The sequence below is a fragment of the Mesoplodon bidens genome (genome assembly GCF_964165515.1).
Source record: "Mesoplodon bidens genome assembly, contig: HAP1_SCAFFOLD_609, whole genome shotgun sequence".
Lineage (NCBI taxonomy): Eukaryota > Metazoa > Chordata > Mammalia > Artiodactyla > Ziphiidae > Mesoplodon > Mesoplodon bidens.
Genome location: NW_027671635.1, coordinates 5,515 through 149,693, shown reverse-complemented (window position 1 = coordinate 149,693; position 144,179 = coordinate 5,515). Strand labels below are relative to the sequence as shown.

The 144,179-nt window shown below is 43.2% G+C and overlaps 2 long non-coding RNA genes across 2 annotated transcripts; one reads left to right on the top strand and one right to left on the bottom strand.

Annotated features, from left to right (window-relative positions):
* Positions 1–50,377: 50,377 nt before the first annotated feature.
* Positions 50,378–51,481, bottom strand: LOC308611226. Its single transcript, XR_014014798.1, has 3 exons — positions 50,866–51,481; positions 50,687–50,764; positions 50,378–50,599 (listed from the first exon to the last, which is right to left on the bottom strand). It is a non-coding gene; the product is annotated as an uncharacterized lncRNA (long non-coding RNA).
* Positions 51,482–51,579: 98 nt separating this feature from the next.
* Positions 51,580–100,202, top strand: LOC308611227. Its single transcript, XR_014014799.1, has 2 exons — positions 51,580–52,241; positions 99,968–100,202. It is a non-coding gene; the product is annotated as an uncharacterized lncRNA (long non-coding RNA).
* Positions 100,203–144,179: the final 43,977 nt, after the last annotated feature.

The window sequence follows — 144,179 nt, the reverse complement described above, 5'->3', positions numbered from 1 at the left end:
ACTAAACTTTTCCTCCGTTTCTGTAATCTGTAAAATTCTTTGACTTCATTGTGGGTTGTCTGTTGTTTCCAATATTTCATGGTGCAAAAATAGTCATTCTATCTGCCACTCAATCCATCTAGCATATGGTAAACATTGACATGTCTGTCAAATAGTTGAATGCATGAATGAATCAATGAATGTCGTCGATGACATAGAAGACATTCTTTCTTTGGGCACGTAACATCATTGAGAGATAGGGTATCTGAAGGGCTAGGAATAGTCTTTAAATGATGAAGAGGATATGCCCTCAGGTCTATACTATCCCTCAGGGGTTCCTCCCTAAGAGGAAGGAGGGAGCTTGCTGTGACAGAAAACAAAGTGCTGTGGCTTTATCATTACTTAAAAATATTTCTCTTCAGTTTATATGTAGAAGTATGCATGCGAGTGTATCATTGCTAGTGTAATTAGCATTTCCTGTAAAGCAGGTCTAGTGGTGAGGAACTCAGCCTTTTTGGCCGCACGTCTCTTGTCTAAAAAGTGAGAAAATGGATGAGTGAAGAAGCTCTTCCAACAACTGGGCTGAAGCCAGGAGTGTTATGGTCTCTGTTGAAAAGCAAAAGCCATCAGACAGTAGTCACAGTTGCTGCGCGCTTCAGAGCCCACCCATCTCTACCAGAGTGAAGCGGCGTAGCCCCTGCGGCTGTGGCTTCTGAATGCCAGCCACCAGCAGAGCAGACCTAAGGATCTGCAGATTGTATTACAAGCAGAGAGCAGGAGGGGTCAATACAGCCTGTGGTAAAACAGGGAATGTGTTCAAACTCCTGATTTCAATCGACAGAGTGGTGTAATAGGTTTTAGAAACATTGTCATCAACATGGCCAACATTTTAGTGATTAATAATTAACTTCAGTTTTGTGGGAATTCTTTTTTTTTTTTTTAGGAAAAATGTTCATTTAATGAGCTCCAGGGAACACTCAGCCTGTTGCCATACTAACTCATGAATTACAATGGATTGTTGGTAAGCAAGACAAGAAAACAGGGAACAAACAAACAAAAATCAAGACACTTTCTTACTGAACTCTTCTCAAATGAGATCAAGGCATGATGGTTAAATGCCACCGCTGTAAATCATTTCTGCTCCTGGAGAGGTTAGAAAGGGCTTATAACATTTACCCTTTCTTTTCAGACAGAATTTAGGTCTGAGCAAAACCTTTTGTGTCCTTCAACCTCAAAGTTGATTGGGGATGGAAGTCCAAATTTGCTGTCACATACCATAAAAAGAATCTCATGAGCAGAGAGGGTCAAACTAATTTTGGAATATATGAATTATGCCCAGTGTTATTTTAAATAGATTTTAAACTAAAACGTATAAATAAATTTTGACTGATCTATATGACTCTGCGTTCTGAAACTTCTACATGTCACACGCGTGATACAGAACACACAATATGTCAGCCCCAGGAGACAGAAAACACTGCAATGAAGCAAGCCAAAGAAACAAGTTTCAAACAAGGGAAAGCGATGTGTAGACCAGGATTTCTCAGTTCTTTCCGGTCATGCTGTAGCCTCCAGCTCCTGAATAACAACACATGTTTCCCTTGCCCTAGACCCCCAAGAGTACGTCTCCTCTCTTGGGCATAAGAATCTCTAGAGTTACATATGTGTAGTAAAGTGTGGAGCCAGCTGGCATACTCACAATGACCAAATTGTGTTGATCGTACCTTAAACCAATACATCGCTCCACAATGAAGTTGCAATCAATGATATATTTGCTTTCCAGACATGAATGAGATGCCTTACTGGATATACTCCAGGAAGGCCAGAGAAACTGGAATAATTTACTGGTGAATTTCTTTCAGGATAGCCCATGGCTTATCTAGAATATCATCTTGACATATCTGGATCCTTCAAACTAGACCGAAGGGAACATCTGGGTTGCAAGCCTCAATGAGAAATGTGGGATGCTGCTATGCCGACAACTGGTGCTCCCTGACCTGTATCTTCTGAGACTAGAACCCAGTGTGGTGGATGACCAATTCATGAGTTGAACAAAAGAAGACCTCCTACAGCGCAGTGTATGTGTTCGTTACATGTACGGCACTTAGGGCTAAGTACCATAAGGACTCCAAGAAAACAACAACAAAAAGTAAAAGATGAAGCATATGTGATAAGGAGGCACCACAGTCCAGAGCACGAGCTCTGGAATCACACAGGCTTGTTTCGAATCCCCGCTAAGCCACTAGCATCTGTATACCCTGAAGAACAGTGGAAGGTTTAAATGTTGTTTTACCAGATTTTGAAAAAGAAGTGAAGAAAGAACCTATCTGCCAGGAAGGGACATCGTGGGGTGCAGGATGCAGTGGGATCAGGGCTCTGCATCCCCTGCTCAGAAACCTTCGCCGCCTGGCTCATGGTGATGCTGGCAGCTGAGCAGCCCTGGAGAAGGCGATCCTGTCTCCAGGCCTCGCAGAGAAGCTGGGGAGGTCCCTGGAGGAGGCTGGTCCACAGCCTGGCAAGCTCTGGGTGCCTCCTGCCCTCAGCTCTGAGCAGGCTCTGGTCTCTGGGCCCCGTTGCGGGGAAGGGCTGGCCCATACGCACCCAGGGCTGAGGAGCCTGCAGAGCCGCTGCCCAGGCAGGGTGAGCTCTGGAGGAGAAGGCTTCCACAGTCCCCAACAGTGTCCGCACGGTGGCCCATCCGGTGCCAAACACCTGCCCCCCACAGCGAGAAGTCCCAGCCACTAGAAAGTCCAGGAGGGGTCAGGCTCTGGGGCCCCGCCCTTTGCCCTTGGGCTGGGGTTTCTCCGGCGGGGCTGGGCTTGCACGCGCCCCCCGCCCGCCCGCCCGCCCCGCCCTTTCTCTGTGACGTGTACAACGGACATGTCACAAGCGCCAGCCTGAGCCATCCAGTGTCCAGTGCGTGCTAGACCTGGAGAGGAGGTGAAGCCAGGGAGAAGCTCTCCCGCTTTCACACTCTACTCTCTACTCTCGGATCGCTTGGCGCACAACCGGTTCTACATGGGAAATTTACTATGCCAATTCCGTACCCGGCTCCGCCGCTGCCGGCCCCGCCGTGGGGCCCCACTGGGCCGTCATCCGCTGGTTTTGCCCTCCCGGGAGGCTGCCCCATCTGACCGGGAGCACCCCGCTGCTCCAGCGCCTGCCATCTGCCCTGGTCGCAGGCTGTCCCACCAGCATCGATCGCCTTTATCGCCTGCCCTTCACATTGCGCCAAGAAGGCGCGGTACAAGGCAGGCCAGGTACAAGGCCCTGCGGCTGCTTCTCTTCGTGAACTGGAGGGACTCGCCAGAGCAGCCCGTGCTGGCTGCTTTTAGTTCCATGACGTTCAGCCACTCGAGAGCCATCAGGATTCCTCCACGCAGGCTCCAATTTACCCTCCTGCGTTCACCACCTGAGCAGGTAGTCAAGGATAGGAAGCTGGTACCATCCAGTCACCTCCCACTTCCTTCCCCAAAGGAGAGGGAGGTGAAGGTCCAAGAAGAGCCCCGAAGAGGCCTGGCAAAGATGGAGGATCACACGGAGACCGAAGGAGAGGACGGTCGGAAGAGGGGCCACCGTAGCACTGGGGATATACCGTTGACATCTAGGCCCCAGGAGGCCAGTGGGGTCCTCACTTCCCTCAAGTGCAACCCTGAGCCTCTGGACCTCCTTCCCGAGCAGCCAGAAGACAACTGGAGTGAGAACGCCCAGGTGTCTCCAGTGAGCCCCTCCTCGGAAAGCCACGTCACCTGCTCAGATGGAGATCCTGGAGATGTCCTGCTTCCTTGGAAGCCTGAGTCGCATGCCATGGTGCTCTGTGTCCCAGCCGCATGCCGCTGCCCACTGCTGGTGAGGCCAAAAAACGAAGTGCTGGGTGAAGACCACCGGCCCCAGTCAACAGGCTCACCGATGTCTGGGAAGGAGCTGCAGCGTGAAGCATCTTCGCAGATCCCAGCAAGAAGCTCCTCTTCCCTGGCATCTGCCAGCAGTAGGCCCGGCAAGCGGAAGATTCCCCTGACAAGGGATTGTGCTGATCGGCCCCCTTCTCCTAAGCTTCCGTGCTTAGCTGCTGCTACAAACCCAGGCACCTGGCTTCAGAGCATCTCCTGCCCTTGTAGTCAGAATTGCCTCCCAGAAACAGGGTTGATATCCGGCTTGCCTCTAATAGTTCCACACCTTTTCTCTCTGTGGTGCCACAACCGGTTCTACATGGGAAATTTACTGTGCAACTTACGTACCTGGCCCCGCCAATGCTGGCCCCGCCGTGGGGCCCCACTGGGCCGTCATCCGCTGGTTTTGCCCTCCCGGGAGGCTGCCCCATCTGACCGGGAGCACCCCGCTGCTCCAGCGCGTGCCTTCTGCCCTGGTCGCAGGCTGTCCCACCAGCATCGATCGCCTTTATCGCCTGCCCTTCACATTGCGCCAAGAAGGCGCGGTACAAGGCAGGCCAGGTACAAGGCCCTGCGGCTGCTTCTCTTTGTGAACTGGAGGGACTCGCCAGAGAAGCCCGTGCTGGCTGCTTTTAGTTCCATGACGTTCGGCCACTCGAGAGCCATCAGGATTCCTCCACGCAGGCTCCAGTTTACCCTCCTGCGTTCACCACCTGAGCCGGTAGGCAAGGTCAGGAAGCAGGTACCATCCAGTCACCTCCCACTTCCTTCTCCAAAGGAGAGGGAGGTGAAGGTCCAAGAAGAGCCCCGAAGAGGCCTGGCAAAGATGGAGGATCACACAGAGACCGAAGGAGAGGACGGTCGGAAGAGGGGCCACCGTAGCACTGGGGATATACCGTTGACATCTAGGCCCCAGGAGGCCAGTGGGGTCCTCACTTCCCTCAAGTGCAACCCTGAGCCTCTGGACCTCCTTCCCGAGCAGCCAGAAGACAACTGGAGTGAGAACGCCCAGGTGTCTCCAGTGAGCCCCTCCTCGGAAAGCCACGTCACCTGCTCAGTTGGAGATCCTGGAGATGTCCTGCTTCCTTGGAAGCCTGAGTCGCATGCCATGGTGCTCTGTGTCCCAGCCGCATGCCGCTGCCCACTGCTGGTGAGGCCAAAAAACGAAGTGCTGGGTGAAGACCACCGGCCCCAATCAACAGGCTCACCGATGTCTGGGAAGGAGCTGCAGCGTGAAGCATCTTCGCAGATCCCAGCAAGAAGCTCCTCTTCCCTGGCATCTGCCAGCAGTAGGCCCTGCAAGCGGAAGATTCCCCTGACAAGGGATTGTGGTGAGCGGCCCCCTCCTCCAAAGCTTGCGTGCTTAGCTGTTGCTACAAACCCAGGCACCCGGCTTCAGAGAATGTCCTGCCCTTGTAGTCAGAATTGCCTCCCAGAAACAGGGTTGATATCCGTCTTGCTTCTAATAGTTCCACACCTTTTCTCTCTGCGGTGCCCTTGTTAACACAGTTAAGTCTCTCTGTCTCAGAACCAGCCCATTTAGCTCCACGTCCCTTAGCGCACCCGACGCAGCTACACAGCATTTAAGAGCTTTACACAACTGCGAGGTCGCATCTTTATTTCTTATCGCAGGAACACGAGTTGTGTAAACTTTATTTCTGTCAGAACACCTGAATGGGATGCAAAGAATAATCTGATTTCTCTTAACCAGGGGATGAGTTGAAGTGTCCTTGCAGAAGAGACAACAGATGGTGTGAAGCCCAGATCCTGTCTCGCCCAGCCGTGGCTGGAGGAAGCTGTGGATCCAGATCAGGGGCAGAGGGCGCTGGAGAGCGGCGCTCAGTGCCCTCCGCGGAGGCGGTCGGCGTTAAGTCCAGCAGGCCCTCCCTTGGGAAAGCGCACACGGCGGCGGGCAGAGCCACCGAGTCCTGCAACGCGCCAGGTTCTCACAGCTCGGAAGGAAGTCGGCCGCGTTGTCGCGGCGCAGCTTCCCCTAGTGATCATGGCCCGCGCGCGGCCTCGGGGACGCTGGCTGCGGATACGATGCCCACAGCCGCCTGCGGGCCCCGGCTCGCCTCCCGGCCCTGCAGCGTGCACAGCACCCGCGTCGCAGCCAGAAGACGCAGGGACACGGCGGCCAGCTAGGCCGGCCCCTCGATGCGGCGCTCCCGCGCCGCCTCCAGCCCGCAACGCCGGCCGTCGGCGCGGACCTCATCAGCCTCCGCGCCGCGGGGCTGCGGTTCAAGCCTGCGCGGTTTGGGGGGAAATTCACACGCTATGTGGAATGTCTTGTTTCCTGGTAAATTCAGCTATATAAAACGTATCCATTTATGGATGAATTTTTATTTTTTGTACATAGAATAGTCCGTGAAACATACATAGGAACTGAGCCATGAAACATTTTCCAAAGATAAATAGTTTACATAAATACTTAAATATTTAAAAGATATTTACTCCCAAAGGTAAACAGTTTTGAAATAAATGTATTTTCATGTTAAGGGAGGGAAACACCTCAGAAGGATGGTTGACACATGTGTGATGTTTATCAGGTGAGAACCATATAAACTCTCAGCTAAAACTATATAAATTCTTGTTCTAGTTTTGGTACAGGTGAGAGAAAGAACAGGCAGGTATTTCTCCCACTTTACAGAAGATGACACTGAGGCTGTGATAAGCTTAGCTGGCTCAGTCAGTAAGTCAGTGACATAATCCAGATCACAAATAGGGCCCTTATTTAATGCTCTTAACAGATATGAAACAGAAAAACAAAATAATACAATCTTGGTCCTAGTCCAGTCATAAGCAAAACATCAATTTTACCTCTTTGAGTCTAGGTACCTAGACTGTTGATATTTAGATGCCTATTAGCCAATATGGTTTGTGTGGCAGGTATGACAGCCTTATATTTCTTTACTCAGTTTCACCTCTACCTCCAAGAGCTTTCATCTGTAAATGGCATGGCTGGTCAATGAGATGAAGATGAATTAGATTGCAAATCAGGCAGTACCACGTCTGGACTGAAAAATGCTGCTTTCAAGTGCTCTATTCTAAAGGGGGTCTTTATTGTGAGGCTTCTTTCCTGAGGCAGTGGTAGAGATTTCAGTCCTGGGCAGTGCCTTGTGAAACCCACTGTGCATTTTGGGGACAAGTTGGGCCTTGTCCCTGGGGAAGCCATTGTCACTTATGAGATCATTCTCCCATTCAGTCATAGCCACTTGCAGGGGCCCTACATCAATCGATTGCATAGCTTGAGCATTTGTGCTCGGGTCAGGAAAGGGTTTGCCTTAAGGTCATTGGTCCTTCTTTAATTTAACATTGTTTTCTCTATTATTTATTTATTTATTTTTCAGTTAATTTTTATTGGCGTATAGTTGCTTTACAATGTTGTGTTAGTTTCTACTGTACAGCAAAGTGAATCAGCTATACGTATACATATATTCCCTCTTTTTTTGTATTTCCTTCCCATTTAGGTCACCACAGGGCACTGAGTAGAGTTCCCTGTGCTCTAGAAAGGTTCTCATTGGTTATCTATTTTATACATAGAATCAATAGTGTATGTATTTCAATCCCCATCTCCCAATTCATCCCACCCTACCTCCCTCCTTGGTATCCATGGATTTGTTCTGTACGTCTGTGCGTTGGTCCTTTTTTGAAAAGGGAAAACCACCTAAAAATTGCATTATGTTTAAATACATCACTCAGTCTAGAGAAAGCAAGAGACGGGAGAAAGCTTAATGGCTAAGAAACTAGATTTTGAGGTCAGAGACCTTTGTCTGGGTTTAAATTGGTGCTCTGCCAGTTATTGGCTGAATGACTCTGGCCACGTTGTCAAGTTCTCTAAACTCAACGTCCTCATCAGTAAACTAGGGATAATAACAGCATCCGTTTGACAGTGCTGCAGTGAGGGCTGAGCAAGATCATCCATGGAAGAGCAGAGCTCTTTTTTTTTTTTTTTTTTTGCGGTATGCGGGCCTCTCACTGCTATGGCCTCTCCCGTTGCGGAGCACAGGCTCCGGACGCGCAGGCTCAGCGGCCATGGCTCACGGGCCAAGCCACTCCGCGGCATGTGGGATCCTCCCGGACCGGGGCACGAACCCGTGTCCCCTGCATCGGCAGGCGGACCCTCAACCACTGCGCCACCAGGGAAGCCCTAGAGCTCTTTTAAGAGCTGGATTTTAAGAGCTCAGCACGCATGTATAAGGCACCAACTGTGTTCTAAGCACTGGGTCCACAGACGAATGAAAATCACTATCTAGAGGAAAATGTGGACAAATGAGTAGAAGGTGCAGGGAGAGGCAATGATAACGGGAGACCCATGATCCTCGAGGTGGGAGGCTCCTTGGGTTCCATGAAGCTTCAGCTTCCTCCTGAAGGATGAACAGAGTGTTTTAGGTGAAGGAGATAGAGAAGGACATTCGGGGCAGAGGAGACATTAGGTGGCTTACATCACTTTTACAGGGAATAGAACTCACCCCAAGTGTGCCTCTTCTACTTTGAAAACATGAATGTAACCCAAATCAATCAAGCAACAATCCAGCTCTGCTGTGTCCTGAGAGTGAGGGGGGTGGAGAGAATAACTTGAACGAGAAAAGACCTCATCCCACCAGACCAGGGTCTGGTTCCACTGTCTTCATTCAGTGCCCTCCCCTCTTTGGAGGTTGACATGATTTTTGTAGCATCCTCTCCTCTCTCTTCCCCCGTCTTCTGTCCACCCCCTGGATGTTCTGTCCCCTCGGCTGCATCCCTGTTTCTGGTATAGTGTCTCCCATCTCATCCCCAGAGGAAACTCTGGTCCAATCCCAAGCCCTTCAGCATTAATACCTGCTCATCTCCAGTGACTTGCCTCTCGCTTTGCAGCCATTTGTTCGTATTTCCTTTAAGTTGTCACTTGAAATCTTTCTATCCCCAAGTTTGATTCTGAGAAGAATCCAATCGTCTAAAAAGTTTGTTTGGGAGGTGATCCTGGAAGCCCTGAGTGGAGTGAGCCAGTGATACAGGGGAGGAAAGGAAGCCAGTAAAGGAAGCAGAATGGAGCAGTTGTCACTGTGGGTAACTAGGGCTTGAGCCTGCTGGGACCTCTGGAGACAGGGTAGAACAGGTCCCAGAGTGTCTCCTGAGGAGTGAGGAAACGGGGGTCTTCCTGTACCAACTCCAGCCTGTCATCGCTTGGGGCCACCCACAGAGTCTTAACTCGCCGTGACCTGTGGCCACCAAAGGAGCCCTCAGGCAGCAAGGGGCAGCTGCCAGCACAAAGAAGCTATCCATGAGCAGTGCACGGAGAGGTGAGCCCTAAGGACACCGGCAGCACCTGCTGCACTAAGCTTTGGTCATCTGGCCTTTCTTCTTGCCTCTAATCACCCCCCTCCCTTACACTTCACATACTTTTGTTGCAACCACCAGTCCATTTAAGCACAAATGTCCGTGCACCTGGGAACTGAAGGCTTAATACCCATATGTCACCTTTGCAATGTCTCAGGCACCACTCCCCTTGCCCCTTCCCTTCTCAGTTCAACCTTATCACCTCCTCCTGGACCACAGCGCTAGCCTCCTAATTAGTCTCCCTGTTCCTGCTCTCTCCATGCTCCGCCTCCTCTTACGTACTGTCGCCAGAGTAATGCTCTGAATGCAGAGCTCACACTTGTATTCCCCCTGCTCTCCTTCCAGAAAGAAAGAAATCTTCTGCAAGTATGAAATTACTGCTCAGCCTAGCATTTCAGATTCTTTCAAATATGGGCTCTATCTATATTTACAGCTTTGTTTTCCTCCTGATTTCTTCAAAGTTATGTGCATTCCCTACCACTACCTGTTGCCTGAACTTGCCCTGTATTTCCCTGTCTGTGTGACTTTGTCCCCTGTTTTTGAAATACCTGCCCCATATCCCACCTCCCACCATCTGTTGGTTGAAACTGTAACTGTTTTCACAGTTTACCTCCAAGGGCAACTCCTCCATGAAGCTCTCCTGAGTTCTGCCTCCTTTGCCCCTTGTCTTCTGACTTCCCTCCATGGCTCTTGCCCCGTTTTGCCATGTATTGTTGTCATTCCCTTGCCGTGTTATAAGACCCCAGAGGAAGAGAGGAACCAGCACACGGTGCTTTGCACATGGAAAATATCTCTTGAATATAATGTATACGTCAACTTTATTACCAGAGGGTATATTTTCAAAGATAGATTCAACTTATCAATAAATTTTAAATACATCCACATGAAATACGTTTTGCCCAGATATAAATGGGATCGTCTGACTTGTTTCATTTAGATGACAGACACGCACACAATGGGTATTATTGTAAAGCACTAAGCGGGAGTCATAACATTATTAAATATGCCACAGGTTCCAGGTGCTGTATCAAATGTGTCCCAGACATGATTAGCTCAGGGATAGGTCCAGGCTAATTTGCTTCTTCTGAGTTTAACCGCAGGAATAAAATACAGAACGTCTGGTACAGACAGACCCTTTCCCCCCACTCATAGCCACCACCACCCTCAGCTGCCAGCTGGAATCATATCCCCAAGAAAGAGCAATCCTGCCTCAAGGACCTGGCCAGGGGCAGCCCTAGGGCAAGAGTAGGCTCTGCCTTGGGCACACATTCCCTTTTATAACCACTCTTTGGACATCCTTCTTCCAACGTTCCTTACACAGGGGTTTCTTAACGTGTAGCGCATGGACCACCTACATCAGAATCACTTTATTTGGAGGAGTTGTCACTAAATATTCAGATTCCAAGCCTCTACTACCATGCCTACGAAATAAAAATCTTTGATGGTAGCATCTGGGGAATGTTGTCTTATTTTTGTTCCAGAATATCCCTAGTGATTTTTATGCACACCCAAATTAGAAAACCCTTGCTTTAAAGGTGTCTTACTTTGCAAGTGGGACCACTATATGCCTGTTTCTTACCTGGCTGGTTGAACTTCTCCATATGACTGTAAGCAAGGTCTGTGATAAGTGTATTGTCATTTTAAGAAAATGTCACAAACATTTATAGAGGAGTTTTGATCACCCACATCATTATATAGGTTCAGAATGGAAACAAAATCATTGGAGGTAGCTGGGAGAGAAGTTAAAAAGGAGCCAAAAAAGTAAGAGAAGGCAGGTCAACAAATAAAAAGCCCGCCGTTTCCAGTGGTCTCAGGGTACTTCTGTTGACCCATTTTGGAACCTGTTAATTCATAACGTTAGCTTCGTATCACAGGCAGCTCCTTATCACCATGTGAGCTAGACATGCTCCTTTGTATCAATGACTCACCCTTACACATCACAAGCCATGTCTTTATCAGCCTTTGAAGAGACCCTCTTGAGCTGCTGATGCTCAGAAACCAGAACTATTGTTGGCTGACAGCTCTGCCCCCTGCCTCTGTAAGATCCCTTGTCCCGGCTCCTGCACAGATGCTGCAGATGCTTGCAGAGCCCTTCTCATCTGATCCTGCTTCTGTCCTTTGTAAACTGTAGGAACAGTCACTATGGTAGAGCCTTAGCCCCTTATCATAAAGCACTGTCCCTTAGAAATTGCTAGAGGTTCTAGCTTTTTCTTTTTATTGAGACTCCTCCTTTCTTTAGCGATGCTTCTGCTATCTTTCATCTCTGTCTCTTACTAGAGGTAACTTGGGAATAAAGTCATTGCAGAATCAGGAAGGTGGGTTGGGGGAAATGATTTTGGTTTTACAGCTCGGCTGGGGAAAATGCATCTTTGCACACGCAGTTCACATTTGGAACATGTGGTTCTAGAAAAACAACTTTTAATACTTGCAGAGCATCTCTATACAGTTTAGACTGGCCACTGAATATAAGTCATTATTTCTGTGGGAAATACAATCGGAGTTCTAGAGCAATGCTTCTCAAAATTTAACATATACATATTGATTAGGGGATCTTGTTAAATGTAGACCTTGATTCAGAAGTTCTGGAGAAGAGCCTGAGGTTCTGCAGTACTCACAACCTCTCATGCTGCTAGGCTCTAGTTTGTACTTAGAAAAGAGAAGTTCTAGACATGATATATGGGCGAATTTGGTGGATGCAGTCTGTTCTTTAGCTTGCAGGGTAGTGTGCTGGAATGAACACTGGGCTCAGCCTCAGAAAGGCTGACTTCTGGTCTTCGTACCATGTCTTGCTGGGCCAGCTTTGGCAGTTCATATGATCTCTGGGCCTCATCCGTAAATGGAGGACATTGACCTGGAATGATCTTAACGGTCCCTTCCAGCCCTCTGGCTCTATGGTTAGTTTTCTTGTCATTCGTATTCAGAGCAGCACCGATGGGCAGAAGAATTATTGTAGCCCACTCTAGATGGTAAAATGACTTGTTGTGGGCTAGCGCCCCTCATCAGAGATCATCAACAATGATGAGAGCAAATGAGTGCAAAACTTTTCTCCACATGCAAGCTAATTATGAACATCTTTGACAGGTCATGTTGTGTAGGAAGGAAGTGACAAGGATTATTCATTTAAATGTAGGGTCAATGGCTCAGCTTTCTTATTGTCACTGAATATTCAGAGGATGCTGTATATTACCAAAACCTTTAAAGTAACTTCACCAAGACATTTTTGTGGCTAGTCATCTTTCCTGACCTCTCAGCTCACTCGTTTGCAATCTGCCTTTAGCATCTTCTTCCTAGGGCCCACCGTAATGGTTGGCCTTTCATGGGGTTCTGTTTTCAGACTTTTTTCTACTCATGTACACCCAAGCAGAGGCTCCGTGCTCCTGATGACTTCATGACTGTAGCATCTTGCACAGGCCTCTCCCTGGATGCTCTACACAGACCCTCAAGACCAAGGCATTCAGAAATGAATTCATGTTTCTTTCCCTCTATGCTAAAGCATAAACAGTTTTTAAGAGATCCTCCAAGCTTCCCATCAATCATCCCATTCAATCATCCTGACCAGATGGTTTCGGAAACCTCTACTCCCACATCTGGTGAGTGGCCAAGAGGCATTCCACCTCCTAAAGAGCTCGTCACACATCTCTTCCTTCCTCTTCATCCCCACTGTCACTGCCTTGATTCGGACTCTCATCGTTCATCACTAAGACCATTGTAATAGTCTCATCAGTGCTTTCACCACTCTCTGTGCCTCAAGTCATGCCCCACCTCCCTTCGATTTCCTGTCTGTGGAGTAATCTTTATCAAACCCAAATATGATTAGGCTACACCTCTTGCCAAGACTCACAGCCCCCTCATCACTTACATGATAGGAACATCAGCGTTCCCTACCTGGTCCCTGCCTACTTTCTGTAGCATCCTCTTCCGTCGCTCTTTTTCAGGAGCCTAGGCTCTGGCCACACTGAACCAGTTGAGCTGTTGCCTGGTTGGAAATCTCCAAGCTTTTTCCCTCTTTCCTACTTGAAGAGCTCCAACTCTTTCCTTGTGTCCCAGTGTAAATATGACTGCCCTTGAGAAACCTTACTTTTATTTTTTACTGATGTACAGTTGATGTATACTATTACATAAATTATAGGACGATATAGTGATTCACAACTTTTAAAGGTTATACTCCATTTATAGTTATTATAAAATACTGGCTATATTCCTCATGTTGCACAATATATCCTTGTAGTTCAGTTTATACCTAATAGTTTGTACCCTCTAATCCCCTCCCCACGGGTAACCCCTAGTTTGTCCTCTATATCTGTGAGTCCGTGAGAAGCCTTTATAGATAACCTTCCTCTCCCTCAGCTAGTTAGGCCCTCCCTCCTCTGTGCTCTGATATAACCTATGTAATGACTTCACGTGAGGGTTGGATAGGTAACCACATCATCACATAACACATACCGTTAGAATGTGAGCTCCTTGCAAGCAGGGACCCTATGCCATCCATCTTTATGTCCCAACAACCAGGCCAGGCTAGTTGATGATGCTAGTTCCTAAACGTTGACAGAGTGAATAAATAAATAAGAATAGTTTCCTGGGGCTTCAGACCATACTAGGAAGGGCCACGTTAGGTGGTTGGGCCCTGCACGAGGACTCCTGGCTGAGAGCCTGGTGGCTCGATGCGGGATTGCCTAGGCATGGGTGGGGAGAAGGGGGGTATGCCCATAAAGACACGGTATAGGCCAGCAGCAACCCTGATACCAGGAGAAGGGTGAAAGAATCATTCAGCCATAGGCTGGAAGCTTGGCCATTCTGGAGGTGAAATTACAGGAAGACAGAGAACACAGCGATAATTCCTTAAGAAATCAGTGGCAGGATAAATGGGAACCTTTTGGGAAACATATTGACAGTCACGAAGACTCTGCTGGACCACGCAGGGAATACATTACTAAATAATGTTGCATGGGCCACACACTGTGTTGGGATATTTCATGTATTTCATCTTGTCTCATTCTTATAGTAATCCTAGGAAAAAAGATAATATTCCCATTTTACAAGTGAGTCACTTCCTCCAGATCAAACTGTTAGCAAATGACTGAGCTGGGGTTTGGGTCAGCTTTCTAATTTATATCCAGATGTCTTTCTACCAGAGAAAAGCAGGAAATCTGAGTGCTAGTTATGACTCTTATCAACGAGTGTGCTAACTAAACTTTTCCTCCGTTTCTGTAATCTGTAAAATTCTTTGACTTCATTGTGGGTTGTCTGTTGTTTCCAATATTTCATGGTGCAAAAATAGTCATTCTATCTGCCACTCAATCCATCTAGCATATGGTAAACATTGACATGTCTGTCAAATAGTTGAATGCATGAATGAATCAATGAATGTCGTCGATGACATAGAAGACATTCTTTCTTTGGGCACGTAACATCATTGAGAGATAGGGTATCTGAAGGGCTAGGAATAGTCTTTAAATGATGAAGAGGATATGCCCTCAGGTCTATACTATCCCTCAGGGGTTCCTCCCTAAGAGGAAGGAGGGAGCTTGCTGTGACAGAAAACAAAGTGCTGTGGCTTTATCATTACTTAAAAATATTTCTCTTCAGTTTATATGTAGAAGTATGCATGCGAGTGTATCATTGCTAGTGTAATTAGCATTTCCTGTAAAGCAGGTCTAGTGGTGAGGAACTCAGCCTTTTTGGCCGCACGTCTCTTGTCTAAAAAGTGAGAAAATGGATGAGTGAAGAAGCTCTTCCAACAACTGGGCTGAAGCCAGGAGTGTTATGGTCTCTGGTGAAAAGCAAAAGCCATCAGACAGTAGTCACAGTTGCTGCGCGCTTCAGAGCCCACCCATCTCTACCAGAGTGAAGCGGCGTAGCCCCTGCGGCTGTGGCTTCTGAATGCCAGCCACCAGCAGAGCAGACCTAAGGATCTGCAGATTGTATTACAAGCAGAGAGCAGGAGGGGTCAATACAGCCTGTGGTAAAACAGGGAATGTGTTCAAACTCCTGATTTCAATCGACAGAGTGGTGTAATAGGTTTTAGAAACATTGTCATCAACATGGCCAACATTTTAGTGATTAATAATTAACTTCAGTTTTGTGGGAATTCTTTTTTTTTTTTTTTAGGAAAAATGTTCATTTAATGAGCTCCAGGGAACACTCAGCCTGTTGCCATACTAACTCATGAATTACAATGGATTGTTGGTAAGCAAGACAAGAAAACAGGGAACAAACAAACAAAAATCAAGACACTTTCTTACTGAACTCTTCTCAAATGAGATCAAGGCATGATGGTTAAATGCCACCGCTGTAAATCATTTCTGCTCCTGGAGAGGTTAGAAAGGGCTTATAACATTTACCCTTTCTTTTCAGACAGAATTTAGGTCTGAGCAAAACCTTTTGTGTCCTTCAACCTCAAAGTTGATTGGGGATGGAAGTCCAAATTTGCTGTCACATACCATAAAAAGAATCTCATGAGCAGAGAGGGTCAAACTAATTTTGGAATATATGAATTATGCCCAGTGTTATTTTAAATAGATTTTAAACTAAAACGTATAAATAAATTTTGACTGATCTATATGACTCTGCGTTCTGAAACTTCTACATGTCACACGCGTGATACAGAACACACAATATGTCAGCCCCAGGAGACAGAAAACACTGCAATGAAGCAAGCCAAAGAAACAAGTTTCAAACAAGGGAAAGCGATGTGTAGACCAGGATTTCTCAGTTCTTTCCGGTCATGCTGTAGCCTCCAGCTCCTGAATAACAACACATGTTTCCCTTGCCCTAGACCCCCAAGAGTACGTCTCCTCTCTTGGGCATAAGAATCTCTAGAGTTACATATGTGTAGTAAAGTGTGGAGCCAGCTGGCATACTCACAATGACCAAATTGTGTTGATCGTACCTTAAACCAATACATCGCTCCACAATGAAGTTGCAATCAATGATATATTTGCTTTCCAGACATGAATGAGATGCCTGACTGGATATACTCCAGGAAGGCCAGAGAAACTGGAATAATTTACTGGTGAATTTCTTTCAGGATAGCCCATGGCTTATCTAGAATATCATCTTGACATATCTGGATCCTTCAAACTAGACCGAAGGGAACATCTGGGTTGCAAGCCTCAATGAGAAATGTGGGATGCTGCTATGCCGACAACTGGTGCTCCCTGACCTGTATCTTCTGAGACTAGAACCCAGTGTGGTGGATGACCAATTCATGAGTTGAACAAAAGAAGACCTCCTGCAGCGCAGTGTATGTGTTCGTTACATGTACGGCACTTAGGGCTAAGTACCATAAGGACTCCAAGAAAACAACAACAAAAAGTAAAAGATGAAGCATATGTGATAAGGAGGCACCACAGTCCAGAGCACGAGCTCTGGAATCACACAGGCTTGTTTCGAATCCCCGCTAAGCCACTAGCATCTGTATACCCTGAAGAACAGTGGAAGGTTTAAATGTTGTTTTACCAGATTTTGAAAAAGAAGTGAAGAAAGAACCTATCTGCCAGGAAGGGACATCGTGGGGTGCAGGATGCAGTGGGATCAGGGCTCTGCATCCCCTGCTCAGAAACCTTCGCCGCCTGGCTCATGGTGATGCTGGCAGCTGAGCAGCCCTGGAGAAGGCGATCCTGTCTCCAGGCCTCGCAGAGAAGCTGGGGAGGTCCCTGGAGGAGGCTGGTCCACAGCCTGGCAAGCTCTGGGTGCCTCCTGCCCTCAGCTCTGAGCAGGCTCTGGTCTCTGGGCCCCGTTGCGGGGAAGGGCTGGCCCATACGCACCCAGGGCTGAGGGGCCTGCAGAGCCGGTGCCCAGGCAGGGTGAGCTCTGGAGGAGAAGGCTTCCACAGTCCCCAACAGTGTCCGCACGGTGGCCCATCCGGTGCCAAACACCTGCCCCCCACAGCGAGAAGTCCCAGCCACTAGAAAGTCCAGGAGGGGTCAGGCTCTGGGGCCCCGCCCTTTGCCCTTGGGCTGGGGTTTCTCCGGCGGGGCTGGGCTTGCACGCGCCCCCCGCCCGCCCGCCCGCCCCGCCCTTTCTCTGTGACGTGTACAACGGACATGTCACAAGCGCCAGCCTGAGCCATCCAGTGTCCAGTGCGTGCTAGACCTGGAGAGGAGGTGAAGCCAGGGAGAAGCTCTCCCGCTTTCACACTCTACTCTCTACTCTCGGATCGCTTGGCGCACAACCGGTTCTACATGGGAAATTTACTATGCCAATTCCGTACCCGGCTCCGCCGCTGCCGGCCCCGCCGTGGGGCCCCACTGGGCCGTCATCCGCTGGTTTTGCCCTCCCGGGAGGCTGCCCCATCTGACCGGGAGCACCCCGCTGCTCCAGCGCCTGCCATCTGCCCTGGTCGCAGGCTGTCCCACCAGCATCGATCGCCTTTATCGCCTGCCCTTCACATTGCGCCAAGAAGGCGCGGTACAAGGCAGGCCAGGTACAAGGCCCTGCGGCTGCTTCTCTTCGTGAACTGGAGGGACTCGCCAGAGCAGCCCGTGCTGGCTGCTTTTAGTTCCATGACGTTCAGCCACTCGAGAGCCATCAGGATTCCTCCACGCAGGCTCCAATTTACCCTCCTGCGTTCACCACCTGAGCAGGTAGTCAAGGATAGGAAGCTGGTACCATCCAGTCACCTCCCACTTCCTTCCCCAAAGGAGAGGGAGGTGAAGGTCCAAGAAGAGCCCCGAAGAGGCCTGGCAAAGATGGAGGATCACACGGAGACCGAAGGAGAGGACGGTCGGAAGAGGGGCCACCGTAGCACTGGGGATATACCGTTGACATCTAGGCCCCAGGAGGCCAGTGGGGTCCTCACTTCCCTCAAGTGCAACCCTGAGCCTCTGGACCTCCTTCCCGAGCAGCCAGAAGACAACTGGAGTGAGAACGCCCAGGTGTCTCCAGTGAGCCCCTCCTCGGAAAGCCACGTCACCTGCTCAGATGGAGATCCTGGAGATGTCCTGCTTCCTTGGAAGCCTGAGTCGCATGCCATGGTGCTCTGTGTCCCAGCCGCATGCCGCTGCCCACTGCTGGTGAGGCCAAAAAACGAAGTGCTGGGTGAAGACCACCGGCCCCAATCAACAGGCTCACCGATGTCTGGGAAGGAGCTGCAGCGTGAAGCATCTTCGCAGATCCCAGCAAGAAGCTCCTCTTCCCTGGCATCTGCCAGCAGTGGGCCCGGCAAGCGGAAGATTCCCCTGACAAGGGATTGTGCTGATCGGCCCCCTTCTCCTAAGCTTCCGTGCTTAGCTGCTGCTACAAACCCAGGCACCTGGCTTCAGAGCATCTCCTGCCCTTGTAGTCAGAATTGCCTCCCAGAAACAGGGTTGATATCCGGCTTGCCTCTAATAGTTCCACACCTTTTCTCTCTGTGGTGCCACAACCGGTTCTACATGGGAAATTTACTGTGCAACTTACGTACCTGGCCCCGCCAATGCTGGCCCCGCCGTGGGGCCCCACTGGGCCGTCATTCGCTGGTTTTGCCCTCCCGGGAGGCTGCCCCATCTGACCGGGAGCACCCCGCTGCTCCAGCGCGTGCCTTCTGCCCTGGTCGCAGGCTGTCCCACCAGCATCGATCGCCTTTATCGCCTGCCCTTCACATTGCGCCAAGAAGGCGCGGTACAAGGCAGGCCAGGTACAAGGCCCTGCGGCTGCTTCTCTTCGTGAACTGGAGGGACTCGCCAGAGAAGCCCGTGCTGGCTGCTTTTAGTTCCATGACGTTCGGCCACTCGAGAGCCATCAGGATTCCTCCACGCAGGCTCCAGTTTACCCTCCTGCGTTCACCACCTGAGCCGGTAGGCAAGGTCAGGAAGCAGGTACCATCCAGTCACCTCCCACTTCCTTCTCCAAAGGAGAGGGAGGTGAAGGTCCAAGAAGAGCCCCGAAGAGGCCTGGCAAAGATGGAGGATCACACAGAGACCGAAGGAGAGGACGGTCGGAAGAGGGGCCACCGTAGCACTGGGGATATACCGTTGACATCTAGGCCCCAGGAGGCCAGTGGGGTCCTCACTTCCCTCAAGTGCAACCCTGAGCCTCTGGACCTCCTTCCCGAGCAGCCAGAAGACAACTGGAGTGAGAACGCCCAGGTGTCTCCAGTGAGCCCCTCCTCGGAAAGCCACGTCACCTGCTCAGATGGAGATCCTGGAGATGTCCTGCTTCCTTGGAAGCCTGAGTCGCATGCCATGGTGCTCTGTGTCCCAGCCGCATGCCGCTGCCCACTGCTGGTGAGGCCAAAAAACGAAGTGCTGGGTGAAGACCACCGGCCCCAATCAACAGGCTCACCGATGTCTGGGAAGGAGCTGCAGCGTGAAGCATCTTCGCAGATCCCAGCAAGAAGCTCCTCTTCCCTGGCATCTGCCAGCAGTAGGCCCGGCAAGCGGAAGATTCCCCTGACAAGGGATTGTGCTGATCGGCCCCCTTCTCCTAAGCTTCCGTGCTTAGCTGCTGCTACAAACCCAGGCACCTGGCTTCAGAGCATCTCCTGCCCTTGTAGTCAGAATTGCCTCCCAGAAACAGGGTTGATATCTGGCTTGCCTCTAATAGTTCCACACCTTTTCTCTCTGTGGTGCCACAACCGGTTCTACATGGGAAATTTACTGTGCAACTTACGTACCTGGCCCCGCCAATGCTGGCCCCGCCGTGGGGCCCCACTGGGCCGTCATCCGCTGGTTTTGCCCTCCCGGGAGGCTGCCCCATCTGACCGGGAGCACCCCGCTGCTCCAGCGCGTGCCTTCTGCCCTGGTCGCAGGCTGTCCCACCAGCATCGATCGCCTTTATCGCCTGCCCTTCACATTGCGCCAAGAAGGCGCGGTACAAGGCAGGCCAGGTACAAGGCCCTGCGGCTGCTTCTCTTCGTGAACTGGAGGGACTCGCCAGAGAAGCCCGTGCTGGCTGCTTTTAGTTCCATGACGTTCGGCCACTCGAGAGCCATCAGGATTCCTCCACGCAGGCTCCAGTTTACCCTCCTGCGTTCACCACCTGAGCCGGTAGGCAAGGTCAGGAAGCAGGTACCATCCAGTCACCTCCCACTTCCTTCCCCAAAGGAGAGGGAGGTGAAGGTCCAAGAAGAGCCCCGAAGAGGCCTGGCAAAGATGGAGGATCACACAGAGACCGAAGGAGAGGACGGTCGGAAGAGGGGCCACCGTAGCAGTGGGGATATACCGTTGACATCTAGGCCCCAGGAGGCCAGTGGGGTCCTCACTTCCCTCAAGTGCAACCCTGAGCCTCTGGACCTCCTTCCCGAGCAGCCAGAAGACAACTGGAGTGAGAACGCCCAGGTGTCTCCAGTGAGCCCCTCCTCGGAAAGCCACGTCACCTGCTCAGTTGGAGATCCTGGAGATGTCCTGCTTCCTTGGAAGCCTGAGTCGCATGCCATGGTGCTCTGTGTCCCAGCCGCATGCCGCTGCCCACTGCTGGTGAGGCCAAAAAACGAAGTGCTGGGTGAAGACCACCGGCCCCAATCCACAGGCTCACCGATGTCTGGGAAGGAGCTGCAGCGTGAAGCATCTTCGCAGATCCCAGCAAGAAGCTCCTCTTCCCTGGCATCTGCCAGCAGTAGGCCCTGCAAGCGGAAGATTCCCCTGACAAGGGATTGTGGTGAGCGGCCCCCTCCTCCAAAGCTTGCGTGCTTAGCTGTTGCTACAAACCCAGGCACCCGGCTTCAGAGAATGTCCTGCCCTTGTAGTCAGAATTGCCTCCCAGAAACAGGGTTGATATCCGTCTTGCTTCTAATAGTTCCACACCTTTTCTCTCTGCGGTGCCCTTGTTAACACAGTTAAGTCTCTCTGTCTCAGAACCAGCCCATTTAGCTCCACGTCCCTTAGCGCACCCGACGCAGCTACACAGCATTTAAGAGCTTTACACAACTGCGAGGTCGCATCTTTATTTCTTATCGCAGGAACACGAGTTGTGTAAACTTTATTTCTGTCAGAACACCTGAATGGGATGCAAAGAATAATCTGATTTCTCTTAACCAGGGCATGAGTTGAAGTGTCCTTGCAGAAGAGACAACAGATGGTGTGAAGCCCAGATCCTGTCTCGCCCAGCCGTGGCTGGAGGAAGCTGTGGATCCAGATCAGGGGCAGAGGGCGCTGGAGAGCGGCGCTCAGTGCCCTCCGCGGAGGCGGTCGGCGTTAAGTCCAGCAGGCCCTCCCTTGGGAAAGCGCACACGGCGGCGGGCAGAGCCACCGAGTCCTGCAACGCGCCAGGTTCTCACAGCTCGGAAGGAAGTCGGCCGCGTTGTCGCGGCGCAGCTTCCCCTAGTGATCATGGCCCGCGCGCGGCCTCGGGGACGCTGGCTGCGGATACGATGCCCACAGCCGCCTGCGGGCCCCGGCTCGCCTCCCGGCCCTGCAGCGTGCACAGCACCCGCGTCGCAGCCAGAAGACGCAGGGACACGGCGGCCAGCTAGGCCGGCCCCTCGATGCGGCGCTCCCGCGCCGCCTCCAGCCCGCAACGCCGGCCGTCGGCGCGGACCTCATCAGCCTCCGCGCCGCGGGGCTGCGGTTCAAGCCTGCGCGGTTTGGGGGGAAATTCACACGCTATGTGGAATGTCTTGTTTCCTGGTAAATTCAGCTATATAAAACGTATCCATTTATGGATGAATTTTTATTTTTTGTACATAGAATAGTCCGTGAAACATACATAGGAACTGAGCCATGAAACATTTTCCAAAGATAAATAGTTTACATAAATACTTAAATATTTAAAAGATATTTACTCCCAAAGGTAAACAGTTTTGAAATAAATGTATTTTCATGTTAAGGGAGGGAAACACCTCAGAAGGATGGTTGACACATGTGTGATGTTTATCAGGTGAGAACCATATAAACTCTCAGCTAAAACTATATAAATTCTTGTTCTAGTTTTGGTACAGGTGAGAGAAAGAACAGGCAGGTATTTCTCCCACTTTACAGAAGATGACACTGAGGCTGTGATAAGCTTAGCTGGCTCAGTCAGTAAGTCAGTGACATAATCCAGATCACAAATAGGGCCCTTATTTAATGCTCTTAACAGATATGAAACAGAAAAACAAAATAATACAATCTTGGTCCTAGTCCAGTCATAAGCAAAACATCAATTTTACCTCTTTGAGTCTAGGTACCTAGACTGTTGATATTTAGATGCCTATTAGCCAATATGGTTTGTGTGGCAGGTATGACAGCCTTATATTTCTTTACTCAGTTTCACCTCTACCTCCAAGAGCTTTCATCTGTAAATGGCATGGCTGGTCAATGAGATGAAGATGAATTAGATTGCAAATCAGGCAGTACCACGTCTGGACTGAAAAATGCTGCTTTCAAGTGCTCTATTCTAAAGGGGGTCTTTATTGTGAGGCTTCTTTCCTGAGGCAGTGGTAGAGATTTCAGTCCTGGGCAGTGCCTTGTGAAACCCACTGTGCATTTTGGGGACAAGTTGGGCCTTGTCCCTGGGGAAGCCATTGTCACTTATGAGATCATTCTCCCATTCAGTCATAGCCACTTGCAGGGGCCCTACATCAATCGATTGCATAGCTTGAGCATTTGTGCTCGGGTCAGGAAAGGGTTTGCCTTAAGGTCATTGGTCCTTCTTTAATTTAACATTGTTTTCTCTATTATTTATTTATTTATTTTTCAGTTAATTTTTATTGGCGTATAGTTGCTTTACAATGTTGTGTTAGTTTCTACTGTACAGCAAAGTGAATCAGCTATACGTATACATATATTCCCTCTTTTTTTGTATTTCCTTCCCATTTAGGTCACCACAGGGCACTGAGTAGAGTTCCCTGTGCTCTAGAAAGGTTCTCATTGGTTATCTATTTTATACATAGAATCAATAGTGTATGTATTTCAATCCCCATCTCCCAATTCATCCCACCCTACCTCCCTCCTTGGTATCCATGGATTTGTTCTGTACGTCTGTGCGTTGGTCCTTTTTTGAAAAGGGAAAACCACCTAAAAATTGCATTATGTTTAAATACATCACTCAGTCTAGAGAAAGCAAGAGACGGGAGAAAGCTTAATGGCTAAGAAACTAGATTTTGAGGTCAGAGACCTTTGTCTGGGTTTAAATTGGTGCTCTGCCAGTTATTGGCTGAATGACTCTGGCCACGTTGTCAAGTTCTCTAAACTCAACGTCCTCATCAGTAAACTAGGGATAATAACAGCATCCGTTTGACAGTGCTGCAGTGAGGGCTGAGCAGAGCTCTTTTAAGAGCTGGATTTTAAGAGCTCAGCACGCATGTATAAGGCACCAACTGTGTTCTAAGCACTGGGTCCACAGACGAATGAAAATCACTATCTAGAGGAAAATGTGGACAAATGAGTAGAAGGTGCAGGGAGAGGCAATGATAACGGGAGACCCATGATCCTCAAGGTGGGAGGCTCCTTGGGTTCCATGAAGCTTCAGCTTCCTCCTGAAGGATGAACAGAGTGTTTTAGGTGAAGGAGATAGAGAAGGACATTCGGGGCAGAGGAGACATTAGGTGGCTTACATCACTTTTACAGGGAATAGAACTCACCCCAAGTGTGCCTCTTCTACTTTGAAAACATGAATGTAACCCAAATCAATCAAGCAACAATCCAGCTCTGCTGTGTCCTGAGAGTGAGGGGGGTGGAGAGAATAACTTGAACGAGAAAAGACCTCATCCCACCAGACCAGGGTCTGGTTCCACTGTCTTCATTCAGTGCCCTCCCCTCTTTGGAGGTTGACATGATTTTTGTAGCATCCTCTCCTCTCTCTTCCCCCGTCTTCTGTCCACCCCCTGGATGTTCTGTCCCCTCGGCTGCATCCCTGTTTCTGGTATAGTGTCTCCCATCTCATCCCCAGAGGAAACTCTGGTCCAATCCCAAGCCCTTCAGCATTAATACCTGCTCATCTCCAGTGACTTGCCTCTCGCTTTGCAGCCATTTGTTCGTATTTCCTTTAAGTTGTCACTTGAAATCTTTCTATCCCCAAGTTTGATTCTGAGAAGAATCCAATCGTCTAAAAAGTTTGTTTGGGAGGTGATCCTGGAAGCCCTGAGTGGAGTGAGCCAGTGATACAGGGGAGGAAAGGAAGCCAGTAAAGGAAGCAGAATGGAGCAGTTGTCACTGTGGGTAACTAGGGCTTGAGCCTGCTGGGACCTCTGGAGACAGGGTAGAACAGGTCCCAGAGTGTCTCCTGAGGAGTGAGGAAACGGGGGTCTTCCTGTACCAACTCCAGCCTGTCATCGCTTGGGGCCACCCACAGAGTCTTAACTCGCCGTGACCTGTGGCCACCAAAGGAGCCCTCAGGCAGCAAGGGGCAGCTGCCAGCACAAAGAAGCTATCCATGAGCAGTGCACGGAGAGGTGAGCCCTAAGGACACCGGCAGCACCTGCTGCACTAAGCTTTGGTCATCTGGCCTTTCTTCTTGCCTCTAATCACCCCCCTCCCTTACACTTCACATACTTTTGTTGCAACCACCAATCCATTTAAGCACAAATGTCCGTGCACCTGGGAACTGAAGGCTTAATACCCATATGTCACCTTTGCAATGTCTCAGGCACCACTCCCCTTGCCCCTTCCCTTCTCAGTTCAACCTTATCACCTCCTCCTGGACCACAGCGCTAGCCTCCTAATTAGTCTCCCTGTTCCTGCTCTCTCCATGCTCCGCCTCCTCTTACGTACTGTCGCCAGAGTAATGCTCTGAATGCAGAGCTCACACTTGTATTCCCCCTGCTCTCCTTCCAGAAAGAAAGAAATCTTCTGCAAGTATGAAATTACTGCTCAGCCTAGCATTTCAGATTCTTTCAAATATGGGCTCTATCTATATTTACAGCTTTGTTTTCCTCCTGATTTCTTCAAAGTTATGTGCATTCCCTACCACTACCTGTTGCCTGAACTTGCCCTGTATTTCCCTGTCTGTGTGACTTTGTCCCCTGTTTTTGAAATACCTGCCCCATATCCCACCTCCCACCATCTGTTGGTTGAAACTGTAACTGTTTTCACAGTTTACCTCCAAGGGCAACTCCTCCATGAAGCTCTCCTGAGTTCTGCCTCCTTTGCCCCTTGTCTTCTGACTTCCCTCCATGGCTCTTGCCCCGTTTTGCCATGTATTGTTGTCATTCCCTTGCCGTGTTATAAGACCCCAGAGGAAGAGAGGAACCAGCACACGGTGCTTTGCACATGGAAAATATCTCTTGAATATAATGTATACGTCAACTTTATTACCAGAGGGTATATTTTCAAAGATAGATTCAACTTATCAATAAATTTTAAATACATCCACATGAAATACGTTTTGCCCAGATATAAATGGGATCGTCTGACTTGTTTCATTTAGATGACAGACACGCACACAATGGGTATTATTGTAAAGCACTAAGCGGGAGTCATAACATTATTAAATATGCCACAGGTTCCAGGTGCTGTATCAAATGTGTCCCAGACATGATTAGCTCAGGGATAGGTCCAGGCTAATTTGCTTCTTCTGAGTTTAACCGCAGGAATAAAATACAGAACGTCTGGTACAGACAGACCCTTTCCCCCCACTCATAGCCACCACCACCCTCAGCTGCCAGCTGGAATCATATCCCCAAGAAAGAGCAATCCTGCCTCAAGGACCTGGCCAGGGGCAGCCCTAGGGCAAGAGTAGGCTCTGCCTTGGGCACACATTCCCTTTTATAACCACTCTTTGGACATCCTTCTTCCAACGTTCCTTACACAGGGGTTTCTTAACGTGTAGCGCATGGACCACCTACATCAGAATCACTTTATCTGGAGGAGTTGTCACTAAATATTCAGATTCCAAGCCTCTACTACCATGCCTACGAAATAAAAATCTTTGATGGTAGCATCTGGGGAATGTTGTCTTATTTTTGTTCCAGAATATCCCTAGTGATTTTTATGCACACCCAAATTAGAAAACCCTTGCTTTAAAGGTGTCTTACTTTGCAAGTGGGACCACTATATGCCTGTTTCTTACCTGGCTGGTTGAACTTCTCCATATGACTGTAAGCAAGGTCTGTGATAAGTGTATTGTCATTTTAAGAAAATGTCACAAACATTTATAGAGGAGTTTTGATCACCCACATCATTATATAGGTTCAGAATGGAAACAAAATCATTGGAGGTAGCTGGGAGAGAAGTTAAAAAGGAGCCAAAAAAGTAAGAGAAGGCAGGTCAACAAATAAAAAGCCCGCCGTTTCCAGTGGTCTCAGGGTACTTCTGTTGACCCATTTTGGAACCTGTTAATTCATAACGTTAGCTTCGTATCACAGGCAGCTCCTTATCACCATGTGAGCTAGACATGCTCCTTTGTATCAATGACTCACCCTTACACATCACAAGCCATGTCTTTATCAGCCTTTGAAGAGACCCTCTTGAGCTGCTGATGCTCAGAAACCAGAACTATTGTTGGCTGACAGCTCTGCCCCCTGCCTCTGTAAGATCCCTTGTCCCGGCTCCTGCACAGATGCTGCAGATGCTTGCAGAGCCCTTCTCATCTGATCCTGCTTCTGTCCTTTGTAAACTGTAGGAACAGTCACTATGGTAGAGCCTTAGCCCCTTATCATAAAGCACTGTCCCTTAGAAATTGCTAGAGGTTCTAGCTTTTTTTTTTTATTGAGACTCTTCCTTTCTTTAGGGATGCTTCTGCTATCTTTCATCTCTGTCTCTTACTAGAGGTAACTTGGGAATAAAGTCATTGCAGAATCAGGAAGGTGGGTTGGGGGAAATGATTTTGGTTTAAGAGCTCGGCTGGGGAAAATGCATCTTTGCACACGCAGTTCACATTTGGAACATGTGGTTCTAGAAAAACAACTTTTAATACTTGCAGAGCATCTGTATACAGTTTAGACTGGCCACTGAATATAAGTCATTATTTCTGTGGGAAATACAATCGGAGTTCTAGAGCAATGCTTCTCAAAATTTAACATATACATATTGATTAGGGGATCTTGTTAAATGTAGACCTTGATTCAGAAGTTCTGGAGAAGAGCCTGAGGTTCTGCAGTACTCACAACCTCTCATGCTGCTAGGCTCTAGTTTGTACTTAGAAAAGAGAAGTTCTAGACATGATATATGGGCGAATTTGGTGGATGCAGTCTGTTCTTTAGCTTGCAGGGTAGTGTGCTGGAATGAACACTGGGCTCAGCCTCAGAAAGGCTGACTTCTGGTCTTCGTACCATGTCTTGCTGGGCCAGCTTTGGCAGTTCATATGATCTCTGGGCCTCATCCGTAAATGGAGGACATTGACCTGGAATGATCTTAACGGTCCCTTCCAGCCCTCTGGCTCTATGGTTAGTTTTCTTGTCATTCGTATTCAGAGCAGCATCGATGGGCAGAAGAATTATTGTAGCCCACTCTAGATGGTAAAATGACTTGTTGTGGGCTAGCGCCCCTCATCAGAGATCATCAACAATGATGAGAGCAAATGAGTGCAAAACTTTTCTCCACATGCAAGCTAATTATGAACATCTTTGACAGGTCATGTTGTGTAGGAAGGAAGTGACAAGGATTATTCATTTAAATGTAGGGTCAATGGCTCAGCTTTCTTATTGTCACTGAATATTCAGAGGATGCTGTATATTACCAAAACCTTTAAAGTAACTTCACCAAGACATTTTTGTGGCTAGTCATCTTTCCTGACCTCTCAGCTCACTCGTTTGCAATCTGCCTTTAGCATCTTCTTCCTAGGGCCCACCGTAATGGTTGGCCTTTCATGGGGTTCTGTTTTCAGACTTTTTTCTACTCATGTACACCCAAGCAGAGGCTCCGTGCTCCTGATGACTTCATGACTGTAGCATCTTGCACAGGCCTCTCCCTGGATGCTCTACACAGACCCTCAAGACCAAGGCATTCAGAAATGAATTCATGTTTCTTTCCCTCTATGCTAAAGCATAAACAGTTTTTAAGAGATCCTCCAAGCTTCCCATCAATCATCCCATTCAATCATCCTGACCAGATGGTTTCGGAAACCTCTACTCCCACATCTGGTGAGTGGCCAAGAGGCATTCCACCTCCTAAAGAGCTCGTCACACATCTCTTCCTTCCTCTTCATCCCCACTGTCACTGCCTTGATTCGGACTCTCATCGTTCATCACTAAGACCATTGTAATAGTCTCATCAGTGCTTTCACCACTCTCTGTGCCTCAAGTCATGCCCCACCTCCCTTCGATTTCCTGTCTGTGGAGTAATCTTTATCAAACCCAAATATGATTAGGCTACACCTCTTGCCAAGACTCACAGCCCCCTCATCACTTACATGATAGGAACATCAGCGTTCCCTACCTGGTCCCTGCCTACTTTCTGTAGCATCCTCTTCCGTCGCTCTTTTTCAGGAGCCTAGGCTCTGGCCACACTGAACCAGTTGAGCTGTTGCCTGGTTGGAAATCTCCAAGCTTTTTCCCTCTTTCCTACTTGAAGAGCTCCAACTCTTTCCTTGTGTCCCAGTGTAAATATGACTGCCCTTGAGAAACCTTACTTTTATTTTTTACTGATGTACAGTTGATGTATACTATTACATAAATTATAGGACGATATAGTGATTCACAACTTTTAAAGGTTATACTCCATTTATAGTTATTATAAAATACTGGCTATATTCCTCATGTTGCACAATATATCCTTGTAGTTCAGTTTATACCTAATAGTTTGTACCCTCTAATCCCCTCCCCACGGGTAACCCCTAGTTTGTCCTCTATATCTGTGAGTCCGTGAGAAGCCTTTATAGATAACCTTCCTCTCCCTCAGCTAGTTAGGCCCTCCCTCCTCTGTGCTCTGATATAACCTATGTAATGACTTCACATGAGTGTTGGATAGGTAACCACATCATCACATAACACATACCGTTAGAATGTGAGCTCCTTGCAAGCAGGGACCCTATGCCATCCATCTTTATGTCCCAACAACCAGGCCAGGCTAGTTGATGATGCTAGTTCCTAAACGTTGACAGAGTGAATAAATAAATAAGAATAGTTTCCTGGGGCTTCAGACCATACTAGGAAGGGCCACGTTAGGTGGTTGGGCCCTGCACGAGGACTCCCGGCTGAGAGCCTGGTGGCTCGATGCGGGATTGCCTAGGCATGGGTGGGGAGAAGGGGGGTATGCCCATAAAGACACGGTATAGGCCAGCAGCAACCCTGATACCAGGAGAAGGGTGAAAGAATCATTCAGCCATAGGCTGGAAGCTTGGCCATTCTGGAGGTGAAATTACAGGAAGACAGAGAACACAGCGATAATTCCTTAAGAAATCAGTGGCAGGATAAATGGGAACCTTTTGGGAAACATATTGACAGTCACGAAGACTCTGCTGGACCACGCAGGGAATACATTACTAAATAATGTTGCATGGGCCACACACTGTGTTGGGATATTTCATGTATTTCATCTTGTCTCATTCTTATAGTAATCCTAGGAAAAAAGATAATATTCCCATTTTACAAGTGAGTCACTTCCTCCAGATCAAACTGTTAGCAGATGACTGAGCTGGGGTTTGGGTCAGCTTTCTAATTTATATCCAGATGTCTTTCTACCAGAGAAAAGCAGGAAATCTGAGTGCTAGTTATGACTCTTATCAACGAGTGTGCTAACTAAACTTTTCCTCCGTTTTTGTAATCTGTAAAATTCTTTGACTTCATTGTGGGTTGTCTGTTGTTTCCAATATTTCATGGTGCAAAAATAGTCATTCTATCTGCCACTCAATCCATCTAGCATATGGTAAACATTGACATGTCTGTCAAATAGTTGAATGCATGAATGAATCAATGAATGTCGTCGATGACATAGAAGACATTCTTTCTTTGGGCACGTAACATCATTGAGAGATAGGGTATCTGAAGGGCTAGGAATAGTCTTTAAATGATGAAGAGGATATGCCCTCAGGTCTATACTATCCCTCAGGGGTTCCTCCCTAAGAGGAAGGAGGGAGCTTGCTGTGACAGAAAACAAAGTGCTGTGGCTTTATCATTACTTAAAAATATTTCTCTTCAGTTTATATGTAGAAGTATGCATGCGAGTGTATCATTGCTAGTGTAATTAGCATTTCCTGTAAAGCAGGTCTAGTGGTGAGGAACTCAGCCTTTTTGGCCGCACGTCTCTTGTCTAAAAAATGAGAAAATGGATGAGTGAAGAAGCTCTTCCAACAACTGGGCTGAAGCCAGGAGTGTTATGGTCTCTGTTGAAAAGCAAAAGCCATCAGACAGTAGTCACAGTTGCTGCGCGCTTCAGAGCCCACCCATCTCTACCAGAGTGAAGCGGCGTAGCCCCTGCGGCTGTGGCTTCTGAATGCCAGCCACCAGCAGAGCAGACCTAAGGATCTGCAGATTGTATTACAAGCAGAGAGCAGGAGGGGTCAATACAGCCTGTGGTAAAACAGGGAATGTGTTCAAACTCCTGATTTCAATCGACAGAGTGGTGTAATAGGTTTTAGAAACATTGTCATCAACATGGCCAACATTTTAGTGATTAATAATTAACTTCAGTTTTGTGGGAATTCTTTTTTTTTTTTTTAGGAAAAATGTTCATTTAATGAGCTCCAGGGAACACTCAGCCTGTTGCCATACTAACTCATGAATTACAATGGATTGTTGGTAAGCAAGACAAGAAAACAGGGAACAAACAAACAAAAATCAAGACACTTTCTTACTGAACTCTTCTCAAATGAGATCAAGGCATGATGGTTAAATGCCACAACTGTAAATCATTTCTGCTCCTGGAGAGGTTAGAAAGGGCTTATAACATTTACCCTTTCTTTTCAGACAGAATTTAGGTCTGAGCAAAACCTTTTGTGTCCTTCAACCTCAAAGTTGATTGGGGATGGAAGTCCAAATTTGCTGTCACATACCATAAAAAGAATCTCATGAGCAGAGAGGGTCAAACTAATTTTGGAATATATGAATTATGCCCAGTGTTATTTTAAATAGATTTTAAACTAAAACGTATAAATAAATTTTGACTGATCTATATGACTCTGCGTTCTGAAACTTCTACATGTCACACGCGTGATACAGAACACACAATATGTCAGCCCCAGGAGACAGAAAACACTGCAATGAAGCAAGCCAAAGAAACAAGTTTCAAACAAGGGAAAGCGATGTGTAGACCAGGATTTCTCAGTTCTTTCCGGTCATGCTGTAGCCTCCAGCTCCTGAATAACAACACATGTTTCCCTTGCCCTAGACCCCCAAGAGTACGTCTCCTCTCTTGGGCATAAGAATCTCTAGAGTTACATATGTGTAGTAAAGTGTGGAGCCAGCTGGCATACTCACAATGACCAAATTGTGTTGATCGTACCTTAAACCAATACATCGCTCCACAATGAAGTTGCAATCAATGATATATTTGCTTTCCAGACATGAATGAGATGCCTTACTGGATATACTCCAGGAAGGCCAGAGAAACTGGAATAATTTACTGGTGAATTTCTTTCAGGATAGCCCATGGCTTATCTAGAATATCATCTTGACATATCTGGATCCTTCAAACTAGACCGAAGGGAACATCTGGGTTGCAAGCCTCAATGAGAAATGTGGGATGCTGCTATGCCGACAACTGGTGCTCCCTGACCTGTATCTTCTGAGACTAGAACCCAGTGTGGTGGATGACCAATTCATGAGTTGAACAAAAGAAGACCTCCTGCAGCGCAGTGTATGTGTTCGTTACATGTACGGCACTTAGGGCTAAGTACCATAAGGACTCCAAGAAAACAACAACAAAAAGTAAAAGATGAAGCATATGTGATAAGGAGGCACCACAGTCCAGAGCACGAGCTCTGGAATCACACAGGCTTGTTTCGAATCCCCGCTAAGCCACTAGCATCTGTATACCCTGAAGAACAGTGGAAGGTTTAAATGTTGTTTTACCAGATTTTGAAAAAGAAGTGAAGAAAGAACCTATCTGCCAGGAAGGGACATCGTGGGGTGCAGGATGCAGTGGGATCAGGGCTCTGCATCCCCTGCTCAGAAACCTTCGCCGCCTGGCTCATGGTGATGCTGGCAGCTGAGCAGCCCTGGAGAAGGCGATCCTGTCTCCAGGCCTCGCAGAGAAGCTGGGGAGGTCCCTGGAGGAGGCTGGTCCACAGCCTGGCAAGCTCTGGGTGCCTCCTGCCCTCAGCTCTGAGCAGGCTCTGGTCTCTGGGCCCCGTTGCGGGGAAGGGCTGGCCCATACGCACCCAGGGCTGAGGGGCCTGCAGAGCCGGTGCCCAGGCAGGGTGAGCTCTGGAGGAGAAGGCTTCCACAGTCCCCAACAGTGTCCGCACGGTGGCCCATCCGGTGCCAAACACCTGCCCCCCACAGCGAGAAGTCCCAGCCACTAGAAAGTCCAGGAGGGGTCAGGCTCTGGGGCCCCGCCCTTTGCCCTTGGGCTGGGGTTTCTCCGGCGGGGCTGGGCTTGCACGCGCCCCCCGCCCGCCCGCCCCCACGCGCCGCCCGCCCCGCCCTTTCTCTGTGACGTGTACAACGGACATGTCACAAGCGCCAGCCTGAGCCATCCAGTGTCCAGTGCGTGCTAGACCTGGAGAGGAGGTGAAGCCAGGGAGAAGCTCTCCCGCTTTCACACTCTACTCTCTACTCTCGGATCGCTTGGCGCACAACCGGTTCTACATGGGAAATTTACTATGCCAATTCCGTACCCGGCTCCGCCGCTGCCGGCCCCGCCGTGGGGCCCCACTGGGCCGTCATCCGCTGGTTTTGCCCTCCCGGGAGGCTGCCCCATCTGACCGGGAGCACCCCGCTGCTCCAGCGCCTGCCATCTGCCCTGGTCGCAGGCTGTCCCACCGGCATCGAGGGCCTTTATCGCCTGCCCTTTACATCGCACCAAGAAGGCGCAGTACAAGGCAGGCCAGGTACAAGGCCCTGCGGCTGCTTCTCTTCGTGAACTGGAGGGACTCGCCAGAGCAGCCCGTGCTGGCTGCTTTTAGTTCCATGACGTTCAGCCACTCGAGAGCCATCAGGATTCCTCCACGCAGGCTCCAATTTACTCTCCTGCGTTCACCACCTGAGCAGGTAGTCAAGGATAGGAAGCTGGTACCATCCAGTCACCTCCCACTTCCTTCCCCAAAGGAAAGGGAGGTGAAGGTCCAAGAAGAGCCCCGAAGAGGCATGGCAAAGATGGAGGATCACACGGAGACCGAAGGAGAGGACGGTCGGAAGAGGGGCCACCGTAGCACTGGGGATATACCGTTGACATCTAGGCCCCAGGAGGCCAGTGGGGTCCTCACTTCCCTCAAGTGCAACCCTGAGCCTCTGGACCTCCTTCCCGAGCAGCCAGAAGACAACTGGAGTGAGAACGCCCAGGTGTCTCCAGTGAGCCCCTCCTCGGAAAGCCACGTCACCTGCTCAGATGGAGATCCTGGAGATGTCCTGCTTCCTTGGAAGCCTGAGTCGCATGCCATGGTGCTCTGTGTCCCAGCCGCATGCCGCTGCCCACTGCTGGTGAGGCCAAAAAACGAAGTGCTGGGTGAAGACCACCGGCCCCAATCAACAGGCTCACCGATGTCTGGGAAGGAGCTGCAGCGTGAAGCATCTTCGCAGATCCCAGCAAGAAGCTCCTCTTCCCTGGCATCTGCCAGCAGTGGGCCCGGCAAGCGGAAGATTCCCCTGACAAGGGATTGTGCTGATCGGCCCCCTTCTCCTAAGCTTCCGTGCTTAGCTGCTGCTACAAACCCAGGCACCTGGCTTCAGAGCATCTCCTGCCCTTGTAGTCAGAATTGCCTCCCAGAAACAGGGTTGATATCCGGCTTGCCTCTAATAGTTCCACACCTTTTCTCTCTGTGGTGCCACAACCGGTTCTACATGGGAAATTTACTGTGCAACTTACGTACCTGGCCCCGCCAATGCTGGCCCCGCCGTGGGGCCCCACTGGGCCGTCATTCGCTGGTTTTGCCCTCCCGGGAGGCTGCCCCATCTGACCGGGAGCACCCCGCTGCTCCAGCGCGTGCCTTCTGCCCTGGTCGCAGGCTGTCCCACCAGCATCGATCGCCTTTATCGCCTGCCCTTCACATTGCGCCAAGAAGGCGCGGTACAAGGCAGGCCAGGTACAAGGCCCTGCGGCTGCTTCTCTTCGTGAACTGGAGGGACTCGCCAGAGAAGCCCGTGCTGGCTGCTTTTAGTTCCATGACGTTCGGCCACTCGAGAGCCATCAGGATTCCTCCACGCAGGCTCCAGTTTACCCTCCTGCGTTCACCACCTGAGCCGGTAGGCAAGGTCAGGAAGCAGGTACCATCCAGTCACCTCCCACTTCCTTCTCCAAAGGAGAGGGAGGTGAAGGTCCAAGAAGAGCCCCGAAGAGGCCTGGCAAAGATGGAGGATCACACAGAGACCGAAGGAGAGGACGGTCGGAAGAGGGGCCACCGTAGCACTGGGGATATACCGTTGACATCTAGGCCCCAGGAGGCCAGTGGGGTCCTCACTTCCCTCAAGTGCAACCCTGAGCCTCTGGACCTCCTTCCCGAGCAGCCAGAAGACAACTGGAGTGAGAACGCCCAGGTGTCTCCAGTGAGCCCCTCCTCGGAAAGCCACGTCACCTGCTCAGATGGAGATCCTGGAGATGTCCTGCTTCCTTGGAAGCCTGAGTCGCATGCCATGGTGCTCTGTGTCCCAGCCGCATGCCGCTGCCCACTGCTGGTGAGGCCAAAAAACGAAGTGCTGGGTGAAGACCACCGGCCCCAATCAACAGGCTCACCGATGTCTGGGAAGGAGCTGCAGCGTGAAGCATCTTCGCAGATCCCAGCAAGAAGCTCCTCTTCCCTGGCATCTGCCAGCAGTAGGCCCGGCAAGCGGAAGATTCCCCTGACAAGGGATTGTGCTGATCGGCCCCCTTCTCCTAAGCTTCCGTGCTTAGCTGCTGCTACAAACCCAGGCACCTGGCTTCAGAGCATCTCCTGCCCTTGTAGTCAGAATTGCCTCCCAGAAACAGGGTTGATATCTGGCTTGCCTCTAATAGTTCCACACCTTTTCTCTCTGTGGTGCCACAACCGGTTCTACATGGGAAATTTACTGTGCAACTTACGTACCTGGCCCCGCCAATGCTGGCCCCGCCGTGGGGCCCCACTGGGCCGTCATCCGCTGGTTTTGCCCTCCCGGGAGGCTGCCCCATCTGACCGGGAGCACCCCGCTGCTCCAGCGCGTGCCTTCTGCCCTGGTCGCAGGCTGTCCCACCAGCATCGATCGCCTTTATCGCCTGCCCTTCACATTGCGCCAAGAAGGCGCGGTACAAGGCAGGCCAGGTACAAGGCCCTGCGGCTGCTTCTCTTCGTGAACTGGAGGGACTCGCCAGAGAAGCCCGTGCTGGCTGCTTTTAGTTCCATGACGTTCGGCCACTCGAGAGCCATCAGGATTCCTCCACGCAGGCTCCAGTTTACCCTCCTGCGTTCACCACCTGAGCCGGTAGGCAAGGTCAGGAAGCAGGTACCATCCAGTCACCTCCCACTTCCTTCCCCAAAGGAGAGGGAGGTGAAGGTCCAAGAAGAGCCCCGAAGAGGCCTGGCAAAGATGGAGGATCACACAGAGACCGAAGGAGAGGACGGTCGGAAGAGGGGCCACCGTAGCAGTGGGGATATACCGTTGACATCTAGGCCCCAGGAGGCCAGTGGGGTCCTCACTTCCCTCAAGTGCAACCCTGAGCCTCTGGACCTCCTTCCCGAGCAGCCAGAAGACAACTGGAGTGAGAACGCCCAGGTGTCTCCAGTGAGCCCCTCCTCGGAAAGCCACGTCACCTGCTCAGTTGGAGATCCTGGAGATGTCCTGCTTCCTTGGAAGCCTGAGTCGCATGCCATGGTGCTCTGTGTCCCAGCCGCATGCCGCTGCCCACTGCTGGTGAGGCCAAAAAACGAAGTGCTGGGTGAAGACCACCGGCCCCAATCCACAGGCTCACCGATGTCTGGGAAGGAGCTGCAGCGTGAAGCATCTTCGCAGATCCCAGCAAGAAGCTCCTCTTCCCTGGCATCTGCCAGCAGTAGGCCCTGCAAGCGGAAGATTCCCCTGACAAGGGATTGTGGTGAGCGGCCCCCTCCTCCAAAGCTTGCGTGCTTAGCTGTTGCTACAAACCCAGGCACCCGGCTTCAGAGAATGTCCTGCCCTTGTAGTCAGAATTGCCTCCCAGAAACAGGGTTGATATCCGTCTTGCTTCTAATAGTTCCACACCTTTTCTCTCTGCGGTGCCCTTGTTAACACAGTTAAGTCTCTCTGTCTCAGAACCAGCCCATTTAGCTCCACGTCCCTTAGCGCACCCGACGCAGCTACACAGCATTTAAGAGCTTTACACAACTGCGAGGTCGCATCTTTATTTCTTATCGCAGGAACACGAGTTGTGTAAACTTTATTTCTGTCAGAACACCTGAATGGGATGCAAAGAATAATCTGATTTCTCTTAACCAGGGCATGAGTTGAAGTGTCCTTGCAGAAGAGACAACAGATGGTGTGAAGCCCAGATCCTGTCTCGCCCAGCCGTGGCTGGAGGAAGCTGTGGATCCAGATCAGGGGCAGAGGGCGCTGGAGAGCGGCGCTCAGTGCCCTCCGCGGAGGCGGTCGGCGTTAAGTCCAGCAGGCCCTCCCTTGGGAAAGCGCACACGGCGGCGGGCAGAGCCACCGAGTCCTGCAACGCGCCAGGTTCTCACAGCTCGGAAGGAAGTCGGCCGCGTTGTCGCGGCGCAGCTTCCCCTAGTGATCATGGCCCGCGCGCGGCCTCGGGGACGCTGGCTGCGGATACGATGCCCACAGCCGCCTGCGGGCCCCGGCTCGCCTCCCGGCCCTGCAGCGTGCACAGCACCCGCGTCGCAGCCAGAAGACGCAGGGACACGGCGGCCAGCTAGGCCGGCCCCTCGATGCGGCGCTCCCGCGCCGCCTCCAGCCCGCAACGCCGGCCGTCGGCGCGGACCTCATCAGCCTCCGCGCCGCGGGGCTGCGGTTCAAGCCTGCGCGGTTTGGGGGGAAATTCACACGCTATGTGGAATGTCTTGTTTCCTGGTAAATTCAGCTATATAAAACGTATCCATTTATGGATGAATTTTTATTTTTTGTACATAGAATAGTCCGTGAAACATACATAGGAACTGAGCCATGAAACATTTTCCAAAGATAAATAGTTTACATAAATACTTAAATATTTAAAAGATATTTACTCCCAAAGGTAAACAGTTTTGAAATAAATGTATTTTCATGTTAAGGGAGGGAAACACCTCAGAAGGATGGTTGACACATGTGTGATGTTTATCAGGTGAGAACCATATAAACTCTCAGCTAAAACTATATAAATTCTTGTTCTAGTTTTGGTACAGGTGAGAGAAAGAACAGGCAGGTATTTCTCCCACTTTACAGAAGATGACACTGAGGCTGTGATAAGCTTAGCTGGCTCAGTCAGTAAGTCAGTGACATAATCCAGATCACAAATAGGGCCCTTATTTAATGCTCTTAACAGATATGAAACAGAAAAACAAAATAATACAATCTTGGTCCTAGTCCAGTCATAAGCAAAACATCAATTTTACCTCTTTGAGTCTAGGTACCTAGACTGTTGATATTTAGATGCCTATTAGCCAATATGGTTTGTGTGGCAGGTATGACAGCCTTATATTTCTTTACTCAGTTTCACCTCTACCTCCAAGAGCTTTCATCTGTAAATGGCATGGCTGGTCAATGAGATGAAGATGAATTAGATTGCAAATCAGGCAGTACCACGTCTGGACTGAAAAATGCTGCTTTCAAGTGCTCTATTCTAAAGGGGGTCTTTATTGTGAGGCTTCTTTCCTGAGGCAGTGGTAGAGATTTCAGTCCTGGGCAGTGCCTTGTGAAACCCACTGTGCATTTTGGGGACAAGTTGGGCCTTGTCCCTGGGGAAGCCATTGTCACTTATGAGATCATTCTCCCATTCAGTCATAGCCACTTGCAGGGGCCCTACATCAATCGATTGCATAGCTTGAGCATTTGTGCTCGGGTCAGGAAAGGGTTTGCCTTAAGGTCATTGGTCCTTCTTTAATTTAACATTGTTTTCTCTATTATTTATTTATTTATTTTTCAGTTAATTTTTATTGGCGTATAGTTGCTTTACAATGTTGTGTTAGTTTCTACTGTACAGCAAAGTGAATCAGCTATACGTATACATATATTCCCTCTTTTTTTGTATTTCCTTCCCATTTAGGTCACCACAGGGCACTGAGTAGAGTTCCCTGTGCTCTAGAAAGGTTCTCATTGGTTATCTATTTTATACATAGAATCAATAGTGTATGTATTTCAATCCCCATCTCCCAATTCATCCCACCCTACCTCCCTCCTTGGTATCCATGGATTTGTTCTGTACGTCTGTGCGTTGGTCCTTTTTTGAAAAGGGAAAACCACCTAAAAATTGCATTATGTTTAAATACATCACTCAGTCTAGAGAAAGCAAGAGACGGGAGAAAGCTTAATGGCTAAGAAACTAGATTTTGAGGTCAGAGACCTTTGTCTGGGTTTAAATTGGTGCTCTGCCAGTTATTGGCTGAATGACTCTGGCCACGTTGTCAAGTTCTCTAAACTCAACGTCCTCATCAGTAAACTAGGGATAATAACAGCATCCGTTTGACAGTGCTGCAGTGAGGGCTGAGCAAGATCATCCATGGAAGAGCAGAGCTCTTTTAAGAGCTGGATTTTAAGAGCTCAGCACGCATGTATAAGGCACCAACTGTGTTCTAAGCACTGGGTCCACAGACGAAGGAAAATCACTATCTAGAGGAAAATGTGGACAAATGAGTAGAAGGTGCAGGGAGAGGCAATGATAACGGGAGACCCATGATCCTCAAGGTGGGAGGCTCCTTGGGTTCCATGAAGCTTCAGCTTCCTCCTGAAGGATGAACAGAGTGTTTTAGGTGAAGGAGATAGAGAAGGACATTCGGGGCAGAGGAGACATTAGGTGGCTTACATCACTTTTACAGGGAATAGAACTCACCCCAAGTGTGCCTCTTCTACTTTGAAAACATGAATGTAACCCAAATCAATCAAGCAACAATCCAGCTCTGCTGTGTCCTGAGAGTGAGGGGGGTGGAGAGAATAACTTGAACGAGAAAAGACCTCATCCCACCAGACCAGGGTCTGGTTCCACTGTCTTCATTCAGTGCCCTCCCCTCTTTGGAGGTTGACATGATTTTTGTAGCATCCTCTCCTCTCTCTTCCCCCGTCTTCTGTCCACCCCCTGGATGTTCTGTCCCCTCGGCTGCATCCCTGTTTCTGGTATAGTGTCTCCCATCTCATCCCCAGAGGAAACTCTGGTCCAATCCCAAGCCCTTCAGCATTAATACCTGCTCATCTCCAGTGACTTGCCTCTCGCTTTGCAGCCATTTGTTCGTATTTCCTTTAAGTTGTCACTTGAAATCTTTCTATCCCCAAGTTTGATTCTGAGAAGAATCCAATCGTCTAAAAAGTTTGTTTGGGAGGTGATCCTGGAAGCCCTGAGTGGAGTGAGCCAGTGATACAGGGGAGGAAAGGAAGCCAGTAAAGGAAGCAGAATGGAGCAGTTGTCACTGTGGGTAACTAGGGCTTGAGCCTGCTGGGACCTCTGGAGACAGGGTAGAACAGGTCCCAGAGTGTCTCCTGAGGAGTGAGGAAACGGGGGTCTTCCTGTACCAACTCCAGCCTGTCATCGCTTGGGGCCACCCACAGAGTCTTAACTCGCCGTGACCTGTGGCCACCAAAGGAGCCCTCAGGCAGCAAGGGGCAGCTGCCAGCACAAAGAAGCTATCCATGAGCAGTGCACGGAGAGGTGAGCCCTAAGGACACCGGCAGCACCTGCTGCACTAAGCTTTGGTCATCTGGCCTTTCTTCTTGCCTCTAATCACCCCCCTCCCTTACACTTCACATACTTTTGTTGCAACCACCAATCCATTTAAGCACAAATGTCCGTGCACCTGGGAACTGAAGGCTTAATACCCATATGTCACCTTTGCAATGTCTCAGGCACCACTCCCCTTGCCCCTTCCCTTCTCAGTTCAACCTTATCACCTCCTCCTGGACCACAGCGCTAGCCTCCTAATTAGTCTCCCTGTTCCTGCTCTCTCCATGCTCCGCCTCCTCTTACGTACTGTCGCCAGAGTAATGCTCTGAATGCAGAGCTCACACTTGTATTCCCCCTGCTCTCCTTCCAGAAAGAAAGAAATCTTCTGCAAGTATGAAATTACTGCTCAGCCTAGCATTTCAGATTCTTTCAAATATGGGCTCTATCTATATTTACAGCTTTGTTTTCCTCCTGATTTCTTCAAAGTTATGTGCATTCCCTACCACTACCTGTTGCCTGAACTTGCCCTGTATTTCCCTGTCTGTGTGACTTTGTCCCCTGTTTTTGAAATACCTGCCCCATATCCCACCTCCCACCATCTGTTGGTTGAAACTGTAACTGTTTTCACAGTTTACCTCCAAGGGCAACTCCTCCATGAAGCTCTCCTGAGTTCTGCCTCCTTTGCCCCTTGTCTTCTGACTTCCCTCCATGGCTCTTGCCCCGTTTTGCCATGTATTGTTGTCATTCCCTTGCCGTGTTATAAGACCCCAGAGGAAGAGAGGAACCAGCACACGGTGCTTTGCACATGGAAAATATCTCTTGAATATAATGTATACGTCAACTTTATTACCAGAGGGTATATTTTCAAAGATAGATTCAACTTATCAATAAATTTTAAATACATCCACATGAAATACGTTTTGCCCAGATATAAATGGGATCGTCTGACTTGTTTCATTTAGATGACAGACACGCACACAATGGGTATTATTGTAAAGCACTAAGCGGGAGCCATAACATTATTAAATATGCCACAGGTTCCAGGTGCTGTATCAAATGTGTCCCAGACATGATTAGCTCAGGGATAGGTCCAGGCTAATTTGCTTCTTCTGAGTTTAACCGCAGGAATAAAATACAGAACGTCTGGTACAGACAGACCCTTTCCCCCCACTCATAGCCACCACCACCCTCAGCTGCCAGCTGGAATCATATCCCCAAGAAAGAGCAATCCTGCCTCAAGGACCTGGCCAGGGGCAGCCCTAGGGCAAGAGTAGGCTCTGCCTTGGGCACACATTCCCTTTTATAACCACTCTTTGGACATCCTTCTTCCAACGTTCCTTACACAGGGGTTTCTTAACGTGTAGCGCATGGACCACCTACATCAGAATCACTTTATTTGGAGGAGTTGTCACTAAATATTCAGATTCCAAGCCTCTACTACCATGCCTACGAAATAAAAATCTTTGATGGTAGCATCTGGGGAATGTTGTCTTATTTTTGTTCCAGAATATCCCTAGTGATTTTTATGCACACCCAAATTAGAAAACCCTTGCTTTAAAGGTGTCTTACTTTGCAAGTGGGACCACTATATGCCTGTTTCTTACCTGGCTGGTTGAACTTCTCCATATGACTGTAAGCAAGGTCTGTGATAAGTGTATTGTCATTTTAAGAAAATGTCACAAACATTTATAGAGGAGTTTTGATCACCCACATCATTATATAGGTTCAGAATGGAAACAAAATCATTGGAGGTAGCTGGGAGAGAAGTTAAAAAGGAGCCAAAAAAGTAAGAGAAGGCAGGTCAACAAATAAAAAGCCCGCCGTTTCCAGTGGTCTCAGGGTACTTCTGTTGACCCATTTTGGAACCTGTTAATTCATAACGTTAGCTTCGTATCACAGGCAGCTCCTTATCACCATGTGAGCTAGACATGCTCCTTTGTATCAATGACTCACCCTTACACATCACAAGCCATGTCTTTATCAGCCTTTGAAGAGACCCTCTTGAGCTGCTGATGCTCAGAAACCAGAACTATTGTTGGCTGACAGCTCTGCCCCCTGCCTCTGTAAGATCCCTTGTCCCGGCTCCTGCACAGATGCTGCAGATGCTTGCAGAGCCCTTCTCATCTGATCCTGCTTCTGTCCTTTGTAAACTGTAGGAACAGTCACTATGGTAGAGCCTTAGCCCCTTATCATAAAGCACTGTCCCTTAGAAATTGCTAGAGGTTCTAGCTTTTTTTTTTATTGAGACTCTTCCTTTCTTTAGGGATGCTTCTGCTATCTTTCATCTCTGTCTCTTACTAGAGGTAACTTGGGAATAAAGTCATTGCAGAATCAGGAAGGTGGGTTGGGGGAAATGATTTTGGTTTTACAGCTCGGCTGGGGAAAATGCATCTTTGCACACGCAGTTCACATTTGGAACATGTGGTTCTAGAAAAACAACTTTTAATACTTGCAGAGCATCTCTATACAGTTTAGACTGGCCACTGAATATAAGTCATTATTTCTGTGGGAAATACAATCGGAGTTCTAGAGCAATGCTTCTCAAAATTTAACATATACATATTGATTAGGGGATCTTGTTAAATGTAGACCTTGATTCAGAAGTTCTGGAGAAGAGCCTGAGGTTCTGCAGTACTCACAACCTCTCATGCTGCTAGGCTCTAGTTTGTACTTAGAAAAGAGAAGTTCTAGACATGATATATGGGCGAATTTGGTGGATGCAGTCTGTTCTTTAGCTTGCAGGGTAGTGTGCTGGAATGAACACTGGGCTCAGCCTCAGAAAGGCTGACTTCTGGTCTTCGTACCATGTCTTGCTGGGCCAGCTTTGGCAGTTCATATGATCTCTGGGCCTCATCCGTAAATGGAGGACATTGACCTGGAATGATCTTAACGGTCCCTTCCAGCCCTCTGGCTCTATGGTTAGTTTTCTTGTCATTCGTATTCAGAGCAGCATCGATGGGCAGAAGAATTATTGTAGCCCACTCTAGATGGTAAAATGACTTGTTGTGGGCTAGCGCCCCTCATCAGAGATCATCAACAATGATGAGAGCAAATGAGTGCAAAACTTTTCTCCACATGCAAGCTAATTATGAACATCTTTGACAGGTCATGTTGTGTAGGAAGGAAGTGACAAGGATTATTCATTTAAATGTAGGGTCAATGGCTCAGCTTTCTTATTGTCACTGAATATTCAGAGGATGCTGTATATTACCAAAACCTTTAAAGTAACTTCACCAAGACATTTTTGTGGCTAGTCATCTTTCCTGACCTCTCAGCTCACTCGTTTGCAATCTGCCTTTAGCATCTTCTTCCTAGGGCCCACCGTAATGGTTGGCCTTTCATGGGGTTCTGTTTTCAGACTTTTTTCTACTCATGTACACCCAAGCAGAGGCTCCGTGCTCCTGATGACTTCATGACTGTAGCATCTTGCACAGGCCTCTCCCTGGATGCTCTACACAGACCCTCAAGACCAAGGCATTCAGAAATGAATTCATGTTTCTTTCCCTCTATGCTAAAGCATAAACAGTTTTTAAGAGATCCTCCAAGCTTCCCATCAATCATCCCATTCAATCATCCTGACCAGATGGTTTCGGAAACCTCTACTCCCACATCTGGTGAGTGGCCAAGAGGCATTCCACCTCCTAAAGAGCTCGTCACACATCTCTTCCTTCCTCTTCATCCCCACTGTCACTGCCTTGATTCGGACTCTCATCGTTCATCACTAAGACCATTGTAATAGTCTCATCAGTGCTTTCACCACTCTCTGTGCCTCAAGTCATGCCCCACCTCCCTTCGATTTCCTGTCTGTGGAGTAATCTTTATCAAACCCAAATATGATTAGGCTACACCTCTTGCCAAGACTCACAGCCCCCTCATCACTTACATGATAGGAACATCAGCGTTCCCTACCTGGTCCCTGCCTACTTTCTGTAGCATCCTCTTCCGTCGCTCTTTTTCAGGAGCCTAGGCTCTGGCCACACTGAACCAGTTGAGCTGTTGCCTGGTTGGAAATCTCCAAGCTTTTTCCCTCTTTCCTACTTGAAGAGCTCCAACTCTTTCCTTGTGTCCCAGTGTAAATATGACTGCCCTTGAGAAACCTTACTTTTATTTTTTACTGATGTACAGTTGATGTATACTATTACATAAATTATAGGACGATATAGTGATTCACAACTTTTAAAGGTTATACTCCATTTATAGTTATTATAAAATACTGGCTATATTCCTCATGTTGCACAATATATCCTTGTAGTTCAGTTTATACCTAATAGTTTGTACCCTCTAATCCCCTCCCCACGGGTAACCCCTAGTTTGTCCTCTATATCTGTGAGTCCGTGAGAAGCCTTTATAGATAACCTTCCTCTCCCTCAGCTAGTTAGGCCCTCCCTCCTCTGTGCTCTGATATAACCTATGTAATGACTTCACATGAGTGTTGGATAGGTAACCACATCATCACATAACACATACCGTTAGAATGTGAGCTCCTTGCAAGCAGGGACCCTATGCCATCCATCTTTATGTCCCAACAACCAGGCCAGGCTAGTTGATGATGCTAGTTCCTAAACGTTGACAGAGTGAATAAATAAATAAGAATAGTTTCCTGGGGCTTCAGACCATACTAGGAAGGGCCACGTTAGGTGGTTGGGCCCTGCACGAGGACTCCCGGCTGAGAGCCTGGTGGCTCGATGCGGGATTGCCTAGGCATGGGTGGGGAGAAGGGGGGTATGCCCATAAAGACACGGTATAGGCCAGCAGCAACCCTGATACCAGGAGAAGGGTGAAAGAATCATTCAGCCATAGGCTGGAAGCTTGGCCATTCTGGAGGTGAAATTACAGGAAGACAGAGAACACAGCGATAATTCCTTAAGAAATCAGTGGCAGGATAAATGGGAACCTTTTGGGAAACATATTGACAGTCACGAAGACTCTGCTGGACCACGCAGGGAATACATTACTAAATAATGTTGCATGGGCCACACACTGTGTTGGGATATTTCATGTATTTCATCTTGTCTCATTCTTATAGTAATCCTAGGAAAAAAGATAATATTCCCATTTTACAAGTGAGTCACTTCCTCCAGATCAAACTGTTAGCAGATGACTGAGCTGGGGTTTGGGTCAGCTTTCTAATTTATATCCAGATGTCTTTCTACCAGAGAAAAGCAGGAAATCTGAGTGCTAGTTATGACTCTTATCAACGAGTGTGCTAACTAAACTTTTCCTCCGTTTTTGTAATCTGTAAAATTCTTTGACTTCATTGTGGGTTGTCTGTTGTTTCCAATATTTCATGGTGCAAAAATAGTCATTCTATCTGCCACTCAATCCATCTAGCATATGGTAAACATTGACATGTCTGTCAAATAGTTGAATGCATGAATGAATCAATGAATGTCGTCGATGACATAGAAGACATTCTTTCTTTGGGCACGTAACATCATTGAGAGATAGGGTATCTGAAGGGCTAGGAATAGTCTTTAAATGATGAAGAGGATATGCCCTCAGGTCTATACTATCCCTCAGGGGTTCCTCCCTAAGAGGAAGGAGGGAGCTTGCTGTGACAGAAAACAAAGTGCTGTGGCTTTATCATTACTTAAAAATATTTCTCTTCAGTTTATATGTAGAAGTATGCATGCGAGTGTATCATTGCTAGTGTAATTAGCATTTCCTGTAAAGCAGGTCTAGTGGTGAGGAACTCAGCCTTTTTGGCCGCACGTCTCTTGTCTAAAAAATGAGAAAATGGATGAGTGAAGAAGCTCTTCCAACAACTGGGCTGAAGCCAGGAGTGTTATGGTCTCTGTTGAAAAGCAAAAGCCATCAGACAGTAGTCACAGTTGCTGCGCGCTTCAGAGCCCACCCATCTCTACCAGAGTGAAGCGGCGTAGCCCCTGCGCCTGTGGCTTCTGAATGCCAGCCACCAGCAGAGCAGACCTAAGGATCTGCAGATTGTATTACAAGCAGAGAGCAGGAGGGGTCAATACAGCCTGTGGTAAAACAGGGAATGTGTTCAAACTCCTGATTTCAATCGACAGAGTGGTGTAATAGGTTTTAGAAACATTGTCATCAACATGGCCAACATTTTAGTGATTAATAATTAACTTCAGTTTTGTGGGAATTCTTTTTTTTTTTTTTAGGAAAAATGTTCATTTAATGAGCTCCAGGGAACACTCAGCCTGTTGCCATACTAACTCATGAATTACAATGGATTGTTGGTAAGCAAGACAAGAAAACAGGGAACAAACAAACAAAAATCAAGACACTTTCTTACTGAACTCTTCTCAAATGAGATCAAGGCATGATGGTTAAATGCCACAACTGTAAATCATTTCTGCTCCTGGAGAGGTTAGAAAGGGCTTATAACATTTACCCTTTCTTTTCAGACAGAATTTAGGTCTGAGCAAAACCTTTTGTGTCCTTCAACCTCAAAGTTGATTGGGGATGGAAGTCCAAATTTGCTGTCACATACCATAAAAAGAATCTCATGAGCAGAGAGGGTCAAACTAATTTTGGAATATATGAATTATGCCCAGTGTTATTTTAAATAGATTTTAAACTAAAACGTATAAATAAATTTTGACTGATCTATATGACTCTGCGTTCTGAAACTTCTACATGTCACACGCGTGATACAGAACACACAATATGTCAGCCCCAGGAGACAGAAAACACTGCAATGAAGCAAGCCAAAGAAACAAGTTTCAAACAAGGGAAAGCGATGTGTAGACCAGGATTTCTCAGTTCTTTCCGGTCATGCTGTAGCTTCCAGCTCCTGAATAACAACACATGTTTCCCTTGCCCTAGACACCCAAGAGTACGTCTCCTCTCTTGGGCATAAGAATCTCTAGAGTTACCTATGTGTAGTAAAGAGTGGAGCCAGCTGGCATACTCACAATGACCAAATTGTGTTGATCGTACCTTAAACCAATACATCGCTCCACAATGAAGTTGCAATCAATGATATATTTGCTTTCCAGACATGAATGAGATGCCTTACTGGATATACTCCAGGAAGGCCAGAGAAACTGGAATAATTTACTGGTGAATTTCTTTCAGGATAGCCCATCCATGGCTTATCTAGAATATCATCTTGACATATCTGGATCCTTCAAACTAGACCGAAGGGAACATCTGGGTTGCAAGCCTCAATGAGAAATGTGGGATGCTGCTATGCCGACAACTGGTGCTCCCTGACCTGTATCTTCTGAGACTAGAACCCAGTGTGGTGGATGACCAATTCATGAGTTGAACAAAAGAAGACCTCCTACAGCGCAGTGTATGTGTTCGTTACATGTACGGCACTTAGGGCTAAGTACCATAAGGACTCCAAGAAAACAACAACAAAAAGTAAAAGATGAAGCATATGTGATAAGGAGGCACCACAGTCCAGAGCACGAGCTCTGGAATCACACAGGCTTGTTTCGAATCCCCGCTAAGCCACTAGCATCTGTATACCCTGAAGAACAGTGGAAGGTTTAAATGTTGTTTTACCAGATTTTGAAAAAGAAGTGAAGAAAGAACCTATCTGCCAGGAAGGGACATCGTGGGGTGCAGGATGCAGTGGGATCAGGGCTCTGCATCCCCTGCTCAGAAACCTTCGCCGCCTGGCTCATGGTGATGCTGGCAGCTGAGCAGCCCTGGAGAAGGCGATCCTGTCTCCAGGCCTCGCAGAGAAGCTGGGGAGGTCCCTGGAGGAGGCTGGTCCACAGCCTGGCAAGCTCTGGGTGCCTCCTGCCCTCAGCTCTGAGCAGGCTCTGGTCTCTGGGCCCCGTTGCGGGGAAGGGCTGGCCCATACGCACCCAGGGCTGAGGGGCCTGCAGAGCCGGTGCCCAGGCAGGGTGAGCTCTGGAGGAGAAGGCTTCCACAGTCCCCAACAGTGTCCGCACGGTGGCCCATCCGGTGCCAAACACCTGCCCCCCACAGCGAGAAGTCCCAGCCACTAGAAAGTCCAGGAGGGGTCAGGCTCTGGGGCCCCGCCCTTTGCCCTTGGGCTGGGGTTTCTCCGGCGGGGCTGGGCTTGCACGCGCCCCCCGCCCGCCCGCCCCCACGCGCCGCCCGCCCCGCCCTTTCTCTGTGACGTGTACAACGGACATGTCACAAGCGCCAGCCTGAGCCATCCAGTGTCCAGTGCGTGCTAGACCTGGAGAGGAGGTGAAGCCAGGGAGAAGCTCTCCCGCTTTCACACTCTACTCTCTACTCTCGGATCGCTTGGCGCACAACCGGTTCTACATGGGAAATTTACTATGCCAATTCCGTACCCGGCTCCGCCGCTGCCGGCCCCGCCGTGGGGCCCCACTGGGCCGTCATCCGCTGGTTTTGCCCTCCCGGGAGGCTGCCCCATCTGACCGGGAGCACCCCGCTGCTCCAGCGCCTGCCATCTGCCCTGGTCGCAGACTGTCCCACCGGCATCGAGGGCCTTTATCGCCTGCCCTTTACATCGCACCAAGAAGGCGCAGTACAAGGCAGGCCAGGTACAAGGCCCTGCGGCTGCTTCTCTTCGTGAACTGGAGGGACTCGCCAGAGCAGCCCGTGCTGGCTGCTTTTAGTTCCATGACGTTCGGCCACTCGAGAGCCATCAGGATTCCTCCACGCAGGCTCCAGTTTACCCTCCTGCGTTCACCACCTGAGCAGGTAGTCAAGGATAGGAAGCTGGTACAATCCAGTCACCTCCCACTTCCTTCCCCAAAGGAAAGGGAGGTGAAGGTCCAAGAAGAGCCCCGAAGAGGCATGGCAAAGATGGAGGATCACACGGAGACCGAAGGAGAGGACGGTCGGAAGAGGGGCCACCGTAGCACTGGGGATATACCGTTGACATCTAGGCCCCAGGAGGCCAGTGGGGTCCTCACTTCCCTCAAGTGCAACCCTGAGCCTCTGGACCTCCTTCCCGAGCAGCCAGAAGACAACTGGAGTGAGAACGCCCAGGTGTCTCCAGTGAGCCCCTCCTCGGAAAGCCACGTCACCTGCTCAGATGGAGATCCTGGAGATGTCCTGCTTCCTTGGAAGCCTGAGTCGCATGCCATGGTGCTCTGTGTCCCAGCCGCATGCCGCTGCCCACTGCTGGTGAGGCCAAAAAACGAAGTGCTGGGTGAAGACCACCGGCCCCAATCAACAGGCTCACCGATGTCTGGGAAGGAGCTGCAGCGTGAAGCATCTTCGCAGATCCCAGCAAGAAGCTCCTCTTCCCTGGCATCTGCCAGCAGTAGGCCCGGCAAGCGGAAGATTCCCCTGACAAGGGATTGTGCTGATCGGCCCCCTTCTCCTAAGCTTCCGTGCTTAGCTGCTGCTACAAACCCAGGCACCTGGCTTCAGAGCATCTCCTGCCCTTGTAGTCAGAATTGCCTCCCAGAAACAGGGTTGATATCCGGCTTGCCTCTAATAGTTCCACACCTTTTCTCTCTGTGGTGCCACAACCGGTTCTACATGGGAAATTTACTGTGCAACTTACGTACCTGGCCCCGCCAATGCTGGCCCCGCCGTGGGGCCCCACTGGGCCGTCATCCGCTGGTTTTGCCCTCCCGGGAGGCTGCCCCATCTGACCGGGAGCACCCCGCTGCTCCAGCGCGTGCCTTCTGCCCTGGTCGCAGGCTGTCCCACCAGCATCGATCGCCTTTATCGCCTGCCCTTCACATTGCGCCAAGAAGGCGCGGTACAAGGCAGGCCAGGTACAAGGCCCTGCGGCTGCTTCTCTTCGTGAACTGGAGGGACTCGCCAGAGAAGCCCGTGCTGGCTGCTTTTAGTTCCATGACGTTCGGCCACTCGAGAGCCATCAGGATTCCTCCACGCAGGCTCCAGTTTACCCTCCTGCGTTCACCACCTGAGCCGGTAGGCAAGGTCAGGAAGCAGGTACCATCCAGTCACCTCCCACTTCCTTCTCCAAAGGAGAGGGAGGTGAAGGTCCAAGAAGAGCCCCGAAGAGGCATGGCAAAGATGGAGGATCACACAGAGACCGAAGGAGAGGACGGTCGGAAGAGGGGCCACCGTAGCACTGGGGATATACCGTTGACATCTAGGCCCCAGGAGGCCAGTGGGGTCCTCACTTCCCTCAAGTGCAACCCTGAGCCTCTGGACCTCCTTCCCGAGCAGCCAGAAGACAACTGGAGTGAGAACGCCCAGGTGTCTCCAGTGAGCCCCTCCTCGGAAAGCCACGTCACCTGCTCAGATGGAGATCCTGGAGATGTCCTGCTTCCTTGGAAGCCTGAGTCGCATGCCATGGTGCTCTGTGTCCCAGCCGCATGCCGCTGCCCACTGCTGGTGAGGCCAAAAAACGAAGTGCTGGGTGAAGACCACCGGCCCCAATCAACAGGCTCACCGATGTCTGGGAAGGAGCTGCAGCGTGAAACATCTTCGCAGATCCCAGCAAGAAGCTCCTCTTCCCTGGCATCTGCCAGCAGTAGGCCCTGCAAGCGGAAGATTCCTCTGACAAGGCACTGTGCTGAGCAGCCCCCTCCTCCTAAGCTTCCGTGCTTAGCTGTTGCTAAAAACCCAGGCACCTGGCTTCAGAGTATCTCTTGCCGAATCCGTACATACTGTTCTTCAGGTAATCTGCTTCGGGATAGCTTTCCTCATTGATCAGACCAAACTCCATTAAGCTCTATCACACTGACACTTACCACAAACCAGAGCAACATTAAAAGGCAAGTACTACGGAATGCTATAGTATATGTTGTAAGCCACATAACTTACTTTCAAATGAAGCTGTTCATCATCAATCGGTGACGGTCATAGCTTCATTAGTATTCATCGACCTGCAGGATGCTCCTTCGAGGACAAAAAAATTTCTCATTTACTCTACATGTGGACTAAACACACGCAGACTCAAAGTATTAATACGAGTCCAATACACACCTGGTAAGATTGTCAGGTTTTAACCAAGTCATTTTCCAGCAAACCTTCTCCCATACGTTTTGGAACTTTCCTTTGCATCTAAAAAAGAAGCTTAAGTTCAAATGATGCTCCATCATCGTTTCTGTAAATCAACAGGTTTACTCCTTCGGTTTAAAAACTAAGCCCTCAACAACCCTTACCTCTGCCTCTCCACGGAACAGCTCCGTTCCACCGAAAGCCATTGCTCTTGCGGGGCATCTGTTTAAAATTAAGCGTTCTCACAGAATGTCATAGTTCAAGGTTTTCAGCACTAAACTCCTCCCCTTCAATAATCCTATTTGCACACAGCGCCACCTGGGCACAATACAACTCAAGTCTCACGCCGAGTCCGGGGCTACCCATTTTGAAATAACCGTTGATCTGGCCATGGGAGAAAGACACCCTATCACAGGCCTCTCGCTCTTAACGTTAGGGTAACCCCCCGCCCCCAAATCCCAGGAATGTTGTCTTCTGCCGGCCGCCTCCCAGGCTCAGTCAGCGGCTGCCCGGGCGTTAACAACCAGGCCGCGCGCAGCGCCGCAGCCACCAGCGGCCGCCTCCGCACGCCTAAGCTCGAAGCCGGCCGCCACCACGACTCGGGACACGTGGCGGCCCGGCGGCGCGTTCCCCACCTCCAAGTTTTCATCACCGCACTCTAAGTCCCAATTTCTGAAATCGTTTCACCGTACTGCATCCCCCAACCTAAGCGGCGCCGCCCGGGTTCGCTCGGACAACCGCCCGCAACGCCCGCTTACCTAGTACCACCCGGAAGCTCCCAGGTCCTGACGTAAAAGACCGACCGGTGTCGCCAGCAGTTCCCTGTATAGTCTCTCCCGAGCCGGAACGAGGCCGCCCCTCCCTCTCGCATCTATTGGGCGCTGTAGAGTAAGGGGGCGTGGCCGGCTCCTGACGGGAGGAGCAAGAGCGCGCCAGGCGGCTCTTTTCTTTCGGGAACTCGTTCCGGGGCGTGGTACGCGCGCCGTCCCTCCGCGGTGCGCACGCTCAGCCCCGGGCGCGCGCCCGTTGGCTCGCCGCGGTCCTTTGCCTCCGAGCCTGGCTGTACGTGGTGCGGGAGTGGCGCCAGAATTTAAACGAACAGCCGCCTTTGCAGGCGAGGCTACCACCTACCCTGAGCCAAGTCTGCCCGCGACGGCTGGGGCGGCTCGGGGCCGGCAGTGGACTTGAGTGTAGCAGTGGACTTGAGTGTAGGGCGGCCTCACCCGGTGACCCGCTCGAGAAGTCGGGCTGGCTGGTTGGCTGGCGCCTGCGGGAGTTGACGCCGGGCGACCGCTGCACGCCCGGAAAGAGAAATTGGCGGGCAGAAATGCTCGGGTGAAAAAAGTCTGTGAAAGCACCGTGTTTCTCCTCCGGTCCACAGCGAGAATGCCGCGCGTCTCGGGAGAGCCGGCCCGCCGCGCGGCACGCGGCTCAGCTGCGCTCCGCGGGACCCGCCCCACCCACAAGCCGCCGGGCGCAGGGCGCTGCTGTTAATGCTGATCCGCCCAGAGAATTCACCCCGAGACGGGAGACCCGAAAGGTAAATCCTCCGCTTGGTAGAGGAGAACACTGAGGCCTGAAGTAGCTAAGTAATTTTCCTAAATTCACACAACCAAAAAAAAAAAAAAAAAGACTTTGCTATTTAAATCTTTTTTGTACTAAATTCATTGTTAATGCATGCAGGAGAAATATTAATTTGAGAAATTTCCCAGAATGCTGTATCCAAACGACACTTCAATTCAGTAGCAACGATTGCATTAATTAGTAAGTACGGGTAAATATACGTACGTCTATGCACACACGGGAGCAGGTGACATTAGAACATTTCGGCATTTGAAAATTCAGGTCTTCATAGCACTTAACAACTAGTCATTATGTACGTGTGCGTTTGTTTATTGTCCTCCGCCGGTGCACCGCTCTTTATTTTTCTGCCTTAGAACAGTGCCTGGCATAAAGCAGGTGCTCAGTAACTACTGGTTGAATAAACGAATGAATGAATATATGCGGTGGCTTTTTAGAAAATTAAAATGAAGACCAAACTCCAGACTAAAAGATAATAGTGAAAAGTAAATTTCTATAACAGGAACCTAAGCGATGAAGTGTTTATTTGGCTGGGCGTTATGTATATTTGAAAATAACCATTTTGTAATGTACAATGTAAATTTGCATATTCCTCATATTAAAACAACTAAAAGAGTACAAAAGGATATAAAAAGCAAAGTAAAAGTTCCTTTTCATATCGCTGGGAATCTTCTCCTTACTGTTAACAGTAACCAATATTAACAGTTTTTGAAACTTTCTATGCACATATATGTACGTATTTTTTGACATGCAAATAGGATCTGTGTCCTTTTCTGCAACTTGCTTTGCCCCCTGGTAAATATCATAGACACCTTTTTGTATCAGTACATATAGATGACCTTCTTGTTTATAGCCTGCATAGTATTCAGTTGGATGTGTCATAATTTCATAACTTTCCAGCTTTTCACTATTTCAAATAGTGCCGAAGTGAATTATAGGTATATCATAGTGAGCTTGTGAGAAGATCTGCAAGGTCGATTTCTAGAGGTGAGGCAACGGTTCCGTGCACTTAGATTTGTGATAGATATTACTTAATTGTTCCCAGCTTCCTTCCACTCCCATCAAATGGTTGTGTTGTGATTATATTTTGAAGTGTGTTTTGTTTTGCTAATTGAGAAACATGTATGGCTGTTATGGGATGGCCATTGTCACACAATTGAAACCGAAAACTGTTACTCCCTTTGTTCCCTTTGAATCACTGTTTGCTGTGCTGAAGACCCTTAAAATCATCTGGTCAAAAGCAGTATAAAACAATGATTCTCTACCCTGACTTATCAATTGAATTACTTGGAGAGAGAAAAAGTATCAGATTTCTGGTTCCTAACCTGGAGCTACTAAAGCAGAATATCCCAAAGTGGGACCCAGGAAGCATTTTAAACAAGCATCTGGGACAGTGCTAACAGAAATATAACATAAACCACAAATGTGAGTCATATAGGTAATTTTGAATATGCTAGTAGCCATTTTAAATTTAAAATAGTAAATAGCATCAGATGAAATTAATTCCAGTACATTTTATTTAACCCAATAGAGCCAAAATATTTTCATTTCAATATATGATCAGCATAAGTTATGTACTCAGTCCTTAAAATCCGTTGTATACTTTACACTCACAGCACATCTCAGTTTGACTGTCCACATTTCAAGTGCTTCATTGCCACATGGCTAGTGGCTGTTGTATTGGACAGCTCAGGTCTAGGGTGATTCATATACATATATAAATTTGAGAACTGCTATATTAGGGTAAGTGCAGTACTGCACATCTGATATATATTCCAGTCTTAAAAAAAAAAGACTCCCATATTCCTTTTAACTCATAAACGGATAACTCTAACAAATGCAGTGCAAAATGAAATGAATTTAGAGCCTGATTAGTGACAACACTGCCCTCCAGTGAATGTGGCTGATGACTGTAAAGTCAGTACTTAATTCATTCAAGACTTTTATCTCTTCAAGGAACAGGAAAACATACTGAGGGATGAAGCCAACAGTTATTGCTCCCACACCTAAAGCAGACAAACGAAATGCTACCAAATATTTTTAAGGGAGTTAAGAAAGACCATATACAGGTCAGAACTGAAATTAAAAGTATCCTTGAAGAATTTAGCATACTGAAAACAACTCCTCATATTCTGTTGCAAACTTTCAGATAAGATCATCATTTTAATCATTTTTTTGGAAGAAATGTTCACTGAGCCCCTGGTGCATGCATTGTGCTTCAGGGAAGGTTAATGTGAATACACAACAGTCCTTGCCCTTCCTGAAAGAGTTTATACTTTAGTAAGAAGTAACCACCCAATTTTAGACACCTCTGCTTTATTTTTTTTGTTTTGTTTTAATTTTTGCTGGAATCTAGTTAATTTACAATGTTGTGTTAGTTTCAGGTGTACAGCAATGTGACTCAGTTATACATATACATATATGCATATACATATATACTCTTTTTTAGATTCTATTTTCATATAGGTCATTACAGAGTTTTGAGAAGAGTTCCCTGTGCTCTACAGTAGGTCCTTATTAATTATCTATTTCATATATAGTAGTGTAGACACTTCTGCTTTAAAAATTAGACATTCATTAAAGACTTTTAGGTAAGATTAGAGTGTGAACCAAATAGTCTTTTAGGAAGAGTTTGGAGAGAAAAAGCAGTGTTTAGAAATTTAGTGCAATCATTTAGATGACATTTTGTGAGGGACGCCACTCTAATTTTGGCCATGGAGATGGAAGGCAGGGAAGAGGACAACGCATGGTGAGAACTTATGTGCTACTAGGTTCTTGTATGCATTGGATCATGTAATCTTCAAAACAATCCTGGTGTACACTTTAAAGATGAGGAAAATGAGGCATAGAGATCTCGGTTAACTAACTTCCCAAGTCCTTCTGACCCCAGATTCATAATCCTGTCCCCAGAACATGCTGTGGCTGTGTTAAAGGAGGAGATGGTTCTTTGCTTGATGATGTGATGATCTGTGGGAGGAAGAGGAAGTGGAGTGGAGCCTAGGCAGGCAAGAGAATGGCAGCTCCACTGAGAGGAAGAGGCAAGTCAGGAATGACTGATTTGGGAGCGGGAAAAAGAAGATTCAGTTTTGGTTGTGTTTGATTTTGAGGGGAACATTTGGTTACACATTTGTCCAGTGGACCATCAGCAATGTAGAACTGAAGCCCAAGAGAAGAGTCGGGGCTAGAGAAGGACCATTTGGCAAACTAATGAAGATGATGAGTGAAGTCATGTGCACAAATGAGTGTGGGGAGAAAAGAAAAAAGGGCCAGCAGCAGTTGCCTAAAATCAGTGCTGTAGTGTGTGCAGATGTCCTGCAGTAGATAGCATTTGAACACATAGTCAATACACATAAAGAGCTGGTTAGATAATGAATGTATGAGAAAAGAGTTCACATGTACAGCTTTTGGTTAAATCATGGGAAGCATATGTATGCTAAGTTAGGTAATGTACACATAATTAACTTCTTCCAAAGTGGAAAAAAGTCAGCTTTCAGAAATAAGAATTATCTGATAAGGGATAATATCCAAAAAATATAAAGAACTCACACAACTCAGTAGCAAAACCCCCAAAACATTCCCATTGAAAAATGGACAGAGGATCTGAATAGACAGATTTTTCCAAAGAAGACATACAGATGGCCGACACGTATTGAGTTGACCAAAAAGTTCGTTCGGTTTTTTCCGTAAGATGGCTCTAGCAGCACTTAGTGACCTTTAACTTCATTTGAAACAATTTTGTTAGATTGTGTTGTGACAGCTGTCATATCAGCGTGCATTTAAAAAAGCTTATCAAAATTGGTGAATTTTTGTGTAGCCATTTTAATATGGAAGATGGAAGAAAAGCTACATTTTTGGCATATTACGCTCTATTGTTTCAAGAAAGGTAGAAACGCAACTGAAATGCAAAAAAAGATTTGTGCAGTGTATGGAGAAGGTGCTGTGACTGATCGAATGTGTCAAAAGTGATTGGTGAAGCTTTCTGCTGGAGATTTGCTGGACGATGCTCCATGGTCTGGTAGACCAGTTGAAGTTGAGAGCAGTCAAATCGAGACACTAATTGAGAGCAATCAACGTTACACCACTCGGGAGATAGCCGACCTACTCAAAATATCCAAATCAAGTGTTGAAAATCATTTGCACCAGCTTGGTTATGTTAATCACTTTGATGTTTGGGTTCCACGTAAGTTAAGCAAAAAAAACCTTCTTGACCATATTTCCGCATGTGATTGTCTACTACACGTAATGAAAACATTCCGTTTTTAAAGCAAATTGTGATGGATGATGAAAAGTAGGTACTGTACAACAATATGGAACGGAAGAGATTGTGGAGTAAGCGAAATGAACCACCACCAACCACACCAAAGGCTGGTCTTCATCCAAAGAAGGTGATGTTGTGTGTATGGTGGGATTGGAAGGGAGTCCTCTATTATGAGCTCCTTCTGGAAAACCAAACGACTAATTCCAACAAGGAGTGTTCCCAATTAGACCAACTGAAAGCAGCACTTGACGAAAAGCATCTGGAATTAGTCAGCAGAAAACGCATAATCTTCCATCAGGATAACACAAGACGGCATGTTTCTTTGACGACCAGGCAAAAACTGTTACAGTTTGGAAGTTCTGATTCATCCACCATATTCACCAGACTTGCACCTTCGGATTTCCATTTATTTCAGTCTTTACAAAATTCTCTTAATGGAAAAAATTTCAATGACCTGGAAGACTATAAAAGGCACCTGGAACAGTTCTTTGCTTGAAAAGATAAAAAGTTTTGGGAAGATGGAATTACGAAGTTGCCTGAAAAATGGCAGAAGGTAGTGGAACAAAACGGTGAATACGTTGTTCAATAAAGTTCTTGGTGAAAATGAAAAATGTGTCTTTTTTTTTGGTACGTGGGCCTCTCACTGTTGTGGCCTCTCTTGTTGCGGAGCACAGGCTCCGGACGCACAGGCTCAGCGGCCGTGGCTCACGGGCCCAGCCGCTCCACGGCATGTGGGATCTTCCCAGACCGGGGCACGAACTCATGTCCCCTGCATCGGCAGGCAGACTCTCAACCACTGCGCCACCAGGGAAGCCCACAAATGGAGGTCTTCGTATTCTTTGACTGTTAGAACAAGAGATAAGGCAGGTGTAGGGAAAGGCAGTCATGCATAGCCTGTTGACCCTTGCATAACTACATAAGAGCATGCCTTGGGCCTGGAACGTTTTCTTACATGGAAATAAGAAGTCCTCACAGCCTGTGCCGGGCATGATTTGTACTTTCTTTGCTCTGCTTTAAGCATGTGCATCGTATGACATCCGGCCAGCCCTTCTGCTATAATCTATTCCTGGTGGGGAGAGAAGGGGGTCCTTCACCAGCACAGGAGGGGTACGTGTAGACCATCTTCCTGCATCGGCTGTGGGGCAAGATGCACTGGCCATGGGGGAGCCATACTCACTACTGAGGCTGATCTTGCTCTGTCTGTTCTCTGCGTGAGTGAAGTGTTGTTCCACCCAGTGCCTGTGTGAATTGTGTCTTTGTTGGCAACTCTGATGCCTGCAAACCCTGCAGTGAGAGCACAGCTTGGTACTGCTGCTTCTGGTGGTAGGCAACAGGTGTCACTTGCTTGACAGTTTGGTGCAGTGAGCAAGGTCACCAACAAAGTATACCATGGCACAGGGTTCATCAGCGCAGCCATCCCAGGGTGGTGCTAGCTCCTTGGGGGGATGACGTCCCTCTAGCCGACTGGGGATAAATGAGATGTTGACAGTCTCCTTGTCAACAAGGATAAACTGGTGTGATGGACGAGGGCAGAATGCAAGAGGTGAGCCCTAAACATTTTTGGAAAATTAGCCTAGCTTCTGGCCACCTTCACACTCCTAAACCAGCCCCTAACTTCCACATGCAAGGGGTTGCAGATGACACCCAAGGGGAGTCAAAGGCCCCTGTGTAGGAAGCTCCTCCTCATTTGGGTTGTTTAAAAACCCCAAGTAAAGCTTGTTTTCACTCAACACAAAACCACTCATGGTGTTGCTGAAAATGTAACTGCTGAAATGAGGTCCTTCTCTCAGAATGAAATACGAAAACTGAAAGACAGATATGGGCAGAGGCCAGGGGGAGTCTCATGTGACTTGGATGGTGCATGTGGTTGATTAGGGGGCCTTGCCGACTTAAATATCTCAGACTGAGTGATGCAGTCCAGAGAAGCTAATCACTGACCCCTGGCTGCAATGTGTTTTTGCCCACATGGGACAGGGCAGTCAACGGGGCAGAGAAAAAGATAAGCCCATGTTGCTCTTGATCTGGATTGCGAAGAGTATGAGCACGGCATTCCCAACAGTAGGGACTTCCCTAAGACTAGGAGCCCCTGGAAAACCACTCATAAAGCCATGACTGCATTTCAGGTAAAAGCCATAGATGCTGCCTATATGACCCTGACTCTGGGGTTGTGGATGATGCAGTGGAGTCCTTCATGTGACGGGGGGCTCTCCAGTGGAAGACCCCATTAACCCTCCAGTTGTCCCCTAAAATGACTATGGGACAAGAAATAGAAAAGCTCCACTGAAAATGTTCTGTTTGGGATAAAAACAATAGAATGATTTCAGTGGTTTCCAACAATTTGGGCGAAACAGATAGAAAACCAGCAATGGGAAGCCATGCCCAGAGGCCAAAAGGGCAACTCAAGGGAAGACAGAGGAGGAATGAAGGAGAGAACAGGGCTGACCCACAGCAATATGGCTTCAGTTGTTAAACCTGGATAGAAAAAACAAAAATTGATGAGATCCCTACAGAAGACTTTTACCAGTGCTACTGGACAGAGAGAGGTCCCTCTAAATTAGAGGTTAAGGCTCTAATCCCATATTCCCATTGTGATAGCTCGGCTGGAGCAAAATGAATCAGACACTCTCCACGCACTCCAAAACAGACAAGACTCCCTGAACTCACTAGCTAAGCTGGTGGTGGTAATGGACAACCAAATAGCCTTGCTCTGCTGGCAGAACATCATGGCATTTGTGTTATTGCCAACACTTGTGTATATATCAATAATTAAGGAAAGGTTAAAAACTGAGCTGGAGAGGATCCATGCTCAGGCAGGATGATTATCAGCTGTATACCTGCAGTCCCCCTAGACTCTTTTCAGAAAACTCTTTAGTTAGCTTACTCCAGGCCCTTGGGGTTCTTGATTAGGGAGCATCCTTGAGGGAGGTCTGATCACCCTCCTGGGTCTGGTTCTCCTTGTGACCCTGATGAACTGCTGTCCCAAAATGACATGGAGCCTCTGCGAGTAAACCGCATCCATATGAATTGTTCAGGGGCCCCACTGGACCTAGTTCCATCTCCAAATTTGGGAGCGGAGGGTGTTCCTACCATATTTGATGTGTTTTATCTGCTATTTCAGTGGCTGAGCAAGGGTTGGGGGCTGGACTATTGGGAAAGACAGTTATGTATAGCCTGTTGACCCTTGCATGGCTGCATATCACGGGACACATGGAATCGTTTGGGAATCTCTTTCCCTGTTCTGGGTTTGATACGTAATTCTTTGTTCTGCTTAAAGTGTGTGCATGATATGGCACCTGGCTAACCCCAGCTCTATCTGAACCTGGTGGGGAGAGGAGGAGGTCCTTTACCTGCAGCCCAGGAGAGGTGTGTGTAGACCATCTCCCGGCACTGTCTGTGGGATAAGATGCGCTGGCCATGGGGGACCGACACTCATTACTGAGGCTGATCTTGCTCCGTCTGTTCTCTCTGTGAGTGAAGTGTTGTTCCATCCAGTGGCCGTGTGAACTGTGTCTTTCTCGGTGACCCTGACACCTGCAAACCGTGCAGGTTGACATCCTGGGACTGCTGCCCCTGGTGGTGAGCAACAGATGTCCACTTGCTTGACAGCAGGAAGTACAGGTACGGATAATGGAAGTCATTGTTTGTATTTTCTCACCTAACTACGAGGCAAGGTCATCAACTGAGAATGGAAAATTGGGAAGTATAAGAGGTTTAAAGAGAAAGGATGTGTGAAATTATCAGTATGCAGAGTAGCAAAGCAGGCAGACCAGGGAAGTGAAATAGGATTGGTTCGCAGTGTGGAGTGCACATGCAATTTATGGCCGTACATTTATTGCGAGTAGAGCTGTGAACTTCCTATTTCTAGAAATATTCAGACATTTGGATGCCGGCATGGAGCAGGTGGGATTAATTGGGATAACTAGGGCTAAAGCTTTGTCAGGCAGGATAATGAAGGGAGAAAGGACTGACTGAGAGAGTTAAGGGTGTTTGCAAGGAAATGATTTGAACAATTAATAACGAAATATAAACTGGGTAAGAAGATCATCTGTAGTGAGAAAGTGATGGTGTCCATGGACTGGAGGTTTCATTATAGCCGAAGAAGAGCTGCAGTGGGAAGACTAGAAAAGATAGGAAATGGGAGGATTAGAAAGTAGCATTCTGGAATTTGAGATTTTGGAGGTACTGTAATTGTTGGTAAAGACAGGGTCAACAGTGTTACTGTGGGGGTGGGGGGTTGAGGTGGAAGGATGAAATGATCACTGTGGGGAAGGTTGGGGAGCTGAGAGTCTAAGGTGTCAGGTGGGTCATCACCGTGGACGGTGACACTATAATTGATGAGTAGTGGGAATAAAGACTACAAAACGTGCTAGAGTCATCAGTGAATGAGGGGGTGTGACCCAAGGGCTTGAAAGATGACAGTAACGAGAAAGAACTAGTGTAAAAATATGCTGCCCTACTTCAAAGATTATGGGGCTTCTTTAATTTAATTTATTTATTATTTTTGGCTGCGTTGGGTCTTCATTGTTGCGCGCAGGCTTTTCTCTAGTTGGGGCGAGTGGGGGCTACTCTTCCTTGTGGTGCGCGGCCTTCTTATTGCAGTGGCTTCTCTTGTCGTGGAGCATGGGCTCCAGGCGCGTGCTTTTCAGTAGTTGTGGCGCACGGGCTTAGTTGCTCCGCGGCATGTGGGATCTTCCCGGACCGGGGCACGAACCCGTGTCCCCTGCATTGGTAGGCGGATTCTCAACCACTGCGCCAGCAGGGAAGCCCGATTATGGGGCTTTTGTAGGAGGAAAGAGGAATAAGATTTGGGAGCTACGACAAAGAGCGAGGGGAGCACCCCTCCACCTCCGAGTTCCATGGGTGGTTCAGTTTGGGACAAAGTTTGAGATGTTTGGACACATCCAATACAAGATTCCAAGTATGCAATTGAATATTCAAGCCTAGAATTTGGGAGAAAGGTGAAGGATGGAGATATGCACTTAAGATTTGTACTAGAAATTTATCAGCTTTTGGCCACCTGACATCCACAGTGATCCCCCTTCTTCCAAGTTCTTTTACTTTTTCGTGGATCTGTCTTTCATTTACTCTCAGCTCATACTATTAATATTTGGATGCAGTTACAGCACTCTCAGCTGTAGAGTAGGGCCTGACTGGCTTAACCACCCAGTAAATCCTGCCACCTAGCCTCAGTGACTGGCCTGCAGGTGGAAATGACCCAGTTGGAGTCAATGAGAGTAGACTTGACTCTTGTCCAACTGTTGGGAAAAAGAAGCTTTCTCTTTCCTTTTGCATATTGAGCGTAGAGGATGTGAAATCTGGGAGTGCTGCAAACACGTTTTGACCACAAGAGGAGAAGCCCTCTGAGAATTAAGTCAGTACACAGAGGGCAGGAGAGTAGAGCTGAGCTGAGAGGCAGAGAGAATCGGGCTGTAAGGATATCATTGAACATCATGGATTCCTGTGGCCCTGGAGTGTAGCCATTCCTCAGTGAAAACCAAGTTGTGTTCAGTTATCTATTGCTGCGTGATAAACCACCCAAACTTAGTGCCGTAAAATAAAAACAAGTCTCATTTTTCAAGATTCTGTAGGTCGACTGGACAGTGTTTTGACTGGGCTTATTCATGCTGAGGCATTCAGTTAACCAACCTGCTGGGGGTGGGCTCAGCTGGCACAACTAGGATAGCTGGGTTTCTCTTTCCACATGGTGTTTCATCCCAGGCTTCTTCACGGCATGGAAGTAACAGGGCAGTATTCCAAAAGGTTACCTATTAAGCCTTTGCTTATATCATGTATGCTGACACTCCATTGTTCATATGAAGTCATATGGCCAAGCCTAGAGTTAGTATGGAGAGGGTACCCAAGAGTGTGGATCCTGAGAGGTGTGAATAGTACTGAGAGGTGTGATTCATCGAGGCTATTACTCTAATGACTTACAACCACCTGTTTCTACTAATAGTTAGACCACTTGAAGCTCATCCATGGACTGAAGTGATAGATCAACCTCAGTTTATCTCATTAAAAAAATCTCCTGTGTTAAATATCCTGTATTTCCCACTCTAGATCCACTCTTTAACCTTCTCCATCGTGCTTCGTGCTCTGGGAGGCTGCCCTAAATGGACTGCAAAAATGAATTCCCTTGTCCTCTGGCTTCCCATTGGTTTGGCCCAATAGGGAACCCCAGCAGGAGGTCACAGGGAGGAGGGGGTTGCTGTTGGCCTCCACTGAAGGGAAAGCTTCTGTTACGGTGGCCCTCTCCACTCTTCTCTTTCTTCCCTTGCCCCTTCAGACACAAGAGTAGTAAAGCTCAACAAGGCTCAGGATATTATTTTATCCTTTTGGTTTTCCTACACCTTATCCACCTCGTAAATAGTCTATTTATTGAAGTATTCTCTAATTATCCATATGTTTCCAGTTGGGACTGTCAATGATATTTACCTCTACAATCCTGTTTTAATGAACTAGGATTAAGTGCATTTCAAAGTACACACATAGGGACTTCCCTTGTGGTGCAGTGGTTAAGAATCCACCTGCCAATGCAGGGACACGGGTTCGATCCCTGGTCTGGGAAGATTCCCATATGCCACGGAGCAACGAAGCCCACGCACAACTACTGAGCCTGCGCTCTCGAACCCACGAGCCACAGCTACTGAGGCCGCGTGCCACAACTACTGAAGCCCACGCGCCTAGAGCCCATGCTCCGCAACAAGAGAAGCCACCGCAATGACAATCCCGTGCACTGCAACGAAGAGGAGCCACCAACTCGCCGCAACTAGAAAAAAGCCCGCGCACAGCAAAGAAGACCCAACACAGCCAAAAATAAAAATTAATTAATTAATTAATTTTAAAAAAGTACACATGTACTCATATATGTGATAAAGAATATGCTTATTTTGTCAACTTTGCCAAAGTGAATTAAGCTTTTGATTTCTGTATACCAGCCTGACCTTAACTACCCCTTTTACTTCAGCTTCTCACAAGCAAATTATAGGCAGTATTAAATAAGATGTTTGGATCATTCTTTTTCATTTTTAATTAATTAATTAATTAATTTTATTTATTTTTATTTTTGGCTGTGTTGGGTCTTCGTTGCTGCACGCGGGCTTTCTCTGGTTGCGGCAACCAGGGGCTACTCTTTGTTTTGGTGCGCAGGCTTCTCATTGCGGTGGCTTCTCGTTGCGGAGCGTGGGCTCTAGGCACGAGGGCTTCAGTAGTTGTGGCACGCGGGCTCAGTAGTTGTGACTCACAGGCTCTAGAGCGCAGGCTCCATAGTTTTGGCACATGGGCTTAGTTGCTCCGTGGCATGTGGGATCTTCCCGGAGCAGGGCTCAAACCTGTGTCCCCTGCATTGGCAGGCGGATTCTTAACCACTGCGCCACCAGGGAAGCCCTGGATCATTCTTAAGCATTGTTTAGAATGACTGCAAACAAATGATTGCCTAGAAACTGGCTGGGAATGCATATAATAATTGAATTCCATACCTTGTCAGTATATTTTATACACTTGCTGTTGGTTAGTTCTCATTTTATAATGTCTTGAGGGACATAATCCTAGAATCCTAAATCCTCAGAGTAAAGTTTGCAACCATTTCACCCTTTAGCTTTACAATACACAACCATGTGTTATTTTTAAACTCTGGTTTTAGAGAATTTCATAATTCTCTAAATGACAAACAGCTAGATGACAAACAGCTATTATAGATTTCTTAAAGGTGTTTTAAGAGGATGAAATTGTGGCCAAAGTTCTGTATGTTATTAAATTCCCAACACACTACAAAGTGTTGCCAGTTATTTTTATCATACAACAAATGTGATGACTGACTATATTTTGTAAGTACTTCAGCTATTAAGTATCAAATGTCATTAGTGGTTCAGTAATTTCTTAAAAACAAAATTAAAGTGGAGTTGGAAATGGGCTACAGTGTGTGGCTTCCTAGATGTACATTTTTACTTCGCTCTTGTCACACTGTACTTTCCTGTGGTATTCTGGTTGGTCTATTTCAGGTGTATGGAGGAACCTGAAATGCATGTACTGTCCTTCCATGCCAGTGCATTGCAAGGCCACGGATCAGGAGACTTTAGCTCAGAAATGTTATTTAATAGCCGATCATAGACAGAATTTTCCCAACTTGTATTGTGTGGGTAATTAGACCTTGTCAACTTTGTGAAATGATTATACAATGAGGGTTTTGAAATGGAAAGAAAGAGTTTACTTCTGAGAGTTACTTACGTATAAGAATAGAAAATAAAAGGTAACCTTTTAAGAAAGACACACTGGAAATCAACTTTAAAAAAATTTTAATTAATTAATTTATTTTTGGCTGCGTTGGGTCTTCGTTGCTGCCCTCAGTCTTTCTTTAGTTGTGGAGAGTGGTGGCTTCTCTTGTTGCGGAGCATGGGCTCTAGGCACGCGGACTTCAGTAGTTGCAGCACGTGGGCTTCAGTAGTTGTGGCTCCCCAGCTCTAGAGCACAGGCTCAGTAGCTGTGGCGCTTGGGCTTAGTTGCTCCGAGGCATGTGGGATCTTCCCGGACCAGGGATCCAACCCGTGTCCCCTGCATCGGCAGGTGGATTCCTAACCACCGTGCCACTAGGGAAGTCCCGGAAATCAACTTATTTGGAAAGAGTTTCATTACATTCAAAATTCATTAGCCATGACAGACATTATGGACAGACCTTATGTACACACTGCATGCTCTGAACATAGGCAACAAACATCAGCTATAATTTATACTTTCATGGCCATTAGAAAGCCCTCATGAGTTAAAATAGACTTAAGGCATAACAACCAAATAAAGTGAGGGAACCTTGATAAATTCTGGTTGAAAAATAACAGTTAAAAGACATTTTTTGGACAACCGAGAAATTTGAATTTGGACTGGATATTACGTAGTTTTGGGGTATTGTAATTTTCTTAAATGTGTGAATGCTATTGTTTATAGAGGGGAATCTCCTAATTCTTAGAATATACATATTGAAATATTTAGAGGCAAAGCTTCATGATGTCTATACCTTACTTTCATATGGTTTGGACAAATATTCACACACATACATTTCATGTATTTGCTTAGTTTCTATGGATAACGCATGGAAAATGGTTCAGCAGTACGTATGTGAGATACATACATCTGTGTATGTGTATGTATGCGCACACACTGACATATATGTATGTATTTTTACCATATTCTCTCTCCCCCCAACATGCGCATATGATAATATTATTAACAATTATTGACTCTAGTTGGTGCGTATAAGGTTATTCATTATCCTTTCAGTTTTTCTATGTGTTTAAAAGAAGGGAGTGGGGAGGAAACCCTGGAAGGTGGGGAATCCTTGTAGTAGGTTACCGTAAAGACAGTTATTTTTCTCCCAATATCTATTTTCTCCTCCTTCCTCCATCTTCTTCCTTAGTAATAGAGCTCTGAATTTATTTGGCGTGGCAAGATGCCTTCCTACCTTACTTTTTTTGTTTGTTTGTTTGCGGTACACGGGCCTCTCTCACTGTTGTGGCCTCTCCCGTTGCGGAGCACAGGCTCCGGACGCGCAGGCTTAGCGGCCATGGCTCACGGGCCTACCCGCTCCACGGCATGTGGGATCTTCCCGGACCGGGGCACGAAATTGAGTCATTTGACCTCTATAGTTTCTTACAGCATTGATTTTGTGGATTATATCCTCATAGTATATTTTCACATGTTCCTCGATCTTCCGTTTTTTCAGTACATTGAATCTAGATTCAATAGGTACATAACGTCTGGTTGTCTCTTTCGGGAAGCAGACAGTGAAACAATGCCTAAATCCATTAATGCTTTAGGGATTATAAAATTGTGATCTCTAAATCTCCTTTTCACAAGAGGAATAATCCTAATTCTCAAGAATATTGGGGATGACATAATTATAATCACATAATTACTTGTTTATTTTATTCCACATTATACATGCAATATTCTCAGAAAAACAACACCAACACTACCACCATTCATGTGGTTGCTGAAAAAAATTAATTTTGTGTATGCTCTCCTCATGTTCCTACGTTTAAAAAAATAGATGTATGGCACAGTAGTACTGTAACAACATTATAAATGCATATAACCATTATGTACTACATAGTCTCTTGTATTCGTCATCTAATCTTAGTTCTATATGTAAATAAATATTTGATGTTAACCGATAGTTCTTATGTCAATATTTCTCTAGTCATCATGTTATCTGAAGCTCATTCCCTAGTAGATTTGACAGGAAAGGCTCACGTGAGCAATATTCTGTGAGTTCTTGTAGGTTGAAAACAGTTTACTTGCAGCATTTAATTTTGAAAATCAGTTTGGCTGTATATAAATCTTGGTCATATTTTCTTTCCTGGAGTACTTTAAATATGTTACTCTATTTTCCTTTGGCATAAAGCATTACTGTGGAAAAGTCTAATGACAATTTGAATTTCTTGCCCATTTAAGTGATTTTGTCCTTTGTCTCAATGCCAAAAAATTCTTTTTTCTCTCTTTTCTTCAAAATCTAGTAATTTTATCCACATATTTCTTTTTTTCCCCAGCATATTAAGATATAATTGATATATAACATTGTATAAGTTTAAGGTATACAAGATGTTGATTTGATACATGTATTTGATTTTATGTATCACAAAATAATGACCACCATACCCTTTAGCTAATACCTCCATTATGTCACATAATTACCATTTATTTTTTTTGTGATGAGAACATTTAGGATCTACTCTCTTAGCAACTTTCAAGTATGTGATACAGTATTATTAACTCTAATCACCATGCTTCACATTAGAACCCCAGAACTTATTCACGTTTTATCTGGAAATTTGTCCTATTTGATCAACATCTTTCCTTTCCCCCAACCCCAGCCCCTGGTAACCAGCATTTTACTCTCTGTTTCTATCAGTTTGGCTTTTTTAGATTCCACATATAAGCAATAGCACAATGTATGTGTCTTTCTTTGACTTATTTCACTTAACATGATGCCCTCAAGGTCCATCCATGTTGTCACAAATGACAGAATTTCCTTCTTTATAATAGCTGAATGATATTCCACTGTGTATATATACCAAATCTTCTTTATGCATTTGTCTGTTGATGGATACGTAGATTGTTTTCATACCTTGGCTACGTAATTATTATGGATAATGCTGCAGTGAACATGGGAGTGCAGATATCTCTTTGAGGTCATGTTTTCATTTCCTTTGGATATATACCCAGAAGTATGTAAGTATTCCTGGTTCTTATGGTAGCTGAATTTGGTTTGCTAATATTTTGTTGAAATATTTTGCCCTCAAGCTTATCAGGGATATAGGCCTGATATTTCTTATAGTGTCCTTGTTTGGCTTTGGTATCAGGGTTATGCTGGCCTCATAAAATGGGTTTGGAGGTGTTCTCTCTTATTCTACTTTTTGGAAGAATTTGAGAAGGATTGGTATTAATTCTTCTTTTAATGTTGTGGAATTCACCAGTGAAGACTTTGTTAGGTTATACTTGAGAGGTCCTTTTGCTGGTTAGTTCTGAGAGATCATATTGTCAAGACCGCTCCATCCCTTTCAGACCTTACTATGGACCCCTGATGTTAGAGTGTGCAAAACCCTTCCTAGTTTCAGCTGTTATTCTTAAATTGACCCTTTGAACTTTTCAGTGAACACCTGTTGGCTTTTTTTGGCTTCTCAGGTCAATCAGCTGTCTTTTGCTTCTCTTTACTTTCCTCTGTTACTGATACCATGCAGCTCTTGTAGCTGTTGGTTTTTATGCCCATATACTCACATTTTGGGGTTTGTAAAGCTACCTTTAACCTAGTTCTGTTGTAGATGTTGTCTGTGGGCTGTTTATATTACTACTCTAGTTGCTGTATTTGTTTTTATGGTGAAATTTGGGGAGATCCAAAAGCTATGTTGCTTCTGCGTCAATATTCCTAGAATCCTCTATGATTTGTATTAAAAAAAATTAAAAGCCATGCCTACGGCTTCTACTGCCTACAATCACTGTATTGGTTTGTTAGGGCTGCCAGGCTTCTTGACTTATAGATGGCTGTCTTCCCCCTGTGTCTTCACATCATCTTCTCCTTGTTCACGTCTTTGCCTAAATTTCCTTTTCTTACAAGAACACCAGTCATATTGGATTCAGGCCCACTCTAATGACCTCACTTTAACTTAATTACCTCTTTGAAGACCCTATTTCCAAATATCACATTCTGAGGTACTGGGGATTAGGACCGCAACAGATGAATTAGGTGGTGTGGGGTGGTGACGGGGTAGGGGTGGGCAGAGAACACATGATTGAACTCATGTCAACCACGTATGTTCTGATGGCTCCAAAATCTTCTTTATTTTTTTAATAAACTTTACTTTTTAAATTTTTATTATATTTATTTCTTTATTTTTGGCTGCGTTGGGTCTTCGTTGCTGCACGCGGGCTTTCTCTAGTTGCGGCGAGCAGGGGCTACTCTTCGTTGCGGTGCAAGGGCTTCTCATTGAGGTGGCTTCTCTTGTTGCGGAGCGCGGGCTTCAGTAGTTGCGGCACGTGGTCTCAGTAGTTGTGGCTTACAGGCTCCAGAGCGCAGGCTCAGTAGTTGTGGTGCACAGGCTTAGTTGCTCCACGGCATGTGGGATCTTCCCAGACCAGGGATCGAACCCAGGTCCCCTGCATGGGCAGGCAGATTCTTAACCACTGCGCTGCCAGGGAAGTCCCAAAATCTTCTATTTGTATCTCTTGACCAACACCTCTCTGACAGGTCATTTTCCCACATTTATATGCTCTTGTTACTTAGCACACTTCACTGAATGAATAAATTACCTAGTAGCCAATAAATATGTGGCTCCACAACACTTGAAACATAACATGTCCCCAGTTGTACGCCTTTTCTTTGCTTTAAACTTGTTACTCTCTTTGCATTCATTAACTTGGTAAGTGGCACCAGTATAGTCACTTAGTTTCCCAGGTCAGAAATCAGGGGCTATTATAAGCTCTCTTCTCTTACGTGTCACCTCTATAGAGTCATGAAATTCTTTTGTTTCTGCTTCCTTCACTTTTTCTTATCTACCTCTTTTTTTCTTCACCCTTGATTGCTACTGTCTTAATTCAGGGACCCTCTCTATCGACCAGGATTACCTCCCTCCCTTAAATTAACACTGAATTTATTTATTTAGGAATCGGTAATGCACTCACATGATGCCAGACTCAAAAGCTCTAGTGAAATGTCTGTTCCCACTCATCTCATCCACCCAGTACACCTCTCTGGAAGCAACAAAATGCTATCACTTTCTAGTGTTTCCTTCCTGAGATATTTTATGCATCTGTTGTTTTTTTCATGTACTGCATGCATATTAAATGCATAAAATACTTTTGTTTGTCTTTTTTACTTAAGAGGTGAAATATACTGCATGTTGTTCTGCAAATTAATTTTTTGTAGTTTAACAACGTATGGAAATCATTCTATATCAATACATAAAATTTTTAAAATAGCTTTATTTCATTTCATGTGTGACTACGGAACATTTAGGTGCCTATGAATAACCTTGTATATAACCTTCTATACATGTGCAAATGGACCCATAGGATAAATTCCTCCAAGTGGAATTGCTGAGTCAAAAAGTGTATAGATTTTTAGTGCTGACAGATGTTGCCAAATTGCCCTTCAATTTTTTGTCTGTAGTCCTTTTTACTCATCTCTCTGCTTCGAATTCACCCTCTGTGATGCTGCCAGAGGCAATCTCTAAACTGAAACTCTAATCATGATACTCTGCTTCTTAAAACTCATCAGTGACTCCCAATTACTTATCAGAAAAATTCAAACTCCTTGGTATGAAGTATATAACCCTGCCTTGTGGGTATTTGCTCATCTGGCCGGGCTCACTTCTCCACATTTCCCCAGGTATACTTTATACTGTGGTTAAACTAGTTCATGTATCTCATACAATCTGTGCTTCATGCCTCTGTACAATACATGCTACTGCTTCTGCTTGGAATACCTGCTCATGCTTCAGGATTCAGTTGAGTGGTCTCCTACTCAAATGGAGTAGAACATGCCTTGGTTCCTGCTACCACAGTGCCAGGTACATATCTCTAAGATTGCCCTTTGTCGTTGGATAGCAATCACCTGTTCATATCTGTTCATATCTGTCTCTCCTAGCCTGTCAATTAAATAGCTATAGAATTGATGCCACACAAAGAAAATATAAAAGGAATGCAGGGGCTTCCCTGGTGGCGCAGTGGTTGAGAGTCCGCCTGCCGATGCAGGGCACACGGGTTCGTGCCCCGGTTTGGGAAGATCCCACATGCTGTGGAGCGGCTGGGCCCGTGAGCCATGGCCGCTGAGCCTGCGCGTCCGGAGCCTGTGCTCCACAAGGGGAGAGGCCACAACAGTGAGAGGCCCACATACAGCCAAAAAAAAAAAAAAAAGCTATAAAAAAAAAGGAATGCAGGATCCAGTCAGGCAATAAGGAGATGTGTTGAGTCCAGTCAACCAGGAGGATTTATTAAGAACTGGCAAATTAATCTTAATCCCACTTTTTTATCAGACATACCTCAGGGGATCGACAGATTCCAAAAAGGGTTTGAGGTGGCTACATAAACACACAGAGAAAAGAAAAATAAAATATCAGAGGGAAAGAAAGAAAAATTAGGATGCAGTACTCAAAGCAAGTCAGGGGAGATGTTAGTTAATACACAAGGTATTAGTTTGCAATGGTTGCCATAACAAAGTACCACAGACTAGATGGTTTAGGCAACAGAAATTTATTTTCTCACAGTTTTGGAGGCTAGAAATCGGAGATCAAGTGCTGGCAGGCTTGGTTTCTTCTGAGGCCTCTCCTTGCTTGTAGCTGGTTGTCTTCACATGTTCTTCCCCCTCTGTGTGTCTGTGTCTTAATCTCCTCTTCTTATAAGGACTGAAGCCCAAGCATATTGGATTAGGGTCCACCCTGTTAGCCTCATTTTAATTTCTCTCTTAAAAGATCCTATCTCAAGTACATTAACATTTGGTGGTACTAGGGGTTAAGCCTTCACTGTACAATTTTTTGGGAGACAGTTCAGCTCATAACACACAGTAATCTATAGCATAAGATTCTGTCCAACTTCAGGAAGAGAGTCATATATTTCAGTCTAAATTTCCTAAAAGCAAAAATAAATAAAAAGCTGGGGGGATAAGGTCACTTATAACCTTCATCATATCACCATTCATCTGAACTAAGACCTAAATAATGACACTCTATCAGCCACAAGAAGACATAGGAGCAGATAATTCCAGAGAGAAGGCCCAAAGGCCCAGAGATGGGAAAGAACTTGACTGGAGTGTAATGAAGGAGAGATGGGCCAGGTCAGGTTAAGTCCATTTAGAATTTGGTAAGGGGCTTAGATTTTATTCTAGTTGCCATGGGAAGGCTCTGGAGGGTTTTAAGCTGGGGGCGACATGATGTGATTAATGTTTTCAAAATAATTTGGGGTACTATACAAAGAATGGGTATATGTTTAAGTGGGCAAGAGTGGAAGCAGTGACAACAGCAACAGTGAAGGGCTGCTCTGCAAAGAAATACAAGCTTCCTCCAGAGTACAAATCAATGCATCCCTTCTTTTATCAAGAAAGTCTTGCTATGTAAAAAATTGTTAGCTGAACTAAATATTATGCTTAGCGAAGTAGTTGTATTTCATTTTAGTGCAAGGTTCTTATGTTGTTGTGGGCTAGAAACAAGCAGTTCTTGTCTGTGGGTCTTACTTTGAGTAACACCTCCGAGGCTATTGCAGAGGTCCGGGTTAGAGGTGACAGTGGCTGGGACTGGAGTGATAATGGTAGAAACAGTAAGAAGTGGGCATAATAGGGCTCTGTCATGATGGCAGAAACAATGGGACTTGTTCACAAATTCACTAGGGTAGAAGAAAGAGAAATGAAGAGTAGGTCTCAGATTCGGAACTTGAGTAAGAGCGTGGCTGGTGTGTTGTACTGCGTTAGGGAAGAGTGGGAGAGGAGCAGGTTTGAGGGGGAAAATCAGATTTTCCATTTTGGACATGTCATATTTGAGAAGCCTATTAGACACTTCAGGGGAGATGTTGGGCAGGCAGTCTTGAGTTCCAGAGGGAGGTCAGGGATTTACATTTTTTAACTTATTCTTTTGAAAAGGCAATTTGTTCACGTAGTTCAAAAATAAAAATGTCAAATATTGTAAAGTGCTAAGTGTTCTTTTTGTGTGTGTGGTACGCGGGCCTCTCACTGTTGTGGCCTCTCCCATTGTGGAGCACAGGCTCCGGATGCGCAGGCTCAGCGGCCATGGCTCATGGGCCCAGCCGCTCCACGGCATGTGGGATCATCCCGGACCGGGGCTCGAACCCGTGTCCCCTGCATCAGCAGGCGGACTCTCAACCACTGCGCCATCAGGGAAGCACACAGAGTGTTTCTTCATGCTTGTCCACCATCTGTCTAGTTCCTACCCTACCTTCTTCCCTTTTATGTATCCTCAAACATTTCTTTATGTTTATATAAGCATATACAAAGACATATTCTTGGTTTTGCTCCTTTTTTTTTTTTTTAAGAGCTTCAAATGCTTAGCTTTTTATTTATTCATTTATTTGTTTATTTAATTTTGGCTGTGTTGGGTCTTCGCTTCTGCGCGAGGGCTTTCTCTAGCTGCGGCCAGCGGGGGCCACTCTTCATCGCGGTGCGTGGGCCTCTCACTATCGCGGCCTCTCTTGTTGTGGAGCACAGGCTCCAGACGCACAGGCTCAGTAGTTGTGGCTCACGGGCCTAGCTGCGCCGTGGCATGTGGGATCCTCCCAGACCAGGGCTCGAACCCGTGTCCCCTGCATTAGCAGGCAGATTCCCAACCACTGTGCCACCAGGGAAGCCCGGTTTTGCTCCTTTTTATACAAAAAGCAGTACTCATCTATACTGTTTTCATGTTGATTTTTTCTTTTAATATGGTGTATCTTGAGATCTTTCTATAACATCCAATAGCTTCCTCATTCTTTATTTAACAGTTGCATAGTATTTAGTCATATTGCTATACCATAATTTATGTAACCAATATTCTATGAAAGTTCATTAGGATTGTGTTAGTCAGCTTGGGCTGCTAGAACAAAATACCACAGCCTGGGCAGCTTAAACAAAAGGCATTTAATTCTCACAGTTCTAGAGGCTGGGAAGTCCAAGATCAAGGGGCTGGTGGATTCACTTCCTGGTGAGGGCTCTCTTCCTGGCTTGTAGGTGGCTGCCTTCTCTGTGTGTCCTCACATTACAGAGAGAGGAAACTCTGTTGTCCTTTCCTTTCGAATAGGGGCACTGATCCCATCATGTGCACTCTACCTTAATAACCTCTAAACCTAAGTACCTCCCAAAGGCCCCACCTCCTAATACCACCACATTGGAGGTGAAATATGAATTTTTGGAGGTGGGGCACAAAAAATCAGTCCATAACAAGGATCGTTTCTAACTAGATTTTTTCCAAGATCCCTTTTCTATTCTAAGGTTCATGATACTCTTTATTAAATTATTTTTTCAGTACTCTCTTTCCCTCCCACCTCCCCACAACAGGATGCATAAATTGTGTTCTGGTGCTTCTAATTATTTTGAACAAGTTATCTTCATGATTTGCTAACAAACTCTTCAGTATTTATTGTAAGAAGTATTTGTTGAGTGTTAACTAATAATATGTGCCCAGTGCTGTTCTAGGTGTAGGGGATACAACAAAGAACAAACTGACAAAGATCTCTGTCATGGAGTTAACATTTTAGTGGGTAAGACTAAATGCAATAAATAGGTAAAATATATGACGTGTTAGACACTGATAATAACGAAGAAGAAAAACAAGACAGGGACCGGGGTCAAGATAGCAGAGTAGGAAGGCCCTGAGCTCACCTCCCCCACCCAAACACATCAAAACTACAAGTACATATAGAGCAACTCTCTCTGAGAACGACATGAAGACCAGCAGAATGGCTCTTCTACAACCACGGCTGTAAAGGAAGGACCACATGGAGTCTGGTAGGACGAGAGAAGAAGCGATCTAGTCAGAACCCACACCTCTAGTGCGTGACCCAGAAGAGGAGGGGATTATCACAGGCTCAGGGATCCTCTCTAAGGAGCAAGGGGTTCAAGCCCCATATTAGGCACTGGAGCTCTGGGGTCCAGCACTGCGAAGACAAGCTCCCTTAGTGGATTTGAAAATCAGTAGGGCTTACAGGAGGGCTGGAAGCAAAGTATTTGAAAAAATTCAACATCCATTCATGATAGAAACTCTTACAACAAGTGGGTATAGAGGGAACATACCTCAACATAATAAAGGTGTATACGACAAACCCATGGCTAACATCATACTCAGTGGTGAAAAACTGAAAGTTTTTCCTCTAAGATCAGGAATATGACAAGGAAGCCAACTCTTGCCATTTCTGCTTAACATGGTATTGGAAGTCTTCACCACAGCAATCAGTCAAGAAGAAGAAGTAAGTCATCCAGATTAGAAGGGAAGAAATATAACTCTCACTATTTGCAGATGGCATGATACTATATATATAGAAAAACCTAAAGAAGCCACCAAAAAGCTATTAGAACTAACAAGTGAATTCAGTAAATTTGCAGGATACAAGATTAATATTCAGAAATCTGTTGCATTTCTGTACACTAATAATGAACTATCAAAAAGAGAAATCAAGAAAACAATCTCATTTCCAATCATATCAAAAAGAATAAAATACCTAGGAATAAGTTTAACAAGGAGGTAAAAGACATATACTCTGAAAACTATGACATTGATGAAGGAAATTGAAGACAGTACAAATAAATGGAAAGAGATTCTATGCTCATGGATAGGAAGAATTAATATTGTTAAACTGTTCTTGCTACCCAAAGCAATCTACAGATTGAATGCAATCCTTATCAAAATACCCATGACATTTTTCACAAGACTAGAAAAAAATAACCCTAAATTTATATGGAATCACAAAAGACCCCTAATAGCCAGATCAATCTTGGCAAAAAGAACTGACTTCAGACTATACTACAAAGTTACAGTAATCAAAACATCATGGTGGGGCCTTCCCTGGTGGTCCAGTGGCTAAGAATCCAAAGTCCCAATGCAGGGGGCCTGAGTTTGATCCCTGGTCAGGGAACAAGATCCCACATGTCACAACTAAAATGCAACTAAGACCTGATGCATCTATATATGTGAATATTTAAAAAAACAAACAAAACATTATGGTACTGGCACAAAAACACATAGATAAATGAACAGAATAGAGAGCCCAGAAATAAACCCATGCACATATAGTCAATTAGTACCACAAAGGAAACAAGAATATACAATGGGGAAAAATACAGTCTCTTCAATAACTGGTGTTGGGAAGACTGAACAGCTACATGTAAAGGAATAAAATTATAATATTTTCTCATACTATATACAAAAATAAACTCAAAGTAGATGAAAGACCTAAATGTAAGCCCTGAAACCATAAAATATCTAGAAGAAACACAGGCTATACACTCTTTGACATAGGTCTTAGCAATATTTTTTTGGATCTGTTTTTCAGGCAAGAGAAACGAGCAAAAATAAACAAATATGACCTAATCAAACTTAAAGGCTTATGCACAGTGAAGGAAACCATCAACAAAATGAAAAGGCAACCTACTGAATGGGAGAAGATATTTGCAAATGATAAGTCTGATAAGGGATTAATATACAAAATATATAAAGAACTCATACAATTCAATATATTAAAAAAAAAACTCAATTAAAAATTGGGCAGAGGGCCTGACTAGGTATTTTTCCCAAGAATACATACTGATAGGCACATTAAAAGATGCTCAACATCACTAATCATCAGAGAAATGCAAATCAAAACCACAATGAGATATCACCTCACACCTATCAGAATAGCTATCATCAAAAAGTCTACAAATAACAAATGTTGGCATGGATATGGAGCAAAGGGTACCCTAGTACACTGTTGGTGGGGATGTAAATTGGTGCAGTCACTGTGGAAAACAGTATGGAGTTTCCTCAAAAATTAAAAATAGAACTACCAGGGAGTTCCCTGTGACCTAGTGGTTAGGATTCCAGGCTGTCACTGCTGTGGCCTGGGTCCAATTCTTGGCTGGGGAAGTTCATGTGGCATGGCCAAAAAAAACCCCCCAAAACTGTCAGCAGTTAATTAATTAATTAACCCAGCAATTCCACTTCTTATTTTTCCAGGAAAGACAAAAATGGTAATTCCAAAAGATACATGCACCCCAATGTGACATTATTTAAGATAGCCAAGATACGGAAGCAACCTAAGTAACCATCTGCAGATGAACGGATCAGGAAGATGTGGTGTATATACCACAATGGTATATTTATTACTCAGTCATACAAATAATGAAATTTTGCCATTTGCAACAACATGGATGGTTCTGGAAGGTATTATGCTTAGTTAAATAAGTCAGACAGAAAGACAAATACTGTATGTTATCACTTATATGTGGAACTTAAAAGTCACTATAATAAAACAGAAACAGAGTCACAGATACAGAGAACAAGCTAGTGGTTATCAGTGGGGAGAGGGTCAGAAAGAGGGGAAAGATTGGTGAAGGGATTAAGAGATATGAAGTACTAGGTATAAAATAAGATACAAGGATGTAATGTACAGCACAGGGCATATAGCTAATATTTTATATGGATATTTAATATTGTAAGTCAACTATACTTCCATAAAAACAAACAAAAGTCAAGGTTGATTTTTTGAAGAGTATAGACAGACCTCGGGTGTGATAAACGAGAAAGAACAGAAAGAACAAATAATTACAACAGATCCCACAGGTTATTTAGAAGTGTGTTTTTAGTTTCTATACATACAGGGAATTCTTTTTTTTTTTGAATTTTTAAATTTTATTTATTTTTTTATAAGCAGGTTCTTATTAGTTATCTACTTTATACATATTAGTGTATACATGTCAATCCCAATCTCCCAGTTCATCCCACCCCCCCCATCCCACCACTTTCCCCCCTGGTGTCCATACGTTTGTTCTCTATACCTGTGTCTCTATTTCTGGATACAGGGACTTCTTAGATATATTTTTGATATTGCATTATGGTCAGAAAACATACTTTATATGATTGCTATCCTTTGAAGTTTGTTGAGATTTGCTTGCGGCCCAATGTATGTTTTACCTTGGTGAGTGTTCCATGGGCACTGGAGAAGAATATGTTCTGCAGATGCTGGGTGTAGTCATCTAGATAAAATCATTAGATCAAATTTGTAATGCATTGTTAAAATCTTGCTCTTAATGAATTTTCGTCTGCTTGTTCTATCAGTTAATGAAATAATTTTTGAGTTATCCATTTCTACTTATAGTTCTGTAAATTTTGCTTTATATATTTGAGGCCATGTTATTAAGTGCATGCAAATACAGAATTGTTATATCTTCCTAGTGAATTGAAACTTTAAGAAGTAAACGTATATCCGTAGTAATGCCAAAAAAAACAGAAAAAACAAGACAGCTGGAGAAGGAGATGGGTGTGTGTGTGTGTGTGTGTGTGTGTGTGAAGGTGTTGGCATTTTAGATAGGATGAACAGAGAAGACTTTGCTGTAAAGGACACTTTTTTCCCCTAGAGATTCTTTTTCTTAAATAAATTTATTTATTTATTTATTTATTCATTTTTGGCTGTGTTGGGTCCTTGTTTCTGTGCGAGGGCTTTCTCTAGTTGTGGCAAGCGTGAGCCACTCTTCATCGCGGTGCGCGGGTCTCTCACCGTTGCGGCCTGTCTTGTTGCGGAGCACAGACTCCAGACGCGCAGGCTCAGTAGTTGTGGCTCATGGGCCCAGTTGCTCCGCGACATGTGGGATCTTCCCAGACTCCCAACCACTGCGCCACCAGGGAAGCCCCAAGGACACGTTTTGATCAAGTCTGAATAAGAGAGTAAGTTCTGTGGATATCTCAGAGAAAAGCTTTGTGGGCAGAGGGAAGGAGTCCTTGTTCAAAGTATTTTTTTTCAGTGGTTCCAGTACTTGGGTTATTGGAGACCTCTTTGGGTACCTGTTTGTTTCGATCTTCCTTCTACCGCATCTCACTGACCCACCGTCTCCCTCACCTAACTCACTAGCTTCCCTCTCTGCTTTCTAGGATGGCTACACTGGAGTAACCTGGTCTCTTTAGGCCTTTGTTTCCATCTCCTTTCCCAAGATGCTTCACATTTACTTCCTTCTGCTGTTTTAGTTTTGCTCCTCTGCCACGCTGCCATTTTGGTCCCTGATGGCTGCTGCAATATGCCTCATCCCACCGCTGTAACAACTTTAATCCAAAGCTGAGCCCATTAGATCAAAGCCTGTTCAAAGTGAAGCTGAGTCTGGTAAAGAGACCAAATGAATCCCTCCTTATTAAGTGAAAATAAAAGAATGCAGGGCTTCCCTGGTGGCGCAGTGGTTGAGAGTCCGCCTGCCGATGCAGGGGACACGGGTTCGTGCCCCGGTCCGGGAAGATCCCACATGCCGCGGAGCGGCTGGGCCCGTGAGCCATGGCCGCTGAGCCTGCGCGTCCAGAGCCTGTGCTCCGCAACGGGAGAGACCACAGCAGTGTGAGGCCCGCATACCGTGAGAAAAAAAAAAAAAAAAGAATGCAGATATTTCAACTACATAAATAAACAAAAGGAGAAGCAGGAAAATCAAAGCCCAAATCCAGGTCAATTACTGATATTCAAAAACACTCTCCAGCTTTAAGCTTCTTTATCAGGCCCAGCATTACTCCCTGGGGTGAGTCTCCTTTAAATTCAACAAGGTGGCCTCAGGCCAAAGATATCCATTGATCCAATTAACTCTACTTGGTCAGCTCTAATCTTTTATTCCAACTTTTGTATCCTACACTTTGTTCTCTGTTTAGGGCTTTACTCAATCCCTGATGTCTGTTTGATATGATATTCTAGCTTTTTAGAAAGATCCTATCTACAGTTCTCTCTCTCTGGTTTATACCAGTTTCCAGCATCTGGACTACTGGATATTTTATGACTACTGCTTTGCTATAACATCCTTGTGAGTCCAAGTTCCTAGTCTTGAATTCCTATCCCTGAGAGGACAATGTAGCCCTCCTCAAATTCACGACTCTCCTCTAATAAAAGCCTGTACAGTTCTGTCTTTCCAGCTGGGTTAGCTGTGGGAGACCATTTTATGGCAGTATCAGAATATATGGAATGGTGCTAAAGTAAAAACATTAGTGCCAGGAAGTAAACACAGTCCAGGGGTTGGAAAAATTCAGCAGACTCAAATTGTTGTGATAAATTCAGCAGACTCAAATTGTTGTGATCTTATTAAAAAATTTAGGAGTAATGTCGATGTTTTATTACAATCTTGCTGCAAGGGCAAAAGCCTTGCAGGCTGATTCAAAGATTCACTCCCATTAGGACCATTTGATAGGAAAAGAGAATGATTATGTACTCTAGAGACTAGCTTTATTTGAACAAAATCTGGTTCACTAGAGGTTATTAGACTTTTCACTGGCAGTCAGCTGGGTTTGGAGAGTGAAACAAGTCTTATTTTTAAGAATAAAGGTACCAAATGTAGGTTGAACATTTGTGTGTACCAGGCACTTTACGTGTATTAATTCATTTTGTCCATGGCACAACCACTGAGGGAGGTAGAATCATTCATACTAGCCCAGATAGTGATGAAGAAGGATTTGAACCCAGGTGTTTTCTGATTTCCAAGTGTGTGCTTTACACCATTTTTCTTTCAGCCTTGCTTGCTCATAAGATACTTGTTAAAACTGCAGATTTCCAGGCCTTTCTTCTTAGATATTCTGGTTCAGTGGGTCTGGCACAGATCCCTGGAATCTTTACTTTTATTTAGATCCTCATGTGAATTTAGTGGGCAGACGAATTGAGGAGACCCTACCCTATATTGCACTGCCTCTCTAATGCCAGGTACTAAAAATAAGCTTTATTCCAGCTCGAGATTCCTAGTGCTTACCTATTCTAAATAAGTGAAACCAAATCAGAGCACATTATCTTATTTGTAACAAGAGGCAGAAGTTTTTATTCAGGAACAAAAAGCCAACATCTAGTTTCCTTTCCTAGTTTTCTTTTCCTCCTTTCCTTCCACACATAAACATGATCATGTCCATTGTCCTTTAAAACAAGCTGCCACCGCATTTTCCCTTGCTTTTCCCAGCCAAGCTTCTTGAAACAGTCACCTACATTCACAGTCTACAGTTCTTTACTTCTCCTTTATTCCTCAACCCAGTGTCATTTGGTTTCTGCTTTATGTCTCTATAGAAACTGTGTTCATCACCAATAACTCCCTGGTTGGATTTATATCAGCTGTTACCCACCTTGAGTTTCCTAGAACAAATCTTAATTCTATTAAAGTTTATCTGAAAATTGCTTAAGCATTTTATCAGGAATGCTCATTTCTTCCCAGAAAGAGGCTGGATGTTACATCAGGTAAAAAGTTCTGCCCCAGACCAGGTTTGGAACAATTTTTCTTTTACAGCTGGCAGCTGATTTTGAAAAGCAAGGGATAATATGTGCAGTCCAAAAGAAATTATGGGCCAAAAGCTAAAACAGACATCTGGAAGGAAAGAGCATGGCCGATGGGCTGGAGTCCAGAAGGAAGGTGGTCAGAAGGGACAGTGGGGAGCTATGTCTAACCAAATTCTTCCAGCCCCAAGAGAAGAGCAGAGGCTTGGTGTTTATAAAATGGATGGAAGGAAAGAGAAGTCTCTGTAATACTTTACCTACTGACCTTATTATTCATTGTTAGGAAGTTACAGCTAAAACAGTTATTTTAATCTCACTCCATTTTACCCAGGTCCACCAGGAGAAATTTTTATTAGATTAACACTTTTACAACCTAGATCTGATCTTGCTCTTCCAATTCCATGATCTAAGACGACCTGGGACCCTGATTCTAGTCCTGCAGCCACTCTGTCAAGCTAAAGTAAATGTGGCCAAGACCAAATTTCTCCCCTTCAAATGACAAAATCCTCATTATTTCAATTCTTGTTTTGGTTCTATCTCTACTGAAACTGTAAAGTAATTTTTCTTATTTTTTCCCCATTGTTCTTTGTTTCTCCCATTATGTACTCACTCACCTTCTGTCACAAAACTCTTAATTCCTTTCAGTGACTATTCCTGGCAAACTTTTGCATCATCATTAGATAATCTCCAAAACCTCAACACTGTCTAAGAATTTATTCCAGTTGTAATCTTTACTAAGTGCTTGGCTTTAAGAGAGTGTGAGTATTTGCATGCATTTCTATAAAGCACATATATTATTCATACAATTCTAATTGTATTCCGTGCGTAGGGCAGATGTTATCCAGGTTTTGCTTTCTTTTTTTTTTTTGGTATCCTGGCTCTCAGTCCCCAATAAACATATATCATATTGCTTTAATTATAGTAGATAATCAATAAATGATTAATGATGCTGACAATGTATAGTACTTTATATTAGTCAAAGCCTTTTAACATATGTTTTCTAACATTAATATTGTGCAGTGGGTAAAGCATATATTATTATTTCCATATTTTAAAAATGGGAAAATAGGGCTTCCCTGGTGGCGCAGTGGTTGAGAGTCCACCTGCCGATGCAGGGGACACGGGTTCATGTCCCGGTCCGGGAGGATCCCACATGACGCGGAGCGGCTGGGCCCGTGAGCCATGGCCTGTGCGTCCGGAGCCTGTGCTCCGCAACGGGAGAGGCCACAGCAGTGAGAGGCCCACGTACCGCAAAAAAAAAAAAAAAAAAAAAAAGGGAAAATAGATGCAGAAAAGGCAGTTTATCTGATGTTATGTAACAAAACAGTGGTTGAGCTGCCTTCCCACACCTACAGCAGTGTTTCTCAAAGGTCTGGCTGGTTCCTGCTCTCTTGACAAGAACTTACTATATTTTTAAAGAGTTTGTCATGTGTTTTCTCCATTTTTCTAAAGTTGTGACTTTAACATCTGCGCCTTGGTAAACATGTACCTATGCAAAGGATTAGTATCCTGGACAGAAAACTTCCCAGGCAGAACTCAGGGAATGAGGTTCAAGGATATTCGTTTTTTCACTAAATGAATCTGAACTTGACAAAACTGTAGGTTCTCATTTCTTTAAAAACTTGTCTTAGAGGAAAATGGACAATTATCTTAACTTGGACTCCTGTATTTCTCCATTTTCATGTTCGTTAGGTAGCTTGTTGTTACCACTAGTAGAGTGCTTTGGGCTGAGCAGAAATTGCAGCTGGAGTTTCATGTATGGAATCCAGGGCACTTTTCACCATCATGCTGTCATACTTCATGAAAAAACACATTGTTTTCCTAATTTTAGGGTAGTAGATAGGTATTTATTTTTTAATAAAAAGAAATATAGAAGAGAGCATTACTACATTTCAGATAGCTGTAGTTTTATTGCTGCTGGAACTCATGTTGCAGGCTGCCTAATACATATGTCCTGCTTTGGACATAAATTATATTGTTACTCTGCTTATAAGTGAAACTGCTTTATGACTAGGCCTTGTCAAGACTGTGCCTCTCCTGGCATGGTTTGCTGTTCCTCCAGTTTCTTCCTGGCTCATTCCCTTACCTCCTACTGGTCCTGACCTAAGTGTCACCTTCCCAGTGTGGTTTACCCAGGCCAGGATTATTTATTTATTTATTTATTCATTGAATTTTAAAACTTTAAAATTAAATTCCAAAATAGGGAGAGAAAAAAAATTGATCATGGTAAATTATTCCTAACTGGCAATCTAAGATTTTCAATATTTAAAACTAGAAAGTATAATTTGCTAAAAGTAAAGCAATTGTTATGATTAATAAATAATTTATTTCTGAAAAGAAATAGGATTTATTAGACTCTTATTATATACTATCAAAATTTCAACTATATGTCTATATATATTTTTTAGGAGAGCATAGAGGTTTTTTTTTTTTTTAATTAATTTATTTATTTTTGCTGTGTTGGGTCTTCGTTTCTGTGCGAGGGCTTTCTCTAGTTGTGGCAAGTGGGGCCCACTCTTCATCGCGGTGCGCAGGCCTCTCACTATCGCGGCCTCTCTTGTTGCGGAGCACAGGCTCCAGACTCGCAGGCTCAGTAGCTGTGGCTCACGGGCCCAGTTGCTCCGCGGCATATGGGATCCTCCCAGACCAGGGCTCGAACCCGTGTCCCCTGCATTAGCAGGCAGACTCTCAATCACTGCGCCACCAGGGAAGCCCCAAATTAGTGTTCTTGTTCTCTTCAAATATACACCCAGGAGTGGAACTGCTGGATCGTATGGTAGTTCTATTTTTTGTTTTTTGAGGAATCTCCATACTGTTTTCCATAGTAGCGGTACCAACTTACATTTCCAACAGCAGTGTACAGCGTTCCCTTTTCTCCACATCCTCACCAACATTTGTTATGTATTCTTTTTTTCTTCCAGTTTTATTGAGACATAATTGACATACAGCACTGTATAAGTGTAAGGTGTACAGCATAAAGATTTGACTCACATATATTATGAAATGATAATCACAAGTTTAGTGAACATCCGTCATCTCATATAGATACAAAATTAAAGAAATGGGAAAAAATCTTTTTATTTTGTGATGAGAACTCAGGATTTACTCTCTTTTTTAAAAAAAATTATTTTATTAAATTTTATTTCATATTGGACTATAGTTTTGTTTTTTTTTCCTTCATTAAAACCTTTTTTATTGTGGTAAAATATCCATAATGTAAAATTTACCATCTTAATCATTTTTAAGGGTATGGTCAAGTGGCATGAAATACATTCATACTGTTGAGTAACCATCATCACCATCCATCTCCAGAGCTCTTTTTCACCTTGCAGAATTGAAACTTCATACTCATTAAACAATAACTGCCTGTTCCCACTCCCCCTGGGCCCTGGCAACTAGCAATCTACTTTCTTTCTCTGTGAATTTGACTACTCTAGCTACCTCATATAAGTGGAATTATACAATATTTGTCCTTTTGTGACTGGCTTATTTAACTGAGTATAATGTCCTCAAGTTTCATCCATGTTGTGACATATGTCCGAATTTCTTTTTCCTGCTGAAATTAGTATTTGAATTGGTAGACTCAGTAAAGTCGATTGTCCTCCTTAAAGTGGGTGAGCATTATCCAATCCATTGAGGGTCGGAATACAACCAAAGGCAGAGGAAGGAGGATTTTGTTCCTTTTTTCCTGCCTCACTGTTTGAGCTGAGACATCTTGTATCATCTTTTCCTGCCCTTGAACTGGGAATTTACATCATTGTCTGGGACTATAGTTGGTTTACAATGTTGTGTTAGTTTCAGGTGTACAGTAAAGTGATTCAGTCATACATATACATACATCTATTCTTTTTCAAATTCTTTTCCCATTTAGGGTATTACAGAATATTGAGCAGAGTTCCCTGTGCTCTTCAGTAGGTCCTTGTTGGTTACCTGTTTTAAATATAGCAGTGTTATTTGTGTTCTTTTTGATGATAGCCATTCTGACAGGTGTGAGGTGATTTCCCATTGTGGTTTCTATTTGCATTTCTAGGCCAGCCTATTTAGAATTGCAGCCCTGGCCCAACACTCCCCACCTGTCTCTCTCTCCTCTGTTTTTTTCTAAAGCACATATCACCTCCTAACACACTAAGTTTTGTGTTTATTGGTTTTTATATTGTTCCCTACCAAAGTAAGCTCTACAAGGCCAGGAATTTTTATGTTTTATTCTCCATTTGGCTAAGAACAGAACCTGGCACATAGTAAATGCTAAGTAATTATTGAGTACATAATGTGTGAATACATGTATTCTGGTACGTTCACAATTACATTCTATCATGGAATCCAAAATAAGACAATTATATATCAAAATCTGCCAATCAGTATGACAGTTTCTGAGATTGCTGTATAAGTTCAAGGAAAAAACAGAAGGAATGCATAGTAGGTGCTTAAAATTTTTAAAGTAAATGTAATTCAGAAAAACATTGGTCATTGACATTGATTTGAGCTAGTTATATTCACAATTTCCTGGGTAATTAAAAAATGATTTAAAAAATTAGGTGGAAGCCCTCTGATCTGTTGCTGTAGTTGGTCATGTCACCATGAAAAACTATGTTCCAACTTAGATAATGTCATTTAGCTTTATTTAAAATGAGTGTGGAATGCCCTACTTTGTGAAGATTCCAGACAATAGTCATGTACATAAACTTTTTATACAAAACATTGACGTTAGCAACGTAAAAGCAGTGTAATTTTAGGGGTCAAAAGTTTGCACAAATATTCCCAGATGTCACTGCCAAATGTTATGCTTTGATTTTTTTTTAGTTAATTAATTAATTAATTAATTTTTGGCTGCGTTGGGTCTTTGTTGCTACATGCAGGCTTTCTCTAGTTGCGGTGAGCAGGGGCTACTCTTCGTTGTGGTGCGCAGGCTTCTCATTGCGGTGGCTTCTCTTGTTGTGGAGCACAGGCTCTAGGTGCACGGGCTTCAGTAGTTGTGACACACAGACTCAGTAGTTGTGGCCCACGGGCTGTATTTTTTTTCAAGTCTTTTTAAAAATTTTTAAAAATTTTTTTAACATCTTTATTGGAGTATAATCGCTTTACAATGGTGTGTTAGTTTCTGCTTTATAACAAAGTGAATCAGCTATACATATACATATATCCCCATATCTCCTCCCTCTTGTGTCTCCCTCCCACCCTCCCTATCCCACCCCTCTAGGTGGTCACAAAGCACTGAGCTGATCTCCCTGTGCTATGCGGCTGCTTCCCACTAGCTATCTATTTTACATTTGGTAGTGTATATATGTCCATGCCACTCTCTCACTTCGTCCCAGCTTACCCTTGTTCCTCCCCGTGTCCTTAAGTCCATTCTCTACGTCTGCGTCTTTATTCCTGTCCTGCCCCTAGGTTCTTCATAACCTTTTTTTTTTTTTTTAGATTACATATATGTATGTGTTAGCATATGGTGTTTGTTTTTCTCTTTCTGACTTACTTCACTCTGTATGACAGACTCTAGGTCCATCCACCTCACTACAAATAACTCAATTTCGTTTCTTTTTATGGCTGAGTAATAGTCCATTGTATATATGTGCCACACCTTCTTTATCCATTCATCTGTCAGTGGACACTTAGGTTACTTCCATGTCCTGGCTATTGTAAATAGAGTTGCAGTGAACATTGTGCTACCTGACTCTTTTTGAATTATGGTTTTCTCAGGGTATATGCCCAGTAGTGGGATTGCTGGGTCATATGGTAGTTCTATTTTTAGTTTTTTAAGGAACCTCCATACTGTTCTCCATAGCGGCTGTATCAATTTACATTCCCACCAATGGTGCAAGAGGGTTCCCTTTTCTCCACACCTTCTCCAGCATTTATTGTTTGTAGATTTTTTGATGATGGCCATTCTGACTGTTGTGAGGTGATACCTCATTGTGGTTTTGATTTGCATTTCTCTAAAGATTAGTGATGTTGAGCATCCTTTCATGTGTTTGTTGGCAGCCTGTACATTTTCTTTGGAGAAATGTGTATTTACGTCTTCTGCCCATTCTTGGATTGGGTTGTTTGTTTTTTTGATATTGAGCTGCATGAGCTGCTTGTAAAGTTTGGAGATTAATCCTTTGTCAGTTGCTTCATTGGCAAGTATTTCCTCCCATTCTGAGGTTGTCTTTCCATCTTGTTTATGGTTTCCTTTGCTGTGCAAAAGCTTTGAAGTTTCATTAGGTCCCATTTGTTTATTTTCATTTTTATTGCCATTTCTCTAGGCGGTGGGTCAAAAAAGATGGCTCACGGGCTTTAGAGTGCAGGCTCAGTAGTTGGCGTGCACAGGCTTAGTTGCTTTGCGGCATGTGGGATCTTCCTGGATCAGGGCTCGAACCTGTGTCCCCTGCATTGGCAGTTGGATTCTTCACCAATGCACCACCAGAGAAGTCCCAAATTATGGTTTAATTTTTACCAGAGACAGATTTCCTGTATTTCAGGTCACACAGGCCCAAATTCATTTTAGAATCTGGCCAGATCCACATTCCATACAAGTTTTTAACTAAATATATATAAAGTGTGAGCAGATGGGGGCAAAAGTACCCTTCAGACTCATTGAATCAGAAGAGTCAATTAAAGTAGAGAATCATTCAAAAAGATCATATGTACCTAAAATATTTTAGTGTAAAAATATGAAAAGGAGTATTTTTACCAGCCTTTTGATTTTAGGCTAAGGCTTTTATTAAAAATTATTTTTTAAGTAGCCTGCTGATGTTTTGATGCTACTGGATTTATAATTCTTATAGATTTTTATGACTTCTCGATGTTTTTAGTATTCTTACCCATGTACAATCTCAGAAAGTTTTTCCCTGATTACATTTTCTGACATCATTTCAAAGCATCCAACTTAGTTTTGTTTTACCTAAAAACACGTTCTTTTCTTTTAATAAATCATTATTTTCCATATTATTTAATTTATTTACATAATTTGAGTAGAAATACAATTGATATAAGTAGGTTTAGTCTCAAACAACTGATGCTTGGAAAGTAGACACTCCACCCATTGGGAGCTAGAGAGTTGAAGCATACAGGAGCCTACCTGTATGGTCCTGAGACTTCCTCATGTTCTGGGAGCATGTCTAGCTACTAAGCAGGAATGGAGAGTATTTGGGAGACAGTTAAGTGATGATCGGTTGAAAGAGCCTCTGTCATATTTGACTTTTATTGGAGCTACCAGAATACTTGAAGGAATAGCATTTTTATGTGACTTATTCATATTGTCTATTAACATTAATCAAGTTCTTCAGGTATTTGTTATTTCCACACTTAAAAGCACTAGTACAAATTGGCCTAGCAATAGAGGGCATTTTGTGTTTGTGAAATGACTCAGTTCAAATTACTTCATATGCAACTGAAAGATATTTACAAATTCATTTAAACACTTATTCTATCACAAGAGGGCACTCATGCCCCACTCTTTAAAGCAGTGATCTTGCAGTCATTGATTTGAGAGCAATTATCACTGAAATAAAATTTAGTCCTACAAATTGGAATCTTACATTCAGTAAACTGTTTATTATCTGGCAGAACTGGGATTGGTGATTCTGTTTATGCAAATACAGAGATTCTTGATATGTTAATATCATAAAATGATGTTCACACATAGACTATAAAAATAGGCATACTTGCTATGCTAAACAATTTCATTTTTGTAATGAGTCTTTCCAAGATCTTCATTATTTTGAAATGTAGTTATCATTTTATTGATTATTAAATTATTGAAATGAGGTTTCCAGTCATCACACAAGAAATCAACATCATTAAACATCTACTTTTTGTTGTGTTTTTGTTTTTTGGGCAACAGGTTTACTGTATTTTAAAGAATGTATTGAGGGGGCTTCCCTGGTGGCGCAGTGGTTGAGAGTCCGCCTGCCGATGCAGGGGACGCGGGTTCGTGCCCTGGTCTGGGAGGATCCCACATGCCACGGAGAGGCTGGGCCTGTGAGCCATGACCACTGAGCCTGCGTGTCCGGAGCCTGTGCTCCGCAACAGGAGAGGCCACAACAGTGAGAGGCCTGCGTATCGCAAAAAAAAAAAAAAAAAAAAGAATGTATTGAGGGAGTTTGGCTAAGATGACACAGTAGAAAGACTTGCGCTCACCTCCTCTCATGAGCACACCAAAATCCCAACTATTTGCAGAACAACCATCAATGACAAAGACTGGAACCTACCAGAGAAGATCTTCTACAACTAAAGACATAAAGAAGGAATCACAGTATGACGAGTAGGAGGGGCAGACTTGTGATGTAATCAAGCCCCATATTCCTGGGTGGGCGATCCACACAATGGAAAATAGTTATATTGCAGAGGTTCTCTCACAGGAGTGAAAGCTCTTAGCCCCTCCTCAGGGTCCCCAGCCTGGGGGTCCTGAACTGGGAAGACAAGCCCCCAGGGCATGTGTCTTTGAAGGCCAGTGGGGCTTAATTTTGGGAGTCCCAAAGGACTGGGGGAAGTAGAGACTTCCCACTTAAATGGAGCATGCGAAATCTCACACATACTGGGACCCAGGGCAAAAGCAGTAATTTGATAGGAGCCTGGGCCAGACCTACCTTTTGGTCTTGGAGAGCCTCCTGGAGAGGTGGAGGGTGGGGGTGGCTGTGGCTCGCCCTGGGGACACTGGTGTCAATCATACTTGGGAACTCCTTTTACCACATGCTGCTGGTTTGGGTGGACATGATTGTGGGATCCTCCCTCCAGCTCATTAGCACCAAGACCTCCAGTGCTGGGATGCCTTAGGCCAAACAACTAACTGTCTGGGTAGACAGCTCCACCCATCAGCAAACAGCCTGCTTAAAGACTTCCTGAGCTTATAGCTGCCTCTAGACACACCTCTGGATGTGGCCCTGCCCATCAGAGGGCCAGGATGCTGCTCCACCCACCAGTGAGCAGGCACTGATCCTGTCCTCCAGGAAGGCTGCACTAGCATCTAGAGCAGCCTCACCCACCAGGGGGCAGACACAAAATGCAAGAAACCTACGATCCTGCAGCCTGTGGACCTAGCCTGCCTACAGCAGACCTGGCCCTGCCCATTAGCAGGCCAACACAACCTTTGGGACACCGCGGACCCTGTACCCAACTGTGTCAGGAACCACCCCCCGCCCCCAGCAATCTGAAACCAGCTCTGGGATCCCTGAGCCCTACAACCAGACTCCAGGACCCAGCTCTGCCTGCCAGTAGTCTGATACTAACCCCAAGACCTGGCTTCACCCACTAGTGGGTGGGCAACAGCCCTGGAGTCTTTTGGACCTGACTCTGCTCACCAGTAAGCCAGCACTATCCCCAAGGCCCCCGGGGGTTCTGCAGTCACCTGCCTCATGACCCAGCCCCCAAAACTAGCAACCAGCAGCTTCAGCACAAGGCAGGGCCTTGCAACCAAGTGGACTAGGGGCCAACCAAGCCTACCACATCACCCACATACTCAGCCTGCCACAACAGAGGATGCATGCAGCCCTCATAACAGGAGCCCCTAGAGCATATAGCTTGGGTGATGAGAGGGGAGTGAGCTGCTAGGATGCATAGGATGTCTCCTACAGAAGGCCACTTCTCCAAGGTAAGTGGGAAATGTAACTAACTTGTAAGTAAGTTGAAAAATTCCCTAAGCTGGGAAAGGAAACAGTCAGCCTAATCCAGGAAACACAGAGAGTACCATACAGGGTGAACCCAAAGTGGAACAGTGTAATTAAAATGACAAAATTAAAAGCAGCAAAGGAAAAGCAACAAATAACATACAAGGAAACTCCCATAAGGCTTCAGCTGATTTTTCAGCAGAAACCCTGCAGGCCAGAAGGGAGTGGCATGATATATTTAAAGTGATGAAAGAGAAAATACTACAACCAAAGATACTCTACCCAGCAAGGCTCTCATTCACATTTGAAAAAGAGATCAAAAGCTTTACAGACAAGCAAAAGCTAAAAGAATTCAGCACCACCAAACCAGCTTTACAACAAAGGTGAAAGGAACTTCTCTAGGCAAAAAGAAAAGGCCATAACTAGAAACAAGAAAATTGCGAAATAAAACTAACACAACATTGTAAATCAACTATACTTCAATTAAAAAAAATTATGAAATGCAAAATTTCACTGGTAAAGGCAAACCTACCGTAAAGGCAGTAAATCATCTACACACAAAGCTAGTAGGGAGGTTAAAAGGCAAAAGAAGTAAAATCATATCCACAGTAAGCCGTTCATAGATACCTGAAACAGATGTAAAATACGACATCAAAAACAGTAATCATGGGACTTGCCTGGTGGCACAGTGGTTAAGAATCCGCCTGCCAATGCAGGGGACACGGGTTCGAGCCCTGGTCCGGGAAGATCCCACATGCCACGGAGCAACAAGGCCTGTGCACCACAACTACTGAGCCTGCGCTCTAGAGCCCACGAGCCACAACTACTGAGCCCGCATGCCACAATATTGAAACCCGTGCACTTAGAGCCCATGCTCTGCAATAAAAGAAACCACCACAATGAGAAGCCCGCGCACCACAACGAAGAGTAGCCCCCACTTGCTGCAACTAGAGAAAGCCTGTGTGCAGCAATAAGGATCCAACCCAGACAAAGATAAATAAATAAATAAATAAATTTTAAAAAACCAAACAGTAATCATGAAGGGAAGAGAGTACAAATGCAGGGTTTTAAAAATGCATTAGAGGGCTTCCCTAGTGGCGCAGTGGTTGAGAGTCCGCCTGCCGATGCAGGGGACGCGGGTTCATGCCCCGGTCCGGGAAGATCCCACATGCCACGGAGTGACTGGGCCCATTAGCCATGGCCGCTGAGCCTGTGCGTCCGGAGCGCTCCGCAACGGGAGAGGCCACAGCAGTGAGAGTCCCGCGTACCGCAAAAATAAATAAAAAATAAATAAAAAATAAAAATGCATTAGAAATTTAGAGATCAGCAACTTAAAACAATCATATATCATATCTTCATATATCATATATATCATATCTTCTATATCTATATCTATATCTATAAAAACCTCATGGCAACAACAAACCAAAACTCTATAATAGAAATACACACAAAAATGGGAGAAAATATTTGCAAATGAAGCAAGTGACAAAGGGTTAATCTCCAAAATATACAAGCAGCTCATGCAGCTCAATATCAAAAAAACAAGCAACCCAATCCAAAAATGGGCAGAAGATCTAAACAGACATTTCTCCAAAGAAGATGTACAGATTGCCAACAAACACATGAAAGGATGCTCAACATCACTAATCTTTAGAGAAATGCAAATCAAAACCACAATGAGGTATCACCTCACAACAGTCAGAATGGCCATCATCAAAAAATCTACAAACAGTAAATTCTGGGGAGGGTGTGGAGAAAATGGACTGCTGGTGGGAATGTAAATTGATACAGCCACTATGGAGAACAGTATGGAGGTTCCTTAAAAACTAAACATAGAACTACCATGTGACCTAGCAATCCCACTACTGGGCATATACCCTGAGAAAACCATAATTCAAAAAGAGTCATGTACCACAATGTTCATTGCAGCTCTGTTTACAATAGCCAGGACATGGAAGCAACCTAAGTGTCCACTGACAGATGAATAGATAAAGAAGGTGTGGCACATATATACAATGGACTATTACTCAGCCATAAAAAGAAACGAAATTGAGTTATTTGTAGTGAGGTGGATGGACCTAGAGTAAGTCAGAAAGAGAAAAACAAATACCATATGCTAACACATATATATATATATATATATATATATATATATATATATATATGTAATCTAAAAAAAATGGTTATGAAGAGCCTAGGGGCAGGACAGGAATAAAGACACAGATGTAGAGAATGGACTTGAGGACATGGGGAAGGGGAAGGGTAAGCTGGGACGAAGTGAGAGAGTGGCATGGACTTATATATACTACCAAATGTAAAATAGATAACTAGTGGGAAGCAGCTGCATAGCACAGGAAGATCAGCTCAGTGCTTTGTGACCACCTAGAGGGGTGGGGTAGGAAGGGTGGGAGGGAGACGCAAGAGGGAAGAGATATGGGGATATATGTATATGTATAGCTGATTCACTTTGTTGTAAAGCAATTATACTCCAATAAAGATGTTTAAAAAAAACACAAAAAGAGAAAGGAATCCAAACTTAACACTAAAGATAATCATCAAATCACAAGAGAAGGGCTTCCCTGGTGGCGCAGTTTTGAGAGTCTGCCTGCCGATGCAGGGGACATGGGTTCGTGCCCCGGTCCGGGAAGATCCCACATGCCACAGAGCGGCTGGGCCCGTGAGCCATGGCCGCTGAGCCTGCGTGTCCGGAGCCTGTGCTCCGCAACGGGAGAGGCCACAACAGTGAGAGGCCCGCATACCGCAAAAAAAAAAAAAAAAAAATCACAAGAGAAGAGAACAAAGGAAAAGAAAAAAAAAGAACTACTAAAACAACCCCCAAACAATTAACAAAATGGCAATAAGAACATATATATCAGTAATTACCTTATGTGTAAATGGAACAAATGTTCCAATCAAAAGATATAGAGTGACTGAATGGATGCAAAAAGAAGACCTATATATATGTTGCCTACAAGAGACTCACTTCAGATCTAAAGACACACACAGAATGAAAGTGAGGGGATGGAAAAGGTATTCCATGCAAATGGAAATCAAAAGAAAGCCTGAGTAGTAATACTTATATCAAATAAAATAGACTTTAAAATAAAGGCAAGAGACAAAGAATTACACTATGTAATGATCAAGGGATCAATCCTAGAAGATATAACAATTGTAAATATTTATGCACCCAACATAGGAGACCCTAAATATGTATAAGACTAACATTAATGTACATAAAAGGAGAAATCAATAGTAACACAGAAGTAGTGGGGAACTTTAACACGTCACTTACATCAATGGACAGATGTTTCAGACAAAACATCAATAAGGAAACACTAGCCTTAAATGATACATTAGACCAAATGGACTTAATTGATATAGAGCAGTATCCAAAAGCAGCCAAATACACATCCCTCTCAAATGCACATGGAAGGTTCCCCAGGATAGATCACAGACCAACAAAACAAGCGTTGGTAAATTTAAGAAACTCGAAATCATAGCAAACATCTTTTCTGACCACAATGCCATGAGACTAGAAATAAACTACAAGAAAAAAACTGCAAAAAACACAAACACGTGAAGGCTAAACAATATGTGACTAAATAACCAATGGATGACTGAAGAAATCAAAGAGGAAATAAAAAAATGTCTACAGACAAATTTAAAAAAAGGACAATCTAAAACCTATGGGATGTAGTAAAAGTAGTTCTAAAAGGGAAGTTTACGGTGATAACAAGCTTACCTAAGGAAACAAGAAAAATCTCAATTATACAACGTAACCTTTCACCTAAAAGAACTAGAGAAAGAAGAACAAACAAAACCCAAATTTAGTAGAAGGAAAGAAATCATAAAGATCAGAGCAGAAAGAAATGAATAGAGACTAAAAAAAAAATAGAGAATATCAATGAAACTAAAAGCTGGTTCTTTGAAAAGATAAACAAATTTGATAAACCTTTAGCCAGACTCTTCAATAAAAAAAGGGAGAGGGCCCAAATCAATAAAATCAGAGATAAACAGTTACAATCAAAACCACAGAAATACAAAGGATTATATGAGACTACTACCGACAACTGTATGTTGTCTTCTAGACAACCTAGAAGAAATGGACAAATTCTTAGAAAGGTACAATCTCCCAAGACTGAACCAGGAATAAACAGAAAAATATGAACAGACCAATTTTAAGTAATGAAATTGAATCAGTAATTTAAAAACTCCCAATAAACAAAGTCCAGGACTAGATGGTTCACAGGTGAATTCTACCGAACATTTAGAGTTAACACCTATCCTTTTGAAACTCCTGCAAAACATTGCAGAGGAAGGAGCACTTTCGAATTCATTCTATGAGGCCAACATCACCCACCCAGATACCAAAATCAGACAAAGGTATCACACAAAAAAAATTCCATGCCCCCCACCAAAACTTTCATGCCAATATCACTGATGAACATAGATGCAAAAATCCTCAACAAAATACTAGCAAACTGAATGCAACAATACACTAAAAGGATCCTACAACATGATCAAGTGGAATTTATCCCAGGGATGCAAGGATTTTTCGATATTCACAAAGCAGTCAATGTGATACACCACGTTAACAAACTGAAGAATAAAAACTGTATGATCATCTCAATAGATGCAGAAAAAGCTTTTGACAGAATTCAACATCGATTTATGATAAAAACTCCAGAAAGTGGGCATAGAGGGAACATATTTCAACATAATGAAGGCCATATATGACAAACCCACAGCTAGCGTTATACTCAGTGGTGAAAGCTGAAAGCATTTCCTCTAAGATCAGGAACAAGGCAAGGATACCCACTCTCGCCACTTTTATTCAACATAGTATTGGAAATCCTAGCCACAGCAATTAGGCAAGTAAAAGAAATAAAAGGAATCAAAATTGGAAAGGATGAAGTAAAATTGTCACTGCTTGCAAATGACATCATACTATACATAGAAAATCCTAAAGACGCCACCAGAAAACTACTAGAGCTCATCAATGAATTTTCTGAAGTTGCAGGATACAAAATTACTATATAGAAATCTGTTCTATTTCTATACACTAACAAAGTATCAGAGAAATGAAGGAAACAATCCCATTTACCATCACATCAAAAAGCATAAGATACCTAGGAATAAACCTACCTAAGCAGGTAAAAGACCTGTATTCAGAAACCTATAAGACACCGATGAAAGAAATTGAAGATGACACAAAGAGATGGAAAGATATACCATGTTTGTGGGTTGGTAGAATTAATATTGTTAAAATGACCATACCACCAGGAGATTCCATATTTATGTCTAAAATAATTCCTTAACAATAACCTAGATTCAGTTTATGCATCTCTGTTATTGACGCCTGTTGGAGAAAAGTGTTAGAAATAAAAAGAAGGGTAGCAAGTTGTGTTATCTGGGTTTTAAACAGACTCTGTTGGGTGGAATTAGGAGACACACCTCCTCACCTTTGAACTATTTACATAAGCTGAGTTCTTTCTGGGGGAAAAGATGGAAACCCCACCATTCAATAAGGGTTCAGACAGACATTTTGGGCACATCGAGGGTGAGGACCTCAGTGGAAGTCTTAGACTATTGAGAGCATGACCAGAACCCTGAGAAAGAATTCATTGGAAGACAGGAGGATGTCTGGCAGGTTAGGTCATGCTCAGGAACAGCACTGCATCTTGAAGAGGTTCCAGCAACAATGTAGAGGTCAAACCTTGGTTTGTGCATCCCAGGAGAAGGTGTGTGTGTTAATAATGGTAACAAATTGCTGACTTTAGGACTCAAGCAAGTTTATTGTGGGACACTTTCTCTGAGTATAATACAGAAAGAATAGTCTCTACCTGTTGCACAAGCATCAGTGCCATCTCTTGGGAGCCTGACAACTGACTGATTACCCAGTTTGGGGCACATGTGTTGGGAGAAGAGTTCCATCTCAGAGTGATGCCTCTGAGAGATTTTTGAGGCTTGAAGCTGTGGGGTTTTGGCCTGGCTATTTGTAGTGGCTAGCTATAAGTAACGGCAGACACACTGGCTAGTGAAAACACCCCTGATTCTTCCTGAAAATTCTTGAGGAGAAATGACTTCCTGCAGTTAAGGAGATGAGACATGTAAATTTGAAATTCTTTTTATACTTTTATATGGAAGTTTGCAATCTCGCTGGGAGATAGATAAATGATATGATCTCCTTGGTAGAGAGAGTATCTGTATCACTTTAAAATATGTTGCTGATCTCAGAACACACACCCTCTGGTGGCCAAGACCCTTTTAAGGCTCTGGTATAGCCTTGGAGCAGAAATGTTTGGCTCCTAGGATCTTAGAGGAGGTATGATTTATTCCATGGGTGTCCAGCCAGTTGGAGTCAGGCAGTGCCCAGTCCAACCCTGATGCAGAAAGGGATGTCTTCACAAAGACTTTGTTGAACCAATATGATAATATCTTCTAAGTTGTTTCCCAGTTAAGGCCCCCCACCTCATTTTCTTGGAAACCTAACAAAGGGGAAGCAGGAGAGATTGTGCTGTTATTTGCAGGGTTTTTGTCTTATTTTTTAATGTTCTAAATAGGCTATTGTGAGAAAACATTCTAAATTATCTAGGTTTTCTATATTAGGGAGAGGACACACTTCATCTTTCCTAATCAACGTGATCATTTATAGGGAAGGGTCTATATAACCAGCCCCAGCAAGGACACCTTCAGACTCTAGCAGATGGATTCTAAACTGACTAGTTGGGAATGAAAACATGTATAGCAAATGCATTATGTAAATACAGGCCATTTAAGATTACCGTCTTGAAGAGATAAAGTTAGGTACTTAGCAGAGAAGGGGGAGGTTGGGAGCAGATTAGAGGTTCATTTAGATTATATTTTGTTATTAGTTCTCCTTATCATTAACATCTGGCCTCTGTAGCTATAAATTATAAATATTCCACAGGTGTTACGTCAAGTTTTCAATTGATTTTAGAAGACTGATTTATATATGGCCACAGAGCAGGTAACATCTGAGGCAGAATATGATTATAAACTGAATGGAGTTAATATTTGGGGGAAAATGTATAATTAGTTGAAGGTCCCTGCAGATTCACCAGCGTATTTCTATATTTTTCTTTGAAGTTCATTTGAAAATAAAAAATAAAATCTATGATGAGCTTACTTAGCCAGTTTTGAACACTTCCCTTTTACTACATTAAAAAGAGTGTTTGCAATGGTTCTGTAATACATTGATGAGGCTGAACTATTTCCCTAGGTATTTCCGGTTAGGGTAAGCCACAGGAGAGATTCTTGCTCAAGACTGGTAGGGTGGAAGTGAAGCAGTAACCATTTGGTAGCTCACAGACATTGCTGTTTATCTGCTGGTTCACATTGTTGAAACTGCAACTGCTCCACCTTCCCCCAGGTCTTCTTTCAGTTTCTCTGACTCTTGGGCAAGGTGTGTGTTTAGTTCTGCAACCAAGAGCCCCAGCTTCTGTAGGATACCCCTGTCACCAACACCAGAGGCAGCAAGAAGAAACCTGGGTGTCATTCCCTCTTTGTGGGAATCCAGCTCAGGCTGGTGAGTTCCAGTTCCTTCTTGTTCATCCCTACTCTATGTCCATCTTCCCTTCCTGACTACCCTGGAGACTTCAGGCTCCTTCATCAGAGTCGGAGACCCCAACCTTATGGTGCCACAGCTTCCACAATCCCTGTATCAAATCCCTTCATACAAGTTGTTCTCAATTGAGGGTAATTTTTTTTTTTTGGTCACGCACAGCTTGCGGGATCTTAGTTTAGTTCCCCGACCAGGGATCAAGTCTGTGCCCCGCTGCAGTGGTAGCGTGGAGTTCTAACTGCTGGATGCCAGTGAATTCCTAACTGAGAGCAATTTTGACCCCCATGGGAAACTTGGTGATCTTTGGAGATGTCTTATCGTGACAGAAGTGAGGAGGTGGGAGGGGTAGGGAGGCAGGCATGAGGGTTGCTACTGGCATCTAGTTGACAGAGTTCAGGTACATGGCTAAACATCCTACTACGTGCAGGTCAGCACCCTGTGGCCCTTGCGCCCCCCCCCAACCCCAACACACACACATAGAATTATCCGGTGCAAAATGTTAATTTTGGAGGTTGAGAAACCTGTAGGGTTTGGACTGGATAATTCTTTATGAGGTAGAAGGTGCAGGGGCTGTGGTTCTGTTTCAGATTGAACCCTAATTTTTTTTTTTAAAGAAAAAAAATTTTTAAAGAAATTTATTTATATTTTATTTTAATTTTTTGTGTGCAGGCTGAAAGCTTTATTTATTTATTTTTATTATTATCTTTAAATTTTTTTAAGCCTATTTATTAACATCTTTATTGGAGTATAATTGCTTTACAATGGTGTGTTAGTTTCTGCTTTATAACAAAATGAATCAATTATACATAAACATATGTCCCCATATCTCTTCCCTCTTGCGTCTCCCTCCCTCCCACCCTATTTATATTTTATTTTTGGCTGCGTTGGGTCTCTGTTGCTGTACGTGGGCTTTCTCTAGTTGCGGCGAGCAGGGGCTACTCTTCATTGTGGTGTGCGGGCTTCTCATTGAGGTGGCTTCTCTTGTTGCGGAGCATGGGCTCTAGGCGTGTGGGCTTCAGTAGTTGTGGCACACGGGCTCAGTAGTTGTGGCTCGCAGACTCTGGAGCGCAGGCTCAGTAGTTGTGGTGCACGGGCTTAGTTGCTCCGCAGCATGTGGGATCTTCCTGGACCAGGGCTCGAACCCCTGTCCCCTGCATTGGCAGGCGGATTCTGAACCAGTGCACCACCATGGAAGCCCAGTCCAGATCTTTTGCCTTCTCTTAAATTGGGTTGTGTGTTTTCTTATTGTTGAGTTTTAAGAGTTCTTTATATATTCAGAAATAAGTACTTTATCAGATATGTGTTTTACAGAGACTTTCTCTCAGTCTTTGGCTTGTCTTTTCATTCTCTTAACAGTGTCTTTCACAGAACAGAAGTTCTACACTTTAATTAAGTTCAGCTTATCAATTGTTTCTTTCATGGGTTCTGCTTTCGGTGTTGTGTCTGTAAACTCACTGCCAAATCTAAGGTCACCTAAATTTTTTCTGATGTCGTCTTTTAGGAGGTTTATAGTTTTATGTTTTATATTTAGGTCTATAATCCATTTTGAATTAATTTTTGCGAAAGGTGTCGGGTCTGTCTAGGTTAATTTTTTTTCTTTTTGCATGTAGATGTCCAGTTGTTACAGCATTATTTATCAAAAAGACTATTGTTATGGGCTGAATTGTGTCCCCCCAGTCCCCCAAATTCATATGTTGATGCCTTAGCTCAGTGCTTTAGAATGTGACTGTATTTAGAGATAGGGCTTTCAAAGAAGTAATTAAGTTAAAATGAGTTGTTAGAGTGGGCTCTTATCCAATATGACTGATATCCTTTATCCTTATAAAAAGGGACTACAAACACCAGACACATATACAGACCAATATGAAGACACAGTGAGAAAGTTGCCATCTGCAAGCCAAGGAGAGAAGCCTCAAAAGAAACCAGACCTGCTGACGCCATGATCTTGGACTTCTAGCCTCCAGAACTGTGAAAAATAAATTTCTGTTGTTCAAGCTATCCAGTCCGTGATATGTTGTAATGGCAGTCCTAGCAAACTAATACAACTATCATTTATCCATTGAATTGCTTTTGCTTCTTTGTCAAAGATCAGCTGTCTGTATTTATGTGGGTCTATTTTTGTGCTTCCTTTTCTGTTTCATTGATCAATTTGTCTGTTTTTCACCAATACCATATTGTGTTAATTACTGCAGCTTTATAGTAAGTCTTTAAAGTTAGGTAGTGTCAGTCCTCCAACTTTGTTCTTCTTCTTCACTGTTTTGTTGGTTATTTTGAGTCTTTTGTCTTTCCATATAAACTTTAGAATCAGTTTGTGAGTATGCACAAGCTACCTAGCTAGGATTTTGATTGGGATTGCATTGAATCTATAGGTCAAAACGGGAAGGACTGAGATCTTAACAACATTTTGTCCTCCTATCCATGAACATGAACTATCTCTCCGTTTATTTAGATATTCTTTGATTTCATTCATTAGAGTTTGTATTTTTCTTCATGTAGATCTTGTACATATTTTGTGAGGTTTATACTAATATATTTCTTGTTTTGAGTGCTAATGTAAATGATGTGTTTTTAATTTCGAATGCTAATTTTTCATTGCTGGAATTTAGGAAAGGAATTGACATATGTTCGTTTTCTTTGGGGACAGGCAGTTGCTGAGGAAACAGAAATGCTCTGGGCTTATTTCAAAATGGTTAATTTTTCCCTTCCGCTGCCACAAGCACAAGGGGGGTTTTTCTCTGATCTTCACCCTGAGAATGTGGAGGGGCTCCTGAAGGTAAAACTCAAAAAATGTGAGGTTTCCCCTGAAGCTGCGCACCCTGGAGTTTTTATCTCTTAAGTTAGACCAAACTCAGTATCCAGAAGTTAGTGAATTGTCCTTTAAGTGGTCCTTCCAGGCTCTAGCAGCAGCTTTTGCTCCAGTAAGCTGTGATTCTCTGTATTCTTCAGTTTCTCCAGTTTTCAGGGCAGTGGTTTGCCCTATGGTCTCAGTTCTCTGGTGGATCTAAGCAGAGTTGTTGATTTTCGCTTTGTTCAGTTCTTATTTTTTTTAGATGTGAGGATGGGAATTACAATTTCCAAGCTCTTTCCATGTCAGAACGGAAACTAGAAGTCTCACAGCATTTTATAAAGTATCAGGCGCCTCCAGTATTATAAAAATAACACACCAGTAGCATCATATTGAACAATAATATGGAGATTTTTCACTATATAATTTTATTTTATATGATTATTAAAGGAAATTTAAGCTGTTAAAAAGAAAGATAAAGTAATTAAAACAGCAGTCTCTAATTAGTCCTATCACCCAACACCATCTCTGTTCACATTCTAGCAAATGTCTCCTTCCTTCCTCCCTCCTCTTCAGATTTTGTGAAGTGCCTACAATCTGCTATTCCCTGAGCTAGATGCAGGTTCTTTGGAGTTTCTTGCACCTGTATCATTGTGTGCCTATATGCTATGTGATGAACTCAATTCTCCCAACCATTTTCTTCTGGTTCAGCTAGTACTGGTTCAGTATCACAGTGCCCTGTGGTGTCATCTGGTTTCACTTGGAACAAAAAAGATTCTACTTTTAGAGATACACAAGAGGACAGATATCACCTGGTAGTACTTAGTGATGAGATAGTCATCCAAACTTTTTTTTTTTTTTTTTTTTTTTTTGCGGTACTCAGGCCCCTCACTGCTGTGGCCTTTCCCATTGCGGAGCACAGGCTCCGGACGCGCAGGCTCAGTGGCCATGGCTCACAGGCCCAGGCGCTCCACGGCATGTGGGATCTTCCCGGACCAGGGCACGAACCTGTGTCCCCTGCATCGGCAGGCGGACTCTCACCCACTGCGCCACCAGGGAAGCCCCATCCAAACTTTTAATACCATTGTTTTTCTTTAGATTATCACAAAATGAAAATATAAACATATAAATTCATGGACTTTCCAATATACTCTTGTTTATTAATTTGAAAAAAGGGCTTTTAAAAGATATGTGTAATTAGATGCCTATTTTGGCCTTACATTTTTTTTTTTTAATTTCACACCCATAAAAGGTCTAGCTTTACATAGTAAAACTTTACGTAGTGGTTAATAAAACCACTTCTTGATGGACCTTCCAAAGGAAACTATTTGTGAAATGTGTAAGAAGAAATACTGATTAAAATGCCTAATTGTGTGGATGTAAATTCATTATGTGTATATAAAATCTGATGTATATTTTATTATAGATATAATTCTCTATTTTAGATTCCAGCAGTAATGTTAGCCCAGTAAATTCTTAAGCTTTACCAACAGCTTACTGAGTTACTTGACATTGTAGAAGTCTTTACATTATTAGGAATTGAGAAAGGAAAACAGAACAGCCCCTGACATTCAGAAGCTGGTCTGGCACTCACAGCTAGGCTGTATTATTCTCCTATGAGACATAAATTATCTCACAGAACACAACCTCAGACCAGATTACTCTGAGATGATGAAAAAATGAGAGAGAGCAACGCTACTTCATAATTTTGTCTCAGCACAGACATAAACAAGGTCACTCTGCCACCCACAAAATATCCATGAAACACCCCTGTCATAGCCAAAATGAGTGACTGCTACTTCTTTACTAATTACCGCTTTATCCTTGTGCTGTTCTCTTTCCCATAGCTAAGATTGTTGGAGAGACTTAATCATAGACTCTCCCCCAAGTCACTGAATCAAATTCCAAATCCTGTAATTGGTTCTTTCTACTACTGTCTTCCTGAGACGACTTATATTCCTCATGGTGTATATTCTTCCTCTCTGCACCAAGGAATAAACCCAACTTGTTCAACTACACCTGTGTTTCCAGTGGTTCTTTGGCTGGAGGACATTGACAGAATATATAAATAAATTAAGTAGTTTGTTCAGCAAACATAAATTAAGCTTGTAGTATGTGCTTCCAAACTGCTTGAGTGTCTTGGTTTAAAATCTTTGAGAATATGATGAAAGTTACAGAACTTCTTATAGGAAAAGTGCACATTCATTCAAAACTTCACACAGTTTCAGAGGTTCACAGACCTTTTTGATTAAGAGTTTGGATCTAGTCATTAGGAGTGGTACCCTCCCTGCTTTTAAGGAGATCAGGATCAGCACAAGGGAGTAAGTGACATATTTCTTTATTGTGAACATTCTTTAAATAGAAATGATTTGCAAATGAAAAATAGAGAACCTGGGTTATGGCCAAGGTAAGGCTAATTCTGGAAGTGTATTCTTTTCCTTCTGCATATTTTAAAGATTAAATAAATTTATTATTAATTTATGGCAATCACAAAATTTCTGACAGAGATAGGGAGAGAAGGAAGGAGGGAAAGAGAGATAAAGTATTGCAAAATGTGCAATTCACACAGTACTCCTTTCAAATGGTACAGGATTGTTCCTTTCTTCTCATTTACAAAGTCTTTCATTCTACCACTTGAACAGAATCTGAACAAGGTGAGGGACTTGTTTTCCAAATTAGGTCATATTCTGAGGTTCTTGGTGGACATGATTTCTTGGGGGGATACTGTTCAACTCACTACTGCTGCAAAGATGGTGTAGGGAATTCCTGTATACTGTTTACCCTCACATCAGCTTTTAATCTGAAGTAGACAGCTCCTCACACCAGGCAGACCGAGTGAATCTCTGCGTCACAAGTGATTCATGCCCAGGTGTCCAAGGCCACATCTCCTGGTGCCCATTCCTTTCAGGCAACTCACAGAATGATCTCTCTCTGAGGTTCCACTACATCAGAGGTGCGATATGGCGAGAGCAGGTTCAAGCCTTTGCTATGTGGAGAAACTGAAAACGCTAATCCCATCCTTACTCTCTGGGATCTACCCTGGGTGTTGGTTTTTTAATTGAATGTTTTATTTTGAGATAATTGTTGATTCATATTGAACGTATAGTTGAAATATATAGTAGAGGGAGATCCTTTGTACCTTTTCCCCAAGTTTTCCCCAGTGTAACTTCTTGCAAAACTACAGTATAATATCACAGCCAGGGTACTGACATTGATACAACCCACTGATCTTACTCAGATTTCCCCAGTTTTTCTTGTTCAGTGGGTCCTCCATATCAGCATGTTCTGTGTCCCCGGATTCAACCAACTGTGCATCTGCAACTGGTTGAATCCCTGGATGCCGAACCCGCTGATAGGGAGGGCCCACTATAACTAGAATACAAGATAGACAATAGCAAACTTTCACAGAGAAGGGAGATGTAAAACTCGGTGTTCAGAGGCAGAGGTTAGTAGTATATAGTGAGATCAAGGAAGTCTGCAAGGAGGAGGTTAAATCTGAGTTGGGTGTATACTGAGGGGGAACGTTAGAGATGAAGAGGAAAAGATTCTAAGTAGTGAGGTGTTATACGCAAAGCTCTAGAGATGGAAAGCTTAGAGCGTATGTGGAGAAGAGGAAAGTTGTTTTGCTGAAACGATCAGGGAAGAGCAAATGTGGAAAACGTGGTTGGGATTTCTATTAGGGCCAGTCCACATGTATGAAAGACAGGAGAACATGGCATTCATTCTGCCAGCAATGGGGTCCTGTAAGAGTTTTGTGTAGGAGACTGATATAATTGGAGCAGTGTGGTTCTGGAAGTTTTCTGGGGATTGTGCTATAAATGGATTGCAAGAAGGAAAGATGTAGGCTGTGTATTGTTGCAGAAGTTATGAGGCACTCTTCCAGAAGCCCTGGACTCTGAGTGGAGAGGTGGCAGAGGGAATGGAGAGGGAGCAAGAGTTTGACAGAGGTAACGAGGGCAGAACCCACAGGACCTGGCAACTAATTGTTCCGACAAACTGTGATGTTTCCTTCACGTTTTCTGTTTGAGTATTTATTTCACTGCTAATTGCTATTAACTGTTGCCTTAATTTTATTGATTGCAATTATTTGAATGTTTGATAAAAGCTATTGTATTAATGTTCACGATTTTGTAATCAGTTTTGTCATGGCCCTTAAAAATTAAGTAGCAGATGCCTGCTTTCAGAGGATGGTAATGGATCACTACATGCCAGATCCAATTATGAACTTAGAATTGCTCTCACACTGTACATTTACAAGGACAATACTCCCTCAGGATGCTATTTAAAATACATGGAGCCAAATTCTGCCCTTAGCTGAAACCATGAGTCTCTTGAACTGTGAACGCCTGTCACTTGGCAGAATTTAAATCCCATCAGGGACTTCCCTGGTGGCGCAGTGGTTGCGAATCCGCCTGCCAATGCAGGGAACACGGGTTAGAGCCCTCATCTGGGAAGATCGCACATGCCGCGGAGCAACTAAGCCCGTGTGCCACAACTACTGAGCCTGCGTTCTAGAGCCCACGAAGCCACCACAATAAGAAGCCTGCGCACCACAACGAAGTGTAGCCCCTGATCACCACAACTAGAGAAAGCCGGCGCCCAGCAGTGAAGACCCAATGCAGCCAAAGGTAAGTAAATAAGTAAATAAGTATTAAAAAAATAAATCCCATCAAATACAGCAGAAGCATTTCCACGCACACTGTATTTTTTTCCATGAGAAATACATTTATGTGTTATACTAACTGCTCAAGAGCATAGATCTGTATTCGTGTGTGTTTGTGTGTATTTGGATGGACTTATACACTAATATGTCTGTTGTGAGCAATGGATGTATGGTAACTTCTGACAGTATGTCATTGCTGGACATTAAGAGATGTAGTCTACGTAAACATGTCTTAATAAACCATGTTATAAAGGAGGTTCTATTCCTTTGAAACTCTTCTTGGCTTTTCAGATAAAAGTCAGGTGAGTTGTCAACATTTTGGAAAAAGAATAATGAATCATAAACACATTAAAGCAACTGTGATTTTATTTAGTGTATCCTAAATTTGATGCATATGTTAATTCTGATGACCTAGTCTGTTAATTATACAAGCTAATATTAAAATTCCAGTGCCTGGATCAATACATAGCTGTTCTATTTGAATAAATGAAAATTATTATATTTTCATTTAAGATTTGCATTTTAGATCTTTTTTGGTTGCCGGTGCAGACTCTGGAGCCAGAGCATAGGTTTAATGCAGACCATAACACTCTCTCTAGCTGTGTGATTTAGGTAGTATACTCTATCTCTTTGTGCTTTAATTTCCTCATCTGTAAAATAAGAATGATAATTGTACCCACCTATCAGGATTATCATGAGGAATTAAATGAATTAATTTGTGTAAGGCCTAACACACAGTGAACACTTAATAGATATTAGCTATTATTATTGATATCAAATATACATTATGTATTGCTATCTAAGTTAAATTTAATCTGTGTAATTACTAAATTATGATTCAGAAATTCATGTCCTTGTATAATTGCAGTACTAGGTAGAGGTGACGGTTCCTTTCCAAATCCTCCCATAGTATTTTCTGTCTTGAGGAACATAGGACATCATATTTCTTTATACTGTGTGAGTATCCCACTAATTATAAATAATAAGTAAATAATTATGCAGCTCATTAACTTCCTCTGAATATCTTTTGTAATGTAATAGATAAATAATATCTAATGCTGGATTGGTAAATAATGATACTTACAGTCAATTTTAGTTTGTAATATTTACTTTGCTGCTAACTACTATTAGCAATTGCATCAACTATATCACAATGATTTGAAAGATTTAATAAAATCCATTGTTTTAATAATCACAATTCAATGATTAGTCCTAAATTTTCTAATATTTGTCTCAAACTCTGAGAATAAAATGTAGAATAGAGAGTAAAATTTTCCTTTTCCCTTCAATCATATCTTCCTTATATTTTAAAAAAGAAAAAGAAAACCGAAAACAGAAACAAGAAGCCAAAGCAAACACACTGCTCATCCAGTGAAACTATTTCCATTTCCAGACATTTCTAGCATTTTTTTCTTTGGGTAGATATTTCTGAAATGAGTGGTTTGTGTATCTTGAACACTTTTAACACACTTGAACTCATTTACACCATGTTTTCCTCCTCATTTTGTACTGGGTCAGCACTCAACAAAAATGACCATGTTCTTTTGCTTCCCAAATCCTTGGCTGTATCCTCATTCTCTTCCTAACTGTTCTTAATAATGGGTGTTCCTTATGTTAGCACTTGGGTCTCATCTCTTCCTTTTTTTTTTTTTTTTTTTTGTCTTACTAAGTCATTCTTTTGGAGATTTTAACTGTATTTTTTACTTTAATTATGTGTTTGCAAGCCATTCTTTGCCATTAGCTCTGAATTTTCCATTACCTCTGAAACATCTTAGGGCTGCCATAACAAAATACCACAAATTGAGTGGCTTAAAACAACAGAAATGCAGTCTCTCACAGATCTGGAGGCCACAAGTCTGAAATCAAGATGTCAGCAGGGCTTCAGTCCCTCTGAAGGCTCTAGAGGAGAATCCTTCCTTGCCTCTTCCAGCTTTTGGTGGCTCTCAGTGTTCCTTGGCTTCATGGGTTTGTGGCCACATCTTTCCAATCTCTGCCTCTGTCTTCACATTGCCTTCTCCTCTGTGTGTCTGTTTTCTCCTCCTCTGTCTTGTCTCCCCTGTGTCTCTCTCTCTTAAAAAGACACTTATCATTGGATTTAGGGCCCGCCTGGATAATCCAGTATGTCTCTTTATCTTGAGATCCTTAACTTAAATGACATCTGTAAAGGCCCTTTCTCCAAAGAGGATAATTCACAGGTTCTGGGAATTAGGACGTGGAAATTTCTTTCTGGGGGTTGTCATTCAACCCACTACGCCAGGCATAAGGAAAACACTACCTAGTCCAATGACAAATGATAACTGAAAGCAGACCTAGGTATTGGATAACAGAAGGAATGAGGGAATAGAAAACTAGAGCACACATGCCCTGGCCAGCCCTTCCTCAGCTCTAGCTACTGTTGACATGGGGCCATGCAGACCTGCTATTGCCAGTTCTTCTGTTAACCTCAGAGAAGCTGAAAATTCAGATTTTTGTGCACTGGTAACTAATTAAAACTTTAAAAATCCACATAGTAGGTAACACTGTGGGGAATACAAACCTGCCGGTGGGTCAGATGCAGCAAAGTTGCCAGCTTGTGACCTCTTGTTACAGTCTGATGCTCAGAAAGCAGCTTTGATGAGAAGGGCCGAGAACCCTTACGCCAGAGGTGAGAGAGGTGTTTAATCTAATGTCAACTGAGATAGGAAGAAAGATGCTAATATTACCTTTGATTTGCCACTCTTTGCTCTTTAATGAGAAGCTCAGTTTCTAAACCTGAAAGCTCAGTTTCTTGTTGATGTCCTCTGATGAAAATTTTAAGTTGAGAATTGTACAATACTTGCTTAATAGTAGTGTCTAAAAACTTTTGGAAGGCAGGCAGAAACCTATTCTTTAAGTACCATTTCAACAGGATTTTTTAGGCTTAATTCTTTTTCTTCATGTTTTTAGCAGCAGAGTAAATATTTTTTATTGAAGTATCGTTGATTTAGAATGTTCTGTTAATTTCTGCTCTACACCAAAATGACTGTTTTATATATATATATATATTCTTTTTTATATTCTTTTCCATTATGGTTTATAGTTCCCCGTGCTATACAGTAGGACCTTGTTGTCTATCCATTCTATATATAATAATCTGCATCTGCTAACCCCAAACTCCCAATCCATCCTTTCCACACTCCCCCTCCCTGTTGGCAACCACAAATCTGTTCTCTATGTCTGTGAGTCTTTTTTTAAAAAAAATATTTATTTATTTATATTTGTTTGGTTGTGCCGGGTCTTAGTTGTGGCAGGTGGGCTCCTTTAGTTGTGGCTTGAGGGCTCCTTAGTTGTGGCTTGAGGGCTCCTTAGTTGTGGCACACGGGCTCCTTAGTTGTGGCATGTGAACTCTAGTTGCGGCATGCATGTGGGATCTACTTCCTTGACCCAGGATTGAACCCAGGCCCCCTACATTGGGAGCGTGGAGTCCCAACCCCTGTACCACCAGGGAAGTCCCTGTGAGTCTGTTTGACAGAGTAAATATTAATGTGACTTAATGTCCCAGCCATACTGTTATGTCTGCAGCGTCCTGAATATGCTATGCCCTCTTTCGTCTTCAACCCTTCTCACCACTGACTGGCCCTGTGCAGTCACCTTCAATTCCTACTGGCTCAATTAACTGGTGTGACTTTCTGCATTAGTCCTTCCTACAGCCCTATGGCTGTGTTGGATTTCCCCTCCTTCTAAACCCTGAAATGGTGGTTCTCACTGGGGACAGTATTGCCTCCTGGGGGACAGTTTGAAATTAATGGAGATTTTCTGTTGTTGTTTCACAATGACGTGTTACAGGAATTTTTTGTGAGGGAGATTGGTATGTTGGCATAAGGGACAATCTCACACAATGAAGAATTGTCCTGCATTTGTAGGGCTTTTGAATGTCCTGCCGAACATTTGCATAGTTAAAAATGTTTACCATACCTTGTCTAGAATAAAACTCATTTTACATATAAACTCAATGTAGTTTTTGCATCATTGAAATAAAACTGTGTATTTTCTAAGAATGCAATTGCTAAGTAAATCTAGTGAAGATAATGCTGTTTTTTGTTTGGAACTTTCCTCAGGGAAAAGGAAACCATTTCAGAAAATCATATTACTGACTGCAATGATGTTTGTGGTTTTTGAGGCCAATACAGCATACCGGATCAGTCTGCACATGTAGCTGTCTCCTTCGCAGTGATTCTAAGTGTATTAGTCAGTTCAGAGTACCATAATGAAATACCATAGACTGGGTTTATTTATTTCCCACAGCTCTGGAGGCTGAAAAGTCCAAGATTTGGTTTCTGATGAGAACTTCCTGGCTGGCAGATAGCTGCCTTCTTTTTTTTTTTCTTTTTTTTTTTTTTTGCATTCATCTGTTTTTAAAAATTTTTTTAATTTTTAAATTTTTATATATAGCAGGTTCCTATTAGTCATCCATTTTATACACATCAGTGTATACATGTCCATCCCAATCTCCCAATTTATCACACCACCACGTCACCCTCCCGCCGCTTTCCCCCCTTGGTGTCCATACGTTTGTCCTCTGCATCTGTGTCTCTATTTCTGCTCTGCAAACGGTTCATCTGTACTGTTTTTCTAGGTTCCACATATATGCGTTAATATACGATATTTGTTTTTGTCTTTCTGACTTACATCACTCTGTATGACAATCTCTAGATCCTCAATGTCTGTACAAGTGACCCAATTTCCTTCCTTTTTATGGCTGAGTAATATTCCATTGTATATATGTCCCACATCTTCTTTATCCATTTGTCTGCCGATGGGCATTTAGGTTGATTCCATGACCTGGCTATTGTAAATAGCGCAGCAATGAACACTGGGGTGCATGTGTCTTTTTGAATTATGTTTTTCTTGGGTATATGCCCAGTAGTGGGATTGCTGGGTCATATGGTAATTCTAATTTTAGTTTGTTAAGGAAGCTCCATAGTGTTCTCCATACTGGCTGTATCAATTTACATTCCCACCAACAGTGCAGGAGGGTTCCCTTTTCTCCACACCCTCTTTTATTGTTTGTAGATTTTCTGATGATGCCCATTCTAACAGGTGTGAGGTGATACCTCATTGTAGTTTTGATTTGCATTTCTCTAATAATTAGTGATGTTGAGCAGCTTTTCATGTGCTTCTTGCCCATCTGTATGTCTTTTTTGGAGAAATGTCTATTTAGGTCTTCTGTTCATTTTTTGATTAGATTGTTTGTTGTTTTAATATTGAGCTGCATGACTGTTTATATATTTTGGAGATTAATCCTTTGCCTATTGATTCATTAGCAAATATTTTCTCCCATTCTGAGGGTTGTCTTTTCGTCTTGTTTATGGTTTCCTTTGCTGTGCAAAAGCTTTGAAGTTTCATTAGGTTCCATTTGTTTATTTTTGTTTTTATTTCCATTTCTATAGGAGGTGAATCAAAAAAGATCTTGCTGTGATTTATGTCAAAGAGTGTTCTTCCTATGTTTTCCTCTAAGAGTTTTATAGTGTCCAGTCTTGCATTTAGGTCTCTAATCCATTTTGAGTTTATTTTTGTGTATGGTGTTAGGGAGTGTTCTAATTTCATTCTTTTACATGTAGCTGTCCAGTTCTCCCAGCACCACGTATTGAAGAGACTGTCTTTTCCCCATTGTATATTCTTGCCTCCTTTGTCATAGATTAGTTGACCATAAGTGCGTGGGTTTATCTCTGGGCTTTTTATCTTGTTCCATTGATCTATATTTCTGTTTTTGTGCCAGTACCATATTGTCTTGATTACTGTAGCTTTGTAGTATAGTCTGACGTCAGGGAGTCTGATTCCTCCAGTTCCGTTTCTTTCCCTCAAGACTGCTTTGGCTATTCGGGGTCTTTTGTGTCTCCATACAAATATTAAGATTTTTTGTTCTAGTTCCATAAAAAATGCCATTGGTCATTTGATAGGGATTGCACTGAATCTGTAGATTGCTTTGGGTAGTATAGTCATTTTCACAATATTGATTCTTCCAATCGAAGAACATGGTATATCTCTCCATCTGTTGGTATTTCGTTCATCAGTGTCTTATAGTTTTCTGCATACAGGTCTTTTGTCTCCCTAGGTAGGTTTTTTCCTAGGTATTTTATTCTTTTACTTGCAGTGGTAAATGGGAGTGTTTTCTTAATTTCTCTTTCAGATTATTTATCATTAGTGTATAGGAATGCAAGAGATTTCTGTGCATTAATTTTGTATCCTGCAACTTTACCACATTCATTGATTAGCTCTAGTAGTTTTCTGGTGGCATCTTTAGGATTCTTTATGCATAGTGTCATGTCATTTGCAAACAGTGACAGTTCTACTTCTTTTCCAATTTGTATTCCTTTTATTTCTTTTTCTTCTCTGATTGCCGTGGCTAGGACTTCCAGAACTATGTTGGATAATAGTGGTGAGAGTGGACATCCTTGTCTTGTTCCTGATCTTAGAGGAAATGCTTTCAGTTTTTTACCATTGAGAATGATGTTTGCTGTGGGTTTATCATATATGGCCTTCATTATGTTGAGGTAGGTTCTCTCTATGCCCACTTTCTGGAGAGTTTTTATCATAAATGGGTGTTGAATTTTGTCAAAAGCTTTTTCTGCATCTATTGAGATGATCATATGGTTTTTATTCTTCAATTTGTTAACATGGTGTATCACATTCATTGATTTGCATATATTGAAGAATCCTTGCATCCCTGGGATAAATCCCACTGATCATGGTGTATGATCGTTTTAATGTGTTGATGGATTCTGTTTGCTAGTATTTTGTTGAGGATTTTTGCATCTAAATTCATCAGTGATGCAGAGCACAGGGAGATCAGCTCGGTGCTTTGTGACCACCTGGAGGGGTGGGATGGGGAGGGTGGGAGGGAGGGAGATGCATGAGGGAAGGGATGTGGGAACAGATGTATATGTATGACTGATTCACTTTGTTATAAAGCAGAAACTAATAAAAAAATAATAAAAATAAATTCATCAGTGATATTGGCCTGTAATTTTCTTTTTTTGTATTATCTTTGTCTGGTTGTGGTATCAGGGTGATGGTGGCCTCATGGAATGAGTTTGGGAGTGTTCCTTCCTCCACAATTTTTTGGAAGAGTTTGAGAAGGATGGGTGTTAACTCTTCTCTAAATGTTTGATAGAATTCACCTGTGAAGCCTTCTGGTCCTGGACTTTTGTCTGTTGGAAGATTTTTAATCACAGTTTCAATTTCATTACTTGTGATTGGTCTGTTCACATTTTCTGTTTCTTCCTGGTTCAGTCTTGGAAGGTTATACCTTTCCAAGAATTTGTCCATTTCTTCCAGGTTGTCCATTTTACTGGCATAGAGTTGCTTGTAGTAGTCTCTTAGGATGCTTTGTATTTCTGCGGTGTCTGTTGTAACTTCTCCTTTTTCATTTCTAATTTTATTGATTTGAGCCCTCCCCCTCTTTTTCTTGATGAGTCTGGCTAATGGTTTATCAATTTTGTTTATCTTCTCAAAGAACCAGCTTTTAGTTTTATTGATCTTTGCTATTGTTTTCTTTGTTTCGATTTCATTTTTTTCTGCTCTGATCTTTATGATTTCTTTCCTTCTGCCAACTTTGGGTTTTGTTTGTTCTTCTTTCTCTAGTTCCTTTAGGTGTAAGGTTAGATACACCTTACACCTAAAGGAACCTTACCTTGTTTATTTGAGATTTTTCTTGTTTCTTGAGGAAGGCTTGTATAGCTATAACGTTCCCTCTTAGAACTGCTTTTGCTGCATCCCATAGGTTTTGGATCGTTGTGTTTTCATTGTCATTTGTCTCTAGGTATTTTTTGATTTCCTCTTTGATTTCTTCAGTGATCTCTTGGTTATTAATAATGTATTGTTTAGCCTCCATGTTTTTGTGTGTTTTACATTTTTTTCCCTGTAATTCATTTCTAATCTCATAGCGTTGTGGTCAGAAAAGATGATTGATATGATTTCAATTTTCTTAAATTTACTGAGGCTTGATTTGTGACCCAAGATGTGATCTATCCTGGAGAATGTTCCATGTGCACTGGAGAAGAAAGTGTAATCTGGTGTTTTTGGATGGAGTGTCCTATAAATATCAATTAAATCTGTCTTGTCTATTGTGTCATTTAAATCTTGTGTTTCCTTATTAATTTTCTGTTTGGATGATCTGTCCATTGGTGTAAGTAAGGTGTCATAGTTCCCCACTATTATTGTGTTACTGTCGATTTCCTCTTTTAGAGCTGTTAGCAGTTGCCTTATGTATTGAGGTGCTCCTATGTTGGGTGCATATATATTTATAATTATAATATCTTCTTCTTGGATTGATTCATTGATCATTATGTAGTGTCCTTTCTTGTCTCTTGTAACAATCTTTATTTTAAAGTCTATTTTATGTGATATGAGTATTGCTACTCCGACTTTCTTTTGATTTCCATTTGCATGGGATATCTTTTTCCATCCCCTCACTTTCAGTCTGTATGTGTCCCTAGGTTTGTAGTGGGTCTCGTGTAGACAGCATATAGATGGGTCTTATTTTTGTATCCATTCAGCAAGCCTGTGTCTTTTGGTTGGAGTATTTAATCCATTCACGTTTAAGGTAATTATGGGTATGTATGTTCCTATTACCATTTTCTTAATTGTTTTGGGTTTGTTTTTGTAGGTCCTTTTCTTCTCTTATGTTTCCCACTTAGAGAAGTTCCTTTAGTATCTGTTGTAGAGCTGATTTGCTAGTGCTGAATTCTCTTACCTTTTGCTTGTCTGTAAAGCTTTTGATTTCTCCATCGAATCTGAATGAGATCCTTGCTGGGTAGAGTAATCTTGGTCTTACCTTCTTCACTTTCGTCACTTTAAATATGTCACGCCACTCCCTTCTGGCTTGTAGAGTTTCCGCTTAGAAATCAGCTGTTAACCTCATGGGAGTTTCCTTGTATGTTATTTGTCATTTTCCCTTGCTTCTTTACATAATTTTTCTTTGTCTTTAAGTTTTGAGAATTTGATTACTATGTGTCCCGGTGTGTTTCTCCTTGGGTTTATCCTGCCTGGGACTCTGTGCACTTCCTGGAGTTGGGTGGCTATTTCCTTTCCCATGTTAGGGAAGTTTTCAACTATAATCTCTTCAAATATTTTCTCAGGTCCTTTCTCTCTCTCTTCCCCTTCTGGGTCCCCTTCTGGGACCCCTATAATGTGAATGTTGTTGCGTTTAATGTTGTCCCAGAGGTCTCTTAGGCAGTCTTCATATCTTTTCATTCTTTTTTCTTTATTCTGTTCCCTAGCTGTGAATTCCACCATTCTGTCTTCCAGGTCACTTATCCGTTCTTCTGCCTAAGTTATTCTGCTATTGATTCCTTCTAGTGTATTTTTCATTTCAGTTATTGTATTGTTCATCTCTGTTTGTTTTTTCTTTAATTCTTCTAGATCTTTGTTAAACATTTCTTGCATCTTCTCGATCTTTGCCTCCATTCTTTTTCTGAGGTCCTGGATCATCTTCACTATCATTATTCTGAATTCTTTTTCTGGAATATTTCCTATGTCCACTTCATTTAGTTGTTTTTCTAGGGTTTTATCTTGTTCCTTCCTCTGGTACATAGCCCTCTTCCTTTTCAACTTGTCTCTCTGTGAATGTGGTTTTTGTTCCACAGGCTGCAGGATTGTAGTTCTTCTTGCTTATGCTGTCTTCCCTGTGGTGGATGAGGCTATCTAAGAGGCTTGTGCAAGTTTCCTGATGGGAGGGACTGGTGGTGGGTAGAGCTGGCTGTTACTGTGGTGGGCAGAGCTCAGTAAAACTTTAATCCACTTGTCTGCTAATGGCTGGGGCTGGGTTCCCTCCCTGTTGGTTGTTTGGCCTGAGGCGACCCAGCACTGGAGCCTACCTGGGCTCTTTGGTGGGGCTAATGGCAGACTCTGGGAGGGTTCACACCAAGGAGTACTTCCCAGAACTTCTGCTGCCAGTGTCCTTGTCCTCATGGTGAGCCACAGCCACCCCCTGCCTCTGCAGGAGACCCTCCAGCACTAGCAGGTAGGTCTGGTTCAGTCTCCTATGGGGTCACTGCTCCTTCCCCTGGCTCCTGATGTGCACACTACTTTGTGTGTGCCCCCCAAGAGTGGAGTCTCTGTTTCCCCCCAGTCTTGTCGAAGTCCTGCAATCAAATACCGCTAGCCTTCAAAGTCTGATTCTCTAGGAATTCCTCCTACCGTTGCTGGACCCCCAGGTTGGGAAGCCTGACATGGGGCTCAGAACCTTCACTCCAGTGGGTGGACTTCTGTGGTATAAGTGTTCTCCAGTTTGTGAGTCACCCACCCAGCGGTTATGGGATTTGATTTTATTGTGATTGCGCCCCTCCTACCATCTTCATTGTGACTTCTCCTTTGTCTTTGGATGTGGGGTATCTTTTCTGGTGAGTTCCAGTGTCTTCCTGTTGCTGACTGTTCAGCAGTTACTTGTGATTCTGGTGCTCTCGCAAGAGGGAGTGAGAGCACGTCCTTCTATTCCACCATCTTGAACCAATCTCTACTGACCTCATTTAATCTTAATTGCTTCCTTACTGCAATACTGTGCAGTCACTTTGCTGTTAGAGTTTCAACATATGAACTTTGGGGTGAACACAATTCAGTCCATAGCATTAAGCATAGGTAGAAATATGCAGGCACCCACCTTATTCATAATATCTTCTAGTGTGGTCTTGCCTAAACATCTGCATATTTAAATACATCTAATTTTATTATAAAGTATTTCCCTCTTATTTCTTCTTTATATTAATTGTATTTCAGGCATATATTAATGTTTTTAAAGATATGTGTGCAGATTGGTTATACTATCTGCAAATTTTATTTCAGTATAGTAAAGGGAGCATTACAAAATATTTAGAAAGGGATGTTGGGCTTAATAGGGTTGATGATCACTTTCCTAGCCCAGTATAATCACACTGCATTGTAATTAGCTTGTTGTTTGTCTATTTCCTCCAATAGTTTGTTGCACATGCATTGGGATCAGAGGCAATGTCTTGTTCACTGATGTATCCTCCAATCCTTTTATAGCATATAGGGGGTTCTCAACAAATTTTTTGTTACTGAAAGAATGAGTGAATGAATGGATAGATGCATATAAACACCATTCTGATCTAGAATCCATATCTTCAAGGATGCTTGATGGCCAGAACGCCACTGAGGATTAACGGTGCTTGTTTTTGCTAAAGTAATCTTCAACGACTGGCACAAAATGGTGACTGAACCAATCTTCACAAATAGTTTTTTTGTCTTCCATATTAGGGCTGAAGTTTCATACAATATCAGAAAAAACTTTTATTCTAAATCATCTGTAACATTGGTGCCAGACGAAAGAGTGAAACTTGTGAATGACTCTCTCTGGCATGGCTTTTTCTTCTTTCATAAAGTCTCTCCTTGAGAGCATTTTTTATCTTTCAGAAAGACTACTTTTGTCAACAGAAATAACTTTCCAAGTATAATTCACCCTCTTTAGTGGGTTTAGCTTGTGATTTCACCAATGTGGCCTTCTCTTCAGTCCCACCTGAATGCGAGGCAAATTGGTTGTGGCTTTAAAAATTAGATCCTTTTTGCCTGAAAATCCTATATGAGAATTTTTCCTGTTTTCTTTAGACATTCATTGAGACTCCTAGCATTCTTCACAGGCAGTGCAAAACTATATTGTTGATTTTGACCTTCTATTTAAATAATTAATATTTTTTTCAACCTAAACAGTAAATCAATAGGGGTCTTGCTAGAAGGCCATGATAATTGACCACCCATGCAGTGAATCCTCCACATTGCTCTTCAATTCTTATCTTGCTTTATGGTAGTGACTTCAGGAGTGAAAAAATACTATTTATTTGAGCTGATATCGTCCCTTTCGCAGAACTCTTACTTTCTTTTGTGGCCGAACATTTGCTCATTAGAATAGTGAGGGTCCTGGGGAAGGCATAGCACTTGGATGGGGCACCTCCCTGAGGACACAGTGATGGGGGTGAGGACTGGATTAACTTCACTTCTTCCAGGGCTGATTATGGCAGGGAGGTCAGATATGTGGAACTTGGGCTTGAGAAGCTGGAACTAGGCAGCAACCATTGACCATTGTCTCCTCTGTAGACTCTATGGGTTTGTTTTTCCTCAAATGAGTTTACCAAAAGTAACAAACCTCATGAAAGATTCTGAACCAGAACCACCCATCTGAGCCACTCCCAGATTCCTGACCCACAGAAACTGTGAGATAATTACTATACTCTGAATGGTTGTATCCCCCCCCAGATTCATATGTTAAAATCCAAATGTCCAAGGTGATGGTATTAGGAAATTATGTTATGAGGGCAAAGCCTTCATGAATGGGATTAATGCTCTTATAAAAGAGGCTCCAAAGAGATCCCTAGCCCTTTCCATTCTGTGAGGACACAAAGAGAGGTCTGTGACCCAGAAGATTGGGCCCTCACCCATCCATGCTGGCACCCTGATCTAGGACTTCCAGTCTCCAGGATTGTGAGAAATGGATTTCTGCTGTTTATGAGCTACTCAGCCTGTGATATTTTGTTATAGCAGCCTGAACCAACTGAGACAATAATAAATGTCTATTGTTTCAGGATGCTATATTTTGGGATAATTTGTCACATAGCAATAGATAACTAATACATATCAGTGTACAATTCTGTATATTAAATTTTCCCTATTTAAATTAGTGATGTGTTTTCTGTTTTATGACTGATATAAGCATGAAAATAAATAAAAAGGAAGTCTAAAAAAGAGTAATAATGTTTACTGGGGGTAAAAAAATCCCAAATTACCTGAAGTTGGAGTATTGATATTGTTTATGAGCCCAGATATTATAATGCCAAACTAAAGTGATTATTTCTACATATCAATCTAGGCTCAAGGGTAATTTTATGTTCTCCATATCTATGAAATTTGATAGATATTTCTATATGTCAGTAAAAAAACTAAATGACTTAAACAAATTTTTTTTAGAATCTCAAAAAGAGAAGCATATTAATAAACATATATACAGCCATTATGGAAAACAGAATAGCTGTTCCTCAAAAAAATTAAAAATAGATCTTTCATATGATCCAGCTCTCCCACTTCTGGGTATATATCCAAAGAAAATAAAATCACTATGTCAAAGAGATATCTTCACTCCCATGTTCATTGCAGCATTATTCACAATAGCCAAGATATGGAAACAACTTAAGTGTTCATTGATGGACAAATGCATAAAGAAAATGTGGTACATATGTACTACAATGAAATATTATTCTGCCTAAAAAAAGAAGGAAATTCTGCCATTTGCAACAACGTGGATGAAACCGGAGGACATTATGCTAAGTGAAGCAAACCAGACACAGAAAGACAAATACTGTATAATTTCACTTCTATGTGGAATCTAAAAAAAAGTCGAACTTATAATAAGAGAGAATAGAATGGTGGTTGCCAGGGCCTGGGGGGGTGGGGGAAAAGGGGAGATATTGGTGAAAGGGTACAAACTTTAAATTATGAATAAGATGAATAAGCTCTGGAGGCCTAATGTTATAGTATGGTGACAATACTTAATATATTACATACCTGAAATTTGCTAAGAGAGTAGATATCAATTGTTCTCATCACAAAAGGAAGGGTAATTATGTGAGGTGATGGATATGTTAATTAGCTTGATTGTGGTAATCACTTCACAATGTATATGTATATCAAAACATCTCATTCTACAACCTAAAGATACACATTTTTATTTGTCAATCATACTTCAGTAAAGCTGGAGAAAAACATAACATACAAAGGTGTATATTTTAAAAAGGCATAGGGCTTCCATGGTGGCGCAGTGGTTGAGAGTCCGCCTGCCGATGCAGGGGACACGGGTTCGTGCCCCGGTCCGGGAGGATCCCACATGCCGCGGAGTGGCTGGCCTGGTGAGCCATGGCCGCTGAGCCTGCGCGTCCGGAGCCTGTGCTCCACAACAGTGAGAGGCCCGCGTACCACAAAAAAAAAAAAAAAAAAAAAATTAAAAAGGCATATATATTATATATATGTACATACACACATATATTTATGTATATATAAAATGAAGGATGTAGCAAACCCAACTATCAGTTTAAATAAAAGGACATTTATTGTTCTTAACTTGAAGAAAACAAATTACCTGAGTGATATTACATGTATCAGCTCGTAGGCTTTAACAGACCTTCAGCGTTTTACCCTATGCAGCCATCTTATTTGATATCAGCTGTAAAGTTATTGATAGCTCAACAGTTATTGACAGTTATTGAAAGCCATACATATATATGGCTCAGAGGCTGCGATTCTGAACTTTACAATTTAAATATTTTATTTCGGAAGGGATGGAAAGTCAGTTTTATAGTTTCTACAGAACTGGAAGTCCTTCACTCAAAATGACTCCCAGCCATTTATTCATTAGTCAGTTCAAGCCTGTGAAATAATTCCTCTTGCAATCACAAGCAAGGAGGGAGGTGGCCATGAAGTCACTATTGCTTGCCCTGCAGGTAGTTAAGCCAGCGATTGGCTGCTGTCATTTATATAATTGATTACCGTTACAAGATGGCATAGAAAAGAAAGATTTAAGATTGCCAAAGAAAGCACTGGAGGATTTTATGGGAGGATGTAGTGACAGCAAAGAGTTTAAGTACCTTGCCGAAGGTAAATCTAGTCAGTGGTGGGGCTGGGATTTAAACTCAGGCACCCTGGCTCTAGTGCTTGTTCATAATAGCTATAGGGATTTGAGGAAAGGACTATCAGAGGAGAAAAGGTAGAGAACGATTTATCCATAAGGCCCCATTTAAAACGTGCTTCCTTTGTGAAACCTTGATGAATCATTTTAACTGGATGTAATCCCCCCTGCTTGGGACAACTCTAACTCAGAGTGTCAGTTCCAGTACTCTGATGACATTTAACATAAATGGCCACATAATACAGCTATTTGTGTGTACATCTCATAAATCCATTGAGATTTACTCAGCTGAGGTATTCTAAAAATTTCATGCATAAATTGAGTTATTTGTAGTGAGGTGGATGGACCTAGAGTCTGTCATACAGAGTGAAGTAAGTCAGAAAGAGAAAGACAAATACCATATGCTAACACATATATATGGAATCTAAAAAAAAAAAAAATTGGTCATGAAGAACCTAGGGGCAAGATGGGAATAAAGACGCAGACCTACTAGAGAATGGACTTGAGGACACGGGGAAGGGGAAGGGTAAGCTGGGACAAAGTGAGAGAGTGGTAGTGTATATATGGACATATATACACTACCAAATGTAAAATAGATAGCTAGTGGGAAGCAGTCGCATAGCACAGGGAGATCAGCTCAATGCTTTGTGACCAGCTAGAAGGGTGGGACAGGGAGGGTGGGAGGGAGGGAGACGCAAGAGGGAAGAGATGTGGGGATATATGTATATGCATAATTGATTCACTTAGTTATAAAACAGAAACTAACACACCATTGTAAAGCAATTATACTCCGATAAAAACGTTAAAAAATAAAATAAAATAAAATATAAAAAAAACTTCTGCATAATTTGAAATTCTACAAGTCCAATTTTAAATGGATTGTAGAGATTGCTATTTAAAGCAACTTTGATAATATCTATCAAAATTACAAATGGGTAAAACCTTTGGTCCAACAATTCCATTTCTGGAATTTTACAGATATACTTGCAAAATGATAGTTATACAAGGTTATTCTTTGCAACATTGTTTGTAATAGCAAAAAACTGATGATATGTCCCTGAGAGTCATAAACACTATTTCTTAAATATTTCCATTTTTCCCCCTGGTTAGGATTGCTTTTCCTGATTCTCTTGTGGTTGGGCAGGGCCATGTGACAAGTGAGTTGTAATCAGAAATGATACGTATCACTTTGAGATCAAGGCATTTAATAGCCAGTTGTGGGACCCTCCAGAACTTTTTTCTCTTCACCACAGTGATGGGCAAGTGTTTGAAATGGAGACTCCTCCATTAGCAATGGAGACTCCTCCATTAGCCTGGGTCGGATATGAGAAGATAGGGAGCAGGGTGCCTGGCTAAACTGCAGTTGACATCTGGCATGAGTGAAAACTACCTAAAACCCTTTGTGAAATCAGAGTAGCAGTTTCTGAATAGGGAGTTTGCAGGGATAATGGCAGAAAATTAAAAAGAAAACTTTAGTTGCAATGGGCTTTCCAGCTACCACTTAAACAATTCACAGTTAGGCTACTAAACACAGCCTCAGATAAAATGTGAGGCCTGGAAGCTTTTGCCATCTATCAAATCCTTTTTTTAAAAAAACATTGTTTATTTTTTTGGCCGCGCCAGTGGAAACATGGAGTCTTAACCACTGGACCGCCAGGGAATTCCCTATCAAATCCCAATTTGAGCTACATCTAAAAGTTTTAAAAGCATAGAACAAGTTGTATTAGTTTACGTTCTTTGTAATTTGAAGTTATCTAAATTGAACGATTATTATAGGGATGTACTTTTCATCTTTAAATATTCATGGTTGTTTTGCATGTAAGTCTTTTATCACTTAACACACTAAGTGATGTGTGTTAGTTATGGAACACCACCTGACATATACAAATTGTGCAGGTAAGCAATTGATCTTAAAAATTTTTTGAGGTGTCGGACATACTTGTGTAGAAACACAATAGAATATGAAGTTTAATGTGCGGGAATTTTTTATTTTTAAAGAAATGTTGTTCATTAGATGGTTAATTTTAGAGATCTCTTTTAGAAGATGGAAACCATTATGCTATGACAGGAGTGAACATTTCCCAGTTAGTAGATTACAGTTTTACATACATTAATCATTACCCAAGAAATCGTCAATTACCAACTCTGTCCCTTCTCCCAACTCATTAACTCTGAGGCTTATTTTTTCTAAATCCTAAATATTTATCATCTTCAAATCAGCTTTATGCTGCTTTCCCTAAACCATTTTTAAATTTCAGTTTGAGCCTTTGAACTCCTCTTTTATACCTGGCATTAATTTTTTTTTCACAAACGAAAATGCTGTTGATTGAAAGTATCAATAATTGCAATTGAACCAGGCCCATTTTCCTCTGCAGGCAACTTCTTGCTCTAAATTGTAGTCAATGGTATTGCAGGCCCACTGCCTTCAGCAATCATTAAACTGGTCCTTTTCTTTCCTTTGGAACTCTCATCAGGGAATGAGGATTGCACTGGATTCTTACTTGGGGATGGAAAATTCCAGCTGCATTATGCATGCCACAAAAAGCGAAGCATCAACACCTCCCTGTTTTTCTTGATTAAAAGCCATTTTTAAATCGGATCAGTGGGTATAGTGAAGTGACACACAAAAGGTTTCTTAATGATATAAAAACAGAACTTTAAAAGCTGTAACAACAATATCAAAAAGTCACACCAGTATGCAGCTTGTTAAAGCAAACATGCATTTAGAAATCGATATTTATTTCTGGGAAAATCAACTCTTCTGATTGTCTGTTGTCTTCCTTTATGCTCTGCCATCTCATTTGTCGTTGAATTACTGAGTGATACCAACTTACCAGAAGATCATTTTTTGGGGGGACAGGATTTTTTAAAAATGGTATCTCAGCAACTGGGGTAAATATTTATGTAAAACAGATGATTAGAGATCTCTCCATTCTTTGTTCTGAAAACAGGAAATATGTAAAATGTAAGGATTCTATTGTCCATTTCTGCATTTTCTGTTTACTAACATTTTATTTGGACTTTCTCTTATTTCTAGACAGTTTTAGTGTTTTTCCAGCTGCCTCTAGGGGGCAGCTTAACCTAAATTATCTTTTGGTTAAATGCTAGACCGCTATACTAGAAAATTTATGTCAAATGACATTACACAGCTAAGATGATTTTTGTCTAATGCAAACGTGGTGGAATTCGCTTCTATTCATGGAATCAACTTGAATGAAGTCATTGTCTGTAATTTCAGGCACTCAGAATCTGTGGGGCTATCAAACTGTAATGCTTGTGTGGAGGCAGAGAAGATGAAGAGGGCACAGATCAACCTCATATAACTTCACTATGAAGTTCTCTCTCTGTTCTCAGACCACAGCTGGGCTTCTGGAAGGAAGATGTGGAAGCAAGATTCAGAGGTGCACCACCACACATACCTACTCCTCCTCCTCTTGTTTAGTGTGTAAGGACTCTAGTTTACTTGATCTTAAACAAGAAACCTGGATAGCAAATTCAACTTGACACTCTTAGTAAACATCTTGTTCCGTTTCCAAATTAGATACAGTCTTCCTTCATGGACTTGGTTTGTTTCTTACCTAATTTATTATCTCAGGTCTTTGTGTCTTGCCATTCTTAACATGCCTGTCAAAATTATCTTCCCTGTTCTCTGCTTTGAATCAGCAAACTACAAAGAAACTATTCCTGTTCTTCAGTATTGTGTGCATCTATGTCTTGTAGAGATGTAAGGTGGATTGTGATATATTTTGACATAACTTGTTGGCTGAGACCATGAAGTGAGATACATCCCAGTGGGGTAAGATCCCTCATTATTGGTTTTTTTTTTTTTTCCTACTTTTTGGCTGCACTGCGTGGCAGTGGGGTCTTAGTTCCCCGACCAGGGATTGAACCCACGCCCCTGCAGTGGAAGTGCAGAGTTTTAACTGCTGGACCACCAGGAAGTCCCTCTCATTATTGTTATAAAGGCAAGTGGTCTGTTCTCAGTGGAAGTCAGTACATGGATGGCAAACCTGCAGCAGATAGGAGAGAGATTTTGAGATTTCAAAAAGAGTAGATATTTAGGCATGAACTTTATTTATTTTATTTATTTATTTTTTCAAAATGACATTTTGCAGTTTATTTATTTTTATTTATTTATTTTTGGCTGTGTTGGGTCTTCGTTGCTGTGTGTGTGCTTTCTTTAGTTGCGGCGAGCAGGGGCTACACTTCCTTTTGGTGCACAGACTTCTCATTGTGGTGGCTTCTCTTGTTGTGGAGCATGGGTTCTAGGCATGTGGCCTTCAGTAGTTGTGGCACGTGGGCTCAGTAGTTGTGGCTTGAGGGCTCCAGAGTGCAGGCTCACTAGTTGTGGCGCACGGGCTTAGCTGCTCCGCAGCATGTGGGATTCTCCTGGACCAGTGCTCGAACCCGTGTCCCCCGCATCGGCAGGCAGGTTCTTAACAACTGTGCCACCAGCGAAGCCTCTATATTTTGTTTTTTATTATTTTTAATTTATTTTATTTACTGATTTTTTGGCTGCACTGCACGGCTTGTGGGATCTTAGTTCCCGACCAGGGATTGAACCCGGGCCCCCGCAGTGACAGGGCTGAGTCCTACCCACTGGACCACCAGGGAATTCCCGAACTTTTTATTCTTTTAGCAGGGAGTGAGAAGGATCACCAAGTTGGTACCCACTATAGGACCCAGAATGCACTGGTTTCTGCAGGCTCTGGAAAGGGACTCATCTCTTATAGGTTAGGTTTTCTAGTTTATTTCTTGTTATACCCAAGTCATTATTGAAACCTTATCCCAGGTTTTTCACAGATGAGCTACGGAGTCCAGCTTAGGTCAGCATTTTCTGGAGGAAGTAACATCCTCATGAGACCAGGACTCACCCCTGAAAGGGATGGTAAATTTGATGGGGAAAAGGAGGCTATTTGCCTTTCCTACTTGCTTCCTATCAGATCGTTAGAAGATTCATAGTTATTAGCTCCACCACTCAATGGTGAGCTCAGAAAGAGGCCAGGGCACATATCAGTGAATAGTACCACTGTCAAGTAAGGCATTCAAACATGAAACTTGAAACACAGGTTTCTTTTTTCCTATACTGTCTACATCCAATTGGATTCTTGAATATTCTTCTGTCCATCCTCACTGCCATCTTTTTTAGTTCATACCTTTTCCACGTATTACCTAGGCTTTGAGGTTAATATTTAACAGACACTTTTGTATACCAGAAACTGTGAAGGTTCTTTATTTATCTTTATTGCTTTTAAGCCTCTATCATATGAGTATGGAAACTATAACTTAATTAAACTTCTTAATTAAAGTTAACTTAGTATTTTTCTGGTTAAAATTTTCTTTTTCATTTAAAACCGTCTCTTTTAGATAAATTATCAGCCTTCCAGAGTTATTTCCTTTCCCTCTTCTTTATTGCTAAGTTGGTGCCTGTGTATATGATGGCACTCTCATGACCTTGTAAAGGTAGGTGTGATGGTTAATGTTATATATCGACTTGACTGTTCTAAGGGATGGCCAGATAACTGGTAAAACATTATTTCTGGGTGTGTCTGTGAGGGTGTTTCTGGAAGAGATTAGCATTTGATTCAGGGACAAGTGAAGAGGTCAACCCTCACCAATGTGGGTGGGCATCATCCAATCCATTGGGGGCCCAGATGGAATAAGAAGGTGAAGAAAGGGTGGATTCCCTCTCTTCTTTTTGAGCTGGGATGTCAATTATCTCTAGCACTTGGACATCAGAGCTACTGGTTGTTGGGCCTCGGACGCCAGGACTTATACTCACAGTCCCATGGTCCTCAGGCTTTTGAACTTGGACTGAATTATGCCATTTGCTTTTTTTTTTTTTTAAATAAAGTTATTTATTTATTTATTTATTGGCTGCATTGGGTCTTTGTTCCTGCGCATGGGCTTTCTCTAGTTGCAGCCAGTGGAGGCTACTCTTTGTTGCCGTGCGCAGGCTTCTCATTGCTGGTGGCTTCTCTTGCTGCGGAGCACGGGATCTAGGTGTGCGGGCTGCAGTAGTTGAGGTGCATGGGCTTAGTTGCTCTGCAGCACGTGGGATCTTCCGGAACCGGGACTCGAGCCCATGTAACCTGCATTGGCAGGCGGATTCTTAACCACTGCGCCACCCGAGAAGCCCGTTTTTTTTTTTTTCTATCTTTATTGGAGTATAATTGCTTTACAATGTTGTGCTCGTTTCTGCTGTATAACAAAGTGAATCAGCTATAGGTACACAAACATTCCCATATCCCCTCCCTCCTGCGTCTCCGTCCCACCTTCCCTATCCCACCCCTCTAGGTGGTCACAAAGCACCGAGCTGATCTCCCTGTGCTGTACGGCTGCTTCCCAGCTATCTATTATACATTGGGTAGTGTATATATGTCCATGCCACTCCCTTACTTCGTCCTAGCTTACCCTTCCCCCTCCCTGTGTCCATAAGTCCATTCTCTATGTCTGCGTCTTTATTCCTGTCCTTCCCTCAGGTTCTTCAGAACCATACTTTTTTTTACATTCCATATATATGTGTTAGTGTATGGTATTTGTTTTGCTCTTTCTGACTCACTTTACTCTGTATGACAGACTCTAGGTCCATCCACCTCACTACAAATAACTCAATTTCGTTTCTTTTTCTGCCGAGTGCTATTCCATTGTATATATATGCCACATCTTCTTTATCCATCCATCCGTCGATGGACACTTAGGATCTTCCATGTCCTGGCTATTGTAAATAGTGCTGCAATGAACATTGTGGTACATGACTCATTTTAAATTATGGTTTTCTCAGGGTATATGTCCAGTAGTGGGATTGCTAGGTCATATGGTAGTTCTATTTTTAGTTTTTTAAGGAACCTCCATACTGTTCTCCATAGTGGCTGTATCAATTTACATTCTCACCAACAGTGCAAGACGGTTCCCTTTTCTCCACGCCCTCTCCAGCATTTATTGTTTGTAGATTTTTTGATGATGGCCATTCTGACCGGTGTAAGGTGATAGCTCATTGTAGTTTTGATTTGCATTTCTCTAATGATTAGTGATGTTGAGCAATCTTTCATGTGTTTCTTGGCCATCTGTATATCTTCTTTGGAGAAATGTTTATTTAGATCTTCTGCCTATTTTTGAATTGGGTTGTTTGTTTTTTTGCTATTGAGCTGCATGAGCTACTTGTATATTTTGGAGATTAATCCTTTGTCAGTTGCTTCGTTTGCAAATATTTTCTCCCATTCTGAGGGTTGTCTTTTCGTCTTGTTTATGGTTTTCTTTGCTCTGCAAAAGCTTTGAAGTTTCATTAGGTCCCATTTGTTTATTTTTATTTCCATTTCTCCAGGAAGTTGGTCCAAAAGGATCTTGCTGTGATTTATGTCATAGAGTATTCTACCTATGTTTTCCTCTAAGAGTTTTACAGTGTCTGGCCTTACATTTAGGTCCTTAATCCATTTTGAGTTTATTTTTATGTACGGTGTTAGGGAGTGTTCTAATTTCATTCTTTTACGTGTAGCTGTCCTGTTTTCACTTACTGAAGAAGCTGTCTTTACTCCATAGTATATTCTTGCCTCCTTTATCAAACATAAGGGGACCATATGTGTGTGGGTTTATCTCTGGGCTTTCTATCCTGTTACATTGACCTATAGTTCTGTTTTTGTGCCAGTACCATATTGTCTTCATCACTGTAGTTTTGTAGTATAGTCGGAAGTCAGGGAGCCTGATTCCTCCAGCTCCGTTTTTCGTTCTCAAGATTGCTTTGGCTATTTGGGGTCTTTTTTGTTTCCATACAAATTGTGAAATTTTTTGTTCTAGTTCTGTGAAAAATGCCATTGGTAGTTTGATAGGGATTGCATTGTATCTGTAGATTGCTTTGGGTAGTATACTCATTTTCACAATGTTGATTCTTCCAATCCAAGAACATGGTATATCTCTCCATCTGTTTGTATCCTTTTTATTGCTTTCATCAGTGTCTTATAGTTTTCTGCATACAGGTCTTTTGTCTCCCTAGGTAGGTTTATTCCTAAGTCTTTCATTCTTTTTGTTGCATTGGTAAATGGGAGTGTTTTCTTAATTTCTCTTTCAGATTTTTCATCATTAGTGTGTAGGAATGCAAGAGATATCTGTGCATTAATTTTGTATCCTGCAACTTTACCAAATTCATTGATTAGCTCTAGTAGTTTTCTGGTGGCATCTTTAGGATTCTCTATGTATAGTATCATGTCATCTGCAAACAGTGACAGTTTTACTTCTTCTTCTCCAATTTGTATTCCTTTTATTTCTTTTTCTTCTCTGATTGTGGTGGCTAGGACTTCCAAAACTATGTTGAATAATAGTGGTGAGAGTGGACATCCTTGTCTTGTTCCTGATCTTAGAGGAAATGCTTTCAGTTTTTCACCATTGAGAATGATGTTTGCTGTGGGATTGTTGTATATGGCCTTTATCATGTTGAGGTAGATTTTCTCTGTGCCCACTTTCTGGAGAGTTTTTATCATAAATGGGTGTTGAATTTTGTCGAAAACTTTTTCTGCATCTATTGAGATGATCACATGGTTTTTCTTCTTCAATTTGTTAATATGGTGTATCACATTGTTTGATTTGCGTATATTGAAGAATCCTTGCATCCCTGGGATAAATCCCACTGATCATGGTGTATGATCGTTTTAATGTGTTGTTGGATTCTGTTTGCTAGTATTTTGTTGAGGATTTTTGCATCTATATTCATCAGTGATATTGGCCTGTAATTTTCTTTTTTTGTAGTATGTTTGTGTGGTTTTGGTATCAGGGTGATGGTGGCCTCCTAGAATGAGTTTGGGAGTGTTCCTTCCTCCACAATTTTTTGGAAGAGTTTGAGACGGATGGGTGTTAGCTCTTCTCTAAATGTTTGATAGAATTCACCTGTGAAGCCATCCAGTCCTGGACTTTTGTCTGTTGGAAGATTTTTAATCACAGTTTCAATTTCATTACTTGTGATTGGTCTGTTTATATTTTCTATTTCTTCTTGGTTCAGTCTTGGAAGGTCATACCTTTCTAAGAATTTGTCCATTTCTTCCAGGTTGTCCATTTCTTCCAGGTTGTCCATTTTATTGGCATAGAGTTGCTTGTAGTAGTCTCTTAGGATGCTTTGTATTCCTGCGGTGTCTGTTGTAACTTCTCTTTTTTCATTTCTGATTTTATTGATTTGAGTCCTCTCCGTCTTTTTCTTGATGAGTCTGGCTAAAGGTTTATCAATTTTGTTTATCTTCTCAAAGAACCAGCTTTTAGTTTTATTGATGTTTGCTATTCTTCTCTTTGTTTCTATTTCATTTATTTCTGCTCTGATCTTTATGATTTCTTTCCTTCTCCTAACTTTGGGTTTTGTTTGTTCTCCTTTCTCTAGCTCCTTTAGGTGTATGGTTAGATTGTTTATTTGAGATTTTTCTTATTTCTTGAGGCAGGCTTGTATAGCTATAACGTTCCCTCTTAGAACTGCTTTTGCTGCATCCCATAGGTTTTGGATCATCATGTTTTCATTGTCATTTGTCTCTAGGTATTGTTTGATTTCCTCTTTGATTTCTTCAGTGATCTCTTGGGTATTTAGTAACGTATTGTTTAGCCTCCATGTTTTTGTGTTTTTTACGTTTTTTTCCCTGTAGTTGATTTTAATCTCATAACGTTATGGTCAGAAAAGATGCTTGATATGATTTAAATTTTCTTAAATTTACTGAGGCTTGATTTGTGACCAAGATGTGATCTATCCTGGAGAATGTTCTGTGTGCAGTTGAGAAGAAAGTGTAATCTGCTGTTCTGGGATGGAATGTCCTATAAATATCAGTTAAATCTATCTGGTCTGTTGTGTCATTTAAAGCTTCTGTTTCTGTATTAATTTTCGGTTTGGATGATCTGTCCATTGGTGTAAGTGAGGTGTTAAAGTCCCCCAGTATTATTGTGTTACTGTTGATTTCTTCTTTTGCAGCTGTTAGCAGTTGCCTTATGCATTGATGTGCTCCTATGTTCGGTGTATATATATTTATAATTGTTATATCTTCTTGGATTGATCCGTTGATCATTATGTAGTTTCCTTCCTTGTCTCTTGTAACATTCTTTATTTTAAAGTCTATTTTATCTTATATGAGTATTGCTACTCCAGCTTTCCTTTGATTTCCATTTGCATGGAATATCTTTTTCCATCCCTTCACTTTCAGTCTGTATGTGTCCCTAGGTTTGAAGTGGGTCTCTTGTAGGCAGCATATGTATGGGTCTTGTTTTTGTATCCATTCAGCAAGCCTGTGTCTTTTGGTTGGAGCATTTTATCCATTCACGTTTAAGGTAATTATCGATATGTATGTTCCTATTACCATTTTCTTAATTGTTTTTGGATTGTTTTTGTAGGTCCTTTTCTTCTCTTGTGTTTCCCACTTCGAGAAGTTCCTTTAGCATTTGTTGTAGAGCTGATTTGCTGGTGCTGAATTCTCTTAGCTTTTGCTTTTCTGCTTTTGATTTCTCCATCGAATCTGAATGAGATCCTTGCTGGGTTGAGTAATCTTGGTTGTAGGTTTTTCCCTTTCATCACTTTACGTATATCATGCCACCCCCTTCTGGTTTGTAGAATTTCTGCTGAGAAATCAGATTTTAACCTCATGGGAGTTCCCTGGTATGTTATTTGTCATTTTTCCCTTTGTCCTTTCAATAATTTTTCTTTGTCTTTAATTTTTGCCAGTTTAATTACGATGTGTCTCGCTGTGTTTCTCCTTTGGTTTATCCTGCCTGGGACTCTGTGCACTTCCTGGACTTGGGTGGCTATTTCCTTTCCCATGTTAGGGATTTTTCAACTCTAATCTCTTCAAATATTTTCTCGGGTTTTTTCTCTCTCTCTTCTCCTTCTGGGACCCCTATAATGTGAATGTTGTTGTGTTTAATGTTGTCCCAGAGGTCTCTTAGGCTGTCTTCATTTCTTTTCATTCTTTTTTCTTTATTCTGTTTTGCAGCAATGAATTCCACCATTCTGCATTCCAGGTCACTTATCCATTCTTCTGCCTCAGTTATTCTGCTATTGATTCCTTCTAGTGTACTTTTCATTTCAGTTATTGTATTGTTCATCTCTGTTTTTTCTTTAATTCTTCTAGATCTTTGTTAAACATTCCTTGCATCATCTCAATCTTTGCCTCCATTCTTTTTCCGAGTTCCTGGGTCATCTTCACTATTATTATTCTGAATTCTTTTTCTGGAAGATTTCCTACCTCCCCTTCATTTAGTTGTTTTTCTAGGGTTTTATCTTGTTCCTTCATCTGGTACATAGCCCTCTGCCTTTTCATCTTGTCTATCTTTCTGTGAATGTGGTTTTTGTTCCACAGGCTACAGGCTTGTAGTTCTTGCTTCTGCTGTCTGCCCTCTGGTCTATTCTGTGGTTTTTGGATGGAATGTCCTATCAATGTCAATTAAGTCTCTTTTGTTTAATGTATCATTTAAGGCTTGTGTTTCCTAATTTATTTTCATTTTAGTTGATCTGTCCATTGGTGGAAGTGGGGTGTTAAAGTCCCCTACTCTTATTGTGTTAGTGTCCATTTCCCCTTTTATGGCTATTAGCATAGAAGGGCCTTCCTAGTGCGTGGAAACATTTCCTCCTTCACGGCTCCCTCCCCCTGGTGCAGGTCCCATCCCTATTCTTTTGTCTCTGTTTTTTCTTTTTTCTTTTTGCCCTACCCAGGTATGTGGGGAGTTTCTTGCTTTTGGGGAGTCTGAGGTCTTCTGCCGGCATTCAGTAGGTGTTCTGTAGGAGTTGTTCCACATGTAGATGTATTTTTGATGTGTTTGTGGGGAGCAAGGTGATCTCCACATCTTACCGCTCCGCCATCTTGAAGGTCCTTCTCGCCATTTGCTTTCCTGGTTCTCTAGCTTGCAGATTGCAGATTGTGTGAGCCAATTCCTATAATAAATCTCCCTTTATATCTATATCTATACCTATATCCATATCTATATATCTTACTGTATATCTATACTCTATATCTATCTATATCTATCTCCGATTGGTTTTCTTTCTCTTGGGCTGGATCTCTGGGTATGTGAGTTTGAGATTCTGATATATATTGCCAAAATATTTGCTCTAGAGGTTGTACCTATTTGCAACCTACCAACCACAATTTAGCATGTTTGTTTCCTTTGATATAGGAAAACAACACAATGTTACCATATTTTTGGGTCATTGCTCATATAATAGGTGAAAAATGGTATCCCACTGTACCTTGTAATTCAAATGGCTATTATGTATAATGCTAAGCCTCATTTCAGGTCTTTGAAAGCCATTTGTTTCCTTTACTGTGAATGATGTCTTCCCCTATTTTTCTTTGAGGCTCTTGGTTTTTCCCTTATTGATTTGTAGAGACATTTTATATGCTAACAAAGGTAGCTTTTGTCTATAATATATGTTGCAAATATTTTTCTCAGGTTGTTATTTGACCTTTGACTTGGCGCTTTTTTTCCTAGGCAGAACATTTTTTATGATATGTGGTCATGTTTATCATCTTTTTAAGTTTTCTGTATTTTGTGGCATACTTAAAAGTCTTTCTCCTCCCCAGAACAGTTAAACAAACTCTTCATATTTTCTTTTAATGCCTCGATAGTATTTATTTTTCCACTTACTCTGTAATTAATTTTGCTATAAAGAATAAGGAGCAATCCAATTTATATTTTTATACAAATTGGTAAAGTGCTACTTAATTTTCCCAATAGCATTTATTTATTAATTTATTAATTTTTATTTTATTTATTTACTTTTGGCTGCGTTGGGTCTTTGTTGCTCAGTCCAGTATTTCTCTAGTTGTGGCGAGCGGGGGCTACTCTTCATTGAGGTGCACAGGCTTCTCATTGCGGTGGCCTCTCTTGTTCCAGAACACAGGCTCTAGGCATATGGGCTTTGGTAGTTGTGGTGCATGGGCTCAGTAGTTGTGGCTTGCAGGTTCCAGAGCACAGGCTCAGTAGTTGTGGAGCACGGCTTAGTTCTCTGCGGCATGTGGGATCTTCCTGGACCAGGGTTTACACCTGTGTCCCCTGTGCTGGCAGGCGGATTCTTAACCACTACACCACCAAGGAAGTCCCTCCCAACAACACTTGTTGAATAATGCATTCCCTCCTTTGATTTGCAAGTCTACCATATAATCTTCTAAATGTCTGTATTCTATTCCACGGTTTGTCTGTTTAATCATGTACTTGTATCATACCATTTTAATTACTGTATCATAATAATGTATTTGAGTATCTGGTAGGGTTGGGTTTGCCCTGATTACTCTTCTTTTTCAGACTATTGTGACTGTTCTTGAATGTTCATTTTCACATATGAAATTTAAAATGAGCTCTTGTTGATATTTTAATTGGTATCACATTCATTTTATAAATTATTTTAAGGAAAATTGTCATCCTTGCAGTATTCCTGTCCACAAATAGGGTATACGTTTCTCTTAATTCAACAATTTGTCATTTTAAAATCAAATTTTATTGAAACCAATTTTAAGTTAATATACTCCAGATATTTTTGGTCATAATTTAGACTTTTTTTAGTGACGTATAGGTGATTTACAATATTGTGTTAGTTTCAGCTGTACAGCATAGTGATTTGGTTTTTTGTTATTTTTTTATAGTCCATTATAGGTTATTACAAGATATTGAATATAATTCCCTGTGCTGTATGTAAATCTTTGTTGCTTATCTATTTTATGTATAATAGTTTGTATCTGTTAATCCCATGCTCCTAATTTGTCCCTCCCCTCTCCCTCTCCCCTTTAGTAACCATGTTTGTTTTCTATGTCTATGAGTCTATTTCTGTTTTGTACATAATTCACTTGTATTATTTTTTAGATTCCATGTGTAAGTGGTAACATATAGTATTTTTCTTTCTCTGTATGGCTTATTTCACTAAGCATAATGTTCTCTAGGTCCATCCATGTTGCTGCAAATGGCAGTATTTCATTCTTTTTTATGACTGAGTAGTAGTCTGTTGTATATATATACACCACATCGTCTTATTATATGAGCTGTTTGTATATTTTGTATATTAACCCCCTGTTGGTTGCATCGTTTGCAAATATTTTCTCCATTCCATAGATTGTCTTTTCATCTTGTTGATGGTTTCCTTTGCTGTGCAACAGCTTTTAAGGTTGATTCGGTCCCATTTGTTTATTTTCACTTTTATTTCTTTTGCCATGGGAGACTGATCTAAGAAAATATTGCTTCGATTTATGCCTGAGAAGGTTCTGCCTATGTTCTCTTCTAGGAGTTTTATGGTGTCATGTCTTACATTTAGGTCTTTAAACCATTTTGAGGTTTTTTTTTTTTTAATCAGTATGTTTTATTTATTTATTTATTTATTTATTTATTTATTTATTTATGGCCTCGCCGTGGAGCATTCAGGATCTTAGTTTCCCTACCAGGGATCAAAACCATGCCTCCTGCAGTGGAAGAGCAGTGTCTTAACCACTGGACCACCAGGAAAGTGCCCATTTTGAGTTTATTTTTGCATATGGTGTTAGGAATGTTCTAATTTCATTGTATGACATGGAGCTGTCCAGCATTCCTAACACCACTTGTTGAAGCGGGCTTTCTTGATTTACTTGTTTAACTATGAACAGTAAACAAGTAAGAAAACATACTTGTTTAACTACTTTTAAAAACTGAGTATATTTGACATATACATTATATTAATTTCAATTCAAAGTATGGCCCAGACCAAACTATGGACATCAGTAGGCAGCTTGTTAGAAATGCAGAGTCTTAGCCACATCAGGCATGCTATACCTGAATTTGCATTTAACGTATCTCCCAGGTGATTTATGTGCCCATCAACATTTGTGAAGTGCCAGTGTAGAGTAGTCTCCACAGCTTTTTAATTTTATTTTTATTTATTTAATATACGTAAAATTTTATTTATTTATTTATTTTTGGCTGCATTGCGTCTTCGTTGCGGTGCACGGGCTTCTCACTGAGGTGGCTTCTCTTGTTGCAGAGCACAGGCTCTAGGCACGCGGGCTCAGTAGTTGTGGCTCGCGGGCTCTAGAGCACAGGCTCAGTAGTTGTGGCACACAGGCTTAGTTGCTCTGTGGCATGTGGGATCTTCCAAGACCAGGGCTCGAACCCGTGTCCCCCGCATTGGCAGGTGGATTCTCAACCACTGCGCCACCAGGGAAGCCCCCACACCTTTTTTCTTTTTCTTTTTTTTTTGCGGTACGCGGGACTCTCACTGTTGTGGCCTCTCCCGCTGCGGAGCACAGACTCCGGACGCGCAGGCTCAGCGGCCATGGCTCACAGGCCCAGCCGCTCCGTGGCATGTGGGATCTTCCCGGACCAGGGCACGAACCCATATCCCCTGCATCAGCAGGCGGACTCTCAACCACTGTGCCACCAGGGAAGCCCTGACACACGTTCTTTTTTAAACCATGCTTCCCTATCCATTATAAAAAATAATACTCTCCAATATGTGTGTATATATTTGCAAATTATGTGTGTATTACTGTAACATGTTGCAATATATATTTGGTAAACAATGCATAAAAAATTAAAATTACAAAAAAATACATTATATTAGTTTCAGGTGTACAGCATAATGATTTGATATTTGTGTCTATTTCAAAATGTTCATCACAGTAAGTTTAGTTAACCTCCGTCAGGACTTCCGTGGTGGCACAGTGGCTAAGAATCCGTCTGCCAATGCAGGGCACATGGGTTGGAGCCCTGGTCCGGGAAGATGCCACATGTTGTGGAGCAACTAAGCCCATTTGCCACAACTACTGAGCCTGTGCTCGAGAGCCCGTGAGCCACAACTACTGAGCCTGCATGCCACAACTACTGAAGCCCCTGCGCCTAGAGCCTGTGCCCCGCAACAAGAGAAGCCACCACAATGAGAAGCCCGTGCACCGCAAAGAAGAGTAGCCCCCGCTCACCACAGCTAGAAAAAGCCTGCACGCAGCAATGAAGACCCAACACAGCCAAAAATAAATTAAAAAATGAATACTAATGCACTCATTAAAAAAAAAATCCATCACCATGCATAGTTACAAAAATTTTTTTCTTTTGATGAGAAAATTTAAGATCTACCCTCTTAGCAACATTAAAAAATACAATACAGTATTATTAACTATAGTCACCATTATTATATCAGGACTTATTTACCTTATAACTTGAAGTTTGTACCTTTGACTCCCTTCACCCATTTTGCCCATTCCTGACACGTTCCCCTGGCAACCACCAACCTGTTCTCTGTATCTATGAGCTTGAGCTCATTTTTGTTTGTTTTTTTAATATTCCACATGTAAATGAGATCATATATTTGTCTTTCTCTGTCTAAGTTATTTTACTTAGCATAATGCCCTCAGTGTCCATCCATGTTTTCACAAATGGCAAGATTTCATTCTTTTTTATGTCTTAATAATATTCCATTATACACACACACACACACACACACACACACACACACACACATCTTCTTTATCCATTCATCCATTGATGGACAGGTTGTTTCCATGTTTTGGCTATTGTAAATTTTGCTGCTATGAGCATGAGGGTGCAGATATCTCATCAACATAGTGTTTTCATTTCCTTCAAATATATTCCCAGAAATGGAATTGCTGGATCATATGGTAGTTCTATTTTTAATTTTTTGGAAAACCTCCATGCTGTGTTCCATAGTGGCTCTACCAATTTACATTCCTACAGAGAGTGCACAAGGGTTCCCTCTTCTTCACCTCCTCGCTAATACTTATTATTTTTGTCTTTTTGGTAATAGTTGTCTTTTCATTTTGCTGATGCTTTCCTTTGCTGTGCAGATGCTTTTTAGTTTGATGTTGTCCCATTTATTGATTTTTGCTTTTGGTATCAAATCCAAGAAAACATCACCAAGACCAATGTCAAGGAATTTACCACCTATGTTTTCTTCTAGGAGTTTTATGGTTTCTGGTCTTACGTTCGGTTCTTTAATCAATTTAGAGTTGATTCTTATGTATTGTTTAAGATAGGGGTCCAGTTTCACTCTTTTGCATTGGCTATCCAGTTTTCCCTATATCATTTATAGAAGAAACCCCATTGTATATTCTTGGCTCCTTTGTCAAGAATTAATTGACCATATATGTGTGGGTTTATTTCTGGGCTCTATATTCTGTTCCATTGACCTGTCTGTTTTAATGCTAATACCATAGTATTGATATTTCAATTACTATAGCTTTGTAATATAGTTTGAAATCAGGGAGTGTGATGCTTCAAGTTTTGTTCTTCTTTCTCAAGATTGCTTTGGCTATTTGGGGTCTTTTGGTTCCACACAAATTTTCGGATTTTTTTTTATTTCTATGAAAAATGCCTTTGGAATTTTGATATGGATTGCATTGAATCTGTAGATTGCTTTAGGTAGTACTGCCATTTTAACAATATTAATTCTTACAATCCATGAGCATGGAATATCTTTCCATTTCTTTGTGTCTTCTTCAGTTTCTTTCATGAATGTATTATAGTTTTCAGTGTACAAATCTTTCCCTTTCTTGGTTAAATTAATTCCTAAATCTTTTATTCCTTTTGATGCGATTGTAGATGGGATTGTTTTCTTAATTTCTCTTTCTGATTGTTCATTGTTAGTGTATAGAAATGCAACAGATTTTTGTATATTGATTTTGTATCCTGCAACTTCACTGAATTCTTTTATTAGTTCTAACAGTTTCTTGGTAGAGTCTTTAGGGTTTTCTATGTATAATATAAGGACTGTGGCTTTATAAGAAGAGGAAGATTTCTCTCTCTCTCTCTCTCTCTCTCTCTCTGCCATATGGGAACACAGTGAGTAGGAAACCATCTGCAAGCCAGGAAGAGAGGCCTCACCAGAATCTGACCAGGCTGGCACCCTGATCTCAGACTCCTAGCCTCCAGAATTATTAGAAAATAAATTTCTATTGTTTTAAGTCCCTCAGTCTATGGTATTTTGTTATGTCAGTCTGAGCTGACAGATACAGTGATCCCATCAACATTTTGGTTTTAAATGCCATATACTACATGCTGATGACATAAAGATTTATATCTTTAACATTCTCCACTAAGCTTTAAATTCGTATATGACACTGCCTATCTGACATTTACATTTGATGTGCAATAAATATGTCAAAGTTACTATCAAGTAGTCTTGATGTTTATCTGCAGATTGGTTTTTCTCTGTCTTCCCCTTCTCAGTAATACCATTGTCTATCCCTCCAGTAACTCAAGCCAAAAATTTGAGTTGTTCTTGAGTTTTTTCTTTCCCTTATTCTCTCTGTCTCTTTCATCAGCAATCTCTGTCAGCTTTGCTTCCAGAACATATTTCAAGTCCATCTATTTGTCTCCATCTTCACTTCATAAGCTTAACCCAAATTGCTACAGTTGTTTGCTGGATTACCATATTTCTTCCTAGCTAGACATCCTTCAATTCTATTCTCCTGAAAGCAGGGAAAATCACCATCTTAGAAAATAACTTGGACTATGTCACTTACCTGCTTAAAATCTTTCAGTGACCTCCACTTGCCCTTAGACTAAAATCTAAATTCTCTACCATGATCTACAAGGCTCTACTTGTTTGCTGTTGTATCTCCCAGAGTTTAGAATAGTGCCTGGCATGCAGTAGGAACTCAATAAGGCAATGTTGAATAGATAAAAGATCTGTTCTTTATGTCTCTAACCTTATTTCATACTGTTCTCCCCCAACTCATGAACCTTCAACCACACTTGCTTTTTTTATTCTCTTGCAGAAATATTGAAATATTTGGAGAGAATATGACCTATTTCTTCCTCAGGACATTTGCATTTATTTCTAAGAAGAATCTTCTTCCCACGAAATTTGCATGACTGCCCTCTTGCTTATCATTCAGTTTTCATCTCAAGTGCTGCCTTCTCAGAGGGGCCCACCCTGACTACCCTCTATTCCTTTCTCTATTGCATTGCTTCTATATTTAGGTATGCCAAAATTAGGGGTGCCTCTCTGTCTGCTGGAGTAGACCATAAGTGAGATAGAAATTGCATAGTCTTCAAAGACCGAAAACCATGAGAGGGTTTCAATCACCATTTGCTAACAGGGTTGGACTCTTGGATATTCTAGATAAACAGTCCTGGATGAGGATTATTCTTAGGGAGGTTTCCATAGAGACATTGTGGACACCAGGACACAACTCATATTTAAGCCTCTATGGGGAAACTCAGCAACTGTTCAAGGAAAGAATGTGGATATCCTGAGCCTAGAGTGGATGCTGGGGTGTGCTACACAGATCTGCCCTTCCGCACCAAGGCTTCATTCCTCCAGCTGCTGGAAGACTTGCTGCTGACAGTCATAGCTGTGTCCTTCCTCAGGACCTGCCCTCCAGCAAAGGGAGCTGCACTTGCCCAAGTATACTCACCCTCCCCAGGGGAGACCCCTTTCAAAGACTAGTTGTTGGAGGTTAGGAGTTACAAAGATCTTGTCCTGTTGTCTTGAATTGGGACGTCTCTGAAAGGCTATCAGCTCCACTGCTTCTTATGGATAGGCCCCTACGTCACATGTCACTTTCTCCTCTGCCCACTCCTGCTTCCTCCACTCCCAATAACTTCACTGATTTGTTATTCCCAAGGGCACGCCCAGTGATTCACCTAATGCAAATCTGTGTCTCAGACCTTGTTCCAGAGGCATGCTGCCTGTGACAAGCCCTTTCGTCTGTTATCCCAAGACAGAAGTTATGGGCCTGTGGGGATATCCAATTTCCACTTTCCTTTGCTTTATTGGGGTTACAAAGATAAAACTTTCTTTGTAATTAGATATGTATTAAAAGAACACTACAGCAAGATTTCTTTTTTTTATCTTTTTATTTTTATTTTTATTTTTTTGATTTCCAAGTCTTTTTTTTTATTAGTTTCTGCTTTATAACAAAGTGAATCAGTCATACATATACATCTGTTCCCACATCCCTTCCTTCATGCATCTCCCTCCCTCCCACCCTCCCCATCCCACCCCTCCAGGCGGTCACAAAGCACCGAGCTGATCTCCCTGTGCTCTGCGGCTGCTTCCCACTATCTATCTAGCTTACGTTTGGTAGTGTATATATGTCCATGCCTCTCTTTCGCTTTGTCACAGCTTACCCTTCCCCCTCCCCATATCCTCAAGTCCATTCTCAAGTAGGTCTGTGTCTTTATTCCCGTTTTACCCCTAGGTTCTTCATGACATTTTTTAAAAAATTCCGTATATATGTGTTAGCATACGGTATTTGTCTTTCTCTTTCTGACTTACTTCACTCTGTATGACAGACTTTAGGTCTATCCACCTCATTACAAATAGCTCAGTTTCGTTTCTTTTTATGGCTGAGTAATATTCCATTGTATATATGTGCCACATCTTCTTTATCCATTCATCCGACGATGGACACTTAGGTTGTTTCCATCTCCGGGCTATTGTGAATAGAGCTGCAGTGAACATTTTGGTACATGTCTCTTTTTGAGTTATGGTTTTCTCAGGGTATATGCCTAGTAGTGGGATTGCTGGGTCATATGGTAGTTCTATTTGTAGTTTTTTAAGGAACCTCCATACTGTTCTCCATAGAGGCTGTACCAATTCGCATTCCCACCAGCAGTGCAAGAGTGTGTCCTTTTCTCCACACCCTCTCCAGCATTTATTGTTTCTAGATTTCTTGATGATGGCCATTCTGACCGGTGTGAGATGATATCTCATTGTAGTTTTGATTTGCATTTCTCTAGTGATTAATGATGTTGAGCATTCTTTCATGTGTTTGTTGGCAGTCTGTATATCTTCTTTGGAGAAATGTCTATTTAGGTCTTCTGCCCATTTTTGGATTGGGTTGTTTGTTTTTCTGCTATTGAGCTGCATGAGCTGCTTATAAATTTTGGAGATTAATCCTTTGTCAGTTGCTTCATTTGCAAATATTTTCTCCCATTCTGAGGGTTGTCTTTTCATCTTGTTTATGGTTTCCTTTGCTGTGCAAAAGCTTTGAAGTTTCATTAGGTCCCATTTGTTAATTTTTGTTTTTATTTCCATTTCTCTAGGAGGTGGGTCAAAAAGGATCTTGCTGTGGTTTATGTCATAGAGTGTTCTGCCTATGTTTTCTTCTAAGAGTTTGATAGTTTCTGGCCTTACATTTAGGTCTTTAATCCATTTTGAGCTTATTTTTGTGTATGGTGTTAGGGAATGATCTAATCTCATACTTTTACATGTCCCTGTCCAGTTTTCCCAGCACCACTTATTGAAGAGGCTGTCCTTTCTCCACTGTACATTCCTGCCTCCTTCATCAAATATAAGGTGGCCATATGTGCGTGGGTTTATCTCTGGGCTTTCTATCCTGTTCTATTGATCTATCTTTCTGTTTTTGTGCCAGTACCACACTGTCTTAATTACTGTAGCTTTGTAGTATAGTCTGAAGTCAGGGAGCCTGATTCCTCCAGCTCTGTTTTTTGTTCTCAAGATTGCTTTGGCTATTCGGGGTCTTTTGTTTTTCCAAACAAATTTTGAAACTTTTTGTTCTAGTTCTGTGAAAAATGCCAGTGGTAGTTTGATAGGGATTGCATTGAATCTGTAGATTGCTTTGGGTAGTAGAGTCATTTTCACAATATTGATTCTTCCAATCCAAGAACATGGTATATCTCTCCATCTATTTGTATCATTTTTAATTTCTTTCATCAATGTCTTATGATTTTCTGCATACAGGTCTTTTGTCTCCTTAGGTAGGTTTATTCCTAGATATTTTATTCTTTTTGTTGCAGTGGTAAATGGGAGTGTTTTCTTGATTTCACTTTCAGATTTTTCATCATTAGTGTACAGGAATGCCAGAGATTTCTGTGCATTAATTTTGTATCCTGCTACTTTACCAAATTCATTGATTAGCTCTAGTAGTTTTCTGGTAGCATCTTTAGGATTCTCTATGTGTAGTATCATGTCATCTGCAAACAGTGACAGCTTTACTTCTTCTTTTCCAATTTGGATTCCTTTTATTCCCTTTTCTTCTCTGATTGCTGTGGCTAAATACTTCCAAAACTATGTTGAATAAGAGTGGTGAGAGTGGGCAGCCTTGTCTTGTTCCTGATCTTAGTGGAAATGGTTTCAGATTTTCACCATTGAGGACGATGTTGGCTGTGGGTTTGTCATATATGGCCTTTATCATGTTGAGGAAAGTTCCCTCTATGCCTACTTTCTGCAGGGTTTTTATCATAAATGGGTGTTGAATTTTGTCGAAAGCCTTCTCTGCATCTATTGAGATGATCATATGGTTTTTCTCCTTCAATTTGTTAATATGGTGTATCACATTGATTGATTTGCGTATATTGAAGAATCCTTGCATTTATGGAATAAACCCCACTTGATCATGGTGTATGATCCTTTTAATGTGCTGTTGGATTCTGTTTGGTAGTATTTTGTTGAGGATTTTTGCATCTATGTTCATCAGTGATATTGGCCTGAATTAAATTGGGATTTGCCAGTCAAGAAGAAGGGAGGAGGGAATTCCCTGGTGGTCCAATGGTTAGGACTCCACGCTTCCACTGCCAGGGGCCCAGGTTCAATCCCTGCGAGGAACTAAGATCCCTGTGGTTGGGCAATTGATAATATCTGCTGCATATAACTGAGCCTCTAGCCCCCAAATTTTTATTTCTCCCCGGTTTTGCTTATCCTCTTTATTAGTTAAAAGTTTTGGGTCATCCAGTAATAAAAAATCTTAAAATTTAAAAGTATCTGGATTTGTGTGTATCAATCAATCAATTTTTTAAAAAAGTCATGCCAGTTTTCTTTTTTTTGGTAATATTTATTTATTTATTCATTTAATTGCCACATGCAAACTCTTAGTTGTGGCATGTGAGATCTAGTTCCTTGACCAGGGATCAAACGCCGGCCGCCTGCATTGTGAGCACAGAGTCTTAGCCACTGGACCACCAGGGAAGTCCCAATCAATCAATTTTTAAGTATTTACTGACCACTTACGATGGGCTCTGCATTTTGCTAAATTCTGCTTTCTGGTCTGATGAAGGCAAAAGGTATAAAAACACAAAAAGGAATAGAGAATGTAGTTAGAAAGATTCTATACCTAACTCTCAGCTGAGAACTGCTTTCTGATTTTCTGGAGACCGTCAGTAGTGCTCGCTTAACTGTTCAAATAATGATTAACTTTGTGTGCAAGGTGTTTCTTCCACAGAACCTTACCTGGCAGGGGATTGTTTTCACTGTTTTGGGATTTGTAAAAGGAAGGGGAGGATCCAGATGTGACATAAAGCTTGTCTTGCTTCTGTGGCTTCTCCAGAATAGTTTCCTGTTCATTTCCAGTAGCAACAAACAACTGTGGGGCTAGTGGAGCTAGGACAAATCACAAGGTTGTGACTCAAAAGGATGGCAGGTCTTTCTTAACTTACGAACAGGCATAAAACCCCTGTGACCTGGGGTCTTTGGGACAGATTTACGCAATGGCCTGTTTTAGTTTTTGTTCTTTGGCATATAGACCATCAGTGACACCATTTTGCCCCTCATGGCTTTTATGAATCACTGCCCAGTGATACCTGACTGCCTCGATAGGTTATAGTGCTGTTTCTAGGAGCCAGTACTCTGCCTTTTTGCCTTTTGAGATGCTGAATCTTTAATGAGTTTGAATGGACTCTGCTCTCCTTAGTTAGCCACTTTAGAGAGTCTAGTGCCTTGCTATTCGAAGTGTCATCCATTGACCAGCAACACTGGCATTAATGGAACGTGCTTGAAATGCAAAGCCTCAGGACCCATCTCAGACCTACTGAATCAGAATCTGCATTTTAATAGGATCCCCAGGGGATTCTTATGCACATTCAAGTTTAAGAAGTGCCGGTCTAGTAGACTTTATCCATGGTTATTGCTGTGGTTGCTGTCCTCGTTGTCATCATCATCATCATCATCATTACATGTGCAAAGTGAGAGTCACAGGGAGCACTGGTAACTAAAAACAGACAAGCAGGGCTTCCCTGGTGGTGCAGTGGTTGAGAGTCCGCCTGCCGTTGCAGGGGACACGG